The sequence below is a fragment of the Schistocerca nitens genome, chromosome 2, assembly GCF_023898315.1.
Source record: "Schistocerca nitens isolate TAMUIC-IGC-003100 chromosome 2, iqSchNite1.1, whole genome shotgun sequence".
Taxonomy (NCBI): Eukaryota; Metazoa; Arthropoda; class Insecta; order Orthoptera; family Acrididae; genus Schistocerca; species Schistocerca nitens.
This window is the reverse complement of record NC_064615.1, coordinates 524,900,298-525,044,476: the sequence shown is the minus strand read 5'-3', so window position 1 is coordinate 525,044,476 and position 144,179 is coordinate 524,900,298. Positions and strand designations below refer to the sequence as shown.

Genomic DNA, 144,179 nt, shown 5'->3' with positions numbered 1-144,179 from the left:
GACACTTACTTCGATGTCAGCCATTTTTTCGTTTGTGCGAGGATTTAGAGAAGGAATTGCAGTGCGGTCTTCCTCTGTGAAACAGCTTTGGAAAAAGGTGTTTAGTATTCCAGCTTTTTGCGTGTCATCCTCTGTTTCAATGCCATTGTCATCCCAGAGTGTCTGGATATTCTGCTTCGATCCATTTACTGATTCAAAGTAAGACCAGAACTTCCTAGGATTTTCTGTCAAGTCGGTACACAGAATGTTACTTTCAAATTAACTGAACGCTTCACGCTTACGCTAACTTTGACATAGCTTAGCTTCTGTTTGTCTTAGAGGTTTCGGCTGCGTTTAAATTTGCAATGAAGCTCTCCTTGCTTTCGCGGTTGTTTCCTAATTTTGTTGTTGAACCACGGCGAGTTTTTCCCGTTCCTCACAATTTTACTCGGCACGTACCTGTCTAAAACGCATTTTACGATTACCTTGAACTTTTTCCATAAACACTCAACATTGTCAGTGTCGGAACAGAAATTTTAGTTTTGATCTGTTAGGTAGTCTGAAATCTGCCTCCTATTAGTCTTGCTAAACAGATAAACCACCAGTTGCATGCAATCTATCCTTTCTAAACACGGTCTGTGCCTTAGTAAAAGTTTCGGCAGAATTTATCTCCGGCTTCAGCCAGGTTTCCCTACCTATAATGATTTCAGCTTCTGTGCTTCGGTGCTTTCTATCAGCGCTTGAAGTGACGGTACTTTACCAGCGCAGCTTCGACAGTTTACAATTACAATAGCGATTGCTGCTTCGTCCCCGCATGTCCTGACTTTGCCCCGCACCCTTTAAAGCTGTTGCCCTTTCCGTACTTGCCCGAGGCCATCTGACCTAAAAAAAAAAAAAAAAAAAAAAAAAAACGCCCAGTCCACGCCACACAACCCCTGCTACACGTGTAGCTGCCTGTTGGGTGTAGTGGACTCCTGACCCATCCAACGGAACCCAAACCCCCACCACCCTATGGCGCAAGTCGCGGAATCTGCAGCCCACACAGTCACAGAACCGTCTCAGCCTCTGATTCAGACCCTCCACTCGGCTCTGTACCAAAGGTCCGCAGTCAGTCCTGTCGACGATGCTGCAGACGGTGAGCTCTGCTTTCATCCCACTAGCGCGACTGGCAGTCTTCACCAAATCAGATAGCCGCCGGAAGCCAGAGAGGATTTCCTCCGATCCATAGCTACACACATCATTGGTGCCGACATAAGCGACCACCTGCAGATGGGTGGGGTGCACCCTGTACCCTTCATAGCATCCGGAAGGACCCTTTCCACATCTGGAATGACTACCCCCGGTATTCACACGGAGTGCACATTGGTTTTCTTCCCCTCCCTTGCAGCCATACCCCTAAGGCACCCCATTACGCGCCAGATGTTGGAGCTCCGAACTACCAGTAGGCCCACTCTGCGACCACCCGGATGTTGCAGACTGAGGGGCAACCTCTGGAACAGGACAAGCAGCCATGTCTGGCCGAAGATCAGTATCAGCCAGAGACAGAGCCAGAAACTCATTCGTCAGTCAAACTGGAGAGACCTTCCGTTCAGCCCTCCGGAATGTCTTTCGCCCCCTGTCACACCTCGAGACGACCTCACTCTACCATGGGTGAGGGTTCAGCCTCAATGTGGGCTGTATCCCGGGCAGCCACAGCTGTAGTCCGATCGTGGGATGCTTGGGACGAGCTGACCGTCCCTGACAAACCCCCATCCGGACCCCCACAGTGATGCCCTTTGGCAACGGCCTCAAGCTGTGTGACCGAAGCCAACACTGTATGAAGCTGGGAGCGAAGGGATGCCAGCTCAGCCCGCATCCGAACACAGCAGTCGCAGTCCCTATCCATGCTAAATACTTTTGTGCAAAGAAAGTCTGAAGTAATCTACAGAAAGCACAAACAATTCGACACAAAATTTAAACGGTTATTAAAATACAAGAATGCGTAGTAAATACGCCCGAAATTTATGAATTAAACAATGTAAGTACCCAAAAACACGCAAAGAAATTAAGAATTTAACTATGTATCAAATAAGTGAGCTAAGAGTATACGACTTGCTGCTGGCAGCTGCTTATCCAACGGCGGCAGGGAGCACACGGCTGTGACCAACCGACACTGGCCGTTCAAAAGAAAAACAGAAGACAACTTGTTCAAATGGCTCTTAGCACTATGGGACTCAACTGCCGTGGTCATTAGTCCCCTAGAACTTAGAACTACTTAAACCTAACTAACCTAAGGACATCACACACATCCATGCCCAAGGCAGGATTCGAACCTGCGACCGTAGCAGTCGCACGGTTCCGGACTGCGCGCCTAGAACCGCGAGACCACCGCGGCCGGCAACAGAAGACAGATGACTACGCGAATTTACACTATTCAGGTACTAAAACGCCTCTTCTTTACCCGCAGTCAGTATTCTATGCCCCTTAGACTGTCCATTCGATTAAACAGAGCATGTAATTCTTCTTCACTTTCATTCAGATAGCAATATCATTCGCCAGCCGTATTATTCGTACCCTTTCACCTTCAATTTGAATTCCACTCCTGAACCTTTCTTTGTTTTCCATCATTGCTTCTTCGATGTACAGGTTGAACAGTAGAGGGGAAAGACTCTATCCCTGTCTTGCACCCATTTTAATCCAAGAATTTCGTTCTTGGTCGCCCATTATTATTATTGTCCCTCGGTTCTTGTACATACTGTATATTATCCGCCTCTCCATACAGCTCACCCCTATTTTTCTCAGAATTTCGAACATTTTACACCATTTTATATTGTCGAACGCTTTTTCTGGGTCGACAAATCCTATGAACGTGACTTGATTTTTGTTTCGTCTTGCTGTCACTATCAACCGCAAAGTCAGAATTGCCTCTCTGGTGCCTTTACTTTCCTAAAGGCGAACCGATCGTCATCTAACACATTCTAAACTTTCTTTTATCATTCTTCTGTATATTATTCATGAACTGTTAAGCTGATTGTGCGATAAATCTAGCGTTTGTCAGCTTTTGAGGTCTTCGAAATTGTGTGGATGATGGTATATTGCCTGGATCAGATGGTATATTGCCTGGTTCATACCTTCTACACACCAAAGTAAATAGTCGTTTTGTTGCCACTTCCCTCAATGATTTTAGAAATTCTGATGGAGTGACTTATCTGATCTTAAGTCCTTCAAAGCTCTTTTAAATTCTGATTCTTATACTGGATCCACTATCTCTTATAAATCGACTCCTGTTTCTTCTTCTATCTCATCAGACGTATCATCCGCCTCACAGGATACTTCACTGTACTCTTTCTACCTATCCGCTCTCTTCTATTGTTTAACAATGAATTCCGGTTGTTACGATCCTTGCTTTCACCGAAGGGTGTACTGGCTTTCCTATAAGCTTAGTCAGTTCTTCCGACTATCATTTCTTTTTCCATTTCTTCACATTTTTTATACAGTCATTTCGTCTTAGCTTCGCTGCACCTCCTATTTATTTCATTCCTCAGGACTCGTTTTTCGATATTCCTGAATTTCCCTGAACATTTTTGTACTTCCTCCTTTCATTGATCAGCTGAAGTATTTCTTCTGATACCCATGGTTTCTTTACACTTACCTCCGTTGTACCTATGTTTTTCTTCCCAGTCTCTGCCCTTCTTAGAGACGTCCATTCCTCTTCAACTGTACTGCCTATAGGACTATTCTTATTGGCGTATCTATAATCTTAGAGAACATCAAGCGTATCTCGTCATTTCTTAGCATCTCCGTATCCCACTTCTTTGTGTATTGATTCTTCCTGACTAATCTCCTAAGCTTTAAGCTATTCTTCATCACTACTACATTGTCATCTGAGTCTATATCTGCTCCAGGGTACGCCTTACAATCCTGAATCTGATTTTGAAATCTTTATCTGGCCATGATGTAATCTAACTGAAATCTTCCCGCATCACTCGGCCCTTTCCAAGTATACCTCCTCCTCTTGTGATTCTTGAACAGAATATTCGCTATTACTAGCTCAAATTTATTACAGAACTCAATTAGTTTTTCTCCTCTCTCATCCCTTGTCACAAGTCCATATTCTCCTGTAACCTTTTCTTCTACTCCTTGCCCTACTATTAGGTTTTCATCTCCCTTTACGTACTGCATTACCTTCTCAGTATCCTCATGAACTTTCTCTCTCTCTTCATCTTCAGCTTGCGATGTCGGCATGTATACCTGAACTATCGTTGTCGGTGTTGGTTTGCTGTCGACTCTGATAAGAGTAACCCTATCACTGAACTGTTCACAGTAACACATTCTCTGCCTTACCTTCCTATTCATAACGAATCCTACTCCCGTTATACCATTTTCTGCTGCTGTTGATGTTACCCTATACTCATCTGATCAGAAATCATTGTCTTCTTTCCATTTCATTTCACAGCTAATAAGCAGGCATGCATTAATGTCGAAAATAAAACCACTCAGGCTTGTTTTGCATGGTAAAACCTGGTTTAAGAGAGAAATTACACAAAAGATGTGCAGTGCACATCTCAGTATGGTACAGTATATATCTTTACATTCATAAGTGTTATAACTTTGATGATATCGAGTTCCCTGTCAAGATCCAGGACATACCTAAATTTGAGGCACGGAATATCGGAATAGCAATTCATATTTATGGCCTGGAGAAAAAAAGGGAATCAGATGAGCAGGACAAGCATATAGTCGTCAGCCCTCTCCATTTCTCAAAATTTGCCAGTGAGCATAAGATGAATGTAAAGATGCTGCTCTTCTGTGAAGGTGGTAATTATCATTATGTTTGGATCAAAGAGATTCCCGACTCCTATTCTCTCAATTGAATACGTACACGTATAAAAAGCTTTATTTGCTTAAGGTGCCTGAATTAGTTTTCTTCAGACAAGATATTAACAGAGCATCTAGCAGACTGCACTTCTTAGGACCCAGTACGTGTTATTATGGCTGATGAGGAAGACAAATTCATAAAGTTTAAAAAAGTCCACCATGAGGAGCGATGGTCATTTACAGTGTACGCTGACTTGAAATGCCTCGTCGCTCCTGTGGCCTGCTATAAGGTGACCCCACTATCTCGCATTCCGCCTTTGCAGAAAAACATGTACCATATGTGGCAGCATACCGAATTGTATCGTCTTATGATTAAAGTCTTAACCGCTACAAACCTTATGTTGAAGATCGTCCTGAGTTTTGGCTGCTCACTGAGCTCGAAAACTTTTCATGGAAGGTTGATAAGATGTACAGCGACAACTTTCACATGACCACATCGAACGAGAATGAAGATTTGTAGAATGACGTGGTTGACTGTCATATATGTGGGCTGCCGTTAGACAGAAAAGTGGAAACACCTTGTAGGGACCACTGTCTTCTTACGGGGAAGTTCTGTGGCGCAGTTCACAATACGAGCAATTTGAAATACCAGCTACCAACGCACATACCCATTTTCTTCCATAATTTAAGTGATTATGCCGCTCACTTTCTAGTTGAGCAATTCGCTGATTTCGTTTGTGAGAAACATCAGGTCAGTGTCCTACTTGAGAATGTCGAGAAATACATTTCATTCCCCAAACGATTTACTCCAAGAATTCCGCTTCCTTGACAGGCTACGTTTCAAGCAGGCACCACTCCAGAAACTCGTTGACACTGTACCTCAGGGGGATATGTACATCACTCGAGCTGCATTCCCCGTTGAGGGAAAGTTCCAACTTGTGACTGGGAAGGGGGTTGTCCCATACGAGTATGCGGAAAATATGGCAAAACTCAAAGAAACCAGGCTACCCAACATAACTGCATTCTCCAGCAACCTCACAGGGGATGTCATAACGGGTGCGGAGTATGAGCGGGAATTCAACATTTCCACTTAAGGACAGTATGCACGACTTTACTTGGACACAGACATGCGCTTGCTTGCCGACGTTTTCGAGAAATTCCGGAGTCTATGCAAGACCACACATTCTCTGGATCCCACCTTTTATTACACGGCACTTGGATTGTCTTGGGACGCAATGTTCAAGAAAACAAAGTGCAATATCGAAATACTGGCCGATGCTGGTATCTTCTTTTTTTTTTTTTTTTTTTGAGTGAGGGATCCGTGGTGGTCTTTGCCAATGTGTCCATAGGCTGAGAAGACAAATAAGGCATGAACGAGTGACAGATTCAGTGCAACCCTTGTTTCGAGTTACATAATGTACTTGGATGTAAATAACTTATACGGGCATGCCATGCAGCAATGACTACCGATTAGTGAGTTTCGATGGGTGCCTGAGGTCGAACACAAGGGATTAGGTGCTGAGTCTGATGTAGGATATGTGGTGGAGGCACAATTCAAATAACACGTTAGTTTGCCGCTGTGTCCAGAGCAACTAGTTCCGCGAGGAGGCTCCATCCACAAAAGTGATGACAACCATGCGAAATAAGCGGAGAGACGTTATTCATTATCATTATCTCCAGCAGTGTCTCCTCTTGGCGGCAGAGGTAGTTAGAATATTCTGGGGTATCTGCTTCAAGCAGCCCCTTGGCTGAAGGAGTATATTGCTTTTTATACGAGACAGAGAGGTTCCGTGACATATGACTTTGAGGAATATTTTTATAAATTAATGAATAATTCAATTTTCTGGCAAAACAATGGAGAATTTGAGAAAAAGACGTGAAAATTTTATTACAGCCGATTAGTATGGGCCTTATGTTGCCAGAAAATGCATAGCCAGACAAAATTTTAAGTGGTCACCTTATTCAATAATAATTTTGTTGTTTTTGAGATGGCATAGACGGCAGTAGAGTTTACGGAACCTATTTATGTGTGGATGTGTATACTAGACTTATTTAAGCTCCAGATGTACCGCTTTCATTATGAGTTTGCGAGAATTCATTTCACAGATCCTAAATTAATTTATATGGATACTGATAGTTTCATCTATTTGGTGAAGAACTGCCGTACATATGAAGTAACAAGGTACCACAGTAATGAATTTGACACATCCTCATACACAACCGATAATCCTTACGGTGCGCGCCCACAGTATCTGAGTGATCAGCGTGACAGAATGTCAATCCTAAGGGGCCGGGTTCGATTCCCGGCTGGGTCGGAGATTTTCTCTGCTCCCGGGCTTTATGTTGTGTTGTTCTAATCATCACCATTTCATCCCCATCAACGCGCAAGTCGCCAAAGTGGCATCACATCGAAAGACTTGCACCTGGCGAACGGTCTACCCGATGGGAAGCCCTAGTCACACGACATTTATTTATTTTATCCTTACAGTATTGTTCCTCAGAACAAGAAGATTGTCGGTCTTATGAAAGACGAGGCCAATGAATTGCTGATTGTGGAGTTTGTAAGTCTGCGATCAAAACTGTATGTGAATTGCACATTGGAAGGTGCCACCCAGAGGCGGGCTTCGGGTGTGTTTCCTATGGCATAGAGAGCCCTCTCTATCAAAGACTACTTGCGGTGCCTGCATAGAGGTGTTCGCGGTGCTGCACCGCAGCAGCAGCAGCACATGATATGTCAAACTAGTATTCGATGGAGAGGACACGAGGTATACACTGTTCTGCAGTCTAAAATCGGCTTGTCGCTTCATGACGATAGAAGGGTCCTTTGTGATGACGAGACGGAAACTCTCTCGCACTCACACTACTCACTTGTAGCGAGAGAAGGGTAGGGGACTCTGAGAGGAAGAGAATGAGTGAGAGAGAGACAAACAGACAGGCAGGGAGGGGGAGAGAGAGAGAGAGAGAGAGAGAGAGAGAGAGAGAGAGAGACTGCAGAGTATCAGTAAGACCACTTTGTCATAGTGTAGTAATTTTGTGTGTGTGTGTGTGTGTGTGTGTGTCTGTGTATCAATAAATATTTATTTATTTATGTGTACACCTATGTACGTGTCTATAAATAAGCACACATATCACCTGTGGGGAAAATGATAAAGGAAATTTAAAAATTTGAGAAGCTAAAACGTAAGTATAAACAAAAATATATTTATTTTTATTAAAAATGGACAAACAGAAAAAATATTTATTTATTCATTCATACGCAATGTGTGTGTGTGTGTGTGTGTGTGTGTGTGTGTGTGTGTGTGTGTGTGTGTACGCGTGTTTGTGTGTGCACCATGTGTGTCTTGTAAGTAGAACAGTTTTTAAGTCTTATCGCCTGCCGCTCGGTTAAATCCCGCATCCTGCCATCCTCATTTAGGTTTTCCGTGATTTTCCTAAATCGCTCCAGACAAACTCCGGGATGGTTACTTTGAAAGGGCACGGCCGACATCCCTCACCTTCCTTCCGTAATCGGATGAGACCGATGACTTCGCTGTTTGGTCTCCTCCCCCAACAGAACACAACCCCAACCTGCCGCTAGCCATCCAAGTCAGATTAGTATTAGTGTGTATATATTCATCATAATTATTGTAAAAACCTTTGCTATTGTGGCTGTGGAAATTAATTTGTAAGTGTGCACAGTCTTCAGAATTATAGTAAAAACCTTTGCTACTGGGACTGTGGAATTTAGTTGTAGTAAAACTATCTTCGCATTATTTTTAGCGTAGATATATGTACATGGAAAAATTGTAAACATTCTCATCCAGTGCTACTGGAAAAAATTGTAAAATATGTTCTCAGTCAGTGTTACTGTTGTAGTATCTAAGTTAAATACACATCTGCATTGCAATAACAGTGTCAAATTGTACCTCAAGGACTATATTGTACTTCAAGAACTGAACTGTGTCTCAAGTACTGAATTTTAATGTCAAAAACTGAATTGTGTCTATGTGAACTGAATAAACAAAAATTTCGTTACCATACGCCCTTTTTGTTGTTGTTTACAAAAAATATGTCCCCTATTGCATTATGTATGTATATAAAAAGTATGTGCATGATACAAATGATATTTAAATGATAATTACTTGAAAGCGTCAGCTGGCGACAGGTGTTGATATACCTCGATGGAGACAGTTGAAAATGTGTGCTCCGACCGGCGATCGAACCTGGGCTCTCCTGTAAAAATAACAGATGTGCTATCCATCTTTTTTTATTTTTTGTCGTGCTGACCACTTTTTAAAAATTCTTTGTTGATCTCACTTTGTTCTGTTCTGTTCTGTTCGTTGTATATGTTCGGGACGGACGTCTCATGACACCTGTTCAGGTTGTTCGTTGATCCGTTCACTTAGTTTTTCATTACAGAAGGTAGCTGACCCTCTAACCGAACACGCTGAGATACCATGCTAGCACCATCTGAGCCACGAAGGATAAAGACGAATAATGCGACTGCAGAAACTTATGCCTTCCCGTGAGACCCACATTCCCAACTGTCCACAATCTACATACGTAATGTACCTAATAGATATTTGCCCATCCACTCATTACTCGCGCCCACTAAGGTGACGATTCCCGTAAGAGTTCGGGCAACCTGTGGGCATTCGCACAGACGAAGTTCAGTGGTCGGGTAGCCTTTAACTATATATGAAGTTAGTAACTGTTCCCGAAAGAACAGATACCATTGATGACCGTGTAGCTTCTCTAGAATAAATGATAATTACTTCAAACCCTCAGCTGCCGACAGATGTTGTTCATAAACCTCGATGGGGAATCGTCACCTTAGTGGGCGCGAGTAATGAGTGGATGGGCAAATATCTATTAGGTACATTACGTATGTAGATTGTGGACAGTTGGGAATGTAGGTCTCGATGGAAGCGTGCAATGGATAAGTCCTTGCAGTCGCGCTATTCATCTGTGTCCTTGGTGGCTCAGATGGGTAGAGGTTCTGCCATGTAAGCAGGAGATCCCGGGTTCGAGGCCCGGTCGGGGCACACATTTTCAACTGTCCTCATGGAGGTATATCAACAACACCTGTCGGCAGCTGAGGGTTTCAAGTAATTATCTTTTATTCTAGAGTTGCTGCACAGTCATCAGTGGTGTCTGTTCTTTCGAGAACAGTTACTATCTTCATACAAATTATATAACTATTTTTTAGCATAAGTGCTATTTAGGAGGTGAAGTTTAGGATGGAAGATAACGAAATATGTAAAATGGTTGCATGGGATTACGCTTGTCGTGCAGCTCATATTGAGTTATGGGAACAGGAATCACGTGACCGCGTCCACTTCCAAAGAGATATAACAGACACGTCTAAAATTATACCTAGGAGAACCACAGACATAGTATGTGGACGAAACTGTTTACTGTCAAAGCTACCACTCCTCAGATTCACTATCAGAATTACGGAATTACCCTATTCACAAACATCCAGCACACACTTCAAGTTGAGTGACGATGGATGCATGGTGATTATTCAGTTACATACAGCTGGTGCGCTGAAAGGGACAAACAGAAGTCTATTGTACGCCTGGAATAAAGCATTCTTTCAACTCAAGCCTATATTCTACACAACATGATAATCCTTGTTGGAAATACTGCTCCGCATTCCATGTTATAGGAGCTAAACAGGTCTGTTTCATTAAGTCACCGTTTGTCGCACATTTAACAATCTTTGTCTGACGCTGTAAGAGGCTTTTTGTTTTTTCGTAACAAACTCAATTTTGGCAGCTGTAACAACAGATCTGACTCGCAGTGATCCTCCCCTGCTCCGAAATGTTAAAGAGGTACCGCACTTAACAAAAGGAACTTAAAATGTACTTAGACTCGATACAGAAAAGTTTAGCAGATTCTCCATCCATTTGCTTCGCCCCTGAAAAATAACTCTGAATTGATGTACGGTGGCCGGCCGCGGTGGTCTTGCGGTTCTAGGCGCGCAGTCCGGAACTGTGCGACTGCTACGGTCGCAGGTTCGAATCCTGCCTCGGGCATGGATGTGTGTGATGTCCTTAGGTTAGTTAGGTTTAAGTAGTTCTAAGTTCTAGGGGACTTCTGACCACAGCAGTTGAGTCCCATAGTGCTCAGAGCCATTTGAACCATTTGATGTACGGTGCTCTAGTATATATTACACTCGCAATGATTTCTCAGTCAGAGGAAATTTGTGTAATCTGGATGGTGGTAGGTAGGTCTACGGTAGCTATACATGGAACGCACTGACCCGATCCCCCACTCGGTGGTCTGAATACATATATAGACGCCACCGTGTGTTGGCTGGATTTACAAGCATCAAAAATTACGGAAAGGTTTCGTGGATGTGATAAAATCGATAAAAAAAGAGACGTTCAACTTTTTTTAAGTTGAAATTACATCCTACATTCGTCGAGAAATATGTGAAGGCGGGAGGCTCTTTTGCAGTGCGAAAACGGCACCCAGCTGGTGCGAGTGTGGAAGTATCATGATTTTTTTGTTATGCACCTTGAATCGTAGCATTCTAACTAAAATTAATTCAAGCACGTAAATTTTAGCCATGAACAGTAATTTCTAACATAGAGGTGTATGAAAAATATGTACTTGTGAAAAAGTTATGAAGGAAATGATTATGGAATCTTAAGTTCACTAATGTGTAGAAGTCTGTTAATTGGTAGGAATATATTATGTGATATGAATCTCCTGTAATTAGTAAATATAACAAGTTTATTAACATTTAACACCTAAGCCTTTATACACTCTACAATTAATTTATAGACTAGAATTCACTCATGTGTTTAATGTATAAAAATTTAGATAATCATTGAAGTGTGTAATTTGTTTTAAGATGAGAGTTTTAATTGTTAATTAATGAAATAATAATTTTAAACAATGCTGAGGATTGTTCGGGGTTGTTAAGAAAGTATAAATACTAACTGCCGTGTTGGCAGAGTCAGTCAGTCTGGTTTGAGATTTTAGACAGAAAGCATGTAGCATGTTGTGCATGATTTATTTCATTACTGTAAGTTTATTACAAATTATTTCAGATTTGTCAAGATTATTTTGAAACAGTAATAAATATCAAATGAAACACTGTACTTCATTAAATTTTATTTTCACTTTATAGTAAAAACCTACAGTTACTGTTCCAGGACTTCTTCTGCAACGTATTACCAGCTACGATGAGTAAAATTAACCTCTAAGAATGTTATAACCTATAATTGAAATGTTAGGCTGCTGCTTCGACGTAAAGGTATTGTTACTTATATTCCAACATATCACCAGACGTTTGTTGAATATAATGAGACTACTATTCATGTAAGAAAAAAAAGCGTATGTTTAGTCGTAAGGGGAGGATTGAATTGACGTGGTGAATTGTGATTTTAACACATTGTTAAGTATATCCGATCGTAAGGAGTCATATATTCATTTCGCAAACAGCTGCTCAATATAGCAAGGCGGGGTTCAACTGGATCTGATATAGTGTACAAACAGGAAGAGCAGTACGGCTGTAAGAAAATGGATACACAGAGCTTCCCCTCATAGGCTTCCCTAAGCTTATCCTCGCGTTTGCCATGTTGCACTATCGACTGAGATGTTGATTACAGTACACCACTCCCTACTGGTGGTGTCCTTCCAACCATTTCGGCAGCTGGAGCGCTGTTGATTATCACATAGTGCCAGACGCCTGTGCTTTATAACACTTGTTTGAGAGAGTCTTGGCGGGACGCAGAACTAACTGGAAGACTGAAACGCCCGTCAAACAAGTTCCTAGAGTTGAGGAGAATGGAGATACGTAGCTGGTGTGAGTGTGGGCATACCATAATTTTTTCGGGTGCTGTACACATATAAACGAAAACCGCACGGCTTGCCTAAAATGTATACATGTTTCAGTGTAAAGTCACTATGCCTTATTTTCCGGCACGTGCAGAGAAAATTACTACGTGTTCTATCGTGAGGGAGGCATATATTTAACAAATCGGTAACTATAAGGGTATGAGAGGGAGATTTTAAGAGAATTATGTGTAGGATAGATATTGAAATTTCATTAGATTCAATTCACGACCACAGCCGTCAAAAGGAGATATTTCCTGTGCATCGGTAGGTGGCACACTACAGTAGCTATCGTAATATTTAATTGTAGTTACACACATATTCCGTAAGTCTGGAGACAGACGTAGAAAGCATAGAAGCAAGCAAGCAGGTCGGGGCCGGAAAGAGCATCACAGCAGAAGCCTTTGATCCGGGATGGGGATTGCCCTTCCTTTGTAAACCAGTTCGGTGAGTCTGAGAAAGCTTCCGGTCTGCCGCGGCTTATGACGTTTTGGCTCGTGGCTCCCCGTGGACGTGGGAATAGTGATCCAGTTTGCGATAACTCGCCTTTGGGACTGCGTGTATGCTCCGTGGAAATTTGAGAAGATTCAGAATGACGAGTGTTTGCCCTGGGAGTATTGATAACACTCGAACTCCTGCTACTCAGGTCTTCCTGGGCTGAGGACCCTCCACGGCCGGTGGTCCTAACTCTGGCTGACACGTTCTTCAGCGGGTGTGGTCAGGAGCCGAGTTTACTGCGGTTGTTTCCTCCGATCCCTGAGAATGTGCGCTCCACTGCGGCACCGGTGCGTCGGGTTTGGACGTCCGGAACGTGAGTACGTGGGCTGTAAGGGTATTTTCAACGATGTCAGTCAATTAGTCGTGAATGGATCGTGTTTCTCAGAACATCGCAGCGGTAGTTGTTGTTACTACTCTATCACGGGTAGACCGTTTCTTCCCTCCTTCTTCGTCCTCATGTAGCTGAGACAACCAGTTAACTAAGGAATTCTATAGCACTTTTAAAAGAGAAAATGTACTTAACAGTCCTGCAGTGGTCAAGGGCGCTATAACCAAATCGGTATCAATTCACTTCGAAATTTCAAAATATAACCATCATTTCATGCATCACCGCTTCCACTCGCGGTCAAATAATAATAAGTTTGGATTATTTGATGAAATTTCTGCTCAAAAAACGTAGCACTGTTGTTTATGCACGCAAACTACTGTGCAGTGTCTGTTTCTTTTTTTTTTTTTTTTATTTCGAGTAGTATTAAACTGTGCGAAGCAAACTGTTTAAACGCTACTTATCGATTTAATTAATACTTCCCGTGGCATGTCTTCTGAAGCAACATTGGTGACATCTTCAAGATGTGATACTCGACACCAGATTTAATAACTCCTGAAGCAGCAAAAAAGTGCGTCAGGAAGGCTGGGGCACCTTAGAGCCTATGGCAGAAGGGGATACACCATGGTAGTTCCTATGTCATCTACAAAGCAAGCTACAGATCTCTCTCTTTGTATACAACACCTTTTTTTAGATGGTATTTCGAGTCAGCCACTGGTATCTTTGTGACATGGTCAGTTTTGTGTGTGTCAAGTGCCTACTGCATCTGTCTTATATCCACTACATCACGATCATGTAACCGGAAATTAATTATTCACTAACTTCAGCAGTATTTATGGGTCGATTCCCTGTCAGGTATTTGCTTTGGATGGAAGGCTTCTCTCGCTTGCGCTGGTTGATGACATGTTCTTGCATAGAGACCACTTGAGACGGCTTGGTAGGGGGAGGGGGGGATGGCGGGATGGCGACAGGAGTTTCTCAGGTAGCAAACTCAAAGCCTTGCCACCACGCGGCCCTTTTGTTCATGGGTTAGCTCCGTAATTCACGTAGCTGTGGACCAGCCGACAGCCAACAGCAGTGCGGCGAACCCGCCGGCGCGTGGTGTGGCCGCTGACGGGCTTGTCACTTCGCTGGGCCCCTGGAGGAACCCCAACTCCGGGCAACCAGCGCGGGTGCCGAGACGAGAGAAAGTTTTTCAGATATTTTAAGAGATCTGTTATGGTGTAATTACGTCTTTCCTTATGCGATCTGAATGAAAAAAGTTCCGCAATTGGTTAAATATTCCACACACAATCGAGTTCCTGACAAATTCTTTCGGTAAACAACACTGAAGCGCCAAAGAAACTCGTACAGGTATGCATATTCAAATGCAGAGATATGTAAATAGGCAGAATAGGGCCCAGCTGTCAGCAACGCCTATATAAGGCAACAAGTGTCTGTCGCAGTTGTGGGATCAGTTACTGCTGCTAAAATCGTAGGTTATCAAGACTTAAGTGAGTTTGAACGTGGCGTTACAGTCGCCGCACGAACGGTGGGAGACAGCATGTCCCAGGTAGCTATGAAGAGAGGATTTTCAAATACGGCCATTTCACGAGTGTACCATGAATGTCAGGAAGCCGGTAAAACATCATCTCCTACATCGCCGCGGCCAGAAAAAGACCCTGCAAGAATGGGACTAACGAAGAGTGAAGATAATCGTTCAGCGTGACAGAAGTGTAACCCTTCCGCAAATTGCTGAAGATTTTAGTGCTGGGCCATCAACAAGTTTCAGCCTGCGAACTATGCAACGAATCATCATCGATATGGGCTTTCAAAACCAAAGGCCTACTCGCGAATCCTTGATGACTGCATGACACAAAGCTTTACGCCTCACCTAGGCCTCTCAACACCAGCAATGGACTGTTGATGACCAGAAACATGTTTCCTGGTTGGACAAGGCTCGTTTCAAAATGTATTGAGTGGATCGACATCTATGGGTATGGAGACAACCTAATGAATCCATGGACCCTGCATGTCAGCAGGGGACTGTTGAAGCTAGTGGAGGCTCTGCAATGGTGTGGGGCGTGTGCAGTTGAAGCGATAAAGGACCCCTGATGCGTCTAGGCATGACTCTGACAGGTGACACATACGTAAGCCTCCCGTCTGATCACCTGCATCCATTCATGTCCACTGGCATTCCAATGGACTTGGGCAATTCCAACACATCCACTGACCACCAAACTCCCCAGACATGAATATTATTGAGCATATCTGGGATGCCTTGTAACGTGCTGCTCAGAAGAGATCTCCACCCCCTCGCACTCTTTCGGATTTATGGACAGCTCTGCAGGATTCATGGCGTAAATTCCCTCCAGGACTTTTTCAGACATTAGTCAGGTGCATTCCATGTCGTGTTGTGGCATTTCTGCGTGTTCATGGGGGCCCTACGCCATATAAGGCACGTGTACCAGTTTGTTTGGTTCTTCACTGTATATATGCCACTATGCATCCCATTAATTTTTTAAATAACCAAACAATATTCCACCTATTGTCTACATTCCTTCAACAATATTCCATAATCTGTGGTTGATCAGTCAGTATTTCCTAAAGGGGCGGGGGGGGGGGGGGGGCGAGGAAATCTAAGGCATAACGATTTAAGTAATTCATCAACTAAACTGATGTAGTGATTGGGCGGAGGGGGAAGAGCTATTTGAATAACCTGAAGCAGCTCATGTGTACCGAAAGTGTCGCAATTGAGCTATTTGTCGCCAATTTCTTTTAAAATCAATTTAATTTATTAGTCAATTAACTTGATATCAGAAGCGCTGCCAGATTTTTAAGGGGGTGGTAGGGGTAGGGATCACATGGAATGCCACTTAACCAAACAATATATTTAGGACATGGCAATCAAATGAATGGATTGTCCCCCAGAGGTCATAACCCACTTAACAGAACAATAGGTCAACTACCTGACAGTCTAAAGAGAACAATAGGTTTACCCGTCAATGTAGGCAACCCACACTAACAAAATGCTCTCATGGCCCTATTTCCCCACTACTAACTTTGGCACAAACCTGTAGGGTGGAGTCGTGGGAGGAGCACTTTGGGGTCCACATCTGAATGAACTCCTGTATCGTAAGTTCCACTGCAATACTTTGCCTGACGCATTACAAAACATTTCACTCAGCATTCAGTGGCTGCTATGGTTGCAGCATGATGGTGCAGAGCCACACTTTGGAATAAATTCGTATAACTACTTAAATAAAGAGTTTACAGAGAAACTCAAAGGAAGAAGTTTATAGTACTACACTCGTGGATGTATATGACCCAACAGCTCACATGCATGTCATTTTGGCAATGGGGAATGCATGTATGTTGCACAGTTTCCAGCAAAGTATGAGTCAGGGAGTGACGAACTGTAAATGCAAGGTGGTCACTTTGAACATCTTCTGTAAATTGACATTGCTCATACGTCTACATGCTCTATGAAGATATGCCCTGATGTGAAGTGTAGATAATGGAATATTTGTACATAGCACAATGTGAAGTCTAGTATAGTCTACGTTCCTGTTTTTTGTACATCATTGGATACAGACAATGTTACTGTATCCTCCATTGTTTTCTATTTGCTTTATTTGTGTCGTGGACAGAACACAGTGGACGTTAATGTCTATAAAAAGTTAATTTTATGTATTAATGTTTAAATAAAGGATACAGTAACAGAAAGAAATATGAAAGATACCGCATTTTGGAGGTGTAAATTGGATACAATTTGATACTTTAACTCGAAAAAAATTTGATACAAACACGACTTGAACATCGGCGAGTCTGCATATCCGTTCCCCACGGCACTATCTCTATCACTGAGTTAAGGGGGCAGCTGCAGCAGAGTGCAGGGTTCAAGTTTCCTATTGTTGGCCATGTTACACTCACTTACTTGCTAGATGATCGTATCTAAATAGCGTTTGCATTAAGCCTATTGACAATTTTTACTAGATACATTTTTGGTTTGAATGGGTTGAGAAACCGCATGCTGATAGCCCAGTGCATCATTTTTTCTTCACCCTGTAGTTCAGCAGAAATGTTTTGAAGTGTTTAAGTGTGGTTCTAAATGCTGTTCGATTAGCTCTGTAATAATTCATATGTGTTGATCAGCGGTAGAACTCAGCCTCTCGTAGTATATATTTTCTGAAGAGTTTCATTCTTGATCTTTGTATAGATACGTTTTGGGCGTTATTTAAATTTTAATTGTGTGTGTTAAATGTCAACTGGACTTTCTCACAGTAATCTGTTAAGTATGCTTTGCTTATCGTGGAGTGCATTGTGTATGCATTATGAAATTGCTGCATATTTGGCACCATCTCACATGTTATTGGACCGTTATTGTGCATTTATTGTTCTTCAACGAGTCGGGGAGTTACCTTGTTAACTCGACGCCAGATTAACATTGCAATGCTGTTGTACAATGTTGTTTTTGGAAGTGGTTTTATATCTTCTTCTACGTTATCATAAATTTTGAGCTACTATAGATTGATGGACAACACATCTATACTTCTGATTTGTTTGATTTCTTAAAAGTGAGAGATGAACAGCGTATTTACACTTGTTGTATGTGTTCTAAGATATTTTGTAAATGTGTTTGAGAAGTTCCCCGTACTTGTGTTATGCAAGCAGTGTGTGTGGCGTTGGTTCCAGAGTAACCCAGACAGATGTAATGTACATGTACAGTCAAACAAATGATAACAGTTTCAGAAAAACTGCATGAGCTATTCAAGAGAAAGAGCTTCACACATTGAGCAAGTTTATGACAAGTTGTTTCACCTCTGGCCTTCATGCAAGCAGTTGTTCAGTTTGGAATTGATTGATAGAGTTGTTGGATGTTCTTATGAGGGATATCGTGTCAAATACTGTCCAATCGACCCGTTATATAGTCAAAATGCCGAGATGCTTGGAGGGTTCTTTCCACAATGCTCCAAATGATCTCAGTTGTGGAGAGATCCGGCGACCTTGGTGGCCAAGGTAGGGTAGGGTTTTGGCAAGCGCTTTGCCACTGCCGTACCTCAGCCAGATAATTTACCTGCTACTCGCTCTGCAGAGAGAGCACTATGTCCTCTGTCCCTATGACTTATATGTGTTAATATTTCAACTGTTTTAATGCATACCTCCTTAGAAAGGATACGTGAAATGCAAATGTAACTGCACATTGTAAACAATTATATGTACAACAGGGTAGAACGAATCCAACAATTAGATTTATTTCTTTATGAAAACCCTTTCAGTTAACATGTTTCTTCTTATAAGACATATGCTACCATAAAATGGTCTACTTCATTTGTTCCACGCGATATGCTTCCCCTGAACAGGGGAAAAACAATTCTCAAAGCGAACGTTATCTGGATGCCTTTGTAGGACATGAGGAGATTCGTTTTCTCACAAGACGATGAACCATGGGCAGTAGTGCTCCATTCTTGTTATTCAGTTTTTCCGGGGTATCCTGAGACCATTAGTTATAACGAATTACTTGTGAAAAGGATGCTTCGTCCATCCACTCAAGTTGAATAATGTATCATTACATTATATAGGACAAAAGAAGGATATGGATATCACACAAATACTTCATTTTTCCTACAGATAGCTGGGTGTATATACATTCTCAAATAATATCGCAAATATATGACTACAACTAGCTTAGTAAACTTGTACATAGATCCATGTATCAATGTCCAGCAAACATCAAAGTAATGAAGTAAATCTCCTTCCATGCGATTCGCAGTTTGCTGCAGAATGCTGTTAAGGTACCGTAATCAGCTTCAAGCTTCGTTATTTGCTGAGTTCTACCAGCTTTGTATCAATGTATTCTTATATTAACACGTTTCAATATTCTATTATTAGTATGTGACGAATTGTGTTGCTAAGATACCACCAGAATTTGTCAGTCATGAGGAATATTTGAATTCCTGAGAACGGAGATTTTCTTGGGTCGGCTCCAAATACCGCTGAAATTTCCGTTGTGTGAATAATGGGAAAAGGGTAAGCATGTCAGCTATATCTGTAGCATGCTAGTCATTGGCTAAATGGCACCTCTAAGTGAAGAGCAGACTATAAGGTAAAATGTGTGGCAGGTTTAGACAGACATCCATTGTCTCTACACCTAGCTATAAATAAGGTCAACCCCAGATAGGCTACGGTGTTTCCACCTTCACCGTTGCAGTTTGGTTCTGAAGGCTACAGTTAGTAACGGGACCTGTCGGCCATTGCTTTGTGCGCAGTTACGTCACATGTCTGCCAGCATTGTGCTCAGAGTGGTTACAGCCAAGGACTAATGTATGTGGGCCGGCGATCGCAGCATTTCGCAAAGCCCTGGGACTCTTAACAACAGCAGCTGAGTGACAGCAAGCCGAACCCCTCAGCATGACTGTTAACCACTCATTCACCTATGAACTATAGGCTGGAGTGGTGGCTGCTGTCTTATGTTACCTGCCCCGTTGCGGTGGTGGTGGCGTGGGTCAGTCGTGCTCTGGAGCAGCATCTGGCCGGCTGCAGCACCTGCGGTCGGAAGGTTGACGTTACAGCCTGGCGCCAGTCAGTTACCATGAGTTCGTGGGGGCTGCAGTGGTTGTGGTGGTAGTGGTGGGTGTAGGAAGGTGTGGCAGGGGCTGAAAGCCCTTCCTTCCCCATCCCCTAGTGTGGCGTTTAAGGTCCAAACTTAGGAGGATCACTATGATGTGGCCATACATCTCTGAGTGAATAATAGCTTGGAGGACATGTCAAGTAGGACATCCTTTGTCCAGGAAACTGACCGGTACCTGCACAAACATCCTTTGTCTGTAACGTCAGAGAGCCAGGTCTCAGGATCTAACATCTTCGAGCTGTTATTCCACGTCTTGGATTCTGATCTAAGAGAGCCAGCCCCTGTATACCGGGTCATCCAGCAGCGACCCTACCTCCTCACGAATGGGAAAACACACTAGCACAACTGACCTGTTATTTTTAAGATCCCACCATTTTTAATTTCCCACCAAAATTTGAATTGTTGCCGTTTAATACATAGGTCGTTTAAACTCCATCAGAAGGGAAAGGAGGAGGGGAGAGGATATCCCATGACTGATCAATGAAATCACCTATGATATCATTGTTGACACACTTCGGGAAAAAACCAGCACAGAATGCTTACTCACGGCTCATAACTACCCAGATCACCTTAGGTACTGCAGTCATTGGGTTTCACCATATTGATCAAATTAGGAGAGACAGTTCGCTTTGTTGGCTAGGCCATAAGTTAAAGGTGCTCTCGCGACGCGTATAAAAATATTCTGGCGAACTTGGGGTTTAAACCTAACTCGCCCCTCTCGAACCTACGGCGCAGAAAATCAGAAAACATCTACTCTGAGCAAGTCCGTGATTAGCGCAAACCAGTCAACAGGAATCTGAAAATCAGACATGAAAAAAATTGCACAGCTTTACAATGTATGTCGGTGGCACACGTCATTGAAGCCAGCTGAACTGGTATTTATGAAAAGATGGTGTTGTAAGACAACAGATCAGATTAGGGGCCAGCCTTTGACACGTTTCATGGACCCTGTTCAGATAGCTCGATTTATCACACGAATAAAATTGTTGGAATGTGGCCCACAAGAAAGATAATCTTCACAGTGCATCTCTGTCACACTACTTCGTATTTATGATAGGCTTCAACTGAAACAAAATAAAACCCATTATGGGGATTCATGGTTTTAAGATCTCCCATCGGTACTAGAGATTACTTGAAATATAATGAGATTTTCACTCTGCAGCGGAGTGTGCGCTGATATGAAACTTACTGGCAGATTAAAACTGTGTGCCCGACCGAGACTCGAACTCGGGACCTTTGCCTTTCGTGGGCAAGTGCTCTACCATCTGAGCTACCCAAGCACGACTCGCGCCAAGTCGCCACTCCGCTGCAGAGTGAAAATCTCATTCTGGAAACATCCCCCAGGTTGTGACTAAGCCATGTCCCCGCAATATCCTTTATTTCAGGAGTGCTAGTTCTCAAACGTTCGCAGGAGAGCTTCTGTAAAGTTTGGAAGGCAGGAGACGAGAGACTGGCAGAAGTAAAGCTGTGAGGACGGGGCGTGAGTCGTGCTTGGGTAGCTCAGATGGTAGAGCACTTGCCTGCAAAAGACAAAGGTCCCGAATTCGAGTCTCGGTCCAACACACAGTTTTAATTTCCCAGGAAGTTTCATACTTGAACTATGTCCTCCTGCTTAGCTGGGTGGTAACGTGCTTGCCTCCCATACACTGGTCCCGGGTTCGATTCCCGGGGGGTTGGAGATTTTCTCCGCTCGTGCACTGGGTGTTGTGTTGTCCTCATCATCATTTCATCCTCATCATCAGCCGCAATTCGTTCATTGTGACATTTCTGATAGAAAGACGTGTATTGAATTTCGGGAGATTCAAGCGCATTGTTGGGAGCCATTAGAAAAGAATTATTAATTTGATGGAATTTCTAAGTTATAGTTCACTCTAAGTCAAGTGTCTGTTGTTCATGGATGGATGGAAATTATATTCAGTCAAAACTGGTCCTTGAAAATAAATATTTTATCCATTTCACCTGATTGTATTAGATACTGTGAGCTTACGGCAGAAAGAGGGATGTGTATGCTTTTGTTAGGTGTCAGAACCTGAAAATAATTACAAGTTCTGATGCTGAACGTTCATTTCGAGAGTTTTAAGACGTTTTCCATTCACTCGACTCCTAGATAGCCAAATACCCACACGGCACTTCATCACTGCGCAACGTCGATCTCCGCAGTTTCATGCATGCCTTATGTTTCATTATAATGAAAGAAAAGAAATAATAGAACATTACAGGAATCAGTGAAGTTTCAGAGAGGAGAAGTAAGCTGGTTGATCTTCAACAAGTAAGTGATTTTCAGTATATGGATATGAAAGTGTGACGATCAGATTACTTTTTCAGATTTATAATTTTCTAGATGCCCAAACCTTGGAAGCGAATGTTTACTTACTGGGTATAGCAAATGATAAGTCACGATGGGAATTAACAAAAACATCGATTTAGATCAAGCGGTCTTCGATTGTGTGCTTGTACTGTATGAATGTATTCATAGGGAATAAAGACGTTTAGACAGCATACAGTGTAATCCCAGCATACTGTTAGATGATCTCAATCATACAGCAAAGGTACAGTGGTACACACCAGGAGAAAAAAATTGGCCTTCTACGTAGAATATAAGATCGCTTAATGGGACACATAGTTTAGAAAATTTAGAAAGGTAAGGAAAGGTTAACGTTAGATATAACGGGAATCAGTGAAGTTCGGTGGCAGGAGGAACAGGGCTTCTGGTCAGGTGAAAAAAGGGCTATAAATACAAAATCAAATAGGCGTAATGTATGAGTAGGTTTAACGTTGTTGTTCTGGTCTTCAGTCCCGAGATGGTTTGATGCAGCTCTCCATGCTACTCTATCCTGTGCAAGCTTCTTCTCTGGTCCGGTGAAAGAAGGGTTAAAAATCCAAAATCAAGTAGGGGTAATGTATGAGTAGGTTCAATAATGAATAAGAGAAAGTAGGAGCGTGGATAGGCTACTACAAACTATGTAGTGAACGCATTGTTTTAGCCAACATGGACGCGAAGCCCACGCCTACCACAGTAGTACAAGTTTATATGCCAACTAGCTACGCACATGATGAAGAAATTGAAGAAATATATGTTGCGATAAAAGAAATTATTCAGATAGTTAAGGGAAACGACAGTTTAATATTCGCGGGGGACTGAAATTCGATCGTACGAAAAGGGAGAGAAAGAAAAGAGAAAAGTAGTAGGTGCATATGGACTGGTGGTAAGGAATCACAGAGGAAGCCGCCTCATAGAATTTTTGACAGAGCGTAATTCTGAGGCTAGCATGAATCCATGGGTAACACGATACCGAAATTAACTGATGGAACGAGAAAAGAACAAGAAGTACAAACGTTTCTAAAATAAGATCGGTAGGAAGTGCAAAATGGCTAAGCAGGAATGGCTAGAGGACAAATGTAAGGAGGTGGAGGCATATACCACTATGGTTAAGATAGTAAAATTTAAGAGACCTTTGGAGAAAAGAGAACCAATTCTATGACTATAAAGATCTCAGATGGAAAACCAGTCCTAAGCAAAGAACGGAAATCACAAAGGTGTGGGGAGTATGCAGAGGGTCTATACAAGGGCGATGTACTTGAGGGCAGTATTATGGAAATGGAAGAGGATGCAGATGAAGATCAAATGGGAGATATGATACTGCGTGAAGAATTTGACAGAGCATGAAAGACCTATGTCGAAACAAGGCCCCGGCATTAGGCAACATTCCAATAGATCTACTGATAGCCTTGGGAGATCCAGCCATGACAAAATTCTACCATCTTGTGAGCAAGATGTATGAGACAGGCGAAATAACTTCAAGACGAAAATTGTATTTACAATCTCAAAGTACTTGTAGACTTAGAGAAAGCTTTTGACAATGTTGACTGGAAAACTATCTATCAAATTCTGAAGGTGGCAGGGGTAAAACACAGGGAGCGAAAGGCTATTTACAATTTGTACAGAAACCAGATGGCAGTTATAAGAGTCGAGGGGCATGAAAGGGCAGCAATGATTGGGACAGGAATGAAATAGGTTTGTAGCCTATTCCCAATGTTATTCAATCTGTATATTGAGCAAGCAGTAAAGGAAACGAAAGAAAAATTTGGTGTAGGAATTAAAATCCATGGAGAAGAAATAAAAACTTTGACGTTTACCGACGACATTGTAATTCGATCAGAGACAGTAAAGCACCAGGAACAGCAGTTGAACTGAGTGTGTTGAAAGGAAGATACAAGATGAACTCAACAGAAGCAAAACAAGGATAATGGTATGTAATCGAATTTAACCAGGTGATGCTGAGAGAATTATACTAGAAAATGAGACACTTGAAGTAGTAGATGAGTTTTGCTATTTGGGGAGCAAAGTAACTGATGATGGCTGAAGTAGAGACGATGTAATATGTAGACTGGCTATGACAAGGAAAGTGTTTCTGAGGAAGAGAAATTTGTGAACATCGACTATAGATTTAAATATCAGGAAGTCTCTTCTGAAAGTATTTGCATGGAGTGTAGCCATGTATGGAAATGGAACATGGACGATAAGTTGTTTAGACAAGAAGAGAATAGAAGCTTTCGAAATGTGGTGCTACAGAATAATGTTGAAGATGGGCAGATCACGTAACTAGTGAGGAGGTATGGAGTAGAATTCGAGAGCAGATGAATTTGTCGCCCAACTTGGGCAGAAGAAGGGATCGATTGCTAGGATATCCCAAGGTATCAGGGGATCACCAATTTTGTATTGTAGGGAAGTGTAGAGGGTAAAAACCTTAGAGGGAGACCAAGAGATGAATACACTAAGCAGATTCAGAAGGATGTAGATTGAGGTAGTTACTCAGAGATGAAGAAGTTTGCACAGGACAGAGGACCACAACAACACACCAACATACGGACACAGAACTAACAACTTCATACTAATCATAGAAAGGACAGTAATATATCAAGACAATTATATTTTGTATTGCACTAAGTCAATTTTTTGATAATTCAACCCAATATTTATAAATACTAACAACAATTATAAGTTACTGCCTTACTTAAAATACATAAAGCTCTGGGAGTTCAAATTTTTTATTGGCGGTCTATTTTAACACCAGTGGGTCCACCAAGCCCCCCTTTCAGCATCCATTTTAAGAATAGAACCTAAGGTATTGTAGGGTTATAATAAGGTAAATACATAGGTAGCCAATTTAATAGTCGGTTATAAACTAAAATAATTTCGTTATAAATTAGGAGAAAGAAATACGTGGGAAATCAAGCGATCATGCATTCTGCACCATCTATCCTGACGCATTGAGTTTCGAAGCATTTCTACCTTACCCAGTTGGTGTAGAGGGGGTTTTTGTTTACATACGGGGATCTGGTGACAATGTAGAGTGAGTATGTCCTAAGGAAAAAGTACAATATCTATTTTCCAAGATGAATGTATGAAACCTTGTTAGTTATTTTAGTGTGTGAATTGTTTGCCAGAGGCACAGTCAGTAGTACTCTAAAAGAAGTACAAGGACTTAAACTGATGAGAAACGTGTGCTCCGCGACATGCGGGCAATGATGATAGCTTACCAGCTGCAAAAGAATTCTCATTAAAGCTTCAGATTTACGAAATTAGGATACAATCACATGAAATCTACTGCGATCTGTCCTACCTACAAAAACATTTTATTTATTTTTTGTAATGGTTTACAAAATTATTTAAGTATTAAGTAAGGTAACGAAGGAATATTTTCGATAATAATTACACCATAATTCGATATACGGCACCAAACAGACACTGTTTTGAGCCCTGAATACAAATGCAGATACTGCGGTCTTTTGCTCCATAAAGGTGTTAGTTTCCTTTTCATTGAGCATTATTGACAACTTTCGGTGCGCGAGGCTACGTAGATGACTTATCACCAGCTTTCTTTTTATGCAGCGCATTCCAGAAATCCATCCTCTCCTTGAACAAATTTTCCTTGATTGCAAGTCCATCGTTCGTTATCTCCAGGTATTGGCAGTGGCCCGCACTCACCGCAGGCCAAGATACGGGGATAATCTCGTCGCCTCCTGGTGTTGGATTCCTGAAAACGATGAGAAATTGCACAATGTAACTACGAAATCACATCTTAAATGCATACCAAAAGACGATTATGTACCAGTTCATAGGAGAAAAAAGTAGACAAACCAGAAAAAAAATCTGTACTCAATATGAAAAGTAAATAAGGAATAGAAATAAGTGTAAGTAGTTCACCCAGTCTTAGCGAAATTGGTCCAGAGTTTAGTCATTCTGGCGATGACTCTTCCCTCTACAGTATTCGGTGCACTGGGCTTGAGAAGTCCAAAGCGAAACAGGTACGGGATGTCATCACCGTGACAAGCTCCTGCACATAAAAACATTTTCTGTCACAGTCACTTCTTTAAGCTGATGTCTGATTCCACATAATGGTGAAACACGATCGATCAGTGCCGCTAGGTAACATAATTCATGTGGAAACTCACCCAGTACAGTAACCTCCTCCCAGATAGGTGCATATCTGTTTATCCTCGAAGCGATTTATTTTTACTGTGTATCTGGCAACGCAAAGTTTCACAAAAAGGAATGCGATTTATACAGAACAAAGGCTCATCTCATAGAACTTTTCTTCCACTTAGCTTTTAGTGTTTTAATTTATTTACAATCGATCTCGAAACAGCTCTGGCTTTATCGTCAGGCCCCTCAGCATCGTTATTGTGTGATGTACAGCAGCAAATACACCCTATTAACGCGTCCCTTAAACCCTTGTTTCGTAAATACATACCACAGGCAGATTTCTAATTATTTTTATAGGCTGATGAATCTGTGCAACAGCAAAATAGAACTGTTCCTTTCTCCCACATAAAATGAAAGTTTAGATTTAATTTATGCACTCGTCAAGTGAGTTAGTTAAAGTTTTCATATTACTAACAATTACACTAAATGCTTTCACTTTCCCTTTTTTCTAGGCAAAAACATGAGCTCATCTCCAGGAACTAGAAAAGAAAAAAAATTAATAACCATGTAAACGATTAGTAGAGGCTTACGGCAAGCTTTTCACGTGGTTATGTGCCATGTGTTTGTTTCACTCGTGAGAATGAAGCGCTGTTGAATATATCGTAGCGGAGATCTCAGAAATATTTGGATATGGTCCAGGGTATGTAAAAATCCGTACCAAAAGAGGATAAAAAAAGTTTTGGTCAGTTATGAAATTTTACGAACTATATTGCAGCATAGAGAGACAATCACGTCAGAATTTTTAAAAAATTGGTGGATAGCAGCTTTAATTATAAATCATACATATTCCGCTGTGTTGATGACGTGTTACAGAGATGCTAGATTATTTACTATCACCATGCTAGGTTTTTCTCGAAGGAATAGTAACAACTGAGCAATCAAATACATACACGCTTTAATATTCCATTTACATCGAGATCAATTTACGATGAGAATGTCAGCCATTTCCACATTATTTTACTGCGGGTCGAACGCTACTTTTGTCACACTAGTTAATGAGACAATACTAAGGAAAATTAGGTAATGTGAAAGTATTTTAAACTGCAAGTTCAGCAGATAAATAAATACCTTTGAATGTGCGTTTCCAATGGCGTCAGAGAAAAATATCAAAAATTTATTTCATCTGCTTCCCAAAAAGGCACTTAGCGTTTAGAAACTGAGGAATTCGTGTGTAGCACTCCAATTGATCACAAAGGAAGTAGCTCCCAAGCCACCCGCGGCTAACTTCCGTCAAAAACGATTTCCATTTGAATAGCTCAGTACGCTGAGGGCCTTGGTCTCTAACTGCTCACTCGGTGGTAATAATTCATTCGGTTTATTGTCAATATAATATTGTGAATGTCGGCTAGCCAGATTGATCATTAATTTAAGTTATGCATTTAACTTGTTAAAGTAGAATATTCATCGTGAACTACATGCCAAGTAGGATCACTCTTCAGCAGAGGTTGTTCCTGTGGAACGTGATCTGTTGACAACATAGCCGCTATGCACCCTTTGCGGGTAGCCAATAGGAGCCGTCGGTGAGATATCACGTGGTGTCTGTTCGTCGCCGTCCAAAGCCTCGTTTCCAGGAGCAAACTCTCTCTGACCTCGGCTGTCAGCTAGCAACCATGTGATTCTTCTCCTATGTCTTCGTTCGGACTTTATTCCGACATAAAATTAGCTTCTGCTGCCCTCAGAGCAACCTGCACGCGCCTGTGTCTATTCCGTACACTGATTGCATGTGTCTTATATTTTAATCAACGCTTTCGTTTAGAAATCGTTTCAGATACCCATATCCTCCTACAACCATATCAGGTCATCCCTGCATCTGTACAATATGCTGCTATTGCAATTATGTCGTACTGGGAATTCTCCCACACCAGTGAAATGATTGTAGTAGTGAATGTATAATGTGTTATCAATAGAATTAAAATCTGCTAGCTTCTCTGACTGGATATTTGAACTCTAACTTCTTCATAACACTCTGAACTGTTTGGACAAATACAACGAAGGCTTACAGAACAAAGAGTAACGCAAGCAAGCTGTTGGTGGTTAGTACAGAACACGATCATAATGCTATTCACAAACACTGTTCAAAAGATCAACTGCATATAGGTAATCTGATAATGAGTCGAATGAATTATTCTTATCGTAGCAATGGACGAGCTTGGAAATTCGTTCGTCGTAAAATTCGGCCGCCTGCGCCTTCAACCACGTGGTTATCTCTTCTTGAAGCTGTGCGTCGTCATCAAAACGCTGCATACCCAATCACTTCTTCATTGCTGGGAATAAGTGGAAGTCGCTCGGTGCCAGGTCGAGACTGTACGGCGGATGAGGAAACAACTCCCACTTAAGAGATTCGAGAACTTCACGTGTGGCATTTGACGTGTGGGCCCGGGCGTTGTCGTGAATCAGCAAGATCTTTGAGCCCAACTTTTCCCTGCGCTTGTTTTGTATTGCTCTTCTGAGGTTGTGCAGAGTTTGGCAATACCTTTGAGAGTTTATTGTAGTGCCTCTTTCCAGGAAATCCACAACAATCACACCTTTTCTGTCCCAAAAGACAGTCGCCATCACCTTCCTTGCCGATATTGTCTGCATGCATTTCTTGGGTTTTTCGGGGGAATTTGTGTGTCCCCACTGCATTGAGTGCAATTTTGTCTCGCAGTTCACATGCTTAACCCATGTTTCGTCACCAGTAACGATGCGATCGAGTAATGAGTCGCCATCTTTCTCGTAAGCGTCCAAAAACGTTAACGCTGCAGCCATTCGCTGATTTTTGTGAATCTCTGTCAAGATTTTTGGTATCCACCTTGCACAAAACTTGTGGTAACCAAGCTTTTCGATAATGATTTCGTGCAACAAACTTCGTGAAATTTGTCGAAAACTCATCGAGAGTTCCGTTATTGTGAAATTACGGTTTTCACGGACCGCGGCATCGACTTTTTCGACAAGTTCAGCAGTCACTATGCTGGGTCTTCCACTTCGCTCTTCGTCGTGAACGTTAGTTCGGCCATTTTTAAATTTTATGACCCATTGCCGCACTCCACCTTCAGTGATTATGTTGTCCCCATACACTTCACAAAGCTGCCGATAGATTTCTATCGGTGTACAGTTTTTTGCAGTCAAAAACCTTATTACAGCACGCACTTCACACTTCGCGGCATTTTCAATTAACGCTGACATTTCAAACTGTCACAGTAGCTCAACGGAGTGCTGCACGAACCTCTCACTGGCACGGCAGGATGCCGACTGAGCGGCGGAATGCCATGACACCAAGACGGCCGCGCTAGCCCCGCCCCTAACGGACACAAACGAAAACGTAATGTACTTTGTGGATAGCTCTCGTATTATTGGTCTGAAGGGGGGGTGGCGGTTGTTCTCGCAACTATGCATGTGGTAGACGAATTTTACGCAATATTCCGCCTAAGATTTATAAATTCTATAGTTGCTCAATATATTGCCTATATCAATATACTGCCTAAACAAAGCACGTTTGGGAATACATTTTGTCGTTGCGTGTAGAAGAAACATTCCTCCAGTGAGAATATATTTTTCTTTTGTATGTGCTCCAAGTAATCTATAGTTTGGACTTGCGAAGAGATGGGATAAAGAGAGGTACTATGTGTGGGGAAGAACCAATGTGGAGTGCAATGTTCCGTCACTTAATGTTAATGCATCGCTGCTGTAAATAGTGTGCTCAGGCAAGGTATGGTTGAATGAAGAGCTGCAGAAATAACCTGGCAACTGCAAAAGAGGAGAATGGATGGTATCTAAGAACTTTAGAAAGTAGGTTACACACGCCGTCCCACGCTAAGAAGCAACAACAGTGGCGTATTGTCAGAATAGAGTACATGTTTCAGGTGTCATATAGACAACAGTTCTGTTGCGGTACTAGTAAGAGGTGCAGCACACTGTGGGAGTGAAATGATCCTGAACTAGAAACGTACTGCAAATTTTAAGTACGCCAACTAGTACGGTTCTTGTGAGCAAAACGTCTAAATTGCCTACAGGTTCACCGTGAAACTCTGGCAGTACATCGCGACCAAATGTTATGTCCGTCCAACAGTAGGGAAATTGTGCCAATGATCTGCCCAAGATCGCAAAAGCGTGGATGATACTGATCGGGAAGGAAAGAAAATCTTGCACCATAATGTTTCCATCTTTTCGGCCAACTGACAGAACAGCTGGGGAAAGAGATATGCCAATGATGAGGCCGTTTGCACAGCGGTTTTCTAATATCTTGGTTACTACACAGAAAAATAGAGTCAAGTATTGTCTCCCTTTGACGTGTACTCCAGCAATTAATAAAAGTTACTTAGCTTATCATAATAATGTCCGATTTACAATACTTTCTGTCGTACACTCATAGTAGCCGGAGATTACATGTCTAGAGGATTTACATTCTTGTGGCGAAGTATCCCAACGCGGAAACGTAGAACACAGAGCTGCTTTCTCCCTCTCTCTCTCTCTCTCTCTCTCTCTCTCACTCGTTCACTCACACTCAAACACACACACACACAGTTATTAGCCAAAATTGCAATGCCGATGGCAACTGCGCCGTTTATTTACCAGATGGTAAAACAGTATTGTATCCTGAAACTCATACCTTTGTATTTGGAGGCTCCGAACATCTTCTTCAAAATGTTGAGCTTCGTGTCGACATCGAAGAGATAGAAGTAGACGGGTGGCGCTGCAGGAACTGAAGCATGCAGCCTGGCGACTTCCAGCGCTGTGTACACGAAAACGGAATCTCCCCGTAACTGTAACACATGAAAATACATTGATCGCATTTTTTCGCTGGACTGAGGTTTTCAATTTCTCATAGATCAAGAGAATTCTGTAATATACTTAGGAGTAAGTATTTACTCTCGTAAATTGTCTGTCATCAGCAGTTCATATTTTCATCGTCACTGTCCCAGTGACCCTCTTTGCTGGTAACCTCATCATGTAAATTGTCATGTGTGAACAATACTGGAAGGAAAAAAAGTTTACGAAGACGAATTCATCATTAACTGTTGTCGTGTGTTCAACTCCCATCAGGGTCCGACAATTTTGCTCGGGGACTAGCTGTGTTGAGGTTTGCGGCAGCACACGTCTACTGTATATGAAAGTGCAATGCCTGTCATGAGGACAAATTCTCAAATTGTTTGAAAGTAAATCTCATTAAAGCTAAGTTTACCAGTCTTCAGGAGAAAGTAACTTTCATAAATAAATTGTAAGTAATAAATTAATTAATAATGTATTTTTTCAATTTTATAACCTAATTCAATTTGGTTGTTTTCATCGTTCATGTTTTAATTTTCTATTTTAACACAGTTGTTAAAAAATACATTTATCTTGATTAACTACTTTTTTCAAATATTGCTTACACCTGACAGTAAAGAACGACGTTCTTTACTGAAAACTTGACTAAATTCAATTAGGTTTTCAGTAAAGAACATATTTGATACAGTGTTGATGGAAAACAATCGATTGTTTCTATTATTTGTCATTACTACTTACATTTATAATAGTGGCACTTCAGTTGTTTTGTTGTTAGTGCTAATTACGTTAATAGCTGAATTCGGGAACAACATTGGTCCACGTTTTTGTGATTCTGAGTTAAGAGTTTATTGCCATGTTCTGACGCTCCCTCTAACTAATTAATGCAGGAATAACATTTTTCCAACACTCTTAGTGGAAGAAATGAGATTCCGAAGTTACGTCAGAGGAGAAACAACACTAGTCACTGTCTAGTGCTACTTCTACGACCAACGTTCGCTAGTCTGTTGCCTGATATTATCTCCTTATTTCCGCAATTATGCGATGTTAAGACACCATGATGGAATTTATGAATGTAGATATTGGCGGCGAAAGTTTAAAGAGGAAAAGGTGTAAAGAATTTTTAGTATCAACGTGGAATCATAGAAAGATCGCGAATTAAAGATTTAGACTACAGAAACTACAGTGAAAAGTTAGTTTCAAAGAAAAACATTGGTGAAAAAATGGTTCAAATGGCTCTGAGCACTATGGGACTCAACTGCTGAGGTCATTAGTCCCCTAGAACTGAGAACTAGTTAAACCTAACTAACCTAAGGACATCACAAACATCCATGCCCGAGGCAGGATTCGAACCTGCGACCGTAGCGGTCTTGCGGTTCCAGACTGCAGCGCCTTTAACCGCACGGCCACTTCGGCCGGCAAACATTGGTGAAGATTCAAGTAAGTAATGTTATGATAATGAAGGTTAAGAAGTAAAGTAATAATTTATTTTGTTACTGAAGTATCTGTATGACTTCCTGCATGTAGTCGGTAAAGATTTGAAAGAATTCTTGAAGAGGAAAGAAATGAAATATTTTCACGTTTCTATGACCTGACATCAAAGGATGCACACTATATAGGTAAAATTATTTGAAGGCGAGGAAGAGTACCGGAAGGAGTTAACAGCAAACCAAGCTGCAACAGCTTTCAATATTTCATTACTTCCAGCACTGGACGATCAGAAGTGTGCAAGAAAGTTTTCATATGTATCCTTGGCGTCACGAGCCAAAGGGTCAGGAAGGTAACGAATCTACTTTCTTGTGAAAAGTCCACTACTAATTAGAGGGGTAAAAATACATCAGGAAATCAAATCAGTGATGCAGAAATAAGCATGGTTATTGATATCAAAATTCCTAACCCCAAAAAAATGGCTCTGAGCACTATGGGACTCAACTGCTGAGGTCATTAGTCCCCTAGAACTTGGCACTACTTAAACCTAACTAACCTAAGGACATCACAAACATCCATGCCCGAGGCAGGATTCGAACCTGCGACCGTAGCGGTCTTGCGGTTCCAGACTGCAGCGCCTTTAACCGCACGGCCACTTCGGCCGGTTAACCCCAAAAACTTACTCATTATGACACCAGGGGACATTTTTATTTAGGTAGGCAACTGCATGTCAAAATCATGTGTGAGCACTTGAAAATACGGCGTCCCAAGCAAATAATGTAAAATATGACTCTTATCTGAAAAAAAGAAAGGTTTTCACTTACATTTCGTCGTCCCGAAGCTGACAAATAATGAACTTGGGAAGTGCTTAAATATCAATTACAAACAAGATACTGAATGAAAAACCCAAGATGGTTCTGCTATAGAACTGATGGACCATAAACGCTGGGCTTCAAAATTTTCTTCTCCTATTCGTGAAGGAAAAGAAATATGTTAAAAAGAGGGTGATGTTGCAGGTACTGCCATAGCTTTTATGTACAGTCTGTCCCTTCCTAGCGTGCCAGTTCAAGAAGTATGCTACCTCTGGCAACTCAATTTTTGTGTTCAATATCCATTATCTCAAAACAGGACATGGAAAATTCTATATTTACGATGAAGGTGTCGCAAAAACGAGTCCTGATGAAGGCTGTACTGGATTTCACACAAAATGATTTGCCACCAAACAAAAACTTTCTTAGAAGTATTTTAAAATGGATAACCCAGGGCATAATAAGAATAAAACTATCGTAAGGTTCCTCTGGCTGTTGCAATTTCCAAGCGTTTTGTCACAGTTAGTTATTGTTTCCCGGTCAGTGGTCATTCTCTCCTCCCATGTGATAGGAACTTCACAGTCATTAAGAAGAAAATATGAGCTGTCGGCAGGATTTATATGACACGCAGTTTGTGGTACTTGTTGTTACTGCAAGTACCTTACAAAAAGTTGTTTCAACAGACAATTATAGCATTCAGAATTGGTGACTAGAAAATTACAAACGCAGTATCCTGTCTTAAGAAACAGTGAACTGTAAAGTACTCCCAGGAAATAAGAAGTAATCTTTCACTGTATAAGAATTCATGGAATGTGAATACAGAAGTGAGTGTAGTGGAAATGTCAAAGTAAACGGCACATTGGAGGCCTACTAAATGGTTCAAGTGGCTCTGAGCCCTATGGGACTTAACATCTGTGGTCATCAGTCCCCTAGAACTTAGAACTACTTAAACCTAACTAACTTAAGGACATCAAACACATCCATGCCCGAGGCAGGATTCGAACCTGCGACCATAGTTGGAGGCCTACTGAGGCACCTTTTTCGTTTACTTATTGATTTAAACACAACAGTAGCTCTACGCACTGCTGCATCATACGAAAACTGTGTTTAATTAAGCGGCAATAAAAGAGCTGACTGCAAGAAACTGGAGTCATGTATCACTGAAGAGCACATTTCCTTTTATAGAGCAGTCTACAACTGAGTTTTAGTGGCCTGTAAAGATCCTTACAATGAATAAGAAATGTGGGGATAAGCAATATTTTACAGAGCCTTCTATTTCATTGACTGTATTAAGTAATTAAATGTTGGTGTTTAGAACTTGTATGTAAACTTAAAATAGTTTTGATATTGAGAAACAATAAAGCTGGAGCTCAGAACCTATCATGTAGCCTCACAGAACAAGTTTTTGTGATCAAATCAATAAATTTTTAAATAAACTGATGACTAACATGGAACTGCATTTGTGAGAAGCAACTGATTTCAGGAACAACACTTGAAAATGGTGTCTCGATATCACTAGAAAATGTATCTTACAAAGTATAATTAAACTGACACAGCCTCAAATAAACATATTTTTCCATTTTTCTCAAAATCAACAGGCATGGAATAGCGCTGTTTCTGAAATCAATGATTCTGCGAGTGGGGTTGGACGGAAATGCTCCTCTACGTATCACCGTGAAAAGTTTGAGAGGGCCTATTGTACAATACTTGAATATTTGTCTGCATAAAAGTGATTATGATTAGAAAATGCAGTTTCAGTTGTTGATCGTTGTTTTATGTTCTCAGAATTACCGGTTTCGGGCAGTGATACCTATTTTCTGATCTGCTAAAAAAACATATGAAGTAAGTGAAAATTGGGTTCTGATCCTTCGTTTACAATAATACAAAGCAAAAGAGTTTCTGGTTATTTACAATACCAACGTTTTAGACACAGCACTCGCATAGTAACAGGATAATCAGTCTCAACGAAAACATTGCCAGTTCAACTGTAATATGCTATAGCCAGTTCGTATGCTGTAGCTTTATATAATAAATTTAAAAGAAATTTCATTGGTATGAAAGGCTTTAGTGCTACTGGGAACAGAAATAAGTGACCTCTACCGCTCACATACACACGAAATGTGCTTAGAATATAAACCCCTCACACTAAAAACAGCGGTATAAGCGATCCGCATGCAAAACCGCGTCTTACCACGGAAAATATTTGAATGATCATCTTATTAAATGTCTAAGACAGGAACTTTGGTAAAACAAAGAAATGAAATATCGATATAATAGAATAAAAACACTTCTTTGTCAATGTCATGACTTGTTGCTACATTTCACTCTTCTAAAATAAGTGCTCAATTTGAACAACAAGTTTTTTTCTACTGGCCTAAAAGTGTTAAACAGCTATTCAGTCTTCGAAGTGGAAGTGTGGGATTTCAATTAAGTGGCCAGAGCAAAAGATGAACAGAGAGATATGTGTAAGTACAGGCCTATCTAACAATATGTTTGGTGAAAGGCAGGTTATGATACTGACATACCAGTACCATCATCTGAAAATGTAACTCGTGTGGAGTTCGGTACTGGTCGGCTTGAATCCACAACGTGAAAAACTGTATTTAGTAAGCTGCGCATGTTGTTCTGTTCCACATTGCTTTGACCACTTCATTGAAAGCTCACACTTGTACTTGGAAGACGAAATAGTCGTGAAAAGTCTGTTTTTCAGATAGCGCAACTATTTTAAGCAGGGGTAAATATAGCAACAACTTACTACAACAAGCCGGCCGTTGTGGACGAGCGGTTCTAGGCGCTTCAGTCCGGAACCGCGCGACTGCTACGGTCGCCGGTTCGAATCCTGCTTCGGGCATGGATGTGTGTGATGTCCTTAGGTTAGTTAGGTTTAAGTAGTTCTAAGTTCTAGGGGACTTATGACCACAGATGTTGAGTCCCATAGTACTCAGAGCCATTTTTTTGTTAAGTTCCACAGTGCTTAAAGCCATTTGAACCATTTTTTACGACAACAGAATATGTGTATTCTCGTTTTATTATATCGTTATTTTGTTCCTTTGCTTTACAAAAGTTGCTCTCTTAGACCTTAAACAGATTATCAATCTGATACCTCTCGTGGTAAGATACGCGTTTTTGCAAGCGAATGGCTCACGCCAGTGTTTTAGCACTCTCTAAACCCATTGTGAGAGTTCGAAGTCACATTCTTTACGAGTGGTCTCTGTACGTGCTAATGGATTTAAAAATAAAAACTGGAGATAATTTGTGTAATAAACACTCCAGAATATTTAAGCTAAGACACTAAACAGATGTTCCTAGATTGAAAAACATATTTTATTAAGGGGCATCAGTTACAAAAGTTTTAGGATGTCCGCCCCTTTTTTTCTATTAACTCGTCGTTGAGGGAGCTGCTTATAAGCCAGGCGATACTGACAAGTACCGGGTATCAAGCGAAAGAGTCCCTGAGTTCAGAATTAGACATCTTGAAAATTAAGTGCAACAAACGATATGTTTATTTTGAAAGCTGAAAGAATTTTATGCGGAAGTTACGAAACTGTTCGAAAAGCTGCTACCAAATGGCGCTGTAACTGCATTGTGTAGTGCCTATACATAGTGCTACGTAGCTTAGAAGGAGCAGTTCCACCGCTGAAACGTTGAAGCAGGTTAACGAACCGAAGGAAGAGGCTGAAATCATGTATTCCGCTTAACAATGTTTTTTTCTTGTGCTGGAGTACTACAGACTAAAACACACTCCTGTCGCAAAAAGGCGCAGTTTTCAAAAGCGACTGAATGTACTAAAAGAATCCGACACGAAAACATTCGCAAATTCTTCGCCAGATTCCGACCGACTGGCTGCATGGTTGATGCTGTAGCGAGGTTCAAAATGGTTCAAATGGCTCTGAGCACTATGGGACTCAACTGCTGTGGTCATCAGTCCCCTAGAACTTAGAACTACTTAAACCTAACTAACCTAAGGACATCACACACATCCATGCCCGAGGCAGGATTCGAACCTGCGACCGTAGCAGTCGCACGGTTCCGGACTGCGCGCCTAGAACCGCGAGACCACCGCGGCCGGCGCTGTAGCGAGGAATATTGGCACTAGGAAAACTACTGTTTAGTCCTAAAAACGTCGCCAACCTTTCTATGATTATTCAGCGAAATCCAATGAGAGCAACCCGAAGAATTGAGCAGAGATTGGTTTGAAGCGTTTCGGCAAGCAGAAAATACTGAGACGGAGCCTACACATGTTTCCACTCAACATACAAAGCTGCCAGACCACACCTGTACAAGCCGTGCAACAGGCAGCTTACTTTGCAAACCACATTCTGACAATGGTTCACAATGAAAGATTTGATTCTGGAGACATCTGGTTCACAGATAAAGTACGAGCACCTGAATGGCTCTGCGACTTTAGCGATTGTGGGGTTCCCAAAATTCCTATTTGTGTGAAGCGAACTCACTGTATTCTCCGGAGTTTACTATTTAAGCTGTAGTATGCAGCACAGGTATTACTGGCCCTTTTCCAGTGCGAGAAATCATCACTAATGAATGTTTTGTTGCAATTTTGGGACAATATATCGTCACACAGCTGGCTTTACAGTATCGAAAAGGCACCGAGTGGTTCATGCAAGATGAGGCCAGTTCACATCGCAAGGAACAGGTGCTTCGCTTTCTTCATGAATACTTCGGGAATAGAGTCATTGCGTTGTATTTTTGCAAATTTATAAAGGGCGTTTAAAATGTTTTGCACAGTCGTCTAATTTTTTTTTATTTTTTGCAGGAGGAGAATGAATTTTTTTGTGAACATACTTGTTGGAACATTTAGGTATAAGTTGGTATGGAAAAGTAGTTTCTTTTATTTACAGGTGAGCCATAATGGACCGTGAAGTAGAAGTCAGGTAGCGAGAACGGTCAGTGATGGAGTTCAAGACCGACGGCGACTCTGTCACATCGATTCACAGGAAGTTGCTCCCTGTTTATGGGGAGGACACAGTGGATCGCAGCAGTGTCCAGCGGTGGTTGCAGAGGTTTGAAGAAGGTGATTTCTCTCTACTGGACAATCGACGATGCGATAGACCATCGACGGCAGTGAGTGATCTGAATAAGGAGACCATTGATCAAATCATCCAAAATGAAAGATGTGTGACTGCACAACAGCTTGATGAAATGACTCATTTCTCATTGGGTAGTGTGGCATCACTGGTACAGTCACTAGGGCACAGAAAATCTGTGCACGTTGGGTGCCTAGATTACTGACAAGAGAAATGAAAACGATGAGGAAAAATGTGTGCGAGGATCTCCTGAAGACCTTTACTGAAGAGTGGAAACAGTGTTTTGACGGCGTCATTACCCAGGATGATACAGGGTTGTTTTTGTCGGAACCTGAGAGCTAAACCCAATCCATGGAGTGTCGTCATCCAGGTTCCCCTCGGAAGAAGAAACCAAGACTTTCACAAACAGCAGGCCGAAAGGTGATGGCCTCCATCTTCTGGGATCAGTGTGGTGTCATTTTCATTTACTTTTTCGAACCTGGCTCCACAATTATCCGGACTGTTACTGTTTGTCGTTTGACAAGCTGCAACGTGCCATCAACACCCACAGACCACAGCTTCAGGGTCAGCTCATCAGACTCCACCACGACAATGCCAAACCCCATACATCCCTTATGACGCAGGAGAAATTCAGGAAAATGGGTTGAAAAATTGTTCCTCATCCTCCCTACAGTACGGACTTGACTCCGTCTGATTTTTACCTCTTTGTTCGTCTGAAGGCCCACCTGTGCGGTAAAACATTTGATAGTGAGAAAGACCTTATTTCCTGTGTCAAACGATGAAGTAAAAGTCAATCCCCAGAATTTTACCAAAGTGCATTTACATCATGGAAAGAACGGTGGGCCAGATTCGTCACAGCTGATGGAGGCTACATTGAGTAGGCTCACTGTATAGCTAAATGTTCCGAGTATTTCACAAAAAATTTCATTCTCCTCCTGAAAAAAGTAAATAAGTTAGAGACGACCGTGAAAAACTTCTTGAACACCCTTTACTTGCAAAGAGATGGAGTGGCCTCCAAATTCGCCCGATCTGACTCCTTGTGACTTCTTTTAGTGGAGCATATCGAAAGAGACTGCCTAATGGAACCGCCCCACCACGCCGGACGAGCTCCAATCGGTAATATGTGAGACATCTGAATGCATTTCCGTCAATACACTATAGAATGTGATGACAATTTCATTGTTGGCTTGCGCCACCTCTTTACTGCTAGTGGTGGACATTCCGAAACGGTTGTGATGTGGTACAATGACTGCTTGCAGAGGACAAGTTTAGGTATCCACGCTGATACTGTTAGAACTTCACAGTGTACAGTGACATGTGTTAGCAGCTTTCCCAAATATTTGGAAACTTGTGTATGATTTCTGTACAAAATTCTTACAGATTTCTCAATCAACGTACGTTTGTTGCACCCGTCTATCGATCTTAGTATACGAGATACTTGATTTTGAAGCCGGGAACTCATTCACTGAAATCCCTGTATGTCTAGTTTTCAACATGATCATGATAGAGAAGATCCAAAGATGAGCGGCGCGTTTCGTCACAGGGTTATTTGGTAACCGTGATAGCGTCACGGAGATGTTTAATAAACTCAAGTGGCAGACTCTGCAAGAGAGGCGCTCTGCATCGCGGTGTAGCCTGCTCGCCAGGTTTCGAGAGGGTGCGTTTCTGGATGAGGTATCGAATATACTGCTTCCCCCTACTTATACCTCCCGAGGAGATCACGAATGTAAAATTAGAGAGATTAGAGCGCGCACGGAGGCTTTCCGGCAGTCGTTCTTCCCGCGAACTATACGCGACTGGAACGGGAAAGGGAGGTGATGACAGTGGCAGGTAAAGTGCCCTCCGCCACACACCGTTGGGTGGCTTGCGGAGTATAAATGTAGATGTAGATGTAGACTATCATCACTGGAAAATACTAAGACGATTTCTTTAAAGAAGAATGAGAAAACTGGTAGAAGATCGTTTAGGATTCCAGAGGAATGCAGGAATATTCGAAGCTATACAGACGCCACGACTTATCTTGGAAGGCACGTTAAGGAAAGACAAAATTACATTTATAGCATTTGTACACTTAGAGAAGGCTTTTGAAAATGTTGACTGAAATTCTCGCTTTGAAAGTGTGGTGGCAGCTGGTATAAAATGCAGGGAGCAGAAGGCTATTTACAAAATATAGAGAAACCAGGAAACAGTTATAAGAGTTGAGGGGTAGTATTCGAAAAGGGAGGGAGAAAGGGCTGTTAATTATCCCCGATGTTATTCAATCTGTAGATTGAACAAGCAGTCAAGGAAAAGTTGAGTTTTGTTGTTTGAGCAGCAAAATAACATGATGGCAGAAGTAAAGAGGAGTATACTGTAGACTGACAATGACAAGGAATGTGTATCTGAAAAAGAGAAACTTGTTAACATCTGAAAAAAGTATGGAATGTAGAATGGAAGTGAAACATTGATGACGAACGGTTTAGAAAAGATACTAGAGGCTTTTGAAATGTGATGCCACAGAAGAATGGTGAAGATTAGATCGGCAGATCGCGTAACTAATGAGGTGTTACTGAACAGAACATTACGGGAGGGGGGGGGGGGTCGGGGAGGGGAAACAAAGAAATTTGTGGCACAACCTGACTAGAAGAAGGAATTGGTTGATAGGACACATTCTGAGAAATCAAGGGATCACAAATTTAGCATTGGAGGGAAATGTGAGGTAAAAGTCATATAGGGAGACCAAAAGTTGACTAAACGGATTCAGAAGGATGTAAGTTGCCGTAGTTATTCGGACATGAAGAGGCTTGCGTAGCATAGAGTAGCATGGACGGCGATCAAACTAGTCTACGGACTGAAGACTACAACACAAACATGATCGTCATGGTAACCGTCTAAGAACCGCGTTGCCACCTCTGCACGTACCTGCGCGTACTGCAAGAACGTGTCGTCGCCCAGCGGCCGGTCTCCCAAGTAGAAGCGGCGGATTTCCTGCGCGGCCGCCCGCCTCTCGTCGGGTGTCGCGGCTGCCGTGGGTGGAACCAGCAGCTCGAAGTTGTTGTCCAGGTCGCGCCACGCGTCTTTCTTGCCCAGCACTGCCGGAAATTGAAGGTTTGATCATATCTCCACAGTAAATGAGTAACTATGGCACCGTTTATCGGCCGTTAGAAACGGCGAATAGAACTGTCACAAGAGATACCGAAGATTCCTGCGCCAAGCGAGTGTTGTGACAAGTGGCTCTGAGCATTATGGGACTTAACATCTGAAGTCGGGGTGGTCGAGCGGTTCTAGGCACTACAGTCTGGAACCGCGCGACCGCTACGGTCGCAGGTTCGAATCCTGCCTCGGGTATGGATGTTTGTAATGTCCTTAGGTTAGTTAGTTTTAAGTAGTTCTAAGTTCTAGGGGACTGAAGATCTCAGAAGTTAAGTCCCATAGTGCTCAGAGCAGTTTTGCCATATCAGAAAACGGAACCTAGCTGCATAACACTGTGAGCGTGTTACATAAGTGTCAGTTTGACTGTCCTTTAATCCCTCAACAGATCGTTACATGAAAAACTTAAAACTAACATTTGGATAAGCTGTCTGACTGTATTTGAATAAGAATTTACAAGTGATACAGAATCTGACTTGTGCAACTGAATTTACAGGATTGGAGTACAAGTTTTGCACTCATCTCTTTCGATGACTGCCTTTTTCCATGAGGTTTACAGCAATTCCTAGCAACATGCATCAGCAGCGGCTAAAGTTTATTGTTACTACAAATTAATTTAATAAAAAGGAGTTCCTTGGGTCCTGTTAACTACTAAATAACTTGTCAGAAGCATTTTGTTAATTAAGTCTATTTAGAATTTCAGAAACCAATAATAGACAATGACAATAATAATAACATAGGTATCAATAATGGCTGAGTGCCATACTAACAAATTATTTCAGTTCCAAAGCTACATTAACATTAAATAACATCAGCATATTTATTAATTACATCTGAAGAATAATTATTATTATTTAGAGGATAAGGAGGCTTCTTTATTTGACAAGCAAAACACGGGATTGTTACATACTCGGACTAACAATCACGAGCCCAACCCTGCAATTGCGCTTTACGCTATACTTGCGAATTTTACCTTGAATTCCGTTTTCAAGCGTAGCTAATGTATCGAAATTGGTCCTGGCTATATACACTCCTGGAAATTGAAATAAGAACACCGTGAATTCATTGTCCCAGGAAGGGGAAACTTTATTGACACATTCCTGGGGTCAGATACATCACATGATCACACTGACAGAACCACACGCACATAGACACAGGCAACAGAGCATGCACAATGTCGGCACTAGTACAGTGTATATCCACCTTTCGCAGCAATGCAGGCTGCTATTCTCCCATGGAGACGATCGTAGAGATGCTGGATGTAGTCCTGTGGAACGGCTTGCCATGCCATTTCCACCTGGCGCCTCAGTTGGACCAGCGTTCGTGCTGGACGTGCAGACCGCGTGAGACGACGCTTCATCCAGTCCCAAACATGCTTAATGGGGGACAGATCCGGAGATCTTGCTGGCCAGGGTAGTTGACTTACACCTTCTAGAGCACGTTGGGTGGCACGGGATACATGCGGACGTGCATTGTCCTGTTGGAACAGCAAGTTCCCTTGCCGGTCTAGGAATGGTAGAACGATGGGTTCGATGACGGTTTGGATACACCGTGCACTATTCAAAATGGTTCAAATGGCTCTGAGCACTATGGGACTTAACATCTATGGTCATCAGTCCCCTAGAACTTAGAACTACTTAAACCTAACTAACCTAAGGACAGCACACAACACCCAGCCATCACGAGGCAGAGAAAATCCCTGACCCCGCCGGGAATCGAACCCGGGAACCCGGGCGTGGGAAGCGAGAACGCTACCGCACGACCACGAGATGCGGGCCGTGCACTATTCAGTGTCCCCTCGACGATCACCAGTGGTGTACGGCCAGTGTAGGAGATCGCTCCCCACACCATGATGCCGGGTGTTGGCCCTGTGTGCCTCGGTCGTATGCAGTCCTGATTGTGGCGCTCACCTGCACGGCGCCAAACACGCATACGACCATCATTGGCACCAAGGCAGAAGCGACTCTCATCGCTGAAGACGACACATCTCCATTCGTCCCTCCATTCACGCCTGTCGCGACACCACTGGAGGCGGGCTGCACGATGTTGGGGCGTGAGCGGAAGACGGCCTAACGGTGTGCGGGACCGTAGCCCTGCTTCATGGAGACGGTTGCGAATGGTCCTCGCCGATACCCCAGGAGCAACAGTGTCCCTAATTTGCTGGGAAGTGGCGGTGCGGTCCCCTACGGCACTGCGTAGGATCCTACGGTCTTGGCGTGCATCCGTGCGTCGCTGCGGTCCGGTCCCAGGTCGACGGGCACGTGCACCTTCCGCCGACCACTGGCGACAACATCGATGTACTGTGGAGACCTCACGCCCCACGTGTTGAGCAATTCGGCGGTACGTCCACCCGGCCTCCCGCATGCCCACTATACGCCCTCGCTCAAAGTCCGTCAACTCCACATACGGTTCACGTCCACGCTGTCGCGGCATGCTACCAGTGTTAAAGACTGCGATGGAGCTCCGTATGCCACGGCAAACTGGCTGACACTGACGGCGGCGGTGCACAAATGCTGCGCAGCTAGCGCCATTCGACGGCCAACACCGCGGTTCCTGGTGTGTCCGCTGTGCCGTGCGTGTGATCATTGCTTGTACAGCCCTCTCGCAGTGTCCGGAGCAAGTATGGTGGGTCTGACACACCGGTGTCAATGTGTTCTTTTTTCCATTTCCTTGATCGGGGTAAGATCTGCTATCACTGAGGGCAGCGTGACACATCTTCTGCCTTCGAGCTCTCGACCGACACTACTACTTCCACTCTCGCAGGCAGACGTCATCTCGCAACAATGCTTAGAATCGCGCTCCCGTGTTTCGCCATCAGAAAATTACTATCGATATCTGAGTGCTTACACAATGCAAAGAATAGCGTTAAGCTGACTATATTGTTTTGAATGTAATGGCGATTTCTGACACACTACTTACATAGGTTGGTACATACTGTTACTATTCTAATTTACACGAAGTCATTTTCTCATTTGGAAGTCGTGAGTGCAGCTGTCGACGCTAGAAAATGGAGTGCCAAGTGGAGAAATCGGAAAATGTCCGACATATTCTTCTGTTTGTGTTCAGTATCGGGGTGACAGCTACAGTGGCAGCCAGAAATATTTGCCCCCTGTAAGAGGATAATGCCATTGGACAAGCACGGCATGAAAATGGTTCTGTCGTTTTGAAGAGGATCGTTTTCACTCTCCGCGTTCAGGAAGACTAGCGGGGTTTGATGAACATCTATTAAAACCATTAACCCACAGTGATCCATGTCAGTGTGCTGGAGAACTGGCAAATGTGAAAAATGTGATCACTCCACCATCGTCCCACATAGGGAAGATGTATGGGTACGGCAAGCTCTAGGCCAAAATCACAAAAATCAGAGGGTGGCCATATGTGCATCTCTACTTGCTCGTCCTCACTTGGCTCATGAACAACATCGACCATTCCTGTCCTGTATTGTCACTGGTGACGAGGAATGGTGACTTTATGCTGACATAACGAAAACAAAGGAATGATTGAGCCCCAACAAAGCACCAACCTCCCCCCCCCCCATACAAACACCTACCCACAAAAGATAACGTTATCATCTGGAGCAACAGCGACGTTGTGACGTACTACGAGTTGCTTCCCCGTGGTGAACCACCACTGTTATATTTATTGTCAATAACTGAGGTGTCTTGCAGACGCAGTCCACGAGCAACGACCAGGAATACTGCATGAAGTGATACTAATCCATCATAAGGCTTAACTGAATCGTGCTAGACCGACAAAAATGCAGATAAAAGTGTTGGGTTGTCCTATTCACCTGACCTTGCGCCCTCATAGTTTTCACCTTCTCCGCTCTTTTGTCGAACAACCTTCAAGGAACTTCCTTTCCGGATGAAAAAAGCCCTCCGAACACGATTCGATGAGTGCTTCTCCTCTAAACCACGTGATTTCTAGACCCGTGGAATCGAAAAGTTAGCCCAGCACTAACAGACTGTTGTAAATAGTCAAGGAGAATTGTTGATGGCTAAATTCTCTGAAATGTATGACTGTTGTGTATGAAAAAACGCTAAGAACTTGTGCATATGCCTAAAGTTCTCACTTTACCCTTATAACATATCTTTTGACAAAGACGCAAGGAGTGAACTATCGTGCCTGGTTAAATAATCCTGAAGGAACGTGATAGTAACAGTGTCAAATGATATTCCTGCTTGTGGACTGCCTCGTAGCAGCTACTAGTATTATTTCACTTGCAATGTGTGCGACTTTATGTCAACTCTATTGAATGAACAGAAAAAAACTATTTATTTTGGCTGTACCTATGTCAAAGCAAAGTCTTGTAAAAAATGAATATCTTTGCTCTCGGATTATTGTTATATCTGAGAAACATCTCTCTCTCTCTCTCTCTATTAGTTTAGTCGGTTCCGACTCTTCGTGACCCCATGAACCAAATCACGCCACTTTTTCCTGTCTTGCACTTTCTCCCGTAGACCTTCCAGGTTGGAACACATTGCTTCTGTGATGCCATCGATCCATCTCATCCTCTGACGTCCTCTTCTTCTAGTTCCTTCAATCTTCCCCAGCATTAATGTTTTTTCCAGCGAGGCATGCCTTCGCATTGTGTGTCCAAAGTAGGTCAGCTTTTGTTTTAAGATTAGACCTTCCAGGGAGAAATCTGGTTTAATTTGCTCCAATATTGATCTGTTGGTTCTCTTTGCAGTCCATGGAACTCTAAGAAGTTTCCTCCAACACCACAATTCGAAGGAGTCAATTATTCGCCGTTCAGCCTTTCTAAATGGTCCAGGTCTCACATCCATACATCACAACTGGAAAGACCATAGCCCTCATAATACGGATCTTTGTTGCTAGTGTTATATCTCTGGACCTTATAACCTTGTCAAGGTTTAACATCGCCTGTCTACCGAGCAACAGGCGTCTCCGGATTTCATGGCTGCAGTCACCGTCAGCAGAGATCTGGGAACCGAGATAACTGAATGTGGTCACTACCTCCATGGTTTCTCCTGCTATATCCCACGAATTGGTAGGTGTAGTTGCCATAATTTTCGTTTTCTTCACATTCAGCATAAGACCAGCCTTTTCACTTTCGTCTTTCACCTTCAGTAAGAGTGTTCTCAATTCTTCTTCACTTTCTGCCAACAGGATCGTATCATCAGCGTACCTGAGGTTGTTTACATTTATTCCAGCTATTTTAATTCCTGTTTCTCCTTCATCTAGCCTCGCATTCCTCATGACATGTTCTGCATACAGATTGAATAAGTACGGTGACAGTATGCAGCCTTGCCGGACCCCTTTCTGCATCTTTATCCATTTCGTTCTTCCATACATAGTTCTCACCGTGGCTTCTTGGTCTAGGTATAAACTCCGTATCAGATGAATGAGGTGATCTGGTACACCCATGTTTTTCAGTACGTTCCATAATTTGTTGTGATCGACGCAGTCAAAGGCTTTGGCGTAGTCAATAAAGCAGAGGTACACATCTTTCTGGAATTCTCTCGCTTTTTCCATAATCCACCGAATGTTAGCAATTTGATCTCTAGTTCCTCTTCCTTTCCTAAATCCAGCTTGTTCTTCTGGCAGCTCTCGATCTAGATATTGGCGAAGTCTATTTTGTAAGATTTTCAACATAACTTTGCTAGCATGTGAAATAAGTGAGATTTTTCGGTAATCTGAGCATTCTTTAGAACTTTTCTTCTTTGGAATGGGGATGAATACTGATCTTTTCCAGTCTTCTGGCCACTGCTGCGTGATCCATATTTTTTGACATATTGAGTGCAGCACTTTCACTGCATCCTTTCCAGTGACTTTAAACAATTCTGCTGGTATTTCGTCATGTCCACTAGTTTTGTTATCAGCCATATTTTCAAGGGCCCACTGGATTTCGCTCTCCAAAATATCTGGCTCTAGTTCTAAATTAACATTAACATCAGCAGTAGGAGCCCTGTCATGATGCAGTTCTTTCTTGTATAGGTCTTCTACATATTCTGCCCACCTTTCCTTAACATCCTCTGCTTCACTCAGATCTTTCCCGTTTCTATCTTTTATCATTCCAATTTTTGCCTGGAATTTTCCTTTAATTTCTCTAATTTTCTTATAAAGATCTCTTGTCTTCCCCATTACGTTACTATCTTCAACTTCCTTGCACTGTTCATTAAAGAATAAATTTTTATCTCTTCTAGCTAATTTCTGAAAATCTTTATTTAATTCAAACATAGCTGATCTATCTCCCTTGATTTTTGCTTTCCTTCGTTCTTCTGCAACTTGCAGTGCCTCAACTGATAGCCATCTAGCCTTCTTACTGTTCCTTTTCTTGGGAATGTGTTTCTCTGTGGCCTCCTTGACAGTATTAGCTACTTCTGTCCACATCTCTTGCGAGCTTTTGTCCTCCAGCTGTAATACATTAAATCTGTTTTGTACCTCTACAGCATAGTCGGAGGGTATAGAGTTAAGGTCGTATCTGCAAGTTGGGATACTTTTTGCTACATTCTGAAGTTTCATCCGAAATTTTGCAATCAGGAGCTCATGATCTGATCCGCAGTCAGCCCCAGGTCTTGTTGTAGCTGACTGAACCGCGCTCTTCCACCTCTGATTACAAAGTATGTAATCAATTTGGTTCCGGTGTTGGCCATCTGGCGAAGTCCAGGTATATAGACGTCGTTTTGGTAGTTGAAACAGTGTATTAGTAATTATCAATGAATTTTCTTGGCAGAATTCTAGGAGTCTCTGTCCAGCTTCATTTGTTGTACCAAGACCATATTTCCCTGTTATACCTTCTACAGCTTCATTTCCCACTTTTGCATTCCAATCTCCAACTATGAAGACGATATCCTTTTTTGGTGTTGACAGTAGTAATTCTTGTAAATCTCCATAGAACTGGTCAATATTTTCCTTTTCAGCATCGGTTGTTGGTGCATAAACTTGAATTACTGTGATGTTGAGGGGCTGACCTTAAAGTCTGATGGACATCATTCTATCATTTTTATATTTGCATCCCATCACAGCTTTTCTCACTTTATCACTAACTATGAAGGCTACTCCATTACTTCTGTTGTTATCGTGCCCAGATTAATACATCATATGGCCATCCGAAGCAAATTCTCCCATGCCAGTCCACCTCATTTCACTTATTCCCAATATGTCGATGTTAATTTTCTCCATTTCTCTTTTCGCTATGTCTAGTTTTCCTTGATACATGGATCTTACATTCCATGTTCCTATGCAGTGCTTCTCTTTGCACCATCTTACTCTTCGTGAAGCTCCTCTCAACCTGGTTCCCCCCGGAGATCCGATCGGGGAACTTGAAACTCCGGAACATTTTGAGCTGAGCGAAGCCATGGGGTTTTCTTGGGATAGTTCAGTGGTGGTTTACCGTTGCCTTCCACTGTCCTCCAACTCCTATCTGCTCACCGACTCAGTTTCCCGCTGGGGTTGGTTACCCAACCTTCCGCTGAGTTGCTCGGCTTAACAGGGGCACCACGTGTAGGTAGGAAGTTGGAGAATTGAGGTGACAGAGGCTGTGAGAACTCTCTTGCTGAGTTCTTGTAATCGCGTATCACCCCCATTTTATGCCAGAGTCTCATGATGTCTGCAGAGACCCCCCCAGGTCATTTCCTGGGCCCCTGAGAAACATGCAACACCATAATTTCTTCTTGTTGGTCTGGCAGTGAAGCGATATAGATGTAAATTGTACTAGTTATATATTATTGCCAATAAAAATTATAATGTTGTATTTTAAACATGTTTTGTTGTGTAAAATTATAAACCTGTCGGCTTTTCTGTTTAAATTAAATCAGGCAATTAATTTCTGGGCGTTTAAATTAAGGTGGAAGCGGGTGGTTTGTTGACGCAATGAACGAGCGCCGTTAGTTATTTTATTATTAACAAGTCAAGACTGTATCTTACTTTGAAATCCGATTCATTTTTTACAAAATTATTTCTTTCGTACGAACATTATCTACTTCTACGGCCAATCGTAACAAACCTTCAACGCCGTTTTGGCATTATGCTAATTTTCATTCAGTCCAATAAAGCCAATGAATATGACTTCGTTTCAAGCAAATATAAAGAAAGCGACAATACTTTCAATTGCAACTGAGGATAGTTGTACTTCACCTTTGTTATGGCCTGTGGACAGTATATTTTTGTCTGAGGCTTTATGATACTTTATAATCTGGAAAATTAATGAATTTATACCAAAGGGGCCGAGCGGTTCTAGGCGCTTCAGTCTTGAATCACGCTACCGCTACGGTCGCAGTTTTGAATCCTACCTCGGGCATGGATGTGTGTGATGTCCTTAGGTTAGTTAGGTTTAAGTAGTTCTAAGTTCTACTGGACTGATGACCTCAGATCTTAAGATCCATAGTGCTCAGAGACAATTGAACCATTTTATACCAAAGGAACCATTTCACTCCATTTTCTTGAAACTTTTACATTTTCATTAATAGTTTGTTGCTCTCGTTTCATCGTAAATGTAACTTTTAAGACTGGTTTCTAGTAGCAACTCTCTTGCTATACTTATGTGATAAGTTTCCCTTGTTCCATACAATGTATGTAGCCGGTCAGAGTGGCCGAGCGGTTCTAGGCGCTACAGTCTGGAACCGCGCGACCGCTACGGTCGCAGGTTCGAATCCTGCCTCGGGCATGGATGTGTGTGATGTCCTTAGGTTAGTTAGGTTTAAGTAGTTCTAAGTTCTAGGGGACCCGTGACCTGAGAAGTTAAGTCCCATAGTGCTCAGAGCCATTTTTACAATTTATGTGAATTCCCAAGGGTCAAACTGCAGGTCATCGGTCCTTACACTGACACACTACTTAAACTAACTTATGCTAAGAACAACACACACACTCATGCCCGAGGGAGGACTCGAACCTCCAGCGGGAGGAGCAACGTGGTCCGTGACTTGCCGCCTCAAACCAAGCGGACACTCCTCGCGGATCAGTTCCCCTTGTCATTTTCTCCCATAAGCCCAATATAGAGACCACGTGACGATACTTGAATTCCAGTCTTTTTTTTCGTATAACTTTTTTCTAACGCTATGTCAAAATTTACTATGTTTTAAATTTTTTTAATCGTTTGGCAGAAGAATGGCATATTGGAACCACTGACACTGAGGCGAGAGGCATGAAGTAACAACAAATAAAAAAAGTACGATATAATTCATTGGTATATTTTATACCATTTATTTTCAGAATGGATTTAACTCGAGGTTTTATGTATCACGAAGAATTTGTTTGTGAATTAATTACCAGCACCTGATGATGGCAATAAATTTCCAGAATCGGGACTGTGAATTCCGTAGTACTAACGCTATCTTGTCGTAATAAATTGCTATATAAGCATCAGTGGCTGCCCTTGTTCTATATTGTCGAGATAACGTGTTTCCTTGATGCAGCGTTATTATAAAGGATAAGCTTTGACGACCTATAGGCAACAGTTTTCGATGAAGTACAGCAGTAGAGGCAAATCTGGTCAGCCATGGATTATATTGTATGACCTGTGAGCGATTCTTCTGTTCTACGCCTGGTTGCTATCACGCAGAATCGTAGACTTCGTTTTCTCTTTCACCTTGAACTGTAATGACATGATAACTTCCGCAATTTCAAAGTTATATCACAATGATGCCATTAGTCGACTCACAATACACGCACACAACAGTTGCGTGTGAACAGATTACAAGAACACAATTCCAGTTACCTCCCCCCCCCCACCCCCTTCCCCCCCCGTTTCTGCCCGAAATCCAACGACTTTAGCATTCAGCGTAGGAATTGGTCGCCTGCTTTACCCATGGAAGCAGTGAGCAGTATACGCTACTGGCCATTAAAACTGGTACACCAAGAAGAAATGAGGATGATAAACGGGTATTCATTGGACAAATATATTATACTAGAACTGACATGTGATTACATTTTCACGCAATTTGGGAACATAGATCCTGAGAAATCAGTACCCAGAACAACCACCTCTGGCCGTAATAAAGGCCTTGATACGCCTGGGCATTGAGTCAAACAGAGTTTGGATGGCGTGTACAAGTACAGCTGCCCATGCAGCTTCTACACGATACCACAGCTCATCAAGAGTAGTGACTGGCGTATTGTGACGAGCCAGTTGCTCGGCCACCATTGACCAGACGTTTTCAATTGATGAGAGATCTGGAGAATACGCTGTCCAGGGCAGCAGTCGAACAGTTTCTGTATCCAGAAAGGTCCGTACAGGACCTGCAGCCGGCCGTAGTGGCCGTGCGGTTTTAGGCGCTACAGTCTGAAGCCGAGCAGCCGCTACGGTCGCAGGTTCGAATCCTGCCTCGGGCATGGATGTGTGTGATGTCCTTACGTTAGTTAGGTTTAATTAGTTCTAAATTCTAGGCGACTGATGACCTCAGAAGTTAAGTAGCATAGTGCTCAGAGCCATTTGAACCATTTGAACAGGACCTGCAACATGCGGTCGTGCATTATCCTGCAGAAATATGGGGTTTTTCAGGGATCGAATGAAGGGTAGAGCCACGGGTCGTAACACATCTGAACTGTAACGTCCACTGTTCAAAGTGCCGTCAATGCGAACAAGAGGTGACCGAGACGTGTAACCAATGGCACCCCATACCATCACGCCGGGTGATACACCAGTATGGCGATGATTAATACACGCTTCCGATGTGCGTTCACCGCGATGTCGCCAAACACGGATGCGACCATCATGATGCTGTAAACACAACCTGGATTCATTGGAAAAAATGACGCTTTCCCATTCGTGCACCCAGGTTCGTCGTTGAGTACACCATCGCAAGCGCTCCTGTCTGTGATGCAGCGTCAAGGGTAACCGCAGCCATGGTCTCTGAGCTGATAGTCCATGCTGCTGCAAACGTCGTCGAACTGTTCGTGCAGATGATTGTTGTGTTGCAAACGTCCCCATCTGTTGACGCAGGGATCGAGACGTGGTTGCACGATCCGTTACAGCCATGCGGATAAGATGCCTGTCATCTCAACTGTTAGTGATATGAGGCCGTTGGAATCCAGCACGGCGTTCCGTATTGTCCTCCTGAATCCACCGATTCCTTATTCTGCTAACAGTCATTGGATCTCGACCAACGCGAGCAGCAATGTCGCGATACGATAAACCGCAATCGCGATAGGCTACAATCCGAACCTTATCAAAGTCGGAAACGTGATGGGACGCACTTCTCCTCCTTACATGAGGCATCATGTTTCACTAGGCAACGCCGGTCAACTGCTGTTTGTGTATAAGTAATTGGTTGGAAACTTTCCTCATGTCAACACGTTGTAGGTGCCGCCACCGGCGCCAAACTTGTGTGAATGCTCTGAAAAGCTAATCATTTGCATATCACAGCTTCTTCTTCCTGTCGGTTAAATTTCGCGTCTGTAGCACGTCATCTTCGTGGTGTAGCAATTATAATGACCAGTAGTGAATGTACAGACAGCTCGTCAGTCCCCTTTTATTCGTGATGCACGAAACTCTTGGTGTCAAAATTACGCATCAACTAAACGACCTTGACAAAATGCTGGCTAACTGAAGCCAAAACGAGCAGGTGAAGACGACTGAGAAAAAAAAATGTACTGTAGAAGTTGTGGAGCTGGCATTGGATCATCAGGTAGACATAAATCATGGGATAGCAATACCCACATATACAGATGGCGGTAGCACTACGTAGGCCTACACTAGGTATAAAAGGGCTGTGCAAGAGCGAAGCTGTGTTTTTTTGCTCAAGTGATTGACGAGAAAAGGTTTCCGACGTGATTATGGCCGCACGATGAGAATTAACAAATTTTCAATGCGGTGTGGTATTTAATGCTAGATGCATGGAACACTTCGTTTTGAAAACAGTTAGGGGATTACATTCCGATACCCATATTGTTAATAGTGTGCCAAGAGGGCCAAATTTCAGGCAATACCTCATACCACTGACAAAGGCCTTCACTGAACGACCGAGAACAGTGGTGTTTACGTAGAGTTGCCAGTCCTAACATACAAGCAACACTACGTGAGATAAATGCAAAAATCAATTTGTGATGTACGACGAACGTAATCGTTAGGGCCTTAATGACCTATGGCAGCAGACGACCGACGGAAATGCCTTTGCTAAGAGCACAACATCACCTGCACTGCCTCTCCTGTTCTCGTGGCCACGTTGGTTGGGCCGTAGATGACTGGATAATCATGGTCTGGTCAGATGAGCCAATTTCAGTTGTTAAGAACTGATTAGTTCAAGTGTGGCACAGACTCCACGAAGCCATGAACCCAAGTTGTAAACAAGGCACTGTGCAAGCTGGTGGCGGTTCCGTAATGGTGTGGGCTCTGATTACATGGATCATTGACTGTAAACTGTTCTCGGAGACATGGAGACCATAAACATCCAACCATGAACTTCATGTTCCCAAACAACGATGGCATTTTTATGGATGACAATACGTCTTGTCACCGGGCCACAATTCGCGATTGGTTCAAAGAACACATTGGGCAGTTCGAGTGAAATGGCCACTCAGATCTCGTGAAATAAATCCCAGCGAACATTTGAGACGTAATCGAGAGGTCAGTTCTTACACAAACTCCTACACTGTCAACACTTGCACAGTTATGGACACCTATAGAGGCGCATGGGTCAGAATTTCTTAATGGAACTTCCAACGACTTGTTGGTCTGTGTCACGTCGAGTTTCTGCAATACGCCGAACAAAAGGTTTGATACAGTATTAGGAGGTATCGCATGACTTTTTCACCTCAGTCTCTAGTGGGCAAAGTGGAGCAGTAAATACATCCAAACTATAAATTAATATACATACAATGTAGGTCAATGATTTTTAAGCCAGAGCTGTTTTGTAGCAGGAATGTATTTTAATGTATCCACTAAAACTAGCGGTCGTCGCTATGACAGAAGATATGAGTTTAAGTTGTTGTTGTGATGTGAAAGAGTTGATTGTATCATTAAAAGTGTAGACGATCATTTCCAACCATTTGTTGTCTAACAGCGTTCTGTTAAGATCCTTTAGTTTCTTCAGTTATGCTCCAGACTAGATTAGAAATGCCTGCCACAACGTCCTCTCTTGTGCCAGGCTAATCATCTCACACTGGCACCTAATCTGAACGTCCTCAATTATTAACGTTACCGTTGTTGTTGTTGTTGTCGTTGTCGACCTTCTTCTAGAAGGATGGTTAGATGCAGTTCTCCACGGTAGTGTGTCCTGTGGAAGCCTCTTCACCTCTGTGTCATTACAGCACCCTACATCGATTTGAACTTTATTACGATATTCGAGCCTTGGTGTCTCTCTAGAATTTTTATCCCCGTAGTCCTCTGTTAGCAAACTGACGAATCTTTGATGCTTCAGGACGTGTCCTGTCAGTCGAGCACTTCTTTTAGTCAAGTTGTACTGTAATCTTCCTTCCTCTTCAATTCGATTCGGTATCTCCTCTTTTAGTTATTCGATTTCCCAATTAACCTTAAGAATTATACTGTAACAGTATATTTCAAAAGCTTCTCTTCTCGTCTGAAGTGTTTATCGACTACGTTCCATTCCCGTGCAAGGATATATTCCACGCATAAATCTTCAGAAACGAATTCCTAACAATTAAATTTATACTCGATGTTAACAGACATCTCTTTTCTAGAAACGCTTTTCTAACTGCTCGCAATTAGTCTTAATTTGGACACCTGTTATTTTGCCGCCGAAATAGCGAAACTCATATCTACCTGTAGTGCGTCATTTGCTGATCTAATTCCCTCAACGTCATCTGTTTTAATTCAGCTACATTCCGTTACCCTTTTTTATTGTTTTTGGTGATGTTCATCTCACAGCCGCTTTTCAAGACATTAGCCGTTCCGCTGAACTGCTGCTTACAAGCCCCTTGCCGTCTCTGATTCAATTACATTGTCATCAGCCAAACTTGAAGTTTTTATTTCTTATTCCTGAACTTTAATTTCCTTTCAGAATTCTCCTTGGTTTCCCTTACAGCCTGCTCAATGTATAGATTAAATAGCAATGGAATAGGCTAAAATCTTATACTACTACCTCCTCAAATACTAATTCATTTCCATGCTCTTCGACTCATAACTACAGCCTAGTTTCTGTTCAAAAAATCGTTCAAATGGCTCTAAGCGCTATGGGACTTAACATCTGAGGTTCTCAGTCCCCTAGACTTAGAACTAAGTAAACCTAACTAACCTAAGGACACCGCACACATCCATGCCCGAGGTAGGATTCGAACCTGCGACTAGTTTCTCTTCAAGTTGTAAATAACCTGTATACACTTCACAGTTCTTGTCCTCTATTGCTCCATTGTACAATGAAAGTTATTCGCCGACGTTCCTTAAATAGTTTTCCATAAGTATCTCTCTTCGCCAGTCTTGCGGATAAGCTGCTCTTTCCTTATCTTACCTTTTCGCTTAATTTTAGCGTATTTATGGAACTTCACATCTCAAATGCTTCGATTCTCTTCTTACACGCTTATCACCATATTTCTTGATCCACTTCCATACAATTTCTTACTCAAACCAGGCGAAGCAGCACAGTAGTCAGCATACAACACGCGCATTCCGGGGCCGCAGCTCGTGGTATGCATAGCACAGGTTCTCCCCATCCCATCATTGGTGGCGAAGACGATCGTGTCCACCTTAGCAAGCTTTTGTGGAAAGGGGAATTCTTTCGAGTGCCGGTGAAGACAGCAGTTTTGGATTCAAGCAAAGGAGGAATGGGACTAACTGACATCAAGTCTAAAGCGATGGCATTGTATGTCAAACGAACATGGAGCATCATGTGTAACGATCCAGGGTGCATTACAGCAAACCTATACGACATTATCAGGCCAGAAAATGTAGAGCCGCCGATAAATATACAAAAAATAAGTTTTAAACTAAAACATATTAGGGAGTATTATCTTGAATGAAGCAATCTCAACAAAAAGCTTTTAGCTCCAAAAACGTTACAGCAAAGGCGATTTAAACTGGAAGACGGAAACATGAAAGGAAAAATAACAAAGAGACTAAATATGCTGCAATAGCATGGAATTTGGTCTCGGAAAACATCAGTAATTATGTTCTTTCGTCTGACGTGAGTTCAGCGTGGTACAAGGTAGTCAATAACATCACCAGAACTAATGAGCGTCTCTCTGCCATCGGTTTAAGAGACACTAACCCCTGCAGTAAATGCAACCTCGCTAATAGTGTGCCTCATCGTTATACATGTGGAGATTGCTTTATCAACTGGAGGTGGACCAGGGAGAAAATTGCTCAAATAACAAGAACTTCACTGAATAATGTACCGACTAACATTTTCTTCAGACCAGAGGAAAGTTACTACCCTCAAGCAAAAACTAAAGCAGTGATTTGGTTAATGGGCAAATATACAAGATACATTTTTGACAACATTGGTAGCATTGACACATATTCGAGAAAACACTTAAGTATCAGAATCACAATATTAAATATGGTAACATGCTCCGAATTGTCTTCAACATAATGGGTATACGTTAGGAACACGTGGATTCCTGGTGGAGAGGGGATGGGTTGGGTCACGTTCCCGACCCTAACCTTACCTGCAAGTCACACATGAGAAATAAATCAGTACAACAGCAGATACATGAATATGACGTCTAATATCTGGTGTCTTATAAAGGAAGATCTTTAACTCCCTAAGGATGCGTTTAGAAGGCTGAAACTGACAAGAATAACTAGGCGGTGAAGGACTTTGCGATGTCACTGTTCGGGACTGCTCTCCTGTCCACGTAATTTACCCTGAAGGAACACACATCAGGGATATACTGAATGATTAATATGGGTCTGGGAAATGATGATGAGGAACCTCAGGCTGCAGAAGAAGAAAACGTGCATGCTGAACTGCCACCAGTTGAAGGTGACAGTGAAGATGCTAAATGTGTGCTACTGCTACAGACTGAATGTCATTCCTCATTCTATGAATGCTGTAATTTATGACTGCAATTATCTGTCACCTTATTTATGTCATTTCATTGTAAGCTAGCCATTTTTGTTACTGTTTTTGTGGAATAAAGAAAAAAGTGGCTAGCATTGCTAACTCTCGATCACGGAGTCCCGGGTTCGATTCCCGTCCGCGTTTGGAATTTTATCTGTACAAGGACTGGGTGTTCGTGTTGTCCTAATCACTTTATCATCATTTATGAAATTGTACAGATTGGGAATTTGTACTCGCGCTGATGACCGCGCAGTTGAGCACCGCACAAACCAAACATCATCATCGTCGTCGCATTCGGTAAAAAGGCGGTTCATATCTTGGTCTAGCCAGATTGACATTTTCCTAAATCGTTTATGGCAAATATAGGAATGGTTCCTTCAGGTAGGACACAGCCGGTTGCCTATCGTTACATTCTTGCAATTTAAGCTTGTGCTCTGTCTATAATGACATATTCGTAGAAGGCACGGTAAATAATAACCTTTCATTTATTCCTCCGATTAAAGCCGGTAATGATACTAATTAAGTTCTTCTGACGAAGAATGGTCTACCCCTTGGCTAATTTGTTTGTTACGTCCCCCGTATTTCACCTGAAATACGTTACTTTCGTTCGAAGGTGGCAACATTACTTCGTCTACTACATATACCTAAATTCTGATTTTAGGTTCGTCGCCTTGCTCATTTCTGACGCTCAAGAGACAGTTCATTCCCTTCAAAAATTCTCTAATTCTCCCGGACTTTCACCGAGGACAGCAATATCGTCAATAAATCTTAAAATTTCTACCCTTTCACCTGGATTTTACTTCGACTTCTGACATTTTACTCATTGCTTCTTTTGAACAGATAATAAAAATTTACACCTTGTTACGCCCTTTTTAATCCGTGATCTTCGTTGGTTGGTTCGTTGGTTTTGGGGAAGGCGACCAGACAGCGTGGTCATCGGTCTCATCGGATTAGGGAAGGATGGGGAAGGAAGTCGGCCGTGCCCTTTCAGAGGAACCATCCCGGCATTTGCCTGGAGTGATTTAGGGAAATCACGGAAAACCTAAATCAGGATGGCCGGACGCGGGGTTGAACCGTCGTCCTCCCGAATGCGAGTCCAGTGTCTAACCACTGCGCCACCTAGCTCGGTCTGTGATCTTCTCTTTTGGTCTTCCATTCGTATTATTTTCTCTTGATGCTGCACACTGTATATACCCGTCTTCGTCTATCAGTCTTTTAATTTTTACCAAATATGTTTCCGATAGCCAATACACATACTTCAAGTGGACAGCAAAAGCTATGTAACATATGTATGTACACTGATGAGTCAAAACATTGTGACGACTGCTAAATAGCTTGCTTCTCCGTCTTTGGAACGAAATATACCAATGATTCTGCGTATCACGGATACGACAATTTGTTGGTAGGTTTGTGGAGGTATATGACATTAGATGTCTACGCAAAGGTCATGTGATTTGCGTATACAAGGGGCCGCTGATTTGCGTACACGGTGATTGTGACCTATATGTGTTCCATAGAATTTACATCAGGCGAATTTGATCTCCGAGACATCCACGTGAGTTCACTATAATGCTCTACAAACCACTGTAGCACGTTGCTGGCACCGAGAAATGGACATTCATACTGCTGAAAACTGACATCGCCGTCGGGGAAGGCATCAAGCATGAAGGGACTCAGGTGGCTGGCAACCGTCAGCGGTCTTCGATTACAACCACAGGTCCTATGCAAGCGCAGAAGTATGTCTCCCATACATAATACTGCGTCCGTCGCGCGATGCACGTTTCGAGTCGCCGTTCGCCTCGATGCCGGCGTCTGTGGAGACGACCATTGACGTAGTGTAACAAAAATGTGATTAACCCCATGAGCCGACAAGTTTTCATTGATCCATGGTCGAATCCCCATGGTCCCGTGCGCACTGCAGTCGTAACTGACGATCTCGTTTGGTCAATACGTAAACACTTAGGGGCGGAGCAGCGCAGCTCCACGTTCAGCGACGGACGATGAACGGTGTGCTCCTAAATACTTGTGCGTGCACCACCATTGTGCTCTTTCGGCAGAGATCCCACAGACCGCCATCTGTTGTACAGATAAGCTTCCGAACCCCATGTTCTGTGAAGACACGTGGATGTCCAACAACTTACCGCCTAGTGACACACTGTCCTTCTACCTCTTCCCATATATGCTCACGACAGTAGAAAATGAATATTCGACCAGCTTCGCCATTTTCGAGATACTCGTTCACAAGCTTTGCATAATAATCATCTGCCCTTTGTCGAAGTCGCTGACCTCAATGGATTTCCCCATTTACAGCCCGTATCTACTCTAGGGTGAATCCCATTTGTGTCTAATCCGCTTACACACTTTTCTTACAGCGTTACTTGCGCCCTCCCCTCCCCCCCCCCCTCCCCCGGAACCGAAACGCCCCAAGCGGTAGTCGCGGTGGGCATTGATCATAATGTTTTGGCTTATCAATTTGTGCATGCATGTAATAAATGACAATGCTAATGTAACTCGACAGTGTTAATAAAGCTCGTGTATTAATGATACGTGGCAGACATATCAATGCGAACAAGATAATTTTTCAGACTGTGACTTCTGGTCCTTTGTCCCAATAGCATCATAAAAGCGTTACTTACCGCCTTACCACAAGGCATCCCACGTCGCGGTGGCAGTGGTCGTAATGTTTTGGCTTATCAGTTTATGCATGTATGTAATAAGTGACAACGCTAATGTAATTAAACAGTGTTAATATAGTTCGTGCATTAATGATATGGACAGACATATGAATATGGTGAACAAGTAAATTTCAGACTGCGACTTCAGGTCCTTTGTCCCAATTGCGTGAAGTATGCGCACTGTACTATTAACATCTTAAAAGCGTTACTTACCGCCGCCGTAGATAAAGCCTTCCTGCGACGTGACACCGAATATGATGGGTACAGGGGTGAATTTGCCGCTGCTCATGATGTCTGCCGGGTCTTCAGTCATCAGTGCGCCTTCAGTGCCCGCCGGCTCCAGCGTCGGCCGGAAAGGGAAAATTTCTTGCAACGTCTTTTCCTGGGAACCCACGTTGCTTTTAGTGTGGCGTCGTGGTTCTCATAATGCTCTCACAATAAGTATGTTTCTGTTTAACTTAACGGACACTTCCCGCTACAAGACCAATTGTCCCATTCAATAACAGCGAATTTGTAAAAATTATATTAAATCTATCAGCTGTCATTGTGTTTTGCAAGTTTTCGTTTTGGTCTGCCTAATATTACCTTTTATTGGCAGTGACATTCTGTGGGGAATAGCTTCCATGAGCTAATCCAACAACGTAAAGACTATTCAACTTACTTTTTGAAATGTTTCGTGAAACATTTGTTGAATCAATGGGGCTATTTCAGTGAAAACACGGTTCACACAACTAGTTTCACTCTAAAGATGAAGTTGTAATGACTATCAACTAATTGAAGGGTTGAGAATGATATATTCTAAAGCCATGCTTTGCTCAAAATAGGTTTTTTGTCTTAAATGGTTCAAATGGCTCTGAGCACTATGGGACTTAACTTCTGAGGTCATCAGTCCCCTAGAACTTAGAACTACTTATACCTATCTAACCTAAGGACAATACACACATCCATGCCCGAGGCAGGATTCGAACCTGCGAACGTAGCGGTTGCACGGTTCCAGACTGTAGCGCCTAGAACCGCTCGGCCACTCGACCGGCTTTTTGTGTTAGTTCAACTTCTATTCAACAGAGAAAGCTACCGTGAAAATATTTTAACTTTCACTCAGCAGATGGCAGAACAGTTCACACTAGTTGATCTCATAGAGTGAGGAAGTAGTCTTTTTCATGTGTGACAACTCAAAGCCACAGTAAAACGGCGCTTCCAAAGAAGAAGTTATTGCCACACATAACCAAAAAAGAAGATTCCAAGACAGAATTGGCCAATTCTGGAGAAGGTTATTCATCGAGTGGAATCAGTTATTGTCCCTCTGATAAATATTCATCCGAATATGTTGTGGTAAGTCGAAAATACTTACTTTTTTAAACATTTAAAACATTGAGTCACAGGAATGAACCATAAAAAAATATTATTGCGTAATTATAACTATTATATACTCGCTAAGTAAAATACATATTTGTGAGTCATAAACACAATATTCTACTTCCATTAATTACTGTATTACTATTATTATTTTAATATTATAAGTCTATTTGTATAATATATTCAGGTATGTTATAAGTGTTAAAGTGCCTTCGGTCTTTCTCATTCTGAATACTTTGTTTGGTTTAGGATGCTGACCAATGTAAAAGGTGTCCTGAAGTATCACCTGCTAAAGAGCCTGAAGGCAGAACAAAAAGAAGAAATATTTGCAACTGTAAAAGGAAAAAATGTAAATGTCATGGAAATTGTGGCAGAGAGTACATATCTGATAAAACAGGACAAACTGTTGGTGATAAAATTCATACTCCTGGATGTAAATGTAAAAACAAGTGTTGGGACCAAATTGTATAAATGTGTAGAGCAGATATTTCATATTTTTGGGGGGGATATGGGTGATTTCAGTTGCCAAAATAATTACCTGCTGAGCAATATTAAGATGAAACAAGTGCCGAGGAGGTAACTATGATTAATGAAAATTTGAAATTAATTTTTATATCATGCAATTTTGGTAAATAAAATATTATTATCTTGATTAATATATTTTAATTTTTTAAATTTCAAATAAAAGGAAACATGCAGTTTCACATTGAATGGTTACTCTTTTGTAGCAGGTTAAGGTTAATGGCTGTAATATCTTGGCATGCAGAGAAGCATTTTTTAGTGTGTATGGGCTTCAGAACAATCAAAGACGTCTTAAGAACTTACAAAAACACTTGTCGGATGGACACTCCACTTCTCCAAAAGTTAGAAGAGGTATTTAAAGATATATCAATATTGCTTCTCAGAAAAACCAAAATTTTGTTCTATTCAGCTTAATTATCTAGTGTTTTTCTTTAAGTATCATATTCAAACATAAATTCACTAATTTTCTCTGACCTGTGCACTTACCTTCAAAAAGGGTATACATCAAGGAAAGTTTCACCAGAAGCAGTTCACAACTTCATAAATAATATACCTAAATATGTCAGTCATTACAGCCACTCACAGAATCCTAATAAAGTGTACTTCGACCATGACATGTCTATTTCTTCATTATATGAAGAACATTATTTGAAAAATCTTGAAGAAATTTCTAATTCTAATAAAAAATACACAATTGACGAACTCTGAACGTATGATCAGAAGATTAGAAATTGAAACGGACCTACATCATGCCAAAGCATTTTCTAGACAACATATCATTATATAGCTTTCGAAGTTAGCTAGATAAAATCCTGAGGAACATCTATAAAAAACATTTCTAACACCAAGGCTGACGTCTGGGCCTACAATCTATAAGAGGAAGTTGCCCACGTATAATTCTGGTATTAATCATTGTGGGTCTGAAAAGGGACATATGTTCGTGTGGACTGAAGATGAAGTAAAGCTTGGATCTTGTGAGGTAAACTGTCTGATAAAATTCCTAGAACTAGAAAAGTCTCAAGCAAACATTCTTCACATTATTAGTGATAACTTCAGAGGCCAAGAAAAATCTGGGCAATTGTTGCACTGTAGAGCTCACCAGTGCCTTGAAAATTTAAAGCCATTGAACATTGGTTTCCACGAGTTGGACACACATGATTGCCGTGTGATCGAGATTTTCGTCGAATTCAGAAGCACATTGAGAACAGAAACCCCGCTGTGTACACCCCTAATGACTGGATTACAGTCATCAGAAAATCGTGCAAGAAGTACCCATTTTCAGTCGTTAAAATGAAGCAAGCACACTTTATAGATCTGCACCTGTGCAGATAAATATTGTAAAGGACAAACATGGTGATGGATCTCAGTTCCGATTTTATGAAGCCACAGCTTTTCGTTTTGATGAAGGAATGCCACCATACAAGTGAATTACCAGTACACTAATTTTAAAGAGTTCAATTCTGTAAATATCACCAGAAAATGACGAGCACATCAGGAGTTTAGCCCATTCCAGTTATCTAGGAAATACTTAAAAGACATTCCAATTTGAAACAAAAAACTTAAAGATGTTATTTCATTAGTGGCATACGCACATACACCAGTAGAATAATTTTACCAGTTCTAGCTCACTAGCTTAATATTAAAATAAATTATGTATTTTATAAGTAACTTGACAGATTTTTTTAAAATTCAGTTTATTTAATGAACTTAACCAATTTCATAACATTAACTTTACAACAATACAACTAATTATATTAACTAACAGTTTTCTAACTCCATTTACTTCATTTACAAAACACTTTTAACATAGACCCATGTCTTAGTTAAAAAAGTAAGTTATTTTTTTAAATTTTTAACTATGAATGTAAGACAATTAATTAAATGTTTTAGTTAACAAAAATAAGTTATTTTTTTAAAAAAATCACATTGTGAGGGTTAATAAATAAATAAAATGTAATAGTTAACGAAAGTAACCCATTTTAAAAATTTTAGATTGTGAATGTAATAAAATAAAAATAATTTGTTAATTAAGGTAAATTATATTAAAAATTATACATTGGTAACATAAAAATAAATAAGAAGATTTAGTAAATCATATTAAAAATTTTACATTTTTAACATAAAAAAATTAATTAAAATATATTAGTTAACAAATTTAATTTTAAAAATTTCCATTTTTTACTTTTTGAATATACTTTGAAAAGAAATGTAAACAATAAGTTAACAGTTTTATAATTATTTTAAGTATTTAATTCAATTGTATAGAAGCAAATATTAAAAACTAAAACTGTTCTGGAAGTAATCTGTGTTATACATCATATGTAAGATCCTTTTTACCATACATAATTACACAGGAAAGAGTATCATTTAGATTTTTATCATTAAAGGTTGCACAAAGTTTCATAGTTGATTTTTGTGTAGTTATAACATATCTTCTAAAGCTCAAATTGATTACATAAATTGGATAATTAGTTCTAAAACAATATGGATTACTTTCAATATCTGATTTTAGTAAGTAATTCCTTTAAATTCTAGAAATGGATCATATGCTTTAAGTAAAGTTTGTATGTTTATTCAAAAATATTAGAACAAACAAAATATACAGAACTCATAAAACAATGTAAAAAATTTGAAGTTAAAATTAATAAACATTGAAAATAGATGAATGTGACAAATTCAGATGTAATTATAAGTGTTTGTTATAGTAAATCTATATATTGTTAGAAATTATTTTTCTAGAGGTAGACACAATGGTATAGCTTGCTTTTATTTAGCTCAATCTTGTTCAAAAATACCAAAAAACTTAGAGACAATTGAAATTTTTTAAATTTTTTAGACAAGATGAAACAACTTTAAAACATACCATAAGTTTGTTGGTGCAGATTTAAAGTTTGGTAAGTTTAAAGAATTGTGTAGTAAATGATGTATTTTGGTTTTGTAACAATAGATATGTCTAGAAAACCAAATGAAGTTAAGTTTTAAAATAAAATAAAATACTTAACAACATAAATATAAAACAAAACATTAAACAAAAACATTAAATGTAAAACATTAACTTTAACATTAACTTTAACATGAAAATTAACATTAACATTAACTTTAAGTTTAAGATAAACACAAACATAAATACAAATATACATATAAATAATAACATAAACATTAAACTTAAATATAAATATAAACATAAACATAATTAATGTTTTTCTTCATTAAAACATGTTTGAAAGGTATGATGAAAGAGATGGTAAACAAGCTAACCAAAATAGACAGAAATTTGAAGAAATAAAAGAACAATTTAAACATTGTAAATAGCAATCAGAACAGAATATGAGAAGTATAAAAAAAGAAGATCAAACTGTTGTTGATGCTATTGACGAAGTCAAACAATGTATTGAAGGTTTGCATGATAATGTTTTAAAAGAAATGGAAGAAAATAGAGTAGTTGAAAAACAAACGATTCCATATCATCGTATAGAAGGTTTTGAAGATTTAAGACCAATTAAAAAACTAACAGATAGGTCTGATGATATACCTGGAAAATATAATTATGCATTAAGATACTTTTAATAAATACCAAGAATACAAAGAAAGTAAAAATATAAATGAAACTAAAAAGATAAATGTCAGTGAAAGAAGTTTAAAGTATATATATCATAGTGAAGATAAAGTATTCAGTTTAACACCTGATGGTATCTTTGAATATTTGTTACTTTACCTGTAGAATTAAATGGTGATAAGTTAACAATTGCTAAAAAAACATATGAAGGTAAAGATGGATTATTTTTATTTTTATTTTTATTTTTATTTTTATTTTATTTATTTATTGTTCCATGGGACCACATTTAGGAGAAGTCTCCATGGTCATGGAACGAGTCAATACATGAAATTATAACACGATTGTAGAAACAGATGAAATGAAATATAAGAAACATATTCAGGCGACAAGTCGTTAGTTTAAATAAAGAAAATCAACAATGTAACACTGGAATTTGCTTAATTTTTTAGCTCCTCCAGGAGCTCCTCGAGAGAATAGAAGGAGTGAGCCATGAGGAAACTCTTCAGTTTAGACTTAAAAGTGTTTGGGCTACTGCTAAGGTTTTTGAGTTCTTGTGGTAGCTTATTGAAAATGGATGCAGCAGAATACTGCACTCCTTTCTGCACAAGAGTCAGGGAAGTGCATTCCACATGCAGATTTGATTTCTGCCTAGCATTAACTGAGTGAAAGCTGCTAACTCTTGGAAATAAGCTAATATTGCTAACAACAAACGACATTAAAGAAAATACATACTCTGAGGCCAATGTCAAAATTCCCAGACTATTGAATAGGGGTCGACAAGAGGTTTTCGAACTTACACCATACATAGCTCGAACAGCCAGTTTTTGAGCCAAAAATACCCTTTTTGAATCAGAAGAATTACCCCAAAAAATAATACCATATGACATAAGCGTATGAAAATATGCGAAGTATACTACTTTTCGTGTTGAAATGTCACTTATTTCAGATACTGTTCTAATGGTAAATAAAGCGGCATTTAGTTTCTGAACAAGATCCTAAACATGGGCTTTCCACAACAGCTTACTATCTATCCGTACGCCTAGGAACTTGAACTGTTCCGTCTCGCTTATAACATGCCCATTCTGTCTGATTAAAATGTCAGTTCTTGTTGAATTGTGAGTTAGAAACTGTAAAAACTGAGTCTTACTGTGATTAAGCATCAGATTATTTTCCACAAGCCACGAACTTATATCATGAACTACATTATTTGATAATGTTTCAATATTACACACAAGATCCTTCACTACCAAGGTGGTGTCATCAGCAAACAGAAATATTTTTGAATCACCTGTAATACTAGAAGGCATATCATTTATATAAATAAGAAACAGCAGTGGCCCCAGCACCGACCCTTGGGGAACGCCCCATTTAACAGTGCCCCATTGGGACTGAACATCATTACCACTCTCAATATTGCGGAGGATTACCTTCTGCTTTCTGTTCTTAAAGTAGGAGGCGAACCAATTGTAAGCTACTCCCCTTACTCCATAATGTTCCAACTTCTGCAGTAATATTTTGTGGTCAACACAGTCAAAAGCCTTCGTTAAATCAAAGAAAACACCTAACGTTCGCAACCTTTTATTTAATCCGTCCAAAACCTCACAGAGAAAAGAGACTATAGCATTTTCAGTTGTTAAGCCATTTCTAAAACCAAACTGTGCATTTGACAGCAAATTATGTGAATTTAAATGCTGCAGTAACCTTGTATATACAACCCTCTCGATAACTTTAGCAAACACCGATGGCATAGAAATAGGTCTATAATTGTCAACATTATCCCTGTCTCCCTTTTTATAAAGAGGCTTCACTACCGAGTACTTTAATCGGTCCGGAAACCGACCACTCCTAAAGGAAAAATTACAGATATGGCTAAGTACTGAGCTAACATACGTGGAACAATACTTCAGTATTCTGCTAGATACCCCGTCATATCCATGAGAGTTCTTGGTCTTTAGTGATTTAATTATTAACTCAATCTCCCTCTTGTCAGTATCATGGAGGAGCATTTCAGGTAACAGTCTCGGAACACTTTTTTCTAAGAGCACTATATGATTCCCTGTTGGGACTAGGTTTCTATTTAGTTCACCTGCTATATTGAGAAAGTGATTATTAAGTACTGTACATATATGCGGCTTATCAGAAACACGGACATCCCCACTACGCACTGATTAAAGAAACTTTTAACTGAAAACCAAATTTCTATATATGGTTTAAAGGAGAAGTTTAATGGTGAAGATTTATCAAATTGTACAGAAACATTATTAAATTCAGGAGTATTATATTCTGACAAAAATCGAAATAAAATAAGTTCAAGTAGAGGTAATAAATATAAATATTTAATAACACCAATAGTTGATGATTATTTTTCAAACTTACAAACTTAAGAAGAGAAACTATAGATGATAGAGGTATTAGTTCCCCTGAAAAACAAAAAATTATTGAAGGTTTATATAAAAAATATACAGATAAAGCAATTGAATCTGTTTGGTTGAATGATGTTAGACAATTAATTTATATATTAGCTGTAATTGATTGTGAAGAACTAGCTGGAAATAAAAATTAATGTAATGAAAAAGTTAGTAATACACAAATGTTAACAAACAAATTTATCGATTTTACAATTGATATTATATATAATCTTACAGCACACATTTTGGAAAAGTGATAAATATGGAAATGGATTAGAAAAATCTTTAACAAATTAACATGTGAAATGCCTCTTCCAGGTTATAAATTTTGTGGTCCAGGTCCAAAATTAGAAGAAAGATTAGCTTACAGACATAAAGTTTTAGAGAAAAGACATATAGCTGATAAAGAACTACAGTTAGCTGCAAAAGAAATGATGTATGCAAATGATGCTTTATTTGGTGAAAAAACTGCAGCAACAGTTGTTACAGGAATAATATATGGAAAGAGAAAATTTGGTAAGGAATTAATGTTTATGATAATGGTTAGGGATTATAAAAAACTGTAAAAAATTTTAAACTATATATTGAGTTTTGATAACTTTTTAATCTATATTAATTTTTAACTATATAAATTTTTAACTATATAAAAAATCTTTATTAAATTTTTAACTACATACCTATAACTATGTAAATCAATGACTTTTCAATTTATAATCTTCGCTGTCTATTGGTAAAACTAAACTAAAGTCAATTAAATTAACGTTAATTAATGAACAATTAAAACAACTTAACCATTTACACAGAACAACAAAAACCCAAGAAACTTTAAAAAATTTGTGGAAGTAGGTAATAGTATCACAGAAACAAAAAAAAAATTAAAAAGTAATTGATTGATATACTAATGCATTATGTATTTTGGACATAAAACACTAACTAAACTATCAAAAATTAGCCATCTTCATGGTGTATACATGACTGATGAATTAGTAAATGAGACATTGCTTAAATTATCAAAGTGCATGTATTTTTGTAAGTTGCATTCCAAGAGATAAATATTGTTTAAAATTTCTATAATGTCCTACATAATTATGCTTTTTATATAAAGTAGCTATTAATTTACTGTATTTTGTCTCTGGAACAAGTTTTGTTTCAGGAGCTAATGGTATATCTTTATGTAACACATGTAATTTTTTTGGATTATCCAAATCAACTTCAAATATATAACTTCTTTCAGATCTGTTTGAACGTTCATTAATTTTTGTACAATTAAAATTATTTGACATCCACCAGATCGTAAATGCTGGTTCATAACATAACCATGTAAGTTATATTCATGTAGATACGTTATATAATTTGGTAATTCTTTATAATTAAAACTTTTAAATTTTTATTACTTGATTTTACATATCTTTTACAACACTGAGAAATATCTCCTTTTTAACCATTAAAATCAAATCATAATCATATAATAATTAAACATTTTGTTCAGTAATTTTTAACTTCCTAAGATATACCTGGTGCAGTAAAACACCAAGAAGGATCTAAATTATATGTTTAAATATATCTTTTTCTAAAATTTTCAGAAACATCACTTAGCAGTAGTATATCAGTTTTAAGATACAAATCATGATTTTCACCGAGATTTTTATATTGAATTTTTCCCACACTTTTTAATATTTTTAAATGATTTTTTCTTTAAATTTGTGAAAAATTATCAAGTGAAGAAGCCATGAACCTAAATCTATCAACAAATCTCAATTTTAAATTTTTTGTATTTTTACCATATCTAACAAATTTTTTTCATTGTTTGGTGTTAGTTTTATTTCTTTGTTATCATAACCAAGTTCCTTTACAAAATGATGAGAATCATAACCAAATAAATTATGTAAATAAATAGCAACCAAATAAGGTTGTTGTATTATAAATTACAGTTATTACACAATGAAGCAATATATTTTCCAGTTGGATGATGATGATGACGAACTTTTCTGTTACTTTTTGTATCATGTATTTAGACAATGTACAAAACTTTGAAGTATTTTGTATTTTGTTTCCTTCAAATGTAAGTGGTTTCATTTCTTCAATTTCAGATCAAATTTATCCAATTCCTACAACTTTTCGTTTTAAACATTCAATAAACTTTTTATTACAATTTCGTCGTCTATTAACAACATTATCTTTATAATGTACATATATGTATATTGTGTAAAAACAAAATCCACTTGATTCACGTTTTTGGTATTTCGTTGTATATGTTTTTTCAGGATTTGGCTCACAATTATCCTTATTTAAAAGTAAACTTTCAAAATTAGCATAAATTACAAATGGAAACTTTCGTTTATATTGATATTTTTCAAAATATACCCATTTTCCTAAACTTAGCATTTCAACTTTTAATCGCGTATTAGTAAACTGTCTGGTGTACGATTATATAATTTTTCAGTAGTGTTGATATGTAGTAAACATAAATCACAAATAAATTTTACTTTTTCATATTTGGTTATTTGACTTCATACAAGTCCTGATAATTTTTTTACATAATAATAGTGTGAATTATTATCTTTCTTGAAATGAAGTAGATTTACATGTTTTCCTTTTTACATTTTGAAATTTAAATGGATATACTAGATATTCTTATTCCCAAATGAATAAATATTGACAGATACATTAATTATATTTTCTGTTTTTGGAATATGATCATCTACTGCAAGAAAGTCAATATTTTCAAGTTTTATTATCAAGATGAAGACCAACATCCTTATATTTTGTTCTTCTTTCAGCATTTTTATGTACAACGAACAAAGCTGATTTCATACACCACAGAAAACACCTTCGACTATTACTTTTCATATCAATATATTTATTTTTATTTTTAATTTTATCTGGTAAATCAATGTAATATGATCCTTTTACTGGAATATATTTATTAACTGCTACTTGTAGAAGAATAATTCTATTTAATGTATATCCTGACCCTTGTGCTTGAAAGTTAAATGTTTTTCCTAAAATACCTCTTTTACCTTGTACAAATTTTTTAACAAATTTTTTCTGTCATAATAGTATAGTTTCGTGTTTGTTGTCCAAATTTTTTAACTTTTTAAATTATTTCATTTGTTTGCAGATTATATTCCCAATATATATTAAAATTTATCTTTAAACCATGATGTACTTTTAAGTAGTGTTGAACAATTTAAAAATATTTTGTTTTTACTGCAGTCAAGACATGACTAGGATCAAGTATATCTATACTATTTTCAAAATTTATAACTTCTAAACTGTTTTCAAATGCTTTTTCAACTAAGTAATCTATAATTGTATTTCTATCTTTAGTTTTCAGTTTTACAAATATATTTGTAGAAAATGGAAACATTCATTTTACTGCTTTATCTCCTTTTTCCAAAAGTTATCATTTTTCATACGGTGTATAATTTCAAAAAATATATGTATGTTTTCACTTACTTCAAGTATATAAATTGTAACAATATTTTTATAATTTTAACAATATTTACTGATTTTCAATTACTTCAGGTGTATAATTTCTAAGAATATTTGGATGATTTCTAACAATAATTAGTCGATTTCTAATAAGTAATCCTATTAAATCAGCTATACACACATCTGAAAATCCTCATAAATTATTTATTTTACGAAATACTTGAAGTCTTGCAACAATAAATTTTTTTTCAATAGAAATGAATGTGTCCATTTTGCTCTTTTATTTATTACAAAAATAATTCATTAGATTTGTGAAAAATATTTTTGAACAAAATGATAATAATTTAATAGATGGATAAGAATTATTATTTTATTTATAATTAATCACAAAAGAAAATTAGTTTACTATTTAGTTCATCAATCAGTTAGTTTTTAAACAATTAGTTGTTGAAAGGAATTAAGTTACTATTTTGTTTAACAATCAGTTACTTTACTTTTTAGTTTAGCAACCAATTAGTTATAATAATTTATTTAATTAATCATAATAGATTATTTTTTAATAAATAATATATCATAAGTGAAATCTTTCTTATTCTTAATCCTGGGTGATAAAAAAGTCAGTATAAATTTGAAATGTGCTAGTTCAGTGTTACGATCCTATCGCATAGGAAGGGGATTTGAATGGTTAAATGTCTGTTGACAAATGCAGCTGAGGAGAGAATGATTTCAAAGTTCGAATCCTTGGGTTGCTTAGACGATAGACACCGTAGTGGCCGACTGAGTACAAGGTGTAATGCTGCTGAGACAGTCCTGGAAGAAATGGAGACTGTAGCGGGTTCGTCTATGCACAGGGAAGTCAGCACTTGTGCAGTCGCACATCGCACCAGCATTCCATAAACCACTAATTGGCTGGCACTTAGGTGTACCCTCCAATGCTGTCTGTACAAAATCCAAGGGCATCATGAACTGTTACCTGGCGATTAAGGGCATTTGTGGTCTGGGAATTTCAAAATATGGCGGAAGATGACGATTGGTTGAATAATGTGTTGTGGACCGTCAAACCTCATTTCATGCTCCGAGGGTCTGTCAACCCCCACAACTGCACAATTTGGGCTACCGAAAATCCTAGATCTGTCGTGGCAACTCCATTGCACGACGAGAAAGTCACGGTATAAGTTGCATTAACCACGTTTACCATTATCGGGCCTTTTTTCTTTGAGGAACAGCTTGATTCTGGTTTTGTAACTGCTACTGTGAGAGGTGAGAGGTACATGGATATGTTACAGAATCGCATCATCCCTAGCCTGGCTGATAAACACCTGCTGGAACGTACAATGTTTATGCAGGATGGCGCTCCACCCCATATTGCTAAACGCATGACAGATCTCTTGTGTGCATCGTTTGGTAATGATCGTGTACTCAGCTGCCAGTTTTGTGATGCTTGGCCTCACAGGTGCCCAGACCTCAGTCCATGTGATTATTGGCTTTGCGGTTTCCTGAAGTCGCAAGTGTACCATGATCGACCGACATCTCTAGGGATGCTGCAAGACAACATCTGACACCAATGCCTCACCATAATTCCAGACATGCTTTACAATGCTATCCACGACATTATTCCTCGACTACAGATATTGTTGAGGAATGATGGTGGACATATTGAGCATTTGCTGTAAAGAACATCATCTTAGCTTTGTCTTACTTGGTTATGCTAATGATTGCTCTTCTGATCAGATGAAGCGCCATCTGTCGAACATTTTTTGAACTTTTGTATTTTTTTGTTCTAATAAAACCTCATGTCATATCAAGCATCTGTGTCAATTTGTACCTCTCTATCTACGTTATTCCGTGTTGTATTCAATTTTCAAATTTATACTCAGTTTTTGATCACCCAGTATTTTCTGAAGTATACTTCTTACATTTATTTTTATGTTTATCTTTATGTGAAGGATTTATGTAAGAACAATTTAAATCTTTAATCTCTTGACAACTTTTACCTTTCTTTGTAGATTTAGATGCTTATTCAGTTACAACTTCTCCATTATTCATTGTAGATGTAGATGTTTCTTCATTTACAATTTCTTCATTATTCATTGTTAATAATATTTTTTAATGTTCTTCACTTGATTTTATAGTAAATGTTCCTTAAAATAATATTTAGCAACACTTTTTCCACATACACATGGATTTCTACTTTTAATGTAATTTTTACATGATATTTTTTATACATAGTCTACATATTGTTCTATAACCACATTTTGTATATTTCTGTAAAGTAAAATTATGAATTGATTTCTCTGTATTACAATTTTTATAAGATTTAGATTTCACACAAGACTCTTGTTGAACCTGTACCATTTACAAATAAAAAAATTCTTACATTTGTGAAAAAGTAAACTTTTATAATTCTCATAATTTAAATATTTAATTAATCAGAATCATAATATATGCTGGTTCACCATAATTGGTGCTTAATCTTGAGCGTCAAACAAACCAAAAGTATTAATTTTTGAGCTATTTCTGGTACTTTATTTTCAATAATAATTCTACAACATGGACAATTTTCTTTTTCCTTTAACCACTCATCAATACATTTTTTATGAAAAATATTATTGCAGCTTGCTTTGACAAATTAATTGTTATTTTCATTACTTAAACAAATAGGACCAACAGTATCTGTTTCAGATTGCTCAATTAATTTATTAGATACTTTTAGTTTAGTTTGCCTTTCGTTTAGGTTCTCCATTTATAACAAATAATTTTTATTAGATTTATGAAATAATTTTCAATGAATCATTTAGCAATAAGTTCAAAATTACAATTTTTTAAAAATATGTTGAATACAAACTACAAATTTATTTTTGTAAAACTAATAAAATTTTTTTCTATACAAATGGAAACTACTTTAATTAAGAAGCTCAACAATGTAAGTATTTCTAAAGAAATTAAGAAAGTAAATGAGCTAGATGCAAGTGTTTTATACAATATTAAGAACCGTGAATATTTAAATACTAGATATGGAGAACAACTTTGCCTAGAGCTCAATAATGATTTTAAAGTTATTTTACCAAATAGATTATTTAAATTGATTGACAATTTTGATTTTGAAGTAATTAAAAAAGGACAAATGAAATTGAAACATAAAGGAATGAAAAAACTAAAAATAGAAAGAATGAACTTCATAATATAGAGTTCACAATGCAAAATTTTTAAAATAATGTACTTTTATTTCAACTAATACATTTTATATCTTACAATTATGTTGTAACATTTAGATAATTTACTTTTGTTAACTAACACATTTTAATTATTTACTTATGTTCACAATGCGACTTTTAAAATATTATACTTCGCTAACTAATACATTTAATTAATTTAATTATGTTCACAGTTTAAAATTTTAAAAATGACTTACTTTTTAACTAATACATGTTATTGTGATCGTGTTGTAAATGAAGTAAATTAAGTTAGAAATCAGATGGTTATTGTAATTAGTTTTATTATTGTAAAAAATATATATTTAGTAAATGTTATAAAACCAGTTAAGTAAATTAAAAGTTCTGAATTTTTTAAAAATGACTTAAGTTACTTATAAAATATAGAATTTATTTTAGTATTGAGATAGTGAGCTAGAACTGGTAAAATTATTCTATCACACACACACACACACCAGGTGTTTCGAAGGGTTACTCCAGGAGTATGGGTGAAACAAAGGAATAAAGTGATGAAAATGACACAGGGATGATAAATATTGGCGTTATTGTTTGAAAGTTATGACGTACAATGACATTCAAATTTTGGTTAACGTTGTATTCATTTGTATGAGTCAAGCTGAAGCCAAATGTTATGTCACACAGGTATAAAATATTCTTTTAATAATATAACTCCTCACACATGTATATTAACACAATCGAAAAATAAACTACTTCTGTCGGATATTGTGTAAAGTTAAAATATGACTGACGAATTTATTCAAAATTTAAAAATGCTCTCCTGAAAAATTTATATTTTGTTGCTTTGGATTATGTAATTCTCATCCCATCAATCGAAAGACTGTTAAAAATAGATGGATAACTGATTGTTACTCCAGTAAAAATGCAAACGATTTAGATTTTGTTTGATTTTTATTTTTTAATTTTAGAATGTTTTTTATGGATGTTTTTATCCCTTCTACCCTTATATCAACCCTGTTCTCGTGACTTACAAACAAAACCAGAATTGAGTAACAACTTTCATTTGCATTGCTCTCATTTGGATTGTGATGCACTGAACCTTGCGTAAAATTGGCTTGCAATGCAATTTGAAATTATATAAATTATAAACTCGAAAGCCTCGTGTTGCGAAAACCTCATACCTTGCCTGACACAGGCACATTTTCTAGATTAATTTGGCTTCATTATATTATAATCTTAGAGTAATGCATTGTCTACCATTTATATCATGAAGATATTGTATTTATAAAAATAATTTGTTGACTGTAATTGTAGTGTATTGATTCTCTGAGACACAATTTTCTGTAGCACAATTTTATCAGTCAGTTGTATAATAGGTCGACTGCATAGACTTAAGCCTCCAAATATAGATTTGTAAAGCACAGTCTCACGAAAGAGACTTTTATTTAATAATTTAAATGCAAAACTGAGCACTTCTATACTTCTAATGCTTTTTCTGTGATAGAGTAAAAACATTGAGTAATTTTACTAAAAGGCATTTAAATGTTATTTTCACAGTTTTGAGAAAATTAAACAAGGTCTGATTTCATTTTATTTTGCATTTATAATCATCCTCACGCATTTTTTAAAAACGAATGCTTTGAATACTGAGAGTATTGTTAGCAAATGAACGGAATGACAAGTGGTAGAGTGCTGCCTTTCTCAACAAGAGCTAAATTATAGTAAGCAGTGCAGGGCTTTTCTTTTTCAGCTTATTGTGTTGCAACAGCATTATCATTGGCAGTTGTGCCAATACAGAACAGAAACATGCCTCCACTGCAGGTATGTCACAATAAGGACACAACCTATCTTTTCAGTAGAACATACCTCAAGTGAAAGTAGGCAGCTGTTGGTATGGCAATCACAGGAATAAATCACCTTTGTGTGTGTGTGTGTGTGTGTGTGTGTGTGTGTGTGTGTGTTTTTGTGTATGTGTGTGTGTATTGCTTGAGGTGGAATAGTATCGTCATTGTAAATAACTGATTTGTTGCAGCCCTACTGATGTTCAAACCAGTATGTGATTCAGTTTATGTCTTTATTTGTGTAGGAACAGTACTAAATAACCACAAATACCATAAACTCTTTTTTGTTACATTATTAATAGGCATAAAGTTATGGACTATGTGTGACAGAAACTTGTAGGTTACAGATATATTCTGTCAGCCGTATTACGCTTTCGGTCACAATATCTGTTTCTTCTAATTACTGTTCGGGGCATATGAGAGTGGTAGCTACAGTTTCAAGGACTGTATAGACATAATGGGCCCTATATCTACTTTCTTTGTTATTCAGACCAGAATGTCACATGAAAAATCCAACGAAGCTTTGCTCCTATATGCTTAGTCAAAAGGATGTCAGCAAAGATAATTACATTTTCAGAAACTATGTATTTGGGTAACTACTAATGTAAATTCTGGGTGGTTCGACTGATTTCCGAAAATAAAAGTAGTTAGAACTCCTAGTTCGGAGATGCATGCGGGTAAAACGTTTATCTTATTTCCCGTGAATGGAAAATCGCGCACCAGAGGTATGACTCATTTCGTTTACCCCACTAAATCAATTCTGATATCGCTATCGGCATGTCGTTAGCCTACCATTCATACTGGAACCATGTTCTTTTACAGACAGATAATGGTTGAGTACAGAGAGCAGAAATGAGAAATTTTGAAACTGTGCGCTCGAGTCCAGTTGAAGCAATCAGAATTTTTAGGAACGACGTTGCGTGGCACATTAATGAATGTTAACTGTGGAATTAATGTGGATGAATGGGAAGCAGGGGAAAAGAGAGGAAGGATATTAACTCGTAAGACAGAGGAGAAGGCGGTAATAAGGAGTTATTAAGGAAGTGGTGTACAGATTGAAAGTGATTCAAATGGTTAACAACCGCATGTGAACGCTGCAAAACATGCGAGTAGTAATTGTTCTATACGACGTTTCATTGGGAATTTCACGGGGTATAAGGCCAGAGGACAAAAAACTAGTTATCCGGAGAGAAACCACTACAAAAACCATTTGATACTGCGTAATTCAGCCCCTGGACTTGACAACCGCCTGGATTCGGTTAGGAAGTAAGTCCACAAGATTGTGCAGCTACGTCGCATCTGCGGTAAGCCATTCGCTGAAGATTTCTTTGCGTGATTTCACCAAATTGTAGGGCTGCTGATGTCGGCGTTTTACTTGCTGTTCCACTAGGTCCCACAGATTTCCTATGAGATGCAAGTCATGTGATTTAGCCTATCAGTCGAGACGTAATTGATTGGAGCAGTGTTCAGGAAAACAGTTACATACTCTTCAAGCCCGATGAGCTTTACTGTTGTCGTCTTTATGTGCATGTGTACGCAGCTGCCTCTTGCGATGTGACTAACTCCAATTGTTCATTGCGTGCAGTTCCTGTCGCGATGTTCTCTCGCTAACAGGTTTGGTATGGACCTTCAATCAGCGCCAGCAACGATGCCTGTCGGGTTTGGAAGCTATTTTGATTCACAGTTCAAATGGCTCTAAGCACTATGCGACTTAACATCTGAGGTCATCAGTCCCCTTGACTTAGAACTACCTAAACCTAACTAACCTAAGGACATAACACACCACAATGCCCGACGCAGGATTCGAACTGCGACGGTAGCAGCAGCGCGTTTCAGGACTGAAGCGCCTAGAACCACTCGGTCACAGCGGTCGACTGATTCACAGTCCGTGATACGCATCTCCAGTCGTTCTCAGTCAGGATTTACATTTGCATCTAGACGGATACTCTGAAAATCGCAGCCATGTGTCTGACAGAGGGTTCATCTAACCACCTTCACAATAATTCTCTATTATTCCACTCTCATACAGCGCACGGAAAAAACGAACATCTATGTAGGTCGGCGTCAACAAAGTATTTACGAGTTTGGAGGAGACAGATGGTGATTGAAATTTCGTGAGAAGATCCCGCCGCAACGACAAACGCCTTTATTTTAATTATGTCTACACCAAATCTTGTATAGTGTCCGTAACGCACTCTCCCCTATTTGTACATAATAAATGACGTGCTGCTCTTGTTTGAACTTTCTCGATGTACTCCGTTGATCCTATCTGGTGAGGACCCACAACGCGCAGCAGTACTCCAAAGGAGGAAGTACAAGCCTAGTTAGGCAGTCTCTTTAATAGATCTGTTGCATCTTCTAAGTGTTCTACCAATAAAAAGCAGTGTTTGGTTCCCCACCCCCACAACATTTTCTATGTGTTCTTTCCAATTTAAGTTATTCCTAGCCTTTCTGACGTGTTTTTTGTCCACATGTGTTACACCACTGTTTGCAGACATGTTGAACCAAGAAACGCAGCAACTTCACACAACGTACGAGCATGAGCGTAGCCGAACGCCATTCCCCATTTTAGCCTCTCTGTCACGTCCTTACATTTACCCATGTTTACGTACCATGTCTGCCTGAAATACAATTGTCTCACTGATCGCTACTGCGTTATGCTCAAGCAGAGGCAGTGCGCGCATGGTTGAGCACATGACTCGATCTCTGCGCGATCTATAAAGGATTAACGATTCATCTGCGCGTGTGCACTGCGGTGACTTAATTTTTTGTACGCTTAATTTATACCATAATGCCATAGACAAAATCTAAATAATGTTTTCATAACAGCGTACGAACGCGAGGGTGAACTGGAACTGTTGAGGATCCAGTGATTGTTAATAAACAACGTCTACGTTTACATATTTTGTTTGTCTGTGATATGAAATATAAACAATACACATTATATCGCCTGTTTGCACTGAAGGTAGTACTAATCAGGCTGTATTAGATACTAGCACAGTCAGAGCTCTTTAACGATCCATATTTAGCTTTCTAGATGAGTTTTCTCCCTTCCGCTTCCCGAATTGCTGCGGTTCCGATGGTTGTTAATAATCAGTGTCTAAGCTAAAAAACTAAACTCCGCCTGAACAGACCATGAAGGTCTAGCGGCACCGACCCTCCGCCATGTCATCCTCAACCCATAGGCCTCATTGGATGTGGATTAGAGGGGCTGTGGTCAGCACACCGCTCTTCCGGCCGAATGCCAGTTTATGAGACCGGAGCCGCTACGTCTCAATCAAGTAGCTCGTCAGTTCGCCTCACAAGGGCTGAGTGTACTGCGTTTGCCAACAGCACTCGGCAGACCGGATGGTCACCCATCCAAGTACTAGAGCAGCTCGACAGCGCTTAACTTCGGTGATCTGACGGGAACCGGTATTACCACTGCGGCAAGGCCGTTGGCAATAAACGATGTCTACGTTTACATATTTTGTTTGTCTGTGTTACTGAATACAAACAGTACATATATTGCCTGTTTGCACTAAAAGTTGTAAAAATCAGGTTGTATTATATACTAGCACATAGTAAGAGCTCTTAACCCCCTGTATTTATCTCTCTAAATGAATTCTTCCCCCTTCCATTTCCCCAGCCTTCATCCACCCTTTTTAAATTACTTCGGATTGCCTTAAAATAAATTTGCGACCGATAACCTCCAGTGAGAAAGTGACAAGTGTGGGTGGAGGCTAAACACCGAACTTATTCAGAGAATTTAGTCGTTGTCCAAACAGCCTCTACGGGCTTTGTGGACAGTCTGCCTGCTTAGGGATAGCGGGATCATGCCCCGGTTACTAGCGGCCGCACTCACCTCTCGGGAGCGACAGTGCAGCATCTGTTCGACCAGCGTCCTGGCGGGGACCTTCTTCATGAAGGCTAGCACCTCCTCTGAGGAGGCGCCTTGCTTCAGCCCCAGGTGGTGCGCCAGCCGGAACGTACACTCCACCACCGACGTGTTGAGGCTGCCGCGTTGTGCCACTAAGCTCTGGCAGATGGCGCGGTGGAACAGGCCTGCAAAGTGTTCCGTGTAGCGTCCCTCACAAGTTCCTCACTCTCCGGTCTGAGCACATTACTCAGCAGTGCAAGCAGGCATCTAAAACTAACCCAAGTCTGCATACACTATGTCGAGCCAAATGAAAGGGTTGGGACCAGCGTAGGTTCAGAAAATATCATTCTTGTGAAACATAACCGCCTTTTTATTGATACGAGGTAATTAGGACTATCGACAGGGGATGTCAAGTTGATTCCATATGTTTTGATTCCCATAATGCTTTTCCAACCGTACCTCACAAGTGGCTTCTGATCAGACTAGCTACATGTGGAATATAGTCTCAGCTATGAAACTGGAACCGTAATTTCCTTTCGGAAATGTCACAATTCTTACTAACTGACGTTGTCAATTGGTGACACAGTAGTCTTACTTGGGGTTCCCCAATAAAGTGTTATACGACCTGTGCTGTGGTTAATTTATATAAAAGATGTAGGAGATCATCTCAGCAGGTCTCCAGTTTTTGCGGATCATGATGTCGTTTACCGTCTATTAAAGTCATCAGAAAATCATAACGAATTACACAGTGATTTAGATATCGAAATGGTGCAGTAAGACGCAACAGGCTCTGGGCAATGAGAAGTGTGGGGACGTCCTACGAATACTAAAAGGTTTCCGTTGAATCACACAAATTTAGAAGTTGTAGTATGAACTAAAGGCTAGGGATAAGCACTTAAATCGGGACCATAACATAAAATATTGTGGTGAAGGCAAACAACGATTGTGTTTCATTGGCATTTTCAGCATGATAATAAAAGCTTGTTCCCAAGAGATAAGTGGGATTATTAGCCACATATGTAATAGCTCTCTGAAGCAGGGTAGACTGAAGTATGCCATTGTTAAACCACTGCATAAAAAAGGGGTATGTCTGATGACAACAACTACCGCCCAATCTCTCTTCTGACTGCCTTATCCAAAATTTTTGAAAAAGTAATCTATTGTACAGTAGCTTCACACCTTTGTAAAAATAAAGTTTTAACAAAATATCAGTTTGGTTACCAGAAAGGTTTTTCGACGGAAAATGCTATATATACTTTCACTAATGAAATATTAAATGCTCTGAGTAGCCGGAAGTCACCCGTTGGGATTTTGTGTGATCTATCAAATGCTTTTGATTGTGTAAATCGTGGAATACTTCTAGATAAGCTCAAGTACTGTGGTATTAATGGGACACCGCTCAAATGGTTCAAATCATACCTAACTGGAAGAGTGCAGAAAGTTGAAATAAACAGTTCACATAATATGCATAAAACTGGTGATTTCTCAAACTGGGGAACAATCAAGAATGGGGTGCCGCAAGGTTCGGTCTTGGGTCGTCTGCTGTTCTTAATATATATTAATGACTTACCTTTCTATATTCACGAAGATGCAAAGCTGGTACTTTTTGCCGATGACACAAGTACAGCTATCACACCCAAGAGGCAAGAATTAATTCATGAAACTGCAAATGATGTTTTTCAAAAATCATTAAGTGATTCTCTGCAAATGGGCTCTCGTTAAACTTTGACAAGACACAGTATATACAGTTCCACACAGTAAATGGAACGACACCATTAATAAATATAGACTTCGATCAGAAATCGGTAGCTAGGGAAGATATGCAAAATTTCTTGGTGTATGTACTGATGAGGGGTTGGACTGGAAGAAACACAATGAAGATCTGCTAAACTGTTTGACTTCAGCTGCTTATGCTATTAGGGTCATTGTAAATTTTGGCGATATACATCTCAGTAAATTAGCTTACCCCGCCTATTTTCATTCTCTGCTTTCGTATTGCAACATATTCTGGGGTAAAAAATTTGTTATTAAAAATCCAAACCAATTCAAAAGTAATAGCAGTGTACATGGGTACAACACTAGGAGAAAAGTTGATCTTCACTACTCAAAGTTAAATCTAACTTTGGCTCAGAAGGGGGCAAATTAAACTGCCACAAAAGTCTTTGGTCACTTACCTAATAGCATAAAAAGGCTTACAGATAGCCATATAGCATTTAAAAGAAAATTAAAAGAATTTCTAAATGGCAACTCCTTCTACTCATTAGATGAATTTTTGGATATAGTAAGTGGGTAATTCCCCCCCCCCCCCCCAACAAAAAAATTAAGTGTCATGTAATAAATATCTTGTATAGACACCTTTTATTACTCTGACACGTTTGACATCATTATGAAGTGTCGTATTCATGATCTATGGAACAAGTACTAATATAATATAATCTAATCAAACTGGAACACTTAGAATATACAACAAATCAACGGAATACACTATCTACACTACGCTCGTCAGTCCTCTCCTAAAGCATTCCAACGCAGTATGGGATCCTTAGCACATGAGACTGATAGAGGACTTCGACAGAGAAGGGCAGACTGTTTGCGGGTTGAGGCGGTAGTCATCATAATAAATTTGTGTCCAACTTCCCCCTTCCGATTGCCGAAACATTTTTTTAATCTGCCCATAGATGGGGGATGACCATCGTGATTAAAATAAGAAAAATCTGTGCACGGACGCACGGAATGCTGCCGGTATTTCTTTTTCCGATGTGCTACTGAAGAATGAAACAGTAGAGAAATTGAAAGTGGTGCTATAAACACAAACGCATGTGTGTGAGCTGCCGAGTAATCGTGTTGCTGTAGTTGTAAATTTCCGATCACTCCAACTGAGGCATCATAGGAAGTACTAGATGTGCATCGCAAGCTGCATATGATCACTTAAGGAAAGACGAATTCGTCAGAATTAGACACATACGTAATGGCCGAGCTAATTACAGTATCACATTAGACACATGGCGGCACTAACGAAAAATTCTCCCGGAGGTCCCAAATGTGAAATCTTCCCTATTGTGTGAACAGTGCCTGAAATTATATTTTCAACTAATATACGAAATCGAGCACTTTTTGCTGGCCATCGCTCCTCGTCAAAGGCAAGGAAGATTAGGCTAACGACCCGTCACAGACGATGTCATTAGAGACCTATCACAAGCTCGGGTGGGGGAAAGATGGGAAAGGAAACCAGTCTTTGTTCCCCTCGAGCACTCTAAATGGGAACCAACCAGCAGAAAGAATTAGAGGAAAACATGTTCAAAGACAACTTCACCGGTCTGTAAAACTGAGCGAAACGAGTGACATCTGCAGGAGGTGTTACGATGGCTACATGTCATCCACTGAGCGTACAGCAGAAACTAGCTACGTGGCACTGATGACACGAATGGCGCCGGCAACCTGGGGCCCCCACAGATGGGCTGCATCTGACAGGAGTATGTCCTGGATCAAGGAATTTACCGTTCTATTCCGAACTCTCCAAATAACAGTAGCTGAAGTGCTGTGTAACACAATTTCATCAGTCGAAGTTCTTGTACAGCTAATTTAAATTGGTGATGGGGCAAAGGATTAGATAAGAAGTAGGGGCAGAAACTCGTAGAAGTAGTACCCCATGCCAAGCTGTCAGGCGGACTGATCATTTATGAAGGACATAGATGTGAGATAAAGAAACACACATAAGAACAAATGGTTTAAGACGTAGAAATTTGTCAGTGGCTGTTTTAGGTACTACTTGACAGATACAGGGTGTTTCAAAAATGACCGGTATATTTGAAATGGTAATAAAAACTAAACGAGCAGCGATAGAAATACACCGTTTGTTGCAATATGCTTGGGACAACAGTACATTTTCAGGCAGACAAACTTTCGAAATTACAGTAGTTACAATTCTCAACAACAGATGGCGCTGCGGTCTGAAACTCTATAGTACGATATTTTCCACATATCCACCATGCGTAGCAATAATATGGCGTAGTCTCTGAATGTAATTACCCGAAACCTTTGACAACGTGTCTGGCGGAATGGCTTCACATGCAGATGAGATGTACTGCTTCAGCTGTTCAATTGTTTCTGGATTCTGGCGGTACACCTGGTCTCTCAAGTGTCCCCACAGAAAGAAGTCACAGAGGTTCATGTCTGGCGAATAGGGAGGCCAATCCACGCCGCCTCCTGTATGTTTCGGATAGCCCAAAGCAATCACACGATCATCGAAATATTCATTCAGGAAATTAAAGACGTCGGCCGTGCTATGTGGCCGGGCACCATCTTGCATAAACCACGAGGTGTTCGCAGTGTCGTCTAAGGCAGTTTGTACCACCACAAATTCACGAAGAATGTCCAGATAGCGTGATGCAGTATTCGTTTCGGATCTGAAAAATGGGCCAATGATTCCTTTGGAAGAAATGGCGGCGGCCCAGACCAGTACTTTTTGAGGATGCAGGGACGATGGGACTGCAACATGGGGCTTTTCAGTTCCCCATATGCGCCAGTTCTGTTTATTGACGAAGCCGTCCAGGTAAAAATAAGCTTCGTCAGTAAACCAAATGCTGCCCACATGCATATCCCCGTCATCAATCCTGTGCACTATATCGTTAGCGAATGTCTCTCGTGCAGCAATGGTAGCGGCGCTGAGGGGTTGCCGCGTTTGAATTTTGTATGGATAGAGGTGTAAACTCTGGCGCATGAGACGATACGTGGACGTTGGCGTCATTTTGACCGCAGCTGCAACACGGCGAACGGAAACCCGAGGCCGCTGTTGGATCACCTGCTGCACTAGCTGCGCGTTGCCCTCTGTGGTTGCCGTACGCGGTCGCCCTACCTTTCCAGCACGTTCATCCGTCACGTTCCCAGTCCGTTGAAATTTTTCAAACAGATCCTTTATTGTATCGCTTTTCGGTCCTTTGGTTACATTAAACCTCCGTTGAAAACTTCGTCTTGTTGCAACAACACTGTGTTCTAGGCGGTGGAATTCCAACACCAGAAAAATCCTCTGTTCTAAGGAATAAACTATGTTGTCTACAGCACACTTGCACGTTGTGAACAGCACACGCTTACAGCAGAAAGACGACGTACAGAATGGCGCACCCACAGACTGCGTTGTCTTCTGTATCTTTCACATCACTTGCAGCGCCATCTGTTGTTGAAAATTGTAACTACTGTAATTTCGAAAGTTTGTCCGCCTGAAAATGTACTGTTGTCCCAAGCATATTGCAACAAACGGTGTATTTCTATCGCTGCTCGTTTAGTTTTTATTGCCGTTTCAAATATACCGGTCATTTTTGAAACACCCTGTATACACAGAACAGCAATATCATTTCCTGACAAATTAATGTTACATTTCGGGCTGAGGCTCAAGCCCTCTCACTCACTTCTACTCGAAATTGTCGTTAAGGTGCTTTTGAGAATAGGCCACAGAAATCTGGTGGTTTGCCTTTCGTTGTCCTGGAAAGCTCAGTCGATAAGTGTAGTATATGCGAAAAGTAAGGATGTGGTCGAGTCAAATTTCGCAACAAGGATTAAATGTCAACAGGACCATGAAATTGTTGTATGACATGCGTTGTTATTTTCAAATAAGTACAGGCTGATGTGACGAAAATTGCATGCTTTCATGTCACAATACCTGTAGTCTGATTGTTTTGTGTTGTAGATATAAAACTTCAGCTATAGCAGTGCGCCATTCGTGGCTGCTAAGACTTCGGAAATATCGGATCTTCAACACTAGTTGCGCAACTAAATTAAATTTCTCAGTAGGGAGAAACACATACCACAATAAGTCTCTTCACATTACTGCAATTAGCAACAAAATAAATCGCACTATTCCCTCGGATGTTCTTGGTGTTGTCATTGTTGTTGTAGTCATCTTCAGTAAGAGAACTGGTTTGATGCACCTCTCGACACTAGCCTATCCTATGCAAACCTCTTCATCTATGACTAACCACTGCAACCTGTGTCCACTTGAGCCTGTTTTCTGTATTGATGCCTTGGTCTCTCTCTCTCTCTCTCTCTCTCTCTCTCTCTCTCTCTCTCTCTGCAGTATTTACTCCCGATACCTCACTCCAGTATCTTACGATGCGTCAGAGTGAGTCTTATAAAAAGACCTCTTCTTTTAGTCGAATAGAGCCATTAATTGGTTTCCTCTAAAATTTTGTACGGTACTTCCTCATTAGTTACGCCAACCACCCATCTAATTATCAGCATTCGTCTGTAGCACCACATTTCAAAGACTTGTATTCTCTTTTCGTCTTGGGATCACACGGAGAAGCTATGAAGCATACGTTCTGGGCCAAGGAAAAACCAAGAAGCTTACATTCTACATAAAGAAATAGCAAATCTGACAACCAGGATTAAACTCGCAACGGAATTCAACGTACAGCATATAAAACTGGGGAAGGTTCTATTCAGGAAAACTAAATCTCAATTGTACCAGGTAATCGAGAAAGAGTGAATAGCTTTGTAGCTAGAAAGTTAGCTGACGTGAAGGGAACACAAGTGTTGTATAAGTGTGTATTTAAGACTTCTATAAAAAAAAGGAATAAGACAATTCTACAAACCATGTCACTGAAAATTGTAAGTGAAGGATAGAAGTAACGACATGAATGGGACATGGGGAAAGAGTTGAGAGTAACTATAAGAAATGTCTTTATATTTAACAAAGGTTAAAGAACTAGAGAAAGTACTTAAGAACACGAAACTCTAGGGAAAAACAGAAGTAGCACAGAACTAATTAAATAAGGACCACTTGTAATAAATTCACCATTTTAAAAAAAATTGTTCCATATACATTGTATGAGAAATAAAGTGCTAAAAGAGTTAGATTTTTAAATTACTGGAAGGAGAAATTAATGTTACGACTATTGAACAATAGCAGTCAATTCCGTTGAACTTTGGACAGAGAGATTTGAGAGAAGGCTTCAGGTAAACGTATAACTGGTTAAAGTGTGCTCCAATTAGTAATATTTAAATGTGATAGTCTAGTTGTTTCTAAAGTTGCCGTCGAAACAGGGGTTAAACAAGCCACGTGGCTGTTTGACAATGACACCATCATAGAAATAATTAGGCGATACAGCACCTGAGATACCTCACAGAAGATAAAGCTTGATTGATTGATTGCGTGGTTTGTGCAGTAGCGATGTTGTACAGCAATGTCCCCCCCCCCTCCCTCTGCATACGTGAGGCTTGCGACCTAAGTGCTCAGTGCCTACAGTCTGAAATGTATCTAGTAAGAATCATTTTCGGAATGAAGGTTCAGTGCCGTGGTGTTTCGACCATAGTGCCAATTCTGGTGATGTTTTTAACAAAAGATGATCATTCATTGAAGAGTTAGTGGAAAATAAATTGTTACATTTGGTATTCATGGAAACGAGTGTTTTATCTATATACTCGAGGCTGTTCCTCAGACGCGTATAAATTTATCTGATCACAGAGGCTACGCTAATCATATACAATTTCCATGCTGACTCGCTAGCGCCGTAGTAACATTAGTAACATTAGCAAATGAACAGACTACTGGGCATTACTAGCAGAATCCTAATGCGTTTTAGACATTTCCATTGCTTATTCCCTCATAATTGTTGTTTTCATCTAAATGTTGACAGATTAATATAACTAGAACGTTTTATGCTATCATGATATGCTCACACATTGCTTCAGTGTATGCAGTTGTTAGTATTATTAGTTCGTATTCATTTAATGTTTATGTCTATTACGTTGTTTGGTCACCTAAATGGAAGGGTAGGAAACAATTCAATACCTAATGATGTTAGAATGCATGGAGACACAACTTGTCAGTAGCATGCGCAATTACTTAACGATTTTTCCACTTTCATTGATTTACAATAACTAACACATTTTGTAGAAAGACGATATTCATAAATATACTCGGTTCTCGTAGATGATACAGATCAGTTATAGATTGTAATATAGTGATTAGACGAATAGACGAATACAAGATTAAGTAGAAGATACAAGAGAGTACAGAAGTTTTGATATCTGAACTTATCAATACCTTGTAAAGACTTAAATTGACAGTTTCACTAAATGTAAACAGAAGAAACTTTTTACCACACAAAAGCTACACTAATGGCCATTAAAACTGCTACACCACGAAGATGAAGTGCTACAGAAGCGAAATTTAACCGACGGGAAGAAGATGCTGTGATATGCAAATGATGAGCTTTTCAGAGCATTCACACAAGGTTGGCGCCGGTGGCGACACCTACAACGTGCTGACATGATGAAAGTTTCCAACCGATTTTTCATACACAAACAGCAGTTGACTGGCGTTGCCTGATGAAACGTTGTTGTGATGCTTCGTGCAAGGAGGAGAAATGCGTACCATCACGTTTCCGACTTTGATAAAGGTCGGATTGTAACCTATCGCGATTGCAGTTTATCGTATCGCGACATTTCTGCTCGCGTTGGTCGAGATCCAATGACAGAATATGGAATCGGTGGGTTCAAGAGAGTAATACGGAACGGCGTGCTGGATCCCAACGGCCTCGTATCACTAGCAGTCGAGATGACAGGCATCTTATCCGCATGGCTGTAACGGAACGTGCAGCCACCTCTCGATCCCTGAGTCAACAGATAGTGACGCTTGCAAGACAACAACCATCTGCACGAACAGTTCGACGACGTTTGCAGCAGCATGGAGTATCAGTTCGGAGACCATGGCTGCAGTTACCCTTGACGCTGCATCACAAACAGGAGCGCCTGCGGATGGTGTACTCAGCGACGAACCTGGGTGCACGAAAGGCAAAACGTCATTTTGTCGAATGAATCCAGGTTCTGTTTACAGCATCATGATGGCCGCACCCGTGTCTGGAGACATTGCGGTGAACGCACATTAGAAGCGGGTATTCGTCATCACCGTACTGGCGTATTACCCGGCGTGATGGTATGGGGTGCCATCGGTTTCACGTTTCGGTCACCTCTTATTCGCATTGACGGCACTTTGAACAGTGGGAGTTACATTTCAGATGTGCAACGACTCGTGGCTCTACCCTTCATTCGATCCCAGCGAAACCCTACATTTCAGCAGGATATTGCATGACCGCATGTTGCAGGTCCTCTACGGGCCTTTCTGGATACAGAAAATGTTCGACTGCTGCCCTGGCCAGCACATTCTCTAGATCTCTCACCAATTGAAAACGTCTGGTGAATGGTGACCGAGCAACTGGCTCGTCACAATACGCTAGTCACTACTCTTGACGAACTGTGGTATCGTGTAGAAGCTGCATGGGCAGCTGTACCTGTACACGCCATCCAAGCTCTGTTTGACTCAATGCCCAGGCGTATCAAGGCCGTTATTACGGCCAGAGGTGGTTGTTCTGGGTACTGATTTCTCAGGATCTATGCACACAAATTGCGTGAAAATGTAATCAAATGTCAGTTCCAGTATAATATATTTGTCCAATGAATACCCGTTTATCATCTGCATTTCTTCTTGGTGTAGCAATTTTAATGGCCAGTAGTGTAGAAGAGGTCGACCATTGCCGACACTCAACTTGAGTGGGGAAGACCTTTGTTGGTCGTTCAGTCTGTCATCTCATTGGACGACTTGTATTTAGTCGCCGACCGCTTATGGAAACTCTGTGTGTCAACTTGTGATTTCTCCTTGTTGTTCCACAGTGATTGGTTTTAGGATTGTCAGAGTTCTTGGTGCAAGTGTTTACGTGGAACTGTGGGCAGCTTATGTGATTGCCGCTGAGCAGATGAATGCGCTCTGCGTACAAGAGTAGCCAGTCGGTCAGTTACGACAGAGCAGTGACGAAGCCTCCACGGCATGAGGTCAGGCTGGGGCCGCTGGCAGCTTGCACATGCGGTCGGAGTTGTGAGGCACTAACTGCGAGAGCTGCATAATTCGTCGCCCACCAAACCTGGATACTGCAGTTGAGTAATCAGTTACCCTGTTATGAAACCTCAACTGCCGTGACATCTCTTCGTTCATTGCTGGTTGTTGCTTCCGGGCCGTTCCTATAAGCAGCAATGTATGGTGTGAAACTTCCTGGCAGATTAAAACTGTGTGCCCGACCGAGACTCGAACTCGGGACCTTTGCCTTTCGCGGGCAAGTGCTCTACCATCTGAGCTACCGAAGCACGACTCACGCCCGGTACTCATAGCTTTACTTCTGCCAGTACCTAGTCTCCTACCTTCCAAACTTTACAGAAGCTCTCCTGCGAACCTTGCAGAACTAACACTCCTGAAAGAAAGGATGTTGCGGAGGCTTAGCCACAGCCTGGGGGATGTTTCCAGAATGAGATTTTCACTCTGCAGCGGAGTGTGCGCTGATATGAAACTTCCTGGCAGATTAAAACTGTGTGCCCGACCGAGACTCGAACTCGGGACCTTTGCCTTTCGCGGGCAAGTGCTCTACCATCTGAGCTACCGAAGCACGACTCACGCCCGGTCCCGAGTTCGAGTCTCGGTCGGGCACACAGTTTTAATCTGCCAGGAAGTTTCATATCAGCGCACACTCCGCTGCAGAGTGAAAATCTCATTCTGGAATGTATGGTGTGCTGGAATCCAAGATGTAGTGCTGCTAGGATCTTCGTCATCGCTGATATTTTCGGTTGTCGTACTGTTGGTTGTGTGGAAGGGAATTGATTAGCTTGTTGGTTGGTTCGTCAGCTGTCCCTAGGTCGTGCTGCCACGCTATTACTTAGTGTTTAGCTTGGCTGCCTGTCTAGTCTAAACTGTTGTTAGAGCATAGTCCCCAGGCCGACCTTTGGAAGACTCCTGAGTACCATTGCTCAGTTGTTTGGGATTGTGATTTTCTTTAGTCTCAAGTACTGTGCTAGGCCTTCAGCCATGTATTAATTTAGTTTGTTTTAGTGTTCAGTTTATGGCCTTCAGCCGAACCTTATGAGAAATATTTTAAGATTAGGCCTTCAGCCGTGTTTTATTAAAAATTCGTGTTTGCTCTGTATTTAGGCCTTCATCCGCGTTTGTTTTATAATCTGTGGCATTCAGCCATAATGTGTAAATTTCTTGTTTGTAGAATTTCTGTTTAATTATCCCGAATTCTTAAAATGGCCTTCAGCTGTCCTTTGTAAATGCTTATCTTAAGGTTTGTCTTTAATTATTTTGAATAATTGTTAGGGCGTCAGTCTGCAAGATATTTCAAGTTTTCTTAAGATTGTTTCCCGTTGTACTGTGTAAAACATTGTCTTTAAAGGTTCGTTTTATTATGCTGAAATATTATTGGGCTTCCAGCTGAAGAATTAATTTGAATTTCCCTTAATATGGCTTTTAGCTGAAATTGGTAAACGCTTGCCTTTTAAGAATTTCCTTTGCTGGATTGAAATATTATTTGGGCCTTTAGCCAAGAAGATATTTTAATTTTATTTAAGTAAAGTCTTCAGCCGTTTCTCTAAATCCTTGTATTTTAAAAGGAATTATTTAAACCTTATTATTGAGAAGTTACTTAGGCACTCAGCCGTGAATTGATTCTTGTTGTTTTAAAGAGAAAACTGTGCATTGGTTTCCGAGGAATAAAGTTGTGTGCCGGCCGCGGTGGTCTAGCGGTTCTGGCGCTGCAGTCCGGACCCGCGGGACTGCTACGGTCGCAGGTTCGAATCCTGCCTCGGGCATGGGTGTGTGTGATGTCCTTAGGTTAGTTAGGTTTAAGTAGTTCTAAGTTCTAGGGGACTTATGACCTAAGATGTTGAGTCCCATAGTGCTCAGAGCCATTTGAACCATTTTTTTTAAAGTTGTGTATTCTTGTGTAACTAACAGTAACTGATCTTGGCCCCTTTCCACAATCTGATCCGTTCTGTCCTGCGAAAGCAGATCTCACTTAATATGGGCGTACAGAAACATATTGCATCAGAATATCATTTCTTGTAACGGCGTTCAGAAATATATTGTCTCACGATAGCATTTCTTGTAACCGTGTGAAACAAAGGCAAACACAAACCTGCAACAATATTATCCCCAGTTTTTGTAAAAGGCAACATAATCTTTGTCGAGAAAAACAAATTAAATTAAGACAGTAATGTCAGTTAAATAACGCGGTCTCCAACAGAAACACCGCAGCATTTTTAAATCTTGAATAAAGGACAACTATGGTTGACAGTAAATTAAGAAGACGGATACTGTGACAGTGTGATGTCGAAATACGGAAGTGTCGACGCTGGTCGGCTCATAATGTCTCTGATTTAAAGCGGCCGTACGTTGGCCTTTCTAAATTCTAATAAGGATGTACTGTCAGTAATGTACATCACCCGATATGGACGATTTCGATGCTGCTTGTCCTGCATACTCTGGAGAATAAGGACACCAGAGCTGTGTTCCTACAGCAAAATATCACTGTGATTCTGGAATGAGATTGAAAACGGTTTTACAGCGTTCCATTGCTTATGTTATTCGGCTAACCACGGACAATAACCAGGTGATGCGTAATAACATCCATCCTTGGTTAACTTTCTATAAGATATAGTGTAGTGCTGTTCAAGACGACAATATCTAGTTTCACTGTACTATTCGTGGTTGTATAGTTTAACATACAGAAGACTATCAGTGCCTTGTCTCGAATCAGCCTACTGAAATACGCTAGACCCACGCTAATCCGCCCATTTGTTGAACGTATGGGTGTCGAATCACTGAATGTGTCTGAAATTAAGTGTAAACGGATACACTTTACTTTCTTAAATCCAAAGATATATTAGTTCTCATAGAAAACTTAGTTCCTGAATGTGTACATATACAGCAGGATCACTCACTATGAAATAAGTGACTGAAATACAATCTCATGTAACAATATTTGCACACGGATATGATTTTGTAGCTTGCTAGTAATGTAACCTTCCTCACATTACTTACTTGCATTTTTATCTACTCGCGTCCTCGAGTTACGAGTGAAGCGAGGATGTTGCCATAGTCATAAGACAGGAACTTTAATTCTGACTTAGTTACATGACAAAAGACATGAATATTTAACGTCAGTCGTCCCACGTGTGACCTCTGGTTCCGGCTATTGTTCACATGCACTTAAGTTGACAAGAGCGCATGTGTGTGGATGAATATACATCGCAGTACCGTAGCTATAAAAAAGTTACCAAAGGACAAACGCAATACGAAAAGCGTTAAGGAATGGTTGGTAAGTGGCTGAGTGAGGAAAACTGTAAAACAGACTAAATTTTAACTGATGAAGAAACAATGGAAAATGTGCAGAAAATTTATGATTAAAGTGATGGAGGAGAGGACACAGAAGGAGACAGCACGAAGATTTCTCGCACTAGTGATGCTTTAGCTGTAGACATCTTTCTGGAGTACATTATGTAACGACCAGATATATGCAGTACTTACGTGCCGGCCGGGGTGGCCGAGCGGTTCTAGGCGCTACGAATCTGAACCATTGAAATACTTACGTAAAGCTTGCAAATCGGTTGCGTGCCGGTGTCGCATACAATCATTGCGACAACCAAAAATTCGGGACACACTTCATAGTGATTGACCTTGATATGTACTTATTCATTGGAAATATTATAATATATACTGTTGCGTTTATGTTCTTTGAAACACCTAGGACGTAAAGCAAGTCCACAACTGCAAATGCGTTCTAGATCCGTAATGGCACTAAATTTTACAGTGTATTGGCGAAGCAGCGAGCTAGATCTGTTTCTTACCTTTGGCCAGTGGCGACAGGACGAGCAGATGACAGGCCCTGCTACCAGCGCTCTCACCGAATATCGTGATGTTGTCGGTGTCTCCACCGAAGGCAGAAATATTGTCCTTGACCCAGCGGAGTGCCATAACGTGATCTTTGAATCCCATGTTGCCGGTCACAACCGAGTCACCGGTGCTCATGAAACCTGCATAACAACCAAAGCGTTACGCGGAGAAACACTCAATGTAAAACGAGTCTGAACATAAGGTTGTGCAAGACTAACGGAATTGAGTCCCAATATTCATCTCAAGCACCTTCAATGCACCGGAAGATGATCTCCACTTTTTTCAGTTAAATAAACAAAAACGAAATATAGTGGTCCCTTTCAACTAGTGTCACACATAGCACAGGGGGCACCATTGCAGAGAAGTTTCACAGTCAGTACATCGGTCGACCGTTTCTGCAGTATATTGAAAGTTTTGTTTGAAAACCCATATTTGTTACGACGATATCTCGGCAAACAAAATAGTTTCGCGTTTTTAATAAATTTCGACAGTAAGTTCTTGTATGTCGGGCGCCACAGCTAGATATTCATTCAAAGACAATTTCTTTTTCCACCTATTACAGTCACATTTATTTCACAAGATCAACTGTACTCGCCGACATGCTATTTTCAAGTGCTTCCTCATAACATAATTTTAAATGGACATCCTATGTCGGTGTATACAATGTATCTACTCGTGTTATTCAAATACACCAGCTGATAAAAGTGCCTCGACATTAATACGGAGTATGTCCGCCATTCGCCTTTATGGCGGTTTAAATTTAGGCGGCGGCACTTTCAATTAATTGTCTGAATGTCTGCTGAGGAATGGCAGCTCAGTGTACCTCAAAAGTTGATAACATGCATGGTAGTGATGTTGAACACTTGTAACTTACGTCGAAGGTATTCCTTTGGGTACAGGTTGAGACTCTGGGCAGGTCCGTCCATTTCAGGAATTTTACTGCCACGAACCACTGCCTCACAGATGCTGATTTATGACAGAGGGCGTTGTCATGCTGATACAGTTATCGTCTCAGGATTGTTTCACTGCTCTACAAAGTACACAATGTTGTAACATGTGTACATATCATTCCGCGTTTAGCGCTTTCTCAAGTGCAGTAAGAGGACCCTCCCTAACCACAAAATCTACCGTTGACGCAACTTCCTCGGCACTTCACGGTTGCCACTATTCATGACGGCAAGTAGTGTTACTCAAGCATTCACCAGGCCTAAACCCTTCTATTGGTTTGCCACAGGGTTTAGTCTCCAGCTTTACAAGGTTTGAAGTATTCCTGTTGGATTCGTTACTCAGTTCCAAATCCTGCCCAACCCACTGTACTGTTACTGCTTCTGGAGTGACAACACAGTAGCCCCCCCCCCCTCGCTCCACACACACACACACACACAAGAACGACAGTCGCTGACCCTCTATTTTTTTTTCTTTTTTTTTTTTTTGCCATCAGTCTACTGACTGGTTTGATGCGGCCCGCCACGAATTCCTTTCCTGTGCTAACCTCTTCATCTCAGAGTAGCACTTGCAACCTACGTCCTCAATTATTTGCTTGACGTAGTCCAATCTGTCTTCCTCTACAGTTTTTGCCCTCTACAGCTCCCTCTAGTACCATGGAAGTCATCTTAGCAGATGTCCTATCATCCTGTCCCTTCTCCTTATCAGTGTTTTCCACATATTCCTTTCCTCTCCGATTCTGCATAGAACCTCCTCATTCCTTACCTTATCAGTCCACCTAATTTTCAACATTCGTCTATCAGTCCATGTTTCACTACCATACAATGCTGTACTCCAGACGTACATCCTCAGAAATTTCTTCCTCAAATTAAGGCCGGTATTTGATATTAGTAGACTTCTCTTGGCCACAAATGCCTTTTTTGCCATAGCGAGTCTGCTTTTGATGTCCTCCTTGCTCCGACCGTCACTGGTTATTTTACTGCCTAGGTAGCAGAATTCCTTAACTTCATTGACTTCGTGACCATCAATCCTGATAAATTTCTCGCTGTTCTCAGTTCTACTACTTCTCATTACCTTCGTCTTTCTCCGATTTACTCTCAAACCATACTGTGTACTCATTAGACTGTTCATTCCGTTCAGCAGATCATTTAATTCTTCTTCACTTTCACTCAGGATAGCAATGTCATCAGCGAATCGTATCATTGATATCCTTTCACCTTGTATTTTAATTCCACTCCTGAACCTTTCTTTTATTTCCATCATTGCTTCCTCGATGTACAGAGTGAAGAGTAGGGGCGAAAGGCTACAGCCTTGTCTTACACCCTTCTTAATACAAGCACTTCGTTCTTGATCGTCCACTCTTATTATTCCCTCTTGGTTGTTGTACATATTGTGTATGACCCGTCTCTCCCTATTGCTTACTCCTGCTTTTTTCAGAATCTCGAACAGCTTGCACCATTTTATATTGTCAAACGCTTTTTCCAGGTCGACAAATCCTATGAAAGTGTCTTGATTTTTCTTTAGCCTTGCTTCCATTATTAGCCGTAACGTCAGAATTGCCTCTCTCGTCCCTTTACTTTTCCTAAAGCCAAACTGATCGTCACCTAGCGCATTCTCAATTTTCTTTTCCATTCTTCTGTATATTATTCTTGTAAGCAGCTTCGATGCATGAGCTGTTAAGCTGATTGTGCGATAATTCTCGCACTTGTCAGCTCTTGCCGTCTTCGGAATTGTGTGGATGAAGCTTTTCCGAAAGTCAGATGGTAAGTCGCCAGACTCATATATTCTACACAACAACGTGAATAGTCGTTTTGTTGCCACTTCCCCCAATGATTTTAGAAATTCTGATGGAATGTTATCTATCCCTTCTGCCTTATTTGACCGTAAGTCCTCCAAAGCTCTTTTAAATTCCGATTCTAATACTGGATCCCCTATCTCTTCTAAATCGACTCCTGTTTCCTCTTCTATCACATCAGACAAATCTTCACCCTCATAGAGGCTTTCAATGTATTTTTCCACCTATCTGCTCTCTCCTCTGCATTTAACAGTGGGATTCCCGTTGCACTCTTAATGTTACCACCGTTGCTTTTAATGTCACCAAAAGGTTGTTTTGACTTTCCTGTATGCTGAGTCTGTCCTTCCGACAATCATATCTTTTTCGATGTCTTCGCATTTTTCCTGCAGCCATTTCGTCTTAGCTTCCCTGCACTTCCTATTTATTTCATTCCTCAGCGACTTATATTTCTGTATTCCTGATTTTCCCGGAACATATTTGTACTTCCTCCTTTCATCAATCAACTGAAGTATTTCTTCTGTTACCCATGGTTTCTTCACAGCTACCTTCTTTGTACCTATGTTTTCCTCCCCAACTTCTGTGATGGCCCTTTTTAGAGATGTCCATTCCTCTTCAACTGTACTGCCCACTGCGCTATTCCTTATTGCTGTATCTATAGCGTTAGAGAACTTCAAACTATCTCGTCATTCCTTAGTACTTCCGTATCCCACTTCTTTGCGTATTGATTCTTCCTGACTAGTGTCTTGAACTTCAGCCTACTCTTCATCACTACTATATTGTGATCTGAGTCTATATCTGCTCCTTGGTACGCCTTACAGTCCAGTATCTGATTTCGGAATCTCTGTCTGACCATGATGTAATCTAATTGAAATCTTCCCGTATCTCCCGGCCTTTTCCAAGTATACCTCCTCCTCTTGTGATTCTTGAACAGCATATTGGCTATTACTGGCTGAAACTTGTTACAGAACTGAATTAGTCTTTCTCCTCTTTCATTCCTTGTCCCAAGCCCATATTCTCCTGTAACCCTTTCTTCTACTCCTTTCCCTACAACTGCATTCCAGTCGCCCATGACTATTATATTTTCGTACCCCTTTACATACTGCATTACCCTTTCAATATCCTCATACACTTTCTCTATCTGTTCATCTTCAGCTTGCGACGTCGGAATGTATACTTGAACTATCGTTGTCGGTGTTGGTCCGCTGTCGATTCTGATTAGAACAACCCGGTCACTGAACTGTTCACAGTAACACACCCTCTGCCCTACCTTCCTATTCATAACGAATCCTACACCTGTTATACCATTTTCTGCTGCTGTTGATATTACCCGATACTCATCTGACCAGAAATCCTTTTCTTCCTTCCACTTCACTTCACTGACCCCTACTATATCTAGATTGAGCCTTTGCATTTCCCTTTTCAGATTTTCTAGTTTCCCTACCACGTTCAAGTTCCTGACATTCCACGCCCCGACTCGTAGAACGTTATCCTTTCGTTGATTATTCAATCTTTTTCTCATGGTAACCTCCCCCTTGGCAGTCCCCTCCCGGAGATCCGAATGGGGGACTATTCCGGAATCTTTTGCCAATGGAGAGATCATCATTACACTTGTTCAATTACAGGCCATATGTCCTGTGGATACACGTTACGTGTCTTTAATGCAGTGGTTTCCATTGCCTTCTGCATCCTCACGTCGTTGATCATTGCTGATTCTTCCGCCTTTAGGGGCAATTTCCCACCACTAGGGCAAGAGAGTGCCCTGAACCTCTATCCGCTCCTCCGCTCTCTTTGACAAGGCCGTTGGCAGAATGAGGCTGACTTCTTATGCCGGAAGTCTTCGGCCGCCAATGCTGATTATTTATCAAAATTTAGGCAGTGGCGGGGATCGAACCCGGGACCTAAGACATTTTGATTATGAGTGAAATACGCTACCCCCCTTTTTTTTTTTTTTTTTTTTTTTTAAATCTCGTTTTGATCGATTTTGTTCGTTGCATCTGCGCGGACGTCGTAAGACAGCCGTTTAGGTTCGTTGTTGATCGATTAACTCAGTTTTTTTTATTACAGAGGGCTGCTAACCCTCTGACCGAACACGCTGAGCTACCGTGCCGGCGAAATTTTCACTCGAGGGAGACCCTAGACCACGGGTCTCTATAAGAGCTACTATTCCTGTGATTTTCCTTTCGTTATATCATGAGATGTTCCTGGGATGAAGTAATGTGCGACCTCACTCCTCTTTGGACATACGCAGTATATTTCAGCAGTAGAAACGAATATTATCCCCAACATACGATAGATCCGATTGAAAACAGAATCAATTATTCTATAACAGTGACCAGCGACGCCTATCAGAGTTCAGGTAGGCAGTTGGAGCTGATACATAATTGAGAGCTTGTAGCCATTTCCAAATAACAGAAACAACGTAGAACATGAATTTTCTGACTAGGATGATTGCATGTGAACCTAAGTTACAAGGGCGTTGCAATAAAAGGACAACAGGAGTGACACATATACAATCTGAAATCTAACTGTAAGAAACACGTATTGAACGACACATAGAACAAAGATTGTACACACATACTCGTTTTGCTGTTTCTGAGGTGCTGCAACACTAGCGTTGTTCTTTCAGTGGTGTGTCAATTAACTTCGCTGATAGTGACTACTATTTTTAATAAAATAAAGAACAATCATCCTTAATCACAGTCGTAATTTTATTTCAGTGCAGGATGCATTGGTATATGCGTATCTTCAAGTGCTTTGAGAGCCTATAACTTTTTCTCAAATTTTGGTTAATTATAGTGCTGGTAAGACTACATTTTTATATTACAGAGTGGCACTTTGTGACTATAATTTTATAAAACAAAGACATATCAAAACATAACTCACTGGCTCCAGTAGTGGATCCATGATCTTGAAGTACAGTATGTGTAATGGTTAAACTTATATTAAAAATGTGCCACTCTGTAATATACCAATGTAATCTTAGCGGGACTAGAATTAACCTAAATTAGAAAAATCTGATATAAACAGGCAAAGCACATGAAGATGGACCCCCAACGCTTGAAATGCATCGTGCATTGAAACAAAATCACGATAGTGACCGAAGGCGGTTGTTCTTTAGTTTACAAAAACAACAGGGTCACGGAAGAAACACCGACAACACTGGATAAAATTAAGTGATTATTTTAATCTTGAAGTTAGTGGCAACGCACCCAGGACGCCGAGACGGTAGTTGAACGTGACCACGACGACACCGTGCTCGAGCAGGTAGTCAGGACCGTACATGTCGGTGTTCCCAGAGCCGACCGTGCATCCGCCGCCATGGATCCACACCATCACCGGTGTCAGGGCGCTGCTGCTATCACTCGGCATCTGCAGCAGAAAGTAATCAGACCTGCACGTTAAACAGGAGAGGCACCCGCGCTAAATCATCGGGATTAAATTACAGCACACAGACCTGAGGTGTGTAGACGTTGAGGAAGAGGCAGTCTTCATCCCCCATGTACTGTCGCGTGGCATCACTGACCTGAGGTGCCACATTGCCTTCCTTGGTGGCGTCTCTCACTCCAGCCCATGGCTCTGCGGACTCAGGTGGCTGCGAAGATACGTATCAAGTCGAAAGGCACTGTTTATGAGAGGCATGAGGTATTAACGAAAAGACGCTTTTTCTGTGAAAAAGATTAAAGCAAATTGGCCATTAGTGTACACACAATCTCGTCAAAACTATCCGGACACCTTTTAGTGGCCTTTAAGACAGCTTGGGCTCGCTGGGGACACTTTCAGTGAGGTGTCTGAATGTCTGTGGAGGAATGGCAGTCCATTTTTCCTCAAGAATCGAAACCATAGAAGATAGTGATGTTGACGTCGGTTTGCAGTAGGGTTTTGGAGCATATACTGTATTCAAACATTATGAATCACCTCGAAGGGAACGATCTATTGATACGTAATCAGCATGGTTTCAGAAAACATCGTTCTTGTGCAACGCAGCTAGCTCTTTATTCGCACGAAGTGATGGCCGCTATCGACAGGGGATATCAAGTTGATTCCGTATTTCTAGATTTCCGGAAAGCTTTTGACACCGTTCCTCACAAGCGACTTCTAATCAAGCTGCGGGCCTATGGGGTATCGTCTCAGTTATGCGACTGGATTCGTGATTTCCTGTCAGGAAGGTCGCAGTTCGTAGTAATAGACGGCAAATCATCGAGTAAAACTGAAGTGATATCAGGTGTTCCCCAGGGAAGCGTCCTGGACCCTCTGCTGTTCCTGATCTATAGAAATGACGTGGGTGGCAATCTGAGCAGTTCTCTTAGGTTGTTCGCAGATGATGCTGTAATTTACCGTATAGTAAGGTCATCCGAAGACCAGTATCAGTTGCAAAGCGATTTAGAAAAGATTGCTGTATGGTGTGGCAGGTGGCAGTTGACGCTAAATAACGAAAAGTGTGAGGTGATCCACATGAGTTCGAATAGAAATCCGTTGGAATTCGATTACTCGATAAATAGTACAATTCTCAAGGCTGTCAATTGAACTAAGTACCTGGGTGTAAAAATTACGAACAACTTCAGTAGGAAAGACCACATAGATGATATTGTGGGGAAGGCGAGCCAAAGGTTGCGTTTCATTGGCAGGACCCTTAGAAGATGCAACAAGTCTACTAAAGAGACAGCTTACACAACACTCGTTCGTCCTCTGTTAGAATATTGCTGCGCGGTGTGGGATCCTTACCAGGTGGGATTGACGGAGGACATCGAAAGGGCGCAAAAAAGGCCGGCTCGTTTTGTATTATCACGTAATAGGGGAGAGAGTGTGGAAGATATTATACGCGAGTTGGGATGGAAGTCATTAAAGCAAAGACGTTTTTCGTGCGGCGAGATCTATTTACGAAATTTCAGTCACCAACTTTCTCTTCCGAATGCGAAAATATTTTGTTGAGCCCAACCTACATAGGTAGGAATGATCATCAAAATAAAATAAGTGAAATCAGAACTCGAACAGAAAGGTTTAGGTGTTCGTTTTTCCCGCGCGCTGTTGGGGAGTGGAATGGTAGGGAGATAGTATGATTGTGGTTCGATGAACCCTCTGCCAAGCACTTAAATGTGAATTGCAGAGTAATCATGTAGATGTAGACGCTGGGGTCTGCAGCGATGTCGACATTCTAACTCATCCCAATTGTGTTCCAGTAAGTTCAGGTCGGGACTCTGAACAGGCAAGTCAGCTCAGGAATTTTACTGTACACAGACCACTGCCAGATAAAGGCACCTTTATAAGAGAGTGCCTTGTCACGCTGATTCACTCATCGTCTGCGAACTGTCCCACTGTTGTATGCAGAACATTGTGCTGTAAACTGTTTTATATCCTTGTGTATTTAGCGTTTCCTTAAACACCGCGAGGGGACAACGTCCTAATCATGGAGAACATTCACATACCGTAACACGTCATTCCCCGTTTTCAAGAAGGGGTGTCGACCAGATGTGCAGAACTATAGACCTATATCTCTAACGTCGATCAGTTGTAGAATTTTGGAACACGCATTATGTTCCAGTAAAATGACTTTTATGGAGACTAGAAATCTACTCTGTAGGAATCAGCATGGGTTTCGAAAAAGACGATCCTGTGAAACGCAGCTCGCGCTATTCGTCCACGAGACTCAAGGTCCATAGACACGGGTTCCCAGGTAGATGCAGCGTTACTTGGCTTCCGCAAGGCGTTCTATACAGTTCCCCACAGTCGTTTAGTGAACAAAGTAAGAGCATATGGACTATCAAACCAATTGTGTGATTGGATTGAAGAGCTCCTAGATAACAGAACGCAGCATGTCATTCTCAATGGAGAGAGGTCTTCCGAAGTAAGAGTGATTTCAGGTGTGCCGCAGAGCAGTGTCGTAGGACTGTTGCTATTCACAGTATACATAAATGACCTTGTGGATAACATCGAAAGTTCACTGAGGCTTTTTGCGGATGATGCTGTAGTATATCGACAGGTTGTAACAATGGAAAATTGTATTGAAATGCAGGAGGATCTGCAACAAATTGACGCATGGTGCAGGGAATGGCAATTGAATCTCAATGTAGACAAGTGTAATGTGCTGGGAATACATAGAAAGAAAGATCCTTTATCATTTAGCTACAATATAGCAGGTCAGCACCTGGAATCAGTTAATTCCATAAATTATCCAGGAGTAGGCATTAGGAGTCATTTAAAATGGAATGATCATATAAAGTTGATCGTCGGTAAAGCAGATGCCAGACAGATTCATTGGAAGAATCCTGAGGAAATGCAATCCGAAAACAAAGGAAGTAGGTTGCGGTACACTTGTTCGCCCAGTGCTTGAATATTGCTCACCAGTGTGGGATCCGTACCAGACAGGGTTGATAGAAATAGAGAAGATCCAACGGAGAGCAGCGTGCTTCGTTACAGGATCATTTAGTAATCGCGAAAGCGTTACGGTAATGACAGATAAACTCCAGTGGAAGACTCTGCAGGAGAGACGCTCAGTAGCTCGGTACGGGCTTTTGTTGAAGTTTCGAGAACATACCTTCACCGAGGAGTCAAGCAGTATATTGCTCCCTCCTACGTATATGTCGCGAAGAGACCATGAGGATGAAATCAGAGAGATTAGAGCCCACACAGAGACATACCGACAATCTTTCTTTCCACGAACAATATGAGACTGGAATAGAATGGAGAAGCGATAGAGGTACTCAAAGTACCCTCCGCCGCACACCGTCAGGTGGCCTGAGGAGTATGGATGTAGATTCATACCTCATTGTTGGCGCTACACATGATGGATGGAGAAGTTCTCAAGGATTCGCCAAACCAGAATATTTCCATCAGAGGGATATTCATCGCTCCAAATTACTCGTTCACAGTCATCCACTATCCGGTGGCGTCGCTCTTTACAGCACCTCATGCATCGATGGGCAATCAGTACATAAATGGGTGGCTTACGAGGAGCTGCTCGATAACTGTGCTCCATTCTTTTCAACTTCTTAAGCGCCGTCCATTGTTCTAGCCGGGCTGCTGGTATCATTGTGAAGCTCACGAGTTATTCCTTCCCCTGATTTCATGTGATTTTTATACACTCATCCTCCGCAGTTCTCGACGGCCGCTGTCTGTCGTATGTGAGCTCTACCTGGTCTGGGTTTAGCTGTGCTTGCTTCTTCGCGTTTCCACTAGACCAACAGTGGTTGTAGGCAGCTGTATAAGGTTTGAAATGTCCCTGAAGGATTTGTTACTCAGATGGCAACCGGTAACTAGACCGCGTTCGAAGACGCTTAGCTCTCTCGAGCGACCCATTGTGTAATTGTCAATGTCAATAAAATTCACCAACAGCCGTGTAATTTAAGAGAATATTTTATTCTGTTGTGAAGGTTAGCAGTTTCGGCATTTCATTATGCCATCTTCAGGTCCCATACGCATGTATCCAAATAAATGAACTTGTCGTATAGCGCCATTAATCACTGGATATCGTAAATTCATTCGTTCTCCAATTGTCTCATTTGAAGTCGTGATAGCAACTCACGTCTTCGAATGCTATCACGTCTTCGAATGAAGTAATTGTAGAACGACTGAATTCACGATATCCATTGATTCACGGCGGTATACGACAAATTCGTTTATTTTGATAAATGCTTGTGGGACCTGAAGACGGCACTCTCAATAGAATAAAATAATATCTTTTACTTTAGTAAAAGGTTATTGGTGAATTATATTGACACTGAAAATTATTTAACCAGCCGATGTCCCCTGGCCATGATGGACCAACACAAACTCACTATGTTGTAATCGCTGCTCAATGCTTCCAACAAAATACCCAAAACCACCTTTTATACTGGCGGGTTCGCCTCTCATGACATCTAGTTTTCAGTTCCGCATTACGTATCAGATAATGTTGATGAAATAGTGTGAGGCGAAGCCATGGTCGTAGATACATCGGGACAAGTATGTGAAATGTCGTTTCTCCCTTTCTATACCCTCATACCGCAGACGCCACTGCACAACTCATCAAAATGTCTCTCACATCTCATTCTCCATCATACCACTGCGCACGCACGCACAAACGCACACAAAAATACTAACAACAACAACACCAACGACAAAGACAAAACATTCTAACTATGATCGCTCACCTCCCACTTCGGACAACAAAGGAATAACACTTTCTTGTTGCATTCTGCACGCATCAATAAATCTAAACAATATCTTAATATTTCTGCAATGTATCAGCACTATAAAGAGATAAAGTATAAATCAATGCATTTTTTCAATACAACTGTGCTTTATTATCTGTCTATACACTCAGCCTTGTTTGTTTTCATACCTGAGACATAAAACACATAATTGCAACGTCGTTTTTTGCTGCACAGTCCTTGGATAAGGAGTTCTTGGTTAACTTGTCACGTTAAATTCAGATAAAATTACAATTACGATTCGGAAGTGGCGAGTTAACTGACAACTTTTTTTCCATTAAATTGTATATCCATGTCAGTGCTGCTTAAAAGCCATCGCAATAATATACCTCATCAGACAGGCAAATGTAAATCATGTTTTACCAATTTTCACTGTACCTGTCTTAAACCTTTCAATCAATGGAGGAAGATGCATTAAATTTCTCCGACCATCTGGTTAATTATGTGATAGTTTCATGGTTTCTCCAGTAAACATTCTCCGTTCTTTTACTACTGTGTTGGAAGTGCAATAATTCTAACACTGCTGATGCATAAACAGGTAATAATGTGAATCTTTGTTATTTCAACATTATCTTACACGAAAGAATATGTTCATATTTGCCAAAAATTGCATACTTACGAACAGTGTCTCGATAAATCCAAACATAGAGGATTCTGGTAACACTGCACCAGCAATGAGTGTTTAAAATTACAAATATACCCATAAGCACGATGGCCTTTGTGACCGTAAAGTCAATATTACTCGAATCTCAGTCGCAGAACTGCTAAACGGAGTTGAGAAGTGAAAGCAAATTTCATCCAATGACATTTTGAGTACTACAGGATATTCTCGGACAGTTACATGGTTATGTAACCAATGAGAGAAGGTCGTACCCAGTGACGAATGAGTGCAAAATCACTTAATCTGATCGCAGCACAAGATGTCCAATTTGCTTAGATGTGAGTAATGGACAACGAAGTGTCGACTGTAGTAAGGGCTGTACGGTGGAACGACGAATCATGTGTAAACGTCCGTTAGGTACAGGCTGGTCTAGTATTTTGCATGGCGTATTATCGGCTCCCACTGTCCAAAAAGTACAAACTTTTGTGTTTCATCGGTACGGTAAATCCACTGCTGGCACGCTGATTGGCAAAAAGTAGTGTTTTGGTGCGAATGCTGCAGCGACCCCACCCATAGCCAATGTGTTCTACTCATTTACGATGTCTAACAGGGTGACAGTTGTATAGCTATGGTTACTTTCGGTATTAACTGCTACCAGTCGAATTACATGTTTCGATAAAGGGACTGGATGTAGTTTCTACAACAGCCACTCATGGCCGCTTCCGCGTTAGACGCCACAATGAAAAAAGGAAGAGTATGTTTTAAAGCCCCGTTGAGAACAAAATCATTAGAGGCGGAACACAAGCTAGTATAATTTGAAGGATGGGGAAGGGAATCGGCCGTGCCCTTTCAAAGGTACCATCCCGACATTTGTCTGAAGTAATTTATGGGAATCACGGAAAACCGAATCTGTATAGCAGGGTGCAGAGTTGAACCATCATCCTCCCGAATGCAACTCCACTATGTTAGTCACTGCGCCACTTCTTTCGGCATGCCACTGTGGTATTCAAAATCTGGAAAGTAGTTTTGTTAAATAACATAACAGACACACAACAAACGTGTTTTTGTTACCATCAGGTACAACATAATGTGACATCGAGTGCTACATATTGAGGTCAATCTGAACGTTACCCGCTGTACCGGGCACATTACTGAACCAGAGGTACTGCAAGTACCTACGAAACTCCACTTGTGATATTTCAACAGAGCACTGAACCGCTGCATTTTGTGAGGAATTATAACTCGGCATAACGACGGAATCACTGTGTCTCTATCCTTCCTCCATGTCGTCTGACGGACCTAATCCTCTACCTACAAACACAGCTGATTTCTTGACCTGCGTACAAACTTTTGAACGCCCTTTCTCATCATACGTAACCAGGGCCAGTTTAAGGCCAACAGACACAAACAATCGCTTGGGACGCCAAGCAAATATTGGTGCCAGAGGTACCCCAACTGTAAGATTTCTATACAGCATGTGTGACTATTAGTAGCGGCGCTTGGGGCGCCTGACCGAGAGGGACACGAGGGATACCCAGGTGCAAGACTTGCATGGAGAGCATATCACTATTAACGAGAAAACTCACACGGGTGAAATTCTACGACGGAAAATGGAGGAGAGTGTGAGGAGCGTCAAATGATGGATCACTTGTTTGGAAAAATGTTCTCTAACAGGTCCTGCACGTATTTATGTTTAGAAGCGCTGATTACATCATGTGTAGGCACTCATCTGAACTGTATGACAGAGATCTTGTACAGTTCTGTAAATTAAATCACTTGTGAACCGATCCGGTGTGAGAGTGGGAGTTGGAGGGGGTGGGGCATAGAAACGACATTTGTGGAAGTTTTCCTTCAATAGCTCGAAAATCTCAGCTACTGGCAAAAATGTTTCCCAGTGAAAATTAAACTACAGTAAGTTCCCTACAAAGAAATCCCATTTTTTTTTCGTGGGCAACTACTTTCCATCTCGCAGGGGATGAAAAAATCGAAGATATTAAAAATAATGTTTCAGTTGCATAAAATTAATCTCTTTTTCAACAAAAGTACGTTAAGAATAGTGTATCACACCTAGGTCCAAGAATCTTATTAAAGGATAAACTACACTGAAGCGCCTAAGAAACTGGTATCGCCATGCGTATTCAAATATAAAGACATGTAAACAGGCAGACTACGGCGCTGAGGCCGGCAACGCCCATGTAAAGCAACAAGTGTCTGGCATAGTTGTTAGGTCGGTTACTGTTGCTACAATGGCAGGTTATAAAGATTTATTTGAGTTAGAAAGTGGTGTTATAGTCGCCGCACGAGCAATGAGACACAGCATCTCCGAGGTAGCGATGAACTGGGGATTTCCCCGTACGAGCATTTCATGAGTATTCCGTGAATATCAGAAATCTGGTAAAACAACAACTCCCCGACATCGCTGCAGCTGGAAAAAGATCCTGCCAGAACGGGACCAACGACGACTGAAGAGTGACAGAAGTGCAACCCTTCCCCAAACTGCTGCAGATTTCAGTGCTGGGCTATCAACAAGTCTCAGAGTGCGATCCATTCAAGGAAATATCATTCATATAGGCTTTCGGAGCCGATGGCCCTCTCCTGTACCCTTGATGACAGCACAACACAAAGTTAACGCCTCGTCTGGGCTCGTCAACAATGACTTGGGCTGTTGATTACTGGGAATACGTTGCCTGGTCGGCCAAGTCTCGTTTCAAATTGTATAGAGCGGATGGACGTGTACGGTTATGGAGACAGCCTTATGAATCCATGGACACTGCATGTCAGTAGGGGCTGTTCAAGCCGGTGGAGGCTCTGTAATGATGTGGGGCGTTTGCAGTTGGGGTGATACGGTATCCCTGATACACCTAGATACGATCCTGACAGGTGACAGGTACGTAAGAATTCTGTCTGGTTACCAGCATCCATTCATGTCTATTGTGCATTCCAGCGGAGTTGGGTTCCAGCAGGACAGTGCGACAGTACACACGTCCAGAATTGTTACAGTAACTCCAGGAAAACTCTTCTGAGTTTAAACCCTTCCGCTGATCACCAAACTCCCCAGACATGAACTTTATTGAGAGTATCTGGGACGACTTGCAACGTGCTTTTCAGAACATATCTCCACCCCCCTCATTCTCTTACGGATTTAAGGACAGCTCTGCATGATTCAAGGTGTCAGTTCCCTCCAGCACTACTTCAGTCATTAGTCGTGCCCATGCCACGTCATGTTGTGGTACTTCTGCATGCTCGAGCGGGCCGACCACGATATTCGGCAGGTGTAACAGTTTCTTTGGCTCTTCAGTTCGGGGGTGTGTAATGGGCTTGACGGGCAGGGGGTGGAGTGTAGACGCTTGAGTGAAGGTAAGTCACCAGACTGTGGTGATGCACTTCCTTCCTTCATAGTTCTGCAAACTGAAGAGCGAGAAGGCGATTCCCCATTCTCTTTATCCCACTAAGTAATTACAGGGCGTTTAATAAAGTTAGACTGTCCCTTCTGGAGCACACTTTATGGACCTTCGTCGACACGATGAGCAGACACAATGGGGTGTGTTTATTTTTAACAACATCCGTTAAGACCACATGGAACACAGATATGAGTCAACTAATAATACAATAGCAAGAAACTCATTTGACAGTCTACATAAATCGCTGCACTCTTCCTACATTGCTAGAAGGGAAATTAATTCTTAGTCATCCTTTGCGGTAGCTGTTGTGTTCTTCGGGGAAAGGCAACTTCCCCTCAATGAGCAATGCTCGCTTTTCAGTTTACCGACAGTGTGTACCTCTCCAACATTTCCTGTCTACTTGTCTCCTATGGGCAGACAAAGTCACTTCCTTGAGCTCTTGTTTAAATATTCGACTGAGTAGTTATTGACACCTGTTAACTGACTTATTATGTAGAAAAAACTCCACAGTTTAAGCTCTAAACTCTCTACCAAGCTGAAGAGCTTGTCCCTTGTGTAACATGCTGGCAATATGTATTCGACAATTTTGAGTTCATTGTCTCCGTTATGAATGGCTGGAAAATTTTCGCAGCGTGAGATCTATCAAATGCATGATCCCAAACTCAGATCTCTCAAAACCTAAAGAGGCCTAGAGGCTTAAACTGATTCCCAGTGTAACAGATTTAAGTAACCTAGGTGTTAGCCGGCCGCGGTAGTCTAGCGGTTCTAGGCACTCAGTCCGGAGCCGCGCGATTGCTACGGTCGCAGGTTCGAATCCTGCCTCGGTCATGGATGTGTGTGATGTCCTTAGGTTAGTTTTGTTTAAGTAGTTCTAAGTTCTAGGGGACTGATGACCACATATGTTAAGTCCCATAGTGAGAGCCATTAACCTAGGTGTTAGGTAACTTCAGGTATTTCAATCCAAGTCAAGCAACGTATTATTCAGATGGCTGTTCTGGAGTTGAAAATGATCAAACCTATCACATCTTGCATATTGTAGACCACTTGCAGCATATAGTGTGGATGTGTGGTAAGTAACTCCACTCAGTGCCGCCCAATCTACAAGTGCCAGGAATTCCAGAATGGAAGAGATTTATGCTACTACAAGTACCACAATTAATGGTGAGAGATGTGTAGTAACTTTCTGGTCATTCATTACTTCGCCACCATGCGACTACAGCATAATTAAACGGCTTTATAATATGTTGCCAGAGATAGGTAACAGTAAGATGAGACATCTGCATATCCAATCCCTTTCTCATAAACACGACAGAGGTCACTGACATACTGACACAGCAGGTCTCTGCCATTATTTATAGGAATCTATTTTACATAAAAGCTCACTTAATGACAGCAAATAAGTACACATAAGGCGAAAGTAACTCCGCTATGTAAAGACGAGCCCAGTGAACTTTGTTTTCTATATATTTTGTATACTGAGTGATTGACTGTGCGGGTTGTAGGACTAAACGACGAGGTCACAGGTCCTACAATTCAAAAAATTCTTGTGTAAGATGGATTTTTCCGCTAAAAGTGGGTGGAACGAGTCAGAGGGGTCGAACTATAAAGCGACGAAGCTAAAAACATACACCTATAAGGCACCTAAAAACTGGAGAAACAGAAGGATAAAAGATAGATCTACACAAGGGTGAGCTGACATTGGTCCCAGACACAGAAAACGCGAAGAGAAGCGCCAGCAACAACCACTCTGTCCTGCTCCAGGAGTAAAGTAAAATCTTACTGAAAATAAAAAGCACTTTCATGTAGGGTGGCTCTTTATGCAATAGGAAGCAATATTTAAGCCTTTTATGACCAATGCATAGAGAGCAAGACAGTGGACTCCTTCTGAGAGGAGTGGGAGGAATAGTGCCAAACTGCAGTAGTCTCCTTGATTGTGAAGAGTTTATTTCCGTGTGCAGTACTGCACCAGATGTCATTCCACTTCTGGGCAAAGACAGATTTGGTGTATATCCGCATAACTGCATCTGAAACCATGAAAGGACAGGGGGTCAAGGAGCTACCCCTCTACGTAAACAGTCAGCAGTTCATTCCCTCGAATGCTCACATAAATTGGGACCAAGAGAAAGACAAATGAGCAGAAGGCATGGCCAAGGACAAAGAGATCATGGATAGCAGATACCGAAGGGTGACGAGAGTAGCGTTGATCTATAGCCTGTAGGATGCTCCTTGTGTCGGTATATATTAAAACACTGTGGATGGAGGCCTGAGTGACAAAATGGAGCGCCATTTTATGGCTAGCAGCTCTGCTGTAAACACACTACATGATCCCAGCAGTAAATGGTGTTCCATCCCAATAGGAGACGGGAAAACGTATCCCATAACATCTATTGTTTTAGAACTGTCAGTACAGAAGATGGTAGTATCCTGGAACTCTTCAAGAATGGGAAGTACAAGATACCAAAATATGATAGGAGACAGAGACCTTAGGCCCCTGTAATAGGTTGGTCCTAATCCGTGGTCTAGACACGAGCCACATTCCAGTGAGTGGAGATGGAGATAACAACAGAAGAAAGTGAGATGCATTCCAACTGGCAATCCCACCCGAGGGTGGCTATCAGGAAGGAGACCATCCTTGTTTGAAACAGGACAGGGAACCGTCGAATGGCGATTGCGCAAGAAACCAGGCGTTGGCTTCATCGTATTTGTTGAAGGGGAATCCTCACTTCTGCTAAGAGACTGTCGATGGGACTAGTGCGAAAGAGACCAATAGCCAGATGCACCCCATAATTTGAACAGGATCAAGTAGTTTCAGAGTTGAAGGAACTGCTGAGCCACAAACTTGACAACCGCAATCCAGTCTGTCCAAAACCAGAGTGCTGTAAAGATGACAGAGTTACGCAGTCTGCACCCCGAGATGTGTGGGCCAGGAGGCAGAGAGCATTGAGCTTTCACATGCAGGTAGTCTTCGGGTGATGAATATGGGGAAACCAGGTCAGCTTTATATGTGAAATAAGGTCCAAGAGCTACGACAGCTAGGCGCTTGCTGCCTAAATTACGTTCTGGATCAGGGTGTGCTGTGGGTCGATGGCAAAGCTGCATGACCCCCAATTTGGAGGGAGAAAACTGGAAGTCATGGGAAAGGGCCAATAAAGAGGCTTGTTGGATGGTGCCTTGATGCTTGTGTTCAGCAGATGCTACCGAGTGGGAGCTGTACCAGACGTAAAAATCGTGGCAGGGTAACCAGAGGTTCAACCGAAGTTACAAGGCCATTGATGACGATGAGAACGAGTGTGACAGTCAACATAGAATCCTGCAGGAAACGATTCCACTAGATCCAAGGGGTGCTGAGCGAAGTGCCAGCTCTAACCTGGAAGAGCTGATGAGATAAAAAATTGTGGGTTAAAATCAGAAGGAGGCCGTAAAAGCCCCAGTCTTGGAGGATACCCGAAATGTGATGGCGCCAAGCTCTGTTGTATGCCTTCTGTAGGCCAAAGAAGACTTACAACGTTTCAGATTTTGGCAAAAGTCTGTCAGATTTATGTTTCCAATGTGAGTAAATGGTTGTTGTAGATCGTCTTCCTGGAAGCCACACTGTTTAGGATACAAAAGCCCTGAGTATTACACCTAACAGGAAGCTAACAATCCTCTCCAGCAGTTTACAAAGAAAATTGGTCAGGTACCTACCGAGAGATGTCGCGTTCTCCCGAAGCTTAAGTATGGGGATAGCCCTGAGAAGAAATTGTCTCTGGGAAACGTCCAAGTGTTGGATCAACGGTTGTGGATGGAATCTAGGCCTGACGCTAAGTTATGTGAAGAAATAACAACCTACAATAATTCCCATTCAGTTAAGGATTCATTATAGGCTTCAGTTTGGTGGGGTTGAAACAAAGGGAGGTTTCTTCAACTCATTGTTTCTGCCAGAGAAGATAGCAGAATAGGAAGAGGACGCCAATGCTGTCGCAAAGTGTGTTGCTAGGTGTTATGCAAGAAGTTATGGAATACACCGTAGGAAAAGACCCTGGACAGTTGGCTGTCACTGGCAGTCCCGAAGGCTATGGAGATTCGACAAAACGTAGTATGAAGACGCTTTTGTCCCCAGGTAGGAAACAGCGCTCCCAGAATTCCTTTTATCTCTGTTTAATAAGGCAGCGAGTCTTAGCATGGAGATGCTGAAAAGCGATAAGGATAGTCTACGAAGGGTGTCCCTTAAATCGTTGCAGCGCCTCTCAGCGGTCCTGAATGGCGACTGCTATGCCCTTGGCCGACCACAGTATTAGTCGACGACGAGGATCACCTCTACCTAGAGGGACAGCAGTGCCAGCAGCATGAATATATATATATATAGCTCTGCAGAATACCCAAATGGGAGCCCCTCTGCCTGACGGCGGAGGGGCAACTATAGACTCACCGAAAAGTGACCAATGTAGTGGAGGCACAAGAACAGGGGAGGAGACAATGAGATCGATGGCGGCCAAGGTGCCATGAGTGGCACTGACAGCTAAGTTGCACCCCCCGTACAAGGGGAGGTGTGTGCTGACATCCCAGAAGAGGAGATATGGGGGTGGGAGTTCCTGTGTTAAGGTACGCAGTCCAACATAAAGTAGCGTTCTCGCTTCCCACACCCGGGTTCCCGGGTTCGATTCCCGGCGGGGTCAGGGATTTTCTCTGCCTCGTGATGGCTGGGTGTTGTGTGCTGTCCTTAGGTTAGTTAGGTTTAAGTAGTTCTAAGTTCTAGGGGACTTATGACCACAGCAGTTGAGTCCCATAGTGCTCAGAGCCATTTGAACCATTTTTTTCCAACATAAAGATGTGGGCTAACTGGGTGGAGGTAGACATTACAAATGGTGGGGCTGTTCGCACTCGTGCCACTATTGCTTCCAGGTTGGTACCAAGGGGGATCCAGTCACTGCTAACATTGGTGTGACCCCAAGTGCAGAAACTTCCAGATGCTGTTTCAGGGCTGGTGTGGTTCCAAAAAACACCTGATAGCCACAAAATGCTGGCGGTGGTTATCATGAAAGTGCATTTCTTGATGAGCAAGACAGAATGAAGAATAAGAGGTAACAAGTTATTGTCTTTCCAGTAGGTGACGGTAATATCCATTGCTGTTTACTGGATTGTCATGTGGAAAGAGTCCAGGTTCGACAAAAAGAATCCAGGGGAGGTTATGTCACTGGGTCAGCGATCGTCACTGATGAAGTGGTGACATTCATAAAAACTGGTTGTGATTTGGAGTGAGAAGGAGGGGGTGAGACACCTGGGATGCCAACGAAGCCGTGTCCTTGCACTTCTGAATTCCTCGTCTGACCAAAGGTTGCAGGCTTCCTATCTCGAGAATGCAGGGGAGGTGTGTCAGAAGGAGGAAGAGCAGTAGGAAGGAGGTGATGGTGGAGGAGCAGGAGGAGGAGGAGCAGTTCCTTTAGGGGAAGTGACAGGAGTTGTTGCGTGGGAGGGAAGGGAAGGGGGAGTTGCAGTGTAGGGGGAGAGGAATGGGGGATAGGACCAAGGTAAGGAAGAGGCAAAAGTAGAAGACATCGACAATGGGACCTTCTTTTATTTAAAATGGGCAATATGGTGAGCATGGAGAGTGGCGGTCATGACCAGTTACACCTTCAGGTGACGGAACACAGTGGCTTCCCTCATGGAGTGAGTGTCCACAGTCACCACAAAGAGTGTCCCCCACACAGCGGGAAGACTTATGACCAAAACGCAAGCACCAAAAGCACCTCATGGGTGACGTGACACACAGCTCCACGTCACATTGGTGTAACATAACCCTGACATTCTCTGGGGGGGGGGGGGGGGGATAATCTTCCTCAAAAGCCTGAAAAAATATGCATGTAGTGGTGTGGTTGTCTTTATTACTCTTCTGCATGCATTCAACAAAATTAGTGCTGTGTCACTCCAGATTAGCCCAGAGTACCTCATCAATTTTAAGGATGAGGTCCCTATGAAAAATCACTCCCTGGACCATATTTAGACTGGTAAGAGGTAACAGACACTAGGACATCACCAAGACACAAGTTCACAAGCACGAAGAGCTGCAGATTGGGTGACAGAAGCTTTGATAAACAAAGGGCCTGACCCCCATCTTACTGGGAAACTCCACTTTGGCAAACTTGTTCTCGATATTCTTCACAACAAATAACAGCTTTCTGGCGGTGAATCTTACTCTGTCTCTACTAGTACAGACCAGGTAGTGGTAAAAGTGTTTCATCCCAGGGTATAGCCAGGAAAGGGAAGGTGGCAGGGTCATATGAAGCAGCATTCAATGATCTGTAACCACTTGAAGAGAAGGCCATTTGGAAACGGCCAGATTTTTTCAGATTGATGCGCTTCATGTGCCAAGCATCAGCCCACGTACCATCCACTGCAATTAGGGGCTCTCCCCTTGTGTGCTACCCAGTTACAGCAAGGGCTGTTTGGCACGTTGGCCATTTCCAGGAGTTCCGATGCTCCAGAATGACAAGCAACCACTCCTTTGCATACATGGGGAGGCAACAGCAGCGTTATGACTAGTGTGATACCTGTGTTGTCAGGAGGCTCAGCCAGATGGTATATTACTGCCCCATTTCATTGACTGGCTGCATGTGCTGGTGACCTAGAAGGGCAGAGGGGTGCTACAGCAGGGAAGGAAAAGAGGAAGCAACACAGGGAGAATAATCCACGCTGTATAGCTATGGATCGCGTTTTTCCCCAAATAGCTCATACTAAAAATAAACAATTTAGAAGTCAAGCCCCAAGGTGGGACCAGAATACGCCAAAAAGGATGAAAGAGAACAGACAAGAAAAACAAAACTACAAGAAGTCCAGATAACCAGGTGGAGAGTTAGGTCGACATAAATAAGAAAACCGAGAGATGGAAAAGAGGGGGCAGCAGGGAAGGAGCGAGGATGAGGAGGGAGGAACACAGAGAAGGAAATAAATACGGGGAAGGAAGAATGGAATGCAACAGCTCGGGACTGCATGTGTACCATTCACAAGCTCACGAAAAAATTGGGAGCCCCAAGGGACGTATTTATTTACTGCAACGTTATGACGTGTTTCTGATAATGGCCAAGTGCAGATTAAAACTGAAAAATTGCAAAAAGGTAGGAAATTTGAGAAATGAAAGTTGGATAAGTTGATAGAAACATGTACTGTTGAGAGTTTCAATGGGAACATTAGGTAGGGAAGGGATCAATCTCATCCGTAAAAAGACAACACCTAGCAGAAATCCTACAACAACCCAGGAGATACATGGTAGGGAAGCTAGAGAAATACATAAAAATGCAACAAATAAAGGAAATGAGAGGGAATACAAACATCTAACTAATGAGACTGAAAGAAAGTGCAATACGACTAAGCAGGTGTGGCTAGTGGACAAATGCAAGGCTGTAGAAGCTTGCATAACTAGGGAAAAATTGAAGACTCCTATAGGAAAATTAAAGAGGCGTTTGGAGGAAAGAGAGGCAACTGCACAAATATTAAGGGAGTCTATCACGTTAGCCTACAGTCAGAAGATCCTTTTATTATTTCATGACAATTACACTGTTCGACATGGGTTCTATTTCTGATATTAAAGTTTGTGCTTCTAGACCATTTTACCACGGGAAATTCAAATATGTAAACAAAATGTTGTCAGGGATACTTTTTATGTATATATATATATATATATATATATATATATATATATATATATATATATATATATATATATTCACAATTTAAGGCATACACAGAGACGTTGTAGAGAAATACGGGTATATTGCCGTATCCAATAGTGATAGAACGTGATAATTTCTTGTGCAACAGCAGGTGGGAAGAATCAGACATCATTAGCTTATCCCCCGCCACACCCATGTCATTAAGACCACCTGAAACATCTCATTAACTCGAACGACGACAGCCGGTCGCTGCCTCGGCAGTAAAGCTTCACACCTCCTAGGGGCAGGTGCATCGAGTTTACAACAGTGGTGTTAGCCGCAATTTGTGCCAGTCTTAACGAGTGGGTTTTTTTGGCTGACAAGTAACTGTGTGTCATATTTCCGAGCACTGTTGAATCTTTTAGTTCCTGTGTGTAAACTGATTGAGCCTGGTGCTGAAGGTAAAACGACTGCATGTTTTTACACATCAGCGTTCCTCTAGTTCCCTACTATTAATTTAATACAGGTGTATTACCAGAGTGGTATTTTTAAATTTGCACAAATGTCACGTCGTCGTGGATGTCGATATAAGCCGGACAACTTCTGCTACATCTGTGGGAAGTTCACTTTTGCCAGAAATAGGAAGAAAATTTCTTCAGTCATAAAGAAAGCATACAAACATTACTTTGGAGTAGAGGTAGGAGACCAAGATAAAGAATAGGCACCACATTTCTGTTGTGCTATATGTTACTGCAAACTAATTCAGTGGTGGAAAGGTAAAGAGAATGTGGCGTTGTTTGCTGTTCCCAAGGTGTGGAGGGAGCCTAAGGACCATGTTACTGATTGTTATTTCTGTCTAACAAAAATTCATGGTTTTACAAACAAAAAGTCGAAGAGGCACATTGTTTACCCAGATCTGCCTTCAGCGAGAATGCCAGTGCAGCATTCCGACAACCTTCCAGTACCTTCAAGAGCCCGAGGTCAAATTCCGAGTGACAGTGAAATAAGTAGTACTGAAGAAATCACAGATGATGATTCTTTATATCATTGAACAAGTGAGTCATCGCCACATTTGTTAACACAGGCAGATTTAAATGATTTAGTACGTGATGTAGGACTAAGTAAACAAAAGGCGCAGCTGCTTGGTTCAAGATTGCAAGAGTATAATCTACTGCACCAAAGTACTAAAATCGGTGTGTTCAGGCACAGAGAACACGCCTTTATTTCTTATTTTTCAACTGACGAAGCACTGACATTTTGCAAAGACGTTGCTGGCCTGATGAAAGTGCTGAACTTCACTTATATTTCACAGGAGTGGAGACTTTTCATAGATGCACCGAAAACAAGTCTGAAGGGTGTTTTGCTCCACAACGGAAATAAAATACCCTCTGTTCCAGTAGCTTACGCTAGTTTGACAAAAGAGAATTACGAATTCGTACAAAGGATGCTAAATTCATTAAAATACAATGAACACAAATGGAAAATATGTGCAAAATGGTTCAAATGGCTCTGAGTACTACGGGACTCAACTGCTGCGGTCATAAGTCCCCTAGAACTTAGAACTACTTAAACCTAACTAACCTAAGGACATCACACACATCCATTCCCGAGGCAGGATTCGAACCTGCGACCGTAGCTGTCGTGCGGTTCCAGACTGTAGCGCCTTTAACCGCTCGGCCACTCCGGCCGGCCCGAAAATATGTGCAGATTTCAAGGTAATTTGCTGTGGTACTGGGAATGCAACAAGGCTACACAAAGTATGCCTGTTTTCTTTGCGAGTGAGATAGTCGAGACCGAAATTCTGACTACGTGAAAACGAAATGGCCTAGGCGAAGATGGAAAGTTGGCGAAAAGAATGTACAACGTGAAAGTCTGGTAGCTCCTGAATATATACTACTTCCACCACTTCACATCAAACTTCGCCTGATGAAACAATTCGTGAAGGCCATGGATCCAACAGGCCGTGGGTTTGCATATCTAGATAACAAATTCCCCCATCTTTCAGCTGCAAAAATAAAGGAAGATGTATGTGTGGGCCCACAAATCAGGGAGCTGCAGAAAGATGCAAATTTTGAAGCATGTTTAACTGATAAAGAAAAAACCGTATGGGACTGTTTCAAGATGGTGTCGGAAAACTTCCTTGAAAGAAGAAGAGCTACTAACTACAAAGCAATGGTGAAGGATATAATCAAAGCATATCAGGATTTGGGGTGCAATATGTCTTTGAAGGTACATATGATGGACTCTCATCTGGACTACTTCACAGAGAGTTGTAGTGACATATCGGATGAACATGGGGAAATATTCCATAAAGACATTTCTACCATAGAAAGGCGCTATGAAGGGAAGTGGGTACCTTCTATGTTAGCAGATTATTGCTGGAATATCATTCGAGAGAAGAAAGATTCACAATACAAGAGAAAAAAGTGATGTGCATTACAATGCAGTGGCTCATTGTTTGTCAATTTTCTGTAATTTCTCATGTCAAATAAATGCTTTAAAGTCTATACACAAAGGTTACTGTGTTATAAGTTAGATCCCACCCTCCATTAATGTGATGAACTTATAACATCATAAAGATGTGCATTTGTCTGTCGAATTTCACCTCACGTTTGCTGCACTATATCACGAACTGAAAAGAGAAATAAAATTGCGATTACTCATAAACTATCCCTGACAGAAAAAAACCAAAAACAGTTTTCAATTCAGCACTCAAAATACAACTAGGATCACAATATTTTTTATCAGAAATAGAAAAAAAGTTTTTTTTTGTAGAACAGTGTTACCTATTGAAAACTGTTGTTATATAATTTGAAGAAATAAATTATTTTATTGCCAGTACAGTTATTTTACTTTCTTCCGTATTGCCCAGAAAAGACTATTTTTTCCATGTGTGGAGACACATACTTTATTCAACCTAGAGTAATATGAAACTACTTTTAGTTAGCCATTTTTCTTGCTAAAGCAATTTTATCACTTTACACTATTGTAAAAACGGCCGCGTTAATTTTATTTCAAATTTACAATATTATTATCTCATTATCTCATTATGAGGAAATCCACGAGTGCAAATAAGCAATGACATCGAATAAAGTATAATATAGTACAGTCTTTATCACTTAGAAACACTTTTTCTCAACCCGATGTGGAACTTCTTTGGTCCATACTCCACTGACGACGTGTGTAGACGACGGCATGGAGTAGGAACTGTGGCACCACTCACTCATGTCGTCGATTCAATGGGTGGTATTCACAGTTCCTGTTCCGTGTCACCATCTCCACATGTCATCCCTGAAGTATCGTCCGAAGAAGATCCACATCAGGTCTAAACTGGTAATCACGAATAAAAGTGCTTTTGTGTGGTCTAGACCGTTCTGCATAATATTTTATTACTATTGATTGTGATCGCTCCTACATCAGACTTGCTTACATAGGTTATAAATGGTACTCAATTATAGTCCATGAAAGCACAATTGGTGACACGAAGGAATGGTATTGGGGGAGGAAAGAAGCAAAAAATTCTGAGGATACCATGAGTGGATCGTATTACAAATGACGAGACACTGAATCGAATTTTGGAAAAAAATAATTTACATCACAACTTAACTGAAAGAAGAAACCGGTTGACAGAACACATCCTCAGGTATCAAGGATTCATCAGGTTGGTCGTGGAAGTGTGTGGGGTAATATCTGCGGTGGGTGACGAAGCCTCGAATACAGTAAGCAGATTCAAATAGATGTAGGGAAGGTGACTAGGAGAAAAAGCTTGAATAATTAAACAAAGGGTAACGTTCTACAAGTTGGGGCATGGAATGTGAAAAGTCTGAACTTGGCAGGGAAGAGTGGAAAGGGAAATGCTCAGGTTCGATGTAGATACAGTGGGGTCAGTGAAGTAAAATGGTGACAAGAGTAGGATTTTGGTCAGATGAGTATCGGGTAATATCAACATCAGCAGAAAATGGTATAACGGGAGTAGAATTCATTATGAATTGTAAGATAGAGCAGAGAGTGAGTTACTGTGTACAGTTCACTGATGCGATTGTTCTCATCGCACTCAACACCAAACTGACACTGACAACAACAGTTTAGGTATAGATGCCGATGTTAACAACCAGAAGATGAAGAGATACAGGAAGTATATGAGGATGTTGAACGGGTAGTTTAGTACATAAAGGGATTTGAATGCGGTTGTAGGGGAGTGGGTAAAATATGGGTTACGGGAGAATGTAGGCTTGGTAGTAGGAACGAGAGAAGAGGAACACTAATTCCAGTTAGTAACAGCCAATACTCTCTTCAGGAGCGAACAAGAGGACGAGGTATACTAGGAAAAAGCCGGGAGTTACAAGAACATTTACGTTACATTACATCATAAACAGGTATTGATTCCGAAATGAGGTATTTAATTGTAAGGCTTACCCTGCAGCAGATACAGACTCAGATCACAATTTAGTAAAGATGAAGAGTAAGCTTAAGTTCAACAGACTAGTCAGGAAGAATCAATGAACATAGAAGTGGTAGAAGAAGGAACAGGAGTCGATACGGAAGTACTAAGTAATAAAGAGACGTGCTTAAGGTGCTCTGAGGCTAGAGATACTGCGAAAATGAGTAGCTCAATAAGAAGTTCAGTTGAAGAGGAATGGACATCTGTAAAACGAGCAGTTTCGGAAGTTGGAAGAAATCCGGAAGTACAAGGAAGGAAACTGCGAAAAAACCATGGATAACGGATGAAATACTTCAGCCGATCGATGAAAGAAGGAATTACAAAAGTATTCAGGGAAATTCAGGAATACAGAAACACAGGTCTCCTAGAAACGAAATAAAAAGTAAGTTCAGGGACGCTAAAGGCGAAATTTCTGCATAAAAGCATGAAGAAACCGAAAAAGAAATGATTGTATGAAGGACTAACGCAGCATATAGAAAAGTCGAAACAACCTCCGATGAAATTAAGTAAGCAAGGGCGGTAACATGGAGTGCAATGAGAATTCCTCTGTCAGATGCAGAAGTGAGAGCGAAAAGGTGGAAAGAGTACACTGAGGGGCTCAATGAGGGGAGGACTTATCTGACGAAGTGATAGAAGAAGGAACAGGAGTCGATAGGGAAGAGGTGGAGGATCCTTCTTAAGAATTTAGAAGATATTTGAAAGACTTAAGGTAAAACAAAGCAGTAGGGATAGGTAATATCCAAACAGAATTTCTAAAATCTTTGGAAGAAATGACAACAAAAAGCTATTAACGTTGGTGAGTAGGGTGTATGAGACTGGCGACATACTATCAGACTTTTGGTGAAACATCATCCATACGATCCTCAAGATAGAAGGAATCGAAGCGAGATTTATCGCACAATCCGCTTAACAGTTCATGTTTACTTGTTGCTGACAGGAATAATATAGAGAAGAATGGGAAAAGAAATTGATGATTTGTTACATGACTATCATTTTCGCTTTAGGAAAGGTATAGACATCAGAGAGTCAGGTCTGACGTTGCGATCGATAACGGAATCAGGACTGATAAGAAATCTAGACACGTCCATCGAATCTCTCGACACGAAAAAACATTCGACAATGTAAGTTAGTGAAGGACGTTCGCAATTCTGAAAAAAAAGGCACATGCTGTAGGGAAAGGCGGGCAATATACTATGCATACGAGAACCAAGAGGCAACAGTAAGAGTGTAAGATCAAGTAAGAACTGCTCCGATTAAAAAGGATGAAATTCTTGAATGTAGTCTTTCGTCCCTACTGTCCAATCTATAGCAGGGACAAAAATAAAAGAAAGGTTCAAGAGTAAGATTAAAACTCAAGGTGAATGGATATTAATGATAAAATTCGCTGCTGACGTTGCTATCCTCAGTGAAAAATTCCAATATGTGTTGAACGAAATGAACTGTCTGGTGAGTACAAAATATGAAGAGTAAATCGAATAAAAACAGAACTAATGAGTTGTAGTAAACATGAGAACAGTGTGAAACTTTACATCAATATTGGAGTTATGAAATAGACGAAGTTGAGGAATTCAGTTACTTAGGCAGGAAAATAAGCCATGACGGACGGACAAGGGGGACATAAAAACCAGACTAGCACTGGCGAAAATGGCGTTCTTGGCCAGGAGAAGTCTGCTTGTATCAGACAAAAGGTCTTAATTTAGGAAGAAATTTCTGAGAACATACGTTTGGAACACAGCATTGTGTGGGAGTGAGATATGGACTATGAGAAAACTGAAACAGATGAGAATCGAACCCTTGAGATGTGGTGCTACAGGCAAATATTGAAAATTAGGTGGACTGATAAGGTAAGGAATGAGGAGGTTCTGCACAGAATCGGAGAGGAAAGGAATAAGTCGAAAACACTGACAAAAAGAAGGGGCATGATGATAGGATATCTGTTAAGACATCAAGGACTAACTTCCATAGAACTAGAGAGATCTGTAGAGGGTAAAAACAATAGAGAAGGAAAGAGATTGGAATACATCTAGCAAATAATTGAAGACATAGGTTGCAAGTGCTGTCCTGAGGTGCATAGGTTGGCACACAACACGAATTCGTGGCGGACTGCATCAAACCAGAAGACTGATGAGTCAAAAAACAATGAAGTAATGAATTTAAACAACATGCATCATTCAGAAAAAAACCATGTTTTGCGGAATTTCGCAAGTAAATAATACATCTCTACTAATCGAATGATAGTGTTACTGTTGCTTCTGAGTGCTGTGCATCCAGCTAGTGTGCCATTGCATAGTGTAGTGTAGTCGTTCATAAATTGCTTTCTTTCTGCTGATGCTTTCTATGTATAAGGTTTTTTCGTGTTTTAAGTTTATAGTAAGGGCTGTGGTCGAATGTCTATATTTTTAAGTCTGTTTCTCAATTCGGTGATGTTTGTCGGTCGTTCAGTGGTCAGCAAATGTGCTAATCTAATCTTTACTTTTAGAGGAACTTAGAAACAAACTGTTCAGAACAGTCCAGTGTTCATAAAAGTAACAGCACCAATATCACATTTGCTGATGACTTCATATCCCACAACTATCATCCAACTAAAATAGACTTAAAAATACCAAAATCCAGCCATGGCCTGTGCAACAAACTTACATTAAAAAATTTCCACATACAGAAGGCATGGCCACAGGGTAACATATCCTTAAACGACTACAGTATGCTATGCAATGGCAAAGTAATTAAAACGTGAAAGCAACTGTTAAAGACACACACACACACTCACACACACATACACACACACACAAACACACAGAGGGGCTGTGTATGCAGAGGAAGCTAGAAAGTAAACAAAGTTCGAACTTTGCGCCAAAGTGATATGAAAACAAGTCTCCATCAACAGGGACTGTACATACAGCTGCTACACTAACATCGTGTTTCGTAAAGTGGAAAAGGCTTTTGAAATACAGTGCTACAGAAGAAAGCTGATGGTTAGATGAATAGATCAGGTAATTAATGTGGAGGTACTGAATAGAATTGGGGAGAAGAGGAATTTGTGGAACAACTTGACTAGAAGAAGGGATCGGTTGGTAGGGCACATACTGAGCCATCAAGGGATCACCAATTCAGTATTGGAGGGAAGCGTGAAGGGTAAAAATCGTAAATGGAGACCTAGGGAAGAATACAGTAAGCATATTCGGAAGGCTGCAGTAGTTACTCGGAGATAAAGAGGCTTGCACAGGATAGAGCAGCGGGGAGAGCTGCATCAAACCGGTCTCTGGACTGAAGACCACAACAACAAAGTGGAAATGTCTTAAATAAGACTGAAAATCCATAAATATGTGCAGTGTTTTGATGTGTTTACGAGCAACATACGAGAATGCAGGTTAGAAAGGATTTTAGAAAGCTCGCTGTAAGTAATCGCAAAATATAGTAATTGAATAATTGCGCACAATAAAATTAGTTTATGGATAATATTATTCGTTAAATTGTCAAAAATGGCTCTGAGGACTATGGGACTTAACATCTGAGGTCATCAGTCCTCTAGACTTAACCTAAGGCCATTACACACATCCATGCCCGAGGCAGGACTCGAAACTGCGACCGTAGCAGCAGCGCACTTCCGGACTGAAGCGCCTAGAACCGCTCGTCCACAACGGCCGGCTGTTAAACTGTCAACCACATTCAAAGGAAGATCGTTTAATTGGAGACGTCAGGCTACTTGCATCGAACAATGTACAAAGGGTCCTACGTAAAACAATGTGGTAAGATTTAAGATAATGACACCAAAGAAAACATTTTGTAGGCCTCATTTTCTTTATAATACCCATCACTTAAAACATGTTTACGTTTTACAGAGCTGAGTAAAGACTACCCACTGTCAACGGGTTCACACGACAGTTTTTTTTAAGGGGGAGGGGTGGAGGCAGCAGGGGTAGGGTGAAAGGAGCTTGACTTGAGAAGTATGGAGTATTTTAAATGTCTTGGAAGACGATTTGTGACTTCAAGTTGCCATAAAAACCTGCATAATACCGTCTTTTAAATCATTTTCTTGAAAGAAGAACACCTGACTCTATTACAGTTCCTATAAAGACGCGTCAGTGAGACAAGTCAGCTGACTTTAAAACTCGACTACTAACCTGGAACCTGAGTGGGCCAACCGGCGGCTTGGCATAAGGGATGCCCTGGAAGCTGTAATACTTCTTGCCACTGTGAGTGGTGGCGACCTTTCCCCTCAGAGCTCCCTGGCGGACGGTTGCTGTAACGGAAGCCATGTCGCTACGCTCTCTCGCAAGACAGGGCCTGCCTTCTACTAGCGCATCGCGTTGGAGCGTTGCCTCGGGTCGTGGGCAGCCGCTAAGGTCGCCGCCGCTTCCTGTCGTGTTGGCGCTGGAGGGGGAGAGGGGCAGAGCACTTGTGAATGTGTACTGCCATCAGGTGTGTAATGGAGCGACAATGAAAATATGTGCCGGAACAGGACTCGACCCTGGATTTCCCTCTTCTCGCGAGCGGTGGCCTATCCGGTACAAATTTTTACTGTCGTCGTTCCATTATATAGCTGACGTCAGAACATATTCGTAACTGCGAATACATTTCATGTGTTTCATGACGAATGTAGCAGCCGCAGTGCCTGTTCCATCGGACATGGATGCATGTAATAGTAATTCGGAATTACACAGGCACAGCAATATCGTATTGTGATTTAAAATTTATTTAAAACCGTCGCGTTTGTTTCTCCGTTGGACACGCTAAGCTCTAAAACTCCATAATGAATGTTCATGGGGGTTTCTCAGATAACTTCAGGGTAGCGTGCGGCAACGTACAGGTTTTATTTCATCAAAATCGAATCATCGTTTAAAGAATTTAACGTGACGTAGGAAACATGATTACGCTTTGAAAAAGCTGTATACTCTTTGGTGTTCGACCTGTATCATTTGTGAAAATGCTTTTATTGCTTGATATGTTCTACGTAATATGATCCAACATAATGAATACAGTGCTTATACAAAGTGTTAAAAGCTTGTATACACAGTATTAATGTTGCACAATAATATTTATTTAATAGCTAGTTTTGAAGCGGTTTTCGGCTTCCTAGCCCATCATCAGATAACTTAATACTAAACAGATAATCTACACAACTACAGCGAGGGTACATAGTTGTACAAAAGATTGTTACACAAATGTAAGATTTTATGACTATCGATACAAAACGCAAGCATAACGTAATACCCAAAGAGAATCTGAGCAAATAAATCTTATATTATGGTATATTCAGATATTAAAACTACCGTATACGAATGCATAAACCAAATATGTTATACAAGTGGGTAGTGGGATAGGCTTCTATGTCATAAGAATGGTGAACGTAATCTTTGTAGAATGATCGTTGTACAGATACGAACTCTAGCTGAATTTGTGGGACGGTCTGTGTAGTATTAAGTTATCTGACGATGACCTAAGAAGCTGATAGCCAATTCTTAACGAATTATTAAATAAGTATTGTTGTGGGTCATTAACACTGTTTATGCAGGAAGTCTATGTTCCTCCGAGAACCGACGGAGTATTCTATAAACATTAATCCTCAAAGCGTTTAATCCATTCTTCCAAACTGATATTATTAAATGAGAAATGGACTTGTCACATTTTCACAACTAAACTGCCGAACAGATTTCGATGAAATTTAGTGTGGAGATAGCCTTGAACCATGAGGGAGAACTTCATAAAGTAACAAGAAAGCAATGCTCCCTATGAGTGTGAAGTCGGGGATAGAACAAATTTTTTTACACCAGCGAACATAAACCATGTTACAAAAATAAAAATCTTTCGCGTAATATCCACACCGTATGATACACAGTTACTTGATTAGCTCGATGCACAGATGCCCGCTCGTGTCAATGAACCTCGCACGCACCGCTCTGCAGTGACGCAACGCGTGCCGCCGATTCGTCGTGCTTTTGGGAAATGGAGGGACGGGGTCGCCATCAGCGGGGAGGCGGGGGTGCAGGGGGAGGGCGCGGAACGCACACCATGGCTAACGTTACAGATAAGGAAATGGTTCAGGGCTTAGCGAAAACCGCCGCTCAAAACGGCAATTTTTTAAAACACATATCTCAGCCAGACACATGAGGGTAGTGAAATTACTGCATGTACAGTTGCTTACTTACTGTCACATCATAACAAAACTGATGATATGCGAGCGTAGTCATGAGGAACAGCTAGTTCAGAATAAATGAGGTGAGTCCCAGTCCGAATTACATAAATGTTTCCTGTAACTGTTATTTGAGGGTGCAATAAGGAACAGAACATACACAATGTGCAGTGGTTAAACAGAAACTATATATAGTGTAATTCTAACTGCAATGCTGTACAGTATATTTAATTTAAAAGGAGCCAATATAATAATATCTGATTAATGAACAACAGCATTAAAAAATTAAAGTTCAGACGTACAATCTGAAGCTACATTAAACAAGCTTGAAATGCAAACAGCTGTACCTATAAATCTCTGTCCATATTCCAAAATGGATATTACCAGAACTGGAAAATTTATGTGTTATATTTACCGTATGTACTTTGCCATTTATTTGCTGCTGTCACCAGGATCTACAATTTCCAGCCACAACACCCAATGAGGCACTACCATCTGATGTTGCAATTTTTTCATTCTCGATATCAGTTGGACCAGTGAGAGATTAGCTCTGTGGTATTGAATTCTTTTCGTTAGCTTAGCTTCATAGGTGTATGGTAGATGCTACATAATATTGTTGATTGGACTACGCTTTATAGATTTCCTACTTAGGATTGATTTTAAACCATCACTGTATATGCTCAGCAGATGCTTCTGCTGAGAGTTACTGCGCACACACACTCACTTTCTTCATAACTTGACATAGCCTTGGACATCAATATCTACATAAATACTTCGCAAGCCACCGTCCGGTGCGTGGCCAAAAGTACCCTGTTCCACTGCTAGTCCTAGTCATTACGTGTAATGTAAGTTGGCGGCAATAGAATCGTTCGGCAGTCAGAATGCCGGATCCCTTTTCAAAAGTTTTTCTCGAAAATAACGTCACCTTCTCTCCAGGGATTGCCATTTCAGTTCCTGAAGCATATCCATAACTCTTATGTGTTGTTCGAACCCACCGGTTTCAAATCTAGCAGCCCACCTCTGAATTGCTTCGATGTCTTCCTTCAATCCGACCTGGTACGGATCCCAAATGTGTTAATATTACTCAAGAATAGGTCGCACAAGCTTCCTTTACACGTGAACCAGTCTTTCTTTAAATTCTTCCAACAAACCGAAGTCGACCATTCGTCTTCTCTACCACAGCTGTTGCATGCTCTTTCCATCAAATATCCCTTTGCAACGTCACGCCCAGGTATTTAAGCGATTTTACTGCATCAAGCAGGACAGTGGGAATACTGCACCTGAGCATAACAGGTTTGATCTTCCTACTCATCCACATTAACGTACATTTTTCCACATTTAGTGCTAGCGGCCACTCGTCACACCAACAGGAAATTTTGTCTAATTCGTCTTGTATCTTCCTGCAGTCACTCAACTTCGACACCTTACAGTACACCACGGCATCTTTAGCAAACAACCGCAGATTGTGGCCCACCCTACCCGCCAAATCGTTTGTATATAGAGAGAACAACATTTCCATAAGGCACTCCTGACGATACCCGTGTCTCTGATGAACATTCATGTCGAGGACAACATACTGAGATCTATTATTTAAGAATAATCGAGCCACTCACATACCTATGGACTTATTCCACATACTTGTACCTTAGTTAACAGCCTACAATGGCGCATAGCGTCAAATGCGTTCCGGAAATCTAGAAATATTGAATCTGCCTGTTGCCCTTCATCCATAGTTCGCAAGATAACATGTGGGAAAACGGCAAGCTGAGTTTCCCACGAGCGATGCTTTCTAAAACCGTACTGGTTCGTGGACATTAGCTTCTCAGTCTCAAAAATATTTATTATATTCAAACTGAGAATATTTTCAAGGTTTCTGCAGCAAACAGAGGTTAGGGGTATTGGTCTGCAATTTTGTACGTGCTTCCTTTTAACCATCATATACTGTTGTCACCTGCGCATTTTTCCAGTCGCTTGGAACTTTTTGCTGGCGAGAGATTAACGATAGACGCAAGCTAGGTAAGGGGCCAATGCCTTAGAGTACTTTTTGTAAAATTTAACTGGGATTCCATCCGGACCTGGTCATTTATTTACTTCCAAATCTTTCAATTATTTCTCTACACAAAGGATAGTTATTACTACGTCGTTAATACGGGAGTCTGTTCGGTGGTAAAATAACGGTATGTCTGTACGATTCTCCTGTGTCAGCGATTTCTTGAACACGAAAATTAAAACTTCGGCTTTTGATTTGTCATCTTCAGCTGCCCCACCAGATTGGTCAACAAGGGATTGAATGGAAGCCTTATACCCGCTTAGAAATTTTACATAAGACCAGAATTTCCTTGCTTTCTCTGCCAGATCTTTTGCTAAGGTGAGACGGTGAAACTAGGTGAAACTAAGTCTTTAATTATTTTCGTCATATAACCATTGACCTACAGAAATTTCCCTGACAAAGACAACTTAAACTTAACCTATTTATTTATTACTCACAATATACAACCACAACGCAATCAGAATGTTATACAGTGACAACATGACTTCCAATAATTAACACAAAAGAATGGCCCCGAATTGTAAGAAATACTAAAAATTATAAAAATCCAAAAAATAAGAAATTAAAGAAATATGAAACTACCTCCAACTCTGTTAATTGCCTAAACTCATTTCAATCACGAATCCCATTTTGTTATAAGTCACTTACCTCACAGAGTATATTCGTAACACGAACTACAGCAATTACTGCAAGCAGCTGCTACAGCCAATTAAATAAAAAGATTCTACGAACTATAGACTTCTAGGAGGCATATGGTTAGCAAAAGAAAGATTTTGTTGAAAAGGAAACAATGTATTTAAAAAATCTTACTTCATTCATGTGACATATAGTCCCAAAAATTATATGGTTGTCAATAATTCCACCAACCAAACATTACCAAAAACATCCATCCTCATTTTGCAATGCATGTTCTATCAGCACAGAGTCTCCACTAAGGAAAAAAAACATGAGTACACAGTTCTCTATCCACTCGCTAACTGCTAGTCTGTCCAACCACAGACTCTCTTGCCGAGGGCGCAGAGCGCTGTCAGCGATATTGACACAGTCTCTAGCGCTGCCAACATACAAACAGGCTACTTACAACGGTGGTAGTTGATGTAAGCTTCGAGCATAGATGTTTCCACAGATGCACGAATCTCTACTAAACTTCGCTTGTCGTCATTTGTGCGTTCCGCTTTGAACCAAGAGTGCAACAGCCTCTGCCTCCTCTGCATCCTCCGAATCATTATTAAACCATTTTGGGTCTTTTACATCCTTTATCCACTTGCGCATAACTCTTCCGCGGCTGTGGTCAGGGACCGAGCTTACGGCGGTTTTTTCCTCCGGTCGCTGAGCATTGGCGCTGCACTGTGCCACCGGTGCGACGGGTGTTGACGTCCGGAACGAGAGTAAGTGAGCTGTAAGGGTGCTTGCAACGATGTCAGTCAGTTAGCCGTGAATGGATCGTGTTTCTCAATACATCGAAGTGGTAGTTTTTGTTACTACTGTATCACGCGGTAGATCCTTTCCTCCCTCCTTCTTCATCCTGATCTAGCTGAGAGAACCAGTTAACTAAGCAATTCTATAGCACTTTTGAAAGAGAAAATGCACTTAACAGTCATGTGGTGGTCAGGAACTCTATAACCAAAACGGTATCAATTCACTTCGAAATTTCAAATTATGACTATCATTTCATGCATCATCGCTTCCAGTCGTGGTCAAATAATGTTCAAAATGTTCAAATGTGTGTGAGATCTTATGGGACTTAACTGCTAAGGTCATCAGTCCCTAAGCTTACACACTAATTAACCTAAATTATCCTAAGGACAAACACACACACCCATTCCCGAAGGAGGACTCGAACCTCCGCCGGGACCAGCCTCACAGTCTATGACTGCAGTGCCTTACACCGCTCGGATAATCCCGCGCGGCAGGTCAAATAATAATAGGTACGGATTATTTAATGAAATTTCTCGTCAAAAAACGTAGCACTGTCGTTTATGCACGCAAACTACTGTGCAGTGTCGGTTTTCTTTCATTTCGAGTAGTTTTAAACTGTGCGAACCAAATTGTTTAAACGCTATTTAGCCATTTAATTAATACTTCCCGTAGCATGTCTTCTGAAGCAACATTTGTGAAATCTTCAAGATGTGATATTCCATACCAGATTTAATAACATTTCGTGAGATGCAACACAAAAATGTGCGCCAGGAAGGCTGTGGCAGCTTAGAGCCTACGGCAGAATGAAATATACCATGCTAGTTCCTATGTCATCTGCAAAGCAAGCTACAGATCTCTCTCTCTCTCTTTGTACACAACAACCATTTTTTGAAGTGTATTTCGAGTGAGCCACCTGCTACCTTTGAGGCATCGTCAATTTTTTGTGTGTCGAGTAGCTACTGCATCTGCCTTATATCCCCTAAATCACGGTCATGTGGCTGGAAATTAATTATTCACTAACTTCAGCAGTATTTATGGGTCAATTCCCTGTCAGGTATTTGCTTTGGATGGAAGGCTTCTCTCGCTTGTGCTGATTGATGACGTTCATGAATACGGACCACTTGAGACGGCAGGGTCGGGGGGATGGAGACAGGAGTTTCTCAGGTACCAATATCAAATCGTTGCTACCACCCGACGCTTTTGTTCATGGATTAGCTCCGTAATTCACCTAGTTGTGGAGCCCCCGGCAGCCGACAGCAGTGCGGCGAACCCGTTGGCACGTGGTGTGGCCGCTGACGGATTCCCGGTGAACCCCGACTCCGTGCAACCTGCGCGGGTGACGAGACGAGAGAAACTGGTATAGCCACGCTTATGCAAATGCAGAGATATGTAAATAGTCAGAATAGGGCCCTGCTGTCAGCAGCGCCTATACAAGGCAACAAGTGTCTGGCACAGTTGTAAGCCTTAAGTGCATTTGAACGATGTGTTACAGTCGCCGCACGAACGATGGGAGACAGCATATCACAGGGAGCAATGAAGAGGGGATTTTCCCACACGACCATTTCACGAGTATACCATGAATGTCAGGAATCCGGTAAAACATCATCTCCTACATCGCCGCGGCCAGAAAAAGACCCTGCAAGAATGGGACTAAAGTCGACTGAAGAGAATCGTTCAACGTGACAGAAGTGTAACCCTTCCGCAAATTGCTGCAGATTTCAGTGCTGGGTCATCCACAAGTGTCAGCATGCGAACTATGCAACTAAACACCATCGATATGGGCTTTCAAAGCCGAAGGCCCACTCGTGTATCCTTGATGTCTGCATGACACAAAGCTTTACTCCTCACCTAGGCCTGTCAATACCAACATTGCACTGTTGATGACCAGAAGCCACTTGCCTGCTTGTACGAGTCTCATTTCAAATTGTATTGAGCAGATGGATGTGTACGAGTATAGAGACAACCTCATGAATCCATTGAACTTGCATGTCAGCAGGGGACTGTTGAAGCTAGTGGAGGCTCTGTAATGGTGTGGGATGTGTGCAGCTGGAGCGATTTGGGACCCCTGATATGTCTAGATACGACTCTGACAAGTGACACATATGAAAGCATCCTGTCTGATCACCTGCATCCATTCATGTCCACTTGCTTTCCATGGACTTGCGCAATTCCAACACATCTACTGACCACCAAACTCCGCAGACATGAACATTATTGAGCATATCTGGGATGCCTTGCAACATGCTGTTCAGAAGAGACCTCCACTCCTTAGTAATCTTACGGATTTATTGACAGCTCTGCAGGATTCATGGTGTAAATTCCCTGCAGAACTACTTCAGACATTAGTCGAGTCCATGCCATGTTGTGTTGTGACATTTCTGCATGTTCACTGGGGCCTTATGCCATATAAGCCAGGTGTACCAGTTTCTTTGGCTCTTCAGTGTATATACGCCACTATGCATCCTACTAATTTTTTAAATAAACAATATTCCACCTATTTTCTAAATTTTTACACGATATTCCATAAACTGTGGTTGATCAATTAGTATTTCCAGGAGCTGTTGGGAAGGGAGGGGGGGGGGCGAGGAAAACTAAGGCATAACTATTTAAGTAATTCGTCAACTAAACTGATATAGTGATTGGGGGAGGGGCTATTTGAATAACCTGAAGTAGCTCGTGTACACTGAAAGTGAAACAATGAACTATTTGTCGCCAATTTTTTTAATCAGTTTAATTTATTAGTCAATTAACTTGATGTCGGAAGTGCTGCTGGGTTTTTGAAGGGATAGGAAGGGCAGGGATCACATCGAAAGCAACTTAACTGAACAACAGATTGAGGACCTGTCAACCAAATGGATGGATTATCCCCACGAGGTCATAATCCTCTTAACAGAACAATAGGTTAACTACCTGACAATCGAGAGAGTACGATAGGTTTACCCCTCAATGTAGGCACCCCACACTAACAAAATGCACTCATGCCCCTGTTTCCTTACTACTCACATTGGCATAAACCTGTTGGGTGGAGTCGTGGGAGGAGCACTTTGAGGTCCATATCTGAATGAGCCCCTTGTAAGTTCCATTGCAATACTTTGCCTGATGCATCACAAAACATTCCACTAAGCATTCAGTGGGTGCTATGGTTGCAGCATGATGGTGCAGAGCCACACTTGGGAATGAATTCGCATAACTACTTAAATAATGCGTTTCCAGAGAAACTCAAAGGAACAAATTTGTAGTACTGCACTCATGGATGTATATTACCTAATAGCTCACATGCATGTCATTTTGGCAATGGTAAATGCATGTATGTTGCGCAGTGTCCAGCAGTGACGAACTGTTTGTAAATTCAAGGTGGTCACTTTGAACATCTTCTCTAAATTGACGTTGCTCATATGTATACAAGCTCTGTGAAGATATGGCATCATGTGAAATGTACATAATGGTATATTTGTACATAGCACAATGTGCAGTCTAGTATAGCCTACCTCTGTTTTTTCTCCATTGTCTTCTATTTGCTTTATTTGTGTTATGGACAGAACACAGTGGATATTAATATCTATAAAAAGTTTAATTTATGTATTAATGTTTAAATAAAGGATACAGTAAAAGAAAGAAATACGCAAGAAACCGCATTTTGGAGGTGTAAATTGGATACAATTTGATACTTTAACTGGAAAAAAATTTGGTACAAACACGACTTGAACATCGGCGAGTCTGCATATCCGTTCCCCACGGAAGTATCTCTCACATTGAGCTATGGGGGCAGCTGCAGCAGAGAGCTGGGTTCAAGTTTCCTATTGTTGGCCATGCTGCTCTCGCTTACATCGTTGTCAGAGGCCCGTTTCTAAATCGCATTTGCATTAAACCCATTGACTATGTCTTACTAGATACATTTTTGGCTTGAAATGGGTTGAGGAATCGCATGCCCATAGCCCTGTGCAGCATTTTTTCTTCATCCTGTAGTTTGGCAGAAATGTTCTGCAGCATTTGACTGTGGTTCTAAATGCTGTTCGATTAGCTCTGTGATAATTCAAAATGTCTTGATCAGCGGTACAACTCAGCCTGTCGTGATATAGTTTCAGTCTTCTTCTTTGTATGTGATACCTTTTGGGGGTTATTTAAATTTTAATTTGTGCTAAATGTCAGCTGGACTTTCTCATAGTAATCTCCTCTTTTAAGTATTCTTTGCTTATCGTTTAGTGCATTGTGTATGCATTATGGAATTGCTGCATATTTGGCACTATCTCCCATATTACTGGACCGTTATTGCGCATTTATTGTTCTTTAGCGAGTTGGGGAGTTACCTTGCTAACTCGGCGCCAGATTAACATTGCAATGCTGTTGTACAATGTTGTTTTTGGAAGTGTTTTATATCTTATTCTACGTTATCCTAAATTTTTAGGTACTTTTGATTGATGGACAACCCATATACATTTCTAAGTTGTTTGACTTCTTAACAGTGAGAGTTGACCAGCGTATTTGCACTTGTTGTATGTGGTCTATGCTATTTTGTAAATGTGTTTTGAAAGTTCCCGGTACTTGTGCTACCCAAAGATCGGACGCGCAGAATGCCCGCGCGATTTGAGGCGCCATGCCACGGAGTGCGCGGCCACTTACGCCAGAGGTTCGAGTCCTCCCTCGGGCATGGGTTTGCTTGTTGTTCTTAGCATAAGTTAGTACAGGTCTAGGGACCGATGACCTCATCAGTTCGGTCCCGTAGGAATTCACACACACGCACACAAAGAGTGTGTGTGGCGCTGGGTCCAGACTAACCCAGACGTATGTAATGTACATGTACAGTCAAACAAGTGATTAAAGTTTCAGAAAAACTGGATGATCAATTCAAGAGAAAGAGCTTCACACATTGAGCAAGTCTATGACAAGTTGATCCAGCTCTGGCCTTCATGCAAGCAGTTATTCCGTTTGGAATTGATTGATAGAGTTGTTGGCTGCCCTTCTGAGGGATATCGTGTCAAATTCTGTCCAAATGACCCTTTATATAATCAAAATGCCGAGATGCTTGGATGGTCCTGCCCACAATGCTCCAAATAATCTCAGTTGGGGAGAGATCCGGCGCCCTTGGTGGCCAAGGTAGGGTTTTGGCAAGCGCTTTGCGACTGCTGCACCTTAGCCAGCCAACTTACATGCTACCCACTCTGCAGAGCTGACACTATGTCCACTCCTCTGGCCCTGTAACTTTTATGTGTTCATATTTCAACTGTTTCAATGCATCCCTCCTCAGAAAGGACACGTGAAATGCAGATGTAACTACACATTGTGAACAATTATATAATCAACAGGGTAGAACGAAAGAAAACGAGTGACTAAGATTCAACAAACAGACTTATTTCTTCATGAAAACCCTTTCAGTTAACATGGTTCTTCTTATAAGAAATATGCTACCATACAATGGGCTACTGCATTTGTTCCGCATCATATACTTCCCCTGAACACGGGAAAAACAGTTCCCAAAGCGAACACTATCTGGATGTTTTAGGAGGGACATGAGGACATTCGTTTTTCCAGAAGACGACGAATCAACATTATGCGAGCTGATACTACTGGGCAGTAGTGCTCCATTCTTGTTATTCAGTTTTTCCGTAGTATTCTCAGACCCACAGTTACAACGAACTCCTTGGAAAAGAGGATGCTTCGTCCATCCACTCAAGTTGAATACTGTATCGCTACACTAGCATACAAAGGGTTTATCGGACAAAAGAAGAACACGGATATCACACACATGATTCATTTCTTTGTACAGGTATCTGGATATATATACACGCTCAAATAATATCTCAAATATATGCCTACATCAAGCTTAGTAAGCTCATACATAGTTCTGTGCATCGACGTGCAACAATCATCGAAGTAATTAACTACATCTTCTTCCCCAGGCTTCAGAGTTTGCTGCAAAATGCTATTAACGTACCGTTATCAGCTTCAAGCTTCGTTATAAGTTGACTAGTTCTGCCAGCTTTCTATCAATGTATTCTATATTAGCACTTTTGAATATTTAGTTATTAGTATTTGATGAATTGTCTTCCTCTGATACCACCAGAATTTGTCAATCATGCGGAATATTTGTTTGAATTCCTGAGAAGGGAGGGTTTCTTGGGTCTGCTGCAAATACCGCTGAAATTTCTGTGATGTGAATAATAGGGAAAGGGGACGCATGTCTTCTATATCCGTATCAGGCTAATCACTGGCTAATTGGCACCTCTAAGTGACTAGAGGGTGCAAATATGTGGCAAGTTTAGAGAAACATCCATTGTCTCTACACATAGCTACAAATAAGGTCAAACCCAGGCAGGCTACGGCGCATCAGGTTTCCACCCTCACCAGTGCAGTGTGGTACTGAAGGCTACAGTTAGTAACGGGGCCTGTCGGCCATCGCTTTGTGCGCAGTGACGTCACATGACAGCCAGCATTGTGCTGAGAGTGGTTACAGCCAGAGACTAACGTATGTGGTCCAGCGATCGGGGCATTTCGCAAGGCCCTGGGACTGATACAACAGCAGCGATGCTGATCACTGTGAACCACTCGTTCACCTATGAACTATTGGCTGGAGTGGTGGCTGCTGTCTGATGTTACCTGCCCTGTTGCGGCGGTGGTGGCGTGGGTCACTCGTGCTCCATAGCAGCGCCTGGCCGGCTGCAGCACCTGTGGCCGGGAGTCTGACGTTACAGCCTGGCGCCAGTCAGTTACCATGAGTTCGTGATGGCTGCGGTGGTTGTGGTGGTAGTGGCAGTGGTGGGTGGGTGTGGGGGGGGGGGGGGGTGTAGGAATGTGTTGCAGGGGCGAAAAGCACTTCCTTCCTATCCCCTAGTGTGACGTTTAAGGTCCAAACTTAGGAGGATCACTATGATCTGGCCATACATCTCTGAATGTATAATAGCTCGGGGAGCTGGGCTGTACCTGGACAAACATATTTGTGTGTAACGTTATAGAGCTAGGGCCAGTCTTTCAGGTCTCTAACATCTAGAGCCTATTATTCCACGTCTTGGATTCTGATGTAACAGAGCCAGGGCCAGTATTCCGGGTAAGCTAGGACGACAGTGCATAATCACGCCGATTTATATTTACAACAGTGGCCCTACCTCCTCAGGAATGGGAAAACACACTAGCACAGCTCGTCTGTTTTATTTTTTTAAGATCTCACAATTTTTAATTTCCGACCAAAATTTGAATTTCCCGCCATTCTATCCATAGGACGTTTGAACTCTGTCAGAAGGGAAAGGTGGAGGAGGGAGGAAATCCCATGACTGATCAATGAAATCATTGATGATATCATTGGGACAAAACCACCAAATGCCTACTCACTACTCCTAACTACCCAGATCAGCTCAGGTACAGCACTCATTGCGTTTCACCTCAGTGATCACATTAGGAGAGATAATTCGCTTTCTTGGGTTAGCCACAAGTTAAAGCGGCTCTCACGAGGCATATAAAAATAAAATATTCTGGCGAACTTGATGTTTCTGTTTAAAGCTAACTCACACCTGTCGAATCTATGGCATAGAAAATCAGAATACATCCAAGCTGTGCAAGTCCGTGATTTGCGCAAACGAGCAAACACGAATCTGAAAATCAATCATGAAAAAGATTGCACAGCGTTACAATGCAGAGAGACGGCACACGTCAGGGAAGCCAGGTGAATTGGTATTTATTAAAAGATGGTGTTGTGAGACAACAGGTGAGACTACGGTCAAGTCTTTGACACGTTTCATTGACCCTGTCCAGATAGCTCGATTTCTCACCCCAATAAAATTATTGGAATGTGGCCCACAAGAAAGAGAATCTTTAGAGTGCGTCTCTGTCAGACTACTTCGTATTTATGATTGGCTTCACCAGAAACAAATTTCTTTCAGGAGTGCTAGTTCTGCAAGGTTCGCAGAAGAGCTTCTGTAAAGTTTGGAAGGTAGGAGACGAGGTACTGGCAGACGTAAAGTTGTGAGGACGGGGCGTGAGTCGTACTTGGTTAGCTCAGTCGGTAGAGCACTTTCCCGCGACAGGCAAAGGTCCCGAGTTCGAGTCTCTGTCCGGCACACAGTTTTAATCTACCAGGAAGTTTCATATCAGCGCACACTCCCCTGTAGAGTGAAAATTTCATTCTAAATTAAAACCCATTATGGAGATTCATGGTTTAAGACCTCCCATCGATAATAGAGGTTATTTAATTTAAGACCTCCCATCGATAATAGAGATTATTTAAACAACGTCCGCCTGCTTAGCTGGGTGTCAAAGTGCTTGTCTCGCAAGCACTGGGCCTGGGTTCCATTCCCTTCAGGGTTGCAGAATTTCTTCGCTCTCGTGGAATGGGTGTTGTTTTGTCCTCATCTTTATTTCATCCTCATCATCGGCCGCAAGTCGGCCAGTGTGGCGCCGACTGAAATAACACTCGCACTAGGCAGCCGAACCCGAATGGGACCTCCCGGCCACAATGCCATACGATAATATCATTGATACTTAAACAATGTTGTAGAGAGTAATTTATTATCACTAGAAGTGGTTGCTCACTACGGTGGCTCCAGTTCTTCTAGAAAGCTTTAGAGGTCCGATACTGGAATATTGTCTTTTAACCTGGCTTTTAATGACTCAGTTTTGTTTAAAATTAAGATTTATGATTTAGCAAATTTATAAGGCGATTGTTCAAATTTGTTAGTGCTGTCTTGTAAATAAGTTCACGTGAATCATTAGTGGTAACCTAAATCGCGAAATATATAAACCAGGAATGTTCAAGATTTGTTAATCTCAGTAAGTAAAGGCACTTTCGTAGAGATGGTCAATTATCATAATAAATTTCTATTGGAGCTAGCCAAACACATTCCCACATGTATACATTCAGTGTGTTTTATTCTTAAGGCGTCTACGACAAGAGTTTTTAAACTGCACATGGCAAATCTAGTGAATTGTGGCCACTTATGCAATAGTGAAGTGGAAACTGTGGCCCGACTAAGGCAATAATGCATATTTGGTGCCAAGGAGACTAATGTACTGTATCACGTACGATTATTTTACGAATTTGCGAGCTATACGTTCTTATACCGAAATGTGGGAATTACGCGCCCAAGTGGTGGGTGAGAGTCAATATAGCCAGTTAGGATCTGCAACGGTCAGGTATAAGTGCAGTGCACCTCAAACAGTCAGAGAGAATACAACGAGATAGTCACTCATCACCGAAATCAATTCTTTGACAAGATAATTATTCTTTTGAATTAAATATAATATGTGTAGTGACCAGGAAAGTACTTGGGCTCTAACAAACAGATCTATATGAACGTTTGGTTACAGGACCATCATGTACCTCTGAATGTGCTGGTGGGTGTCGTTTGTCTGCAAAACTCTGCAGTCATGCTCTAGATATCACTGTAGATGTAATTGTAGACGCCATACGCAATGCAGCAATCTTAACTATAAATGTAAATGCGGTATGTCAATAAAATGCTCCGAGCAATACGAATGACTGCAAAACGCACAGTGAAGGAATGCAAGTTGATCGCATGGCGTATTTGCACATTCTATAATATCAGTGTTGAACGCCACGTCAATGACACTTTTGAAGTTGTTCACTGGTTCACCAATATAGTAGCCAGCGTTCTGCCACGCATAACGAAGCATTGGTCTGTATACTCCCGCAGATAACTGATTGTAAATGACAGAATGCATATTCATGATAAAGAATCTGTCGTGCAATTTCGGCTGCATATTACTGGAAGTAGTTTAATGAAGTCTGTTATTCTCTTGGTATATATTTTATATTGCCTGAAGAAATACACATCCAGAGGTTGTGCTTATTTTGTAGTTTTAGGCGGAATGATTTTTAAATCTACATGTTTTCCGCCAGATGCTTCCAGTAGTACTCGTTCATCCTTATGTCCAGACCAGGAGTCACAAAGTACTAATGACTTTCACGACAAATGTGGATTCAAAACTGACAGAAAAAAACGTCTTCAGATGTTGTTTCCTCATCTTCCCACTCACACTTGCATCGACGAAGACATTTGGAGGGCACCGCGATTCTATTTCCCTTGACACGCGGGGTCCAAACTTTCCACTGGATTCTTGGAAGCAAATATAGAGTTTGTCTGCCAATCGTCCGTTCATTGAGGTAGCAACATCGATCGTGTAACTATATGTTGCACAGTTAACTGATTGCAACATCGCGACAGTGTTTCTCTCCCCTTTCATGGGTAGTGTTCTGTCACAAGAAAGTTCATAGTTGAACTGACTCTGATCACAGTTCCATGCAGAACTAATATCGATGTTTTCTCTCGTGATATGCTCATTGACGTCAGCAACAAACGTTTGAGCTCTTTCAATAAGCTCTTCTTCGTCATCCTTATCTTTTCGTGCTTGGAGCATAGTGATACGGCATGATGTTATCCTAAACTCCTTTCCCAAATTAGTAATAAATCCTAGTGAAGCTGTAAAGTTTGTACACCCGAGATTTCTGGCTAAGTCCAATGCCCAATGTTGTAACTGCCAATAATGAACGGCGGGACCGCATTCTCGCGCTTCATCGAATATCGCCATTACACGCTCCTTGATGGTCTTGAACAGCAGTGTACGATTTCCTTTGAAAACTGTATTTCCTTCTCTTTCCTCGCCACGTAATCCAGTATGTTATTAATATTGCTTTTAGACTTCAGTTTAGGGTTCTTTTCAGAAGCTTGTCGTATGTGTCGAAAACTCTTACGTAGTAATCATCGTACATGTTCTCCAGTGTGTTGTCATCAAATGCCGTGATGATACTTGCAACTTTAACCTTCTTCTTGGGAGACGGATGGTATTCAGTGTCACTGCTCCCATCGCCTCTTCCCGCACTTGCCGCAGCACTACCGTTTGCAATGAGTTGTTCGTCATTATCATCCCTATCATCATCATTATGTGTTAGTGTTACAACAGTATCTGTTTCTAACTTATGCTCATATTTCTGCACTATAATAGATATCTGCCTCGTGATGACTGGGTGTTGTGTGCTGTCCTTAGGTTAGTTAGGTTTAAGTAGTTCTAAGTTCTAGGGTTCTGATGACCATAGATGTTAAGTCCCATAGTGCTCAGAGCCATTTGAAACATTTTTATAAAAGATACCAGAAAACATACGAATGATTCGGCTTCTACACCAATACCATCTTCACGAAGAAGGGTACTTCGTAACTTCATCTCAACTAATCGCAATACATTAGCAGGATTGACTACCAATCGCCGAGCTATCTGACGCTTCAATACACAAATGATGTCACAAAACGCAACTTCAGAGTCACATTGCACCGTCCCTACTGGTCCCGACTGGCGTACCAGCAGGTCAGTGTGCAATGCGGTATGGCATACGCAGAGCCCTCTAACGGACGACTGCAGAGTTTTGCAGATGCGGGAGTATCACTAGTGCAATAAGAGACCTTTGTATTATTTCTCACACGATTTTGGTGTATTTGTGTTTGTTCGAGCCCAAGTACTTTCCTGGTGAGTTGTTAAATATTAGTCACAATGATGCGAACGTTTATGACAGACTTGTATTGAATTTCGGGAGATTTAAGCGCATTGTTGGGCGCCAATAGAAAAGAATTACTAATTTGATGGAATTTCTAAGTTATAGTTAACTTGAAGTCAAGTGTATGTTGTTCATGGACCATAAATGAAGATGGAAATTATATCCAGACAAAACTGGTCCTTGAAAATAAATATTTTATCCATTTCACCTGATTGTGAGTTTACGGCAGAAAGAGGGATGGGAATGCCTTGGTTAGGTGTCAGAGCCTGAAAATAATTACGCGTTCTCATGCGGAACGTTCATTTCGAAAGTTTGAAAAAGTTTTCCATTCACTGGACTCGGTCACAGCCAAATACCTACTCGCACATTACAGGAATCAGTGAAATTTCAGAGAGGAGAAGTAAGCCGACTGATCTACAACAAGTAAGTGATTTTCGGTTTATGGATATGAAAGTGTGACGATCAGATTACTGATTCAGATTTATAATTTTCTTGATGCCCAAACCTCTGAAGCGAATGTTTATTTATTGGGTATAGTAAATGATAAGTCACGATAGGAACTAACAAAGACATCGATTTAGATCAAGCGGACTTCGACTGTATGAATACATGCATAGGGAATAGAGACGTTTACACTACACACAAGGTAACTATTCGAGATAATTCTGTACCAGAGAGCTTTTCAGCACACAGTTAGATGATCTCTATCAGACAGCCACGTAGTAATTTTACAGTGGTGCACACCAGTAGAAAAAAAACTGACGTTCTACGGGTCGGAGCGTGGAATATCAGATCGCTTAATCGGGATGGTAGATTAGAAAATTTAAAAACGAAAATGGATAGGTTAAAGTAAGATATAGTGGGAGTTAGTGAAGTTCGGTGGCAAGAGGAAAAGGTCTTCTGGTCAAGTGAAAAAAGGGTTAGACATACAAAATCAAATAGGGGTAATGCAAGAGTAGGTTTAAAAATGAATTTAAAAAATAGGAGCGTGATTAGGCTACCACAAACAGCGTAGTGAACGCATTGTTTTAGCCAAGATGGACGCGAAGCCCACACCTACCACAGTAGAACAAGTTTATATGCTAACTAGCTCCGCAGATGATGAAGAGATTGAAGAAATGTATGATCCGATAAAAGAAATTATTCAGAGAGCTAAGGGAACGACAGTTTAATAGTCATGGGGGACTGAAATGCGATCGTACGAAAAGGAAGAGAAAGAAAAGTAGTAGTTACATATGGACTGGTGGTAAGGACACCTGTAGAATTTTGCTCAGAGCATAACTGTGGGGCTAGGAGAAATCCTTGGGTAACACAAGAAATATTAAAATTAATCGATGAAAGGAGAAAACATAAAAATGCAGTAAATGAAGTAACCGAAAAGGAGTACAAACGTCTCAAAAATGAGATCGATAGGAAGTGCAAAATGGCTAAGCAGGGATGGCTAGAGAACAAATGTAAGGATGTAGAGGTATATACGACTAAGGGTAAGATAGGATAATTAAAGAGACCTTTAGAGAAAAGTGAACCGCCTATATGAATATCAAGAGGTCAGATGGAAGACCAGTCCTAAGCAAAGAAGGGAAAGCAGAAAGGCGGGAGGAGTATACAGAGGGTCTATACAAGGGCGATGTACTTGAGGACAATATTATGGAAATGGAAGAGGACGCAGACGAAGATGAAATGGGACGTACGATACTCCGTGAAGAATCCGACTGAGCATGTAAGACATAAGTAGAAACAAGGTTCCGGAGTAGGTAACATTCCATTAGAACTACTGGCAGCCTTGGGAGAGCGAGCCATGAAAAAACTCTACCATCTTGTGAGCAACATATGTAAATCAGGTGAAATACCCTCAGACTTCAAGACTAATATAGTAATTCCAATCCCAAAGAAACGAGTGCTGACAGATGTGAAAACTACAGAACCATAAATTTAATAAGTCATAGCTGCTCAATATTAACA

The 144,179-nt window shown here is 41.0% G+C and overlaps 1 protein-coding gene and 1 pseudogene across 1 annotated transcript; both read right to left on the bottom strand.

Moving 5' to 3' along the window:
• Nucleotides 1-25,683: 25,683 nt before the first annotated feature.
• LOC126236511 (esterase E4-like) lies at nucleotides 25,684-125,410 on the bottom strand. Its single transcript, XM_049945876.1, has 10 exons — nucleotides 125,246-125,410; nucleotides 100,325-100,462; nucleotides 100,080-100,239; nucleotides 94,085-94,270; nucleotides 80,405-80,604; nucleotides 60,486-60,654; nucleotides 41,453-41,622; nucleotides 31,115-31,268; nucleotides 26,248-26,377; nucleotides 25,684-26,077 (listed from the first exon to the last, which is right to left on the bottom strand). The coding sequence occupies exons 1-10, from the start codon at nucleotides 125,378-125,380 to the stop codon at nucleotides 25,894-25,896; spliced, it is 1,626 nt and encodes a 541-aa protein (XP_049801833.1). The 5' UTR covers nucleotides 125,381-125,410; the 3' UTR covers nucleotides 25,684-25,893.
• LOC126237941 (5S ribosomal RNA) lies at nucleotides 79,885-80,002 on the bottom strand (annotated as a pseudogene).
• Nucleotides 125,411-144,179: the final 18,769 nt, after the last annotated feature.

Bases quoted from the DNA above. Each gene is read 5' to 3' on its own strand.
- LOC126236511 (XM_049945876.1), bottom strand. From the start codon at position 125,380: ATGGCTTCCGTTACAGCAACCGTCCGCCAGGGAGCTCTGAGGGGAAAG. The intron at 80,605-94,084 runs GTAAGAAACAGA...AACACTTTGCAG, and splicing joins CCTGTCGCCACTGGCCAAAG to GCCTGTTCCACCGCGCCATC. The intron at 26,078-26,247 runs GTGAACTACTTA...CATCGTTTTCAG, and splicing joins ACCAATTTCGCTAAGACTGG to GAATCCAACACCAGGAGGCG.